At 34.1% G+C, this 131,201-nt stretch overlaps 6 protein-coding genes, 2 long non-coding RNA genes and 2 pseudogenes across 8 annotated transcripts; 9 read left to right on the top strand and 1 right to left on the bottom strand.

The window, feature by feature from the left end:
* The first annotated feature begins 23,568 nt into the window (after positions 1–23,568).
* On the top strand, positions 23,569–30,171 carry LOC142644598 (lysine histidine transporter-like 8). Its single transcript, XM_075819178.1, has 5 exons — positions 23,569–23,909; positions 26,219–26,352; positions 26,948–27,384; positions 28,406–28,537; positions 29,494–30,171. Exons 1-5 carry the CDS (start codon positions 23,614–23,616, stop codon positions 29,983–29,985), a joined length of 1,491 nt encoding a protein of 496 aa, XP_075675293.1. The 5' UTR covers positions 23,569–23,613; the 3' UTR covers positions 29,986–30,171.
* A 1,908-nt stretch (positions 30,172–32,079) lies between these two features.
* Positions 32,080–39,520, top strand: LOC142644651 (lysine histidine transporter-like 8). Its single transcript, XM_075819229.1, has 5 exons — positions 32,080–32,420; positions 34,234–34,367; positions 35,803–36,239; positions 37,392–37,523; positions 38,848–39,520. The coding sequence occupies exons 1-5, from the start codon at positions 32,125–32,127 to the stop codon at positions 39,337–39,339; spliced, it is 1,491 nt and encodes a 496-aa protein (XP_075675344.1). The 5' UTR covers positions 32,080–32,124; the 3' UTR covers positions 39,340–39,520.
* Positions 39,521–44,425: 4,905 nt separating this feature from the next.
* On the top strand, positions 44,426–68,905 carry LOC142644555 (lysine histidine transporter-like 8; annotated as a pseudogene).
* Positions 68,906–72,369: 3,464 nt separating this feature from the next.
* On the top strand, positions 72,370–79,209 carry LOC142605365 (lysine histidine transporter-like 8). The gene is made up of 5 exons (XM_075776830.1): positions 72,370–72,698; positions 75,031–75,164; positions 76,148–76,584; positions 77,447–77,578; positions 78,564–79,209. Exons 1-5 carry the CDS (start codon positions 72,403–72,405, stop codon positions 79,053–79,055), a joined length of 1,491 nt encoding a protein of 496 aa, XP_075632945.1. The 5' UTR covers positions 72,370–72,402; the 3' UTR covers positions 79,056–79,209.
* A 4,275-nt stretch (positions 79,210–83,484) lies between these two features.
* On the top strand, positions 83,485–84,681 carry LOC142644554 (uncharacterized). The gene has a single exon (XM_075819140.1). The coding sequence runs from the start codon at positions 83,485–83,487 to the stop codon at positions 84,679–84,681; it is 1,197 nt and encodes a 398-aa protein (XP_075675255.1).
* A 954-nt stretch (positions 84,682–85,635) lies between these two features.
* LOC142644553 (uncharacterized) lies at positions 85,636–86,670 on the bottom strand. The gene is made up of 2 exons (XM_075819139.1): positions 86,600–86,670; positions 85,636–86,551 (listed from the first exon to the last, which is right to left on the bottom strand). The coding sequence occupies exons 1-2, from the start codon at positions 86,668–86,670 to the stop codon at positions 85,636–85,638; spliced, it is 987 nt and encodes a 328-aa protein (XP_075675254.1).
* LOC142642735 (lysine histidine transporter-like 8) lies at positions 85,750–109,960 on the top strand (annotated as a pseudogene).
* LOC142642736 (uncharacterized) lies at positions 103,524–104,549 on the top strand. Its single transcript, XR_012845727.1, has 3 exons — positions 103,524–103,651; positions 103,774–104,268; positions 104,359–104,549. It is a non-coding gene; the product is annotated as an uncharacterized LOC142642736 (long non-coding RNA).
* Positions 105,033–105,779, top strand: LOC142642737 (uncharacterized). The gene is made up of 3 exons (XR_012845728.1): positions 105,033–105,112; positions 105,254–105,322; positions 105,427–105,779. It is a non-coding gene; the product is annotated as an uncharacterized LOC142642737 (long non-coding RNA).
* Positions 109,961–112,017: 2,057 nt separating the features above from the next.
* LOC142644551 (uncharacterized) lies at positions 112,018–112,692 on the top strand. The gene has a single exon (XM_075819138.1). It carries the CDS (start codon positions 112,018–112,020, stop codon positions 112,690–112,692), a length of 675 nt encoding a protein of 224 aa, XP_075675253.1.
* The last annotated feature ends 18,509 nt before the right edge of the window (positions 112,693–131,201 follow it).

The raw sequence follows: 131,201 nt of genomic DNA, 5'->3' as shown, positions 1-131,201 counted from the left end.
ATTTAATATAACTATTCAAACCATTGAGTTACTAAGAAAACTTCTTAGAGTAAATATATATATCATCAAACAATATGTACATCAAATGAAGATATAAAATTACTTGCTTTCAATATCAATAAAGAAGAAGAAGAAAATCACTTATTTTCTTCTCTCTTTTATTTTATGCTCTAAAATTAATTATTTTCAACGAAACCTAAAGTCATATATTTAGAAATTCATAAACATTATTTTTGTTACAACATTGAAAAAATTTAAAAAAAAAAAATTTAAGAGCAATCTCATCTACTCATTAAAGCAGTATCCATTTTAATATTTTTTGCAATATGTGTACAACTTAAAAACAAATCTTTGTGGATAACACAATTTTTAAATATATAGAATTGCATCATTGCATAAAATAACAATTAATATATTTCTAATCTAAAAAAATAACAATTAATTCAATTTAGATTGTTTTTACTATCACCGCGCACTCTTGGTGCGGTGGTCACTCCACAAGTATAAAAACTTGTGGAGTGTGGGGTGTGGGGTGCAAGGGCCGGGGTTCAAGTTTCTAGGAGAAAGTTTCACACACATTTACACTTAAATTAGGCTATAGTAGAATTCTATCTTGTATAAAAAAGAAAAAGAAGAAGATTGTTTTTACCATATTTACTCAACATATTGTTGACATAATTTTTGGTACATATTAGTTACTATGAAGAGAATGTATAATTCAATAGGAGAAGATATATATATATATATATATATATATATATATATATATATATATATATATATATATATATATATATATAGAAGTAGGGTAATGTGTTCCTGAAGACTATTCCTTCAAAGAAGTGCGTTTGTCCGTGTGTTTAAGTCTAGAGTAAATGTTTCACAAATGAATGCAAAGGACAAAAAAAAAAAAACCCTAGACATTATCTAAATAGCAAAATCTCATCTTCCGTGAAGCATGCTCCTTGCCAGGTTTATATATGGTAGCCAAAAGCCTTGTAGCTGAATTGACACCTTCAAATGTACAAAGTGTTTGAGGATTCAAGGGGAAAAGGGTTCAAGCTGCGGGGTTAGTAGCATGTTGTAACTATCTTTAAAAAAAAAGTTTATATATGGTAATGAATTATGGGATAAACAAAGCATTTTTAATTAAGGGCAAAATTTAGGTACAATACCTTATATACTTAATTAAACAACTCACATAACATTGTTAAAACTCCCATCTCTCTCAATTTTTTTCTATTATGTTTTTTTTTTCTTCTTTTTTCCCTATTCTCTTCTCTTTGGCTTTGTCTCTAATCTTACCAATTTAGCCTATCTCTTTCTTCTATTCTGATTCTCCTTCTCGTGCTCTTTCCTTTGTCAAATACTTACAATCTACAGCTGGAGTCAGACCCTCGAATAAAGGAAATTGGAATCCAAGGTGTTAGGTTCTAAAACTTTAGGAACTAATGTATAGAATTTCAATTTGTATATGTTGACAAACTATGATCAAAATATTTAGTCTAGGTTTAGACTTGCTCAAAGTTTGGTTTAAATTAAGTTTGGAATCAAGTAATTGCAGGAAATTACTATTCAATTTTTGCAAGGCTTAATCGATCAAAAATTAGACTCGATCGATTGAAAGTCTCATATCAGCAAAAATTAGCAAACGTAAAAAGATCATAACTTATCCGTTTGAAGCTCAAATCGTGATCCGTTTTTTCCAGTATTTAAAGGACATCATAAGCTAACCCTAGATAGGGTTTTAAAAGTTTTTTTTTTTGGAGAGATTAGAGTGCATCTTGTGCCTCTTTTATAGATCTAGGGTTTTGTACCCAAAAGCTTTCTAAAGTCTTCTACCGATGTTATTCTTTGAAGAATCTCAAGATCCAGTGTTGTAGAAATTGTTGCATATAAGATCAATGTCTAAGGAGATCCAAAACCTTTGAGTAGAGTCTCAAAGTCACAAGTGTGGGTGCTTGTGTTGCAAAGGCCTAATAGAGAAGGAGTTCGTGGATTCGGAGCTTGCATGTGGTCGTGTCAGTAAGTTCTACATGTGGTAGCAATAGGATGTTAGTGGTCTAAGTTTTATTGTAAACTTCTATTCTCTATAGTGGATTTGCTTTTTACCTTGATGATAGCTAGGTTAAATCCTCACCAGTTTTTCCATTGGTTTGGTTTTCCTGGGTGATCATATCATTGTGTTCTTTATTTTCCGCTGCTTTACATGATATGACTTTATTGTTTTAACCTAGATTTGAATAATAAACCTAAGTATTCACTTGGTTAATTAATTAGGTTAAATAATCTAGTTTACAGGGGTCTAAAAACATTACACAAGGTAAGAATTTCAATTGGGTCTTCAATTAACATCCAAATTCTATTTCTCCTTAACAGCCTAACCAAATTCTAACAAAAAATACATTCTTTTAATCTTTCTTTTTCTTTTCAATTTTCCGAATTCATTTTTTTGTTTAATTATTATTAATTTTTTTTATTGTGTTTTAATTTTGGAATTATATTGAAATCTAGTTAGGGATGGCAGTAAGGAGGGGTAGGGCCGAAGGATGTGGTCTTCACCCCTGTCTTGTATGGTTTTATCTTACCCCATCCCCACCCTACCCCGCCCTACATTGCATGGTGGGGCAAACTGCCTTGCCTTGCAAAACTTTACTTCATGTTTAGGGGTGGCAAAATTTGATCCAACCCACGAACTTAACACGACTAACCCACTTACAAACAGGTCATGGATTGAGGCTAAACAGGTTCGGGTCATATTCAGGTTGATACGGTTAATTCGTTTAATAAATAGGTACTGTTCATGTTCAACATGCGAACCCGTCTTACCGGTTTTACCCATTTAGCTTATAAAGTTATTAGTTATTTTGATATTATTGCTTAATTAATAGTTGTTTTTACCCATTTTATATGTGTATTTTAATTTTAGATATATGAGAATTGATAAAAATTATATAGGTTATGTATGATCTATTAATCAAATAGATTATTAAATGGGTCATTTATATTGACCTTTACATGACTTGTTAATTAAGTAAGTTAAACACTCACTGCGCACCCTTGGTGCAGTGGTCACTCCATAAGTATAAATGCTTGTAAGGTGTGGGAGGCAAGGGCCGGGGTTCAAGTCTCTAGGAGGGAGCTTCATACACATATACACTTAGATTAGGCTAGAGTAAAAATTTTATCTTGTTTAAATTTTTTTTAACAAGTTAAATGTGTAGGGCCAGGTCAACTTGTTTAATAAACAGGTCGTGTTCGGGTTGAGGATTTATGATATGTTTACTAAACAGTTTAGGTTTGGGTCAACCCATATAGCCAAATACTCATGGCTCAACACAACAGGAATCTGACCCGTGGACATGAATCGCCACCCCTATTCGTGGTAATCTGTCACACCCCACCCTAAACCAATTACAATTTTTTTAAAAAAAAAACTTGTTTCATTACCTATGATTTCAGCGAAGACATTCCCACTAGGGTTTAACAACTTTGTCCATGTCTTCTTTCTAAACACTTCCGGAATGAAGGTGTCTTCAAGGGTCTACATATTGACAACCCTTTCCATGACGATCAGGGCCCTTTTGTAGAAATCGTTGTAGGCCAAGTCTGCCTCAATACTTTAGAAATTTTCTGAGTCCGAGCGTGGATGCTTAGATGACTTCTTTGAGGCTGAATGCTTAGTAGGAGACATCTGCAAAAACAGTCACAAGACACAAAAATACAAGCGCAAAACACAAAACAAGAACACAAATTTGATTAGTACCAAGTTAGTCCATAAACCAAACTACAAAGTCCTAAAAAGAATAGAAACTATGTCACAAGATCATGTTATGAGTGCTAAACATGTAACAACATTTATCTAGCATGAGTAATATGCAAAACATGACAAGTGAACAAGTGTATGCAAAACATGACAAGTGAACAAGTGTGTGCATCAAGTGTGCATGTGGTGTGCATATGTGATGTATGATCAAGGCATGACTAAGCACATTTGGGTCAAAGTATGTAAAACACACAACCAACGATCAAAACATGATAAACATGTATAATCATGGTAATTCCCAAAGTTTGGTACTCATCGGAGTCCAAAACAGCACCAAAATGCCATTTAGGCATTTTATCAAACACTTGGTAAGCACCAACACAAATAATATGTAAGCAATGCATGAACATGTGTAAGTCTTGTCTAAATACATGTTGAAATGCCACAAGGGGCCAATACAAACACAATCAAAGCAAATGGGACAGAGCCCAATCAAGAAATTGAAAATTTTTTGCACAAACATGAAGTTTCCCAACCCTTTTTCAAAAATATACCCAACTCATGCAAGACCTAAAATCTAAGGCTTAATCTAAGGAAATAATGAGAAAAGAGTGATCAAGTAGACCTTAGAGAAGACTTTGAGATGATTTCACTTGAGTTTTTGAGAGAAAATAGGTTTAGGGTTGAGAGAGGCTTAGGGGAGGCAAATGTTATGATTTTGAAAAACTATCATGATTAGCCCTTAAAAACTAAAAACAAGCATTTTTCGTGGGTTAGCTTCTTGCGAAGTTACTTGCGAAAAATACCATTGAAGCACAAAACTTTTCGTGAGTAAACTTTTCTCGTGAGACAGTTGCGAAAGTTTCTATCTAAAAATTTTGTGTTTTCAAGTTTGGCCTTTCTCATTTTCGTGGGAAGAGCTTACTCACGAAGCTTCTCGCCAAAATGCCTCTGAAAGAGTTTTTTGAAGAAAAACATGAAATATGCAATATGAACAAAAACTCAAAACACGAAAGTATAAAAACACATTAAAAAACATATAAAATACTCAAAAATCTTTTTAGGTTTGATCGACAAGCGATTAAGTATACACATCACATTTGAACATGTACAATCACACAAATGAAATAAGCATTCATTGAACAATAGACTTGTGTGTTGTGTGTGTGTATCAAATGTGGAAAAGTCCTTAGTCTAAAGTGAAGCTTCAATGATCAATTCAATCAAGTCATACACAACTAGTACTAAGTCAAGTTGTATATCTCAATTATAGAAATGAACATATATGACCTCCCACAAGAAAATGATTACATATCTTTGAAGCTTTTCTTTTTGGCTTCTTTCAACTCATAACTTTTGATCATTTACGAATAATATATCTTATTTTGAGATCGATGCTTGATATTTTTGATATTTTAATTTTGAGAGTAAGCCTTTGGCTTTTTGGGCACCATACATTTCAATACAAGTCGTTTTCCTTTTTTTCTAGTCAAATACTAGTATGTGAGACAACTTTTGCAACTCATTATCTCTTTACGAGATTTGACATTAGTTGAGTTATGAAGCAAAAACATAAAAAGTCTATGCATGTATCAAAACCATCAAGACTATTTACTAATTATTCATGACAAGCTTGAAGATCGATTTACAACAATCACACATAGATGTCAAGATTTTTCCCACAAAGATAGATGTGCATACATGACAAGTTAAGCTTATAAATGCGCTATGCCATTAGTACAAAGGTACTAGGTCAAACTCAAATGTGATAAACACAACACAAGCGTTCAAAATTTTTGGAGATTTTTCAATTTTTATGGGTTTTTGAATTTTTCAACACACTAAAAAACATAACATGTAAAGTAAGATCAACAAAAAAAATAAGTACAAGACACTTGAAAAGAAACATGCTAAAACAAAAACATAAGCAAACAACCAAACATAGTCACAACATATGGAAAGAATTGATGTATGGATACGTTTTAAGGCTTATGCATGTGTACCCTTCTTCACCCATACGGCATGTGCATTTGGGGTGATATCCCTAGAGGATTGGGTACTTGAATTTTGACTCTCAAACCTTTGGGTGAAGTTTGCCAAGTACGAAGTGATGGTATCTATTATTTTCATCACATCCCTCAAACCGGGATCAACTTCTTGTTCTTTTGATTGCTTGGCGTTCCAATTTCCCTTTCCTTGTCCTTTTAGCATTTGAGAATCTGCCTTCTTCAATGTGTGAAGTTTATAGCAATTAGGTCTTGTGTGTCCTCGGACTCCACAATAGTGGCAAAAGTGTTGAACTTGAGGATCTCTTTGAGCCTTCGGAAGAGACTTCCCTTTAGCCTTGGGTTTGGCCACAAATGGAGTTTGAGGTTTTGTCAAAACCTTTTGAGCATTTTCATTTGGCTTCTTCTCAACCTTCACATCCTCAATACTTGGAATTGTTACCATCGGTTCCTTGGCTTTAATAAACTTCATCTCCTTTGACCCATTGGCGCTTGATCTACTCTCTCTGGTGTATCCCAAGCCATTTTTATCAGAAAAAGGCTTTTGATGTGCAAGCACTTCATCAAGCTTCTTGGAGGCAACCCAATCCACTTTGGCATTAGCTTGGATCACTTCAAGCTCAAGGAACTTGATCTTAGAATAGGCTTCGGTGAGTTCTTCATTTAGCACCTCAACTTCACACTTCGCTTCTTTGTACCTCGTGAGTATGCTTTTGTTGTCTTGTTCAACTTTCTTCATTTTCTTAATGGTTACTTTAGCCACTCTTGCATACTCTCCAGTCTTCTTAAGAAGAGACTTATAAGATTCTTGCAATCCCTTTGCTCTTTCCTCTTCATCATCAGAATCTTCCCCAATTCCCATAGATTCTACTTCGGTGTGCTCCCTGAGTTCTTCCACTAAAAGGCTTAAATCTTCCGAAGAGTCCACGGGTGCTATGACCATAAATGCAGAGTAGTTTCCTTCTCCATCACAACTCTCCTCCGAATCTGAATTGGAGCCATCCAAGTCACTAAGGGTAGTGGAAAAAACTTTACCCTTTGCTTTCAAGTATGTGAGGCATTCTTTCTTTACATGCCCTATGCCCTTTGCACTCAAAGCATGTGACCACTTGAGATGGAGAAGAATATTTGGAATCCTTCTTCTTGAAGTCTTTCTTGTCCTTCTTGAAACTTGAGAATTTGCCCTCCTCAAAAGACTTCCCATCTCTCTTGAACTTTAAGAACTTACGAAGGTTCTTGGCAAGGTATGCCACTTCCTTTTCAACCTCGTCTGAGGAGTTTGAGCTTCAAATCTCTCATTGATTATCTTGAGAGCAAGAGATTTGCTCTTCCTTTGTGATGGTAGAGATGCTCATAAGTTTGAAGAGAATTGATGAGTTCTTGAATTTTAATCTCATCAAGGTCCTTGCTCTCTTTGATGGCAGTAACCTTTGCATAAAAGCTCTCCGAAAACGATTGGAGAATTTTCCTCACAATCTTGGAGTCCTTCATCTTTTCACCCAAGTTGAATTTACCAATCACCACTTCATTTAGCTTGCCATAATATGAGTCGAATGACTTGTCTTCACTCATCTTCAACTCCTTGAAGCGTGTGGTAAGCATTTGCAACTTGATGTTCTTCACCTTTTTGGTTCCTTCATAGGTCGTCTCCAAAATTTGCCATGCCTCCTTGGCAATTGTAACTTCCTGCGAAAATGAGAAAGGCAAAACTTGAAAACACAAAATTTTTAGACAGAAACTTTCGCGACTATCTCACGAGAAAAGCTTACCCGCGAAAAGTTTTGTGCTTCAGTGGCATTTTTTGCGAGTAACTTCGCGAGAAGCTAATCAGCAAAAAACACATGTTTTCAGTTTTTAAGGGTTGATCATGATAGTTTTTCAAAATCATAACATTTGCCTCCCTCGAGCCTCTCTCAACCCTAAACCTATTATCTCTAAAAAACTCAACCAAAACTCAAGTGAAATCTTCTCAAAGTCTTCCCTAAGGTATGTTTGATCACTCTTTTCTCATTATTTTCTTAGATTTAGCCTTAGATTCTAGGTTTTTCAAGAGTTGGGTATATTTTTGAAAAAGGGTTGGGAAACTTTAAGTTTTGGGAAATGTTTTTCAATTTCTTGTTTCGCCTCTGTTTCATTTGCTTTGTTTGTGTTTGTGTTGACCCCTTGTGGCATTTAAACATGTATTTAGGCAAGATTTTCACATGTTCATGCATTGCTTACATGTTTGTGTTGGTGCATATCAAGTGTTTGATAAAATTCCCAAATGACATTTTGGTTCTGTTTTGGGCTCCGATGAGTACCAAACTTTGGGGATTACCATGATTATACATGTTTATCGTGTTTTGATCATTGGTTGTGTGTTTTACATACTTTGACCCAAATGTGCTTAGTCATGCATTGATCATGCATCACATATGCACACCACATGCACATTTGATGCACACACTTGTTCACTTGTCATGTTTTGCATATTACTCATGCTAGATAAATGTTGTTACATGTTTAGCACTCATAACATGATCTTGTGACATTGTTTATGTTATTTTTAGACTTTGTAGTTTGGTTTATGGACTAATTTGGTACTAATCAAGTTTGTGTTCTTGTTTTGTGTTTTGCACTTGTATTTTTGTGTCTTATGACTGTTTCTGCAGATGTCTCCTACTAAGCATTTGGCCTCAAAGAAGTCATCTAAGCGTCCATGCTCGAACTTGGAAAATTTCCAAAGTACTGAGGCAAACTTGGCCTACAACGACTTCTACAAGAGGGCCTCGATCATCATGGAAAGGGTTGTCAATATGCAGACCTTTGAAGACACCTTCATTCAGGAAGTGTTCAGAGAGAGGACATGGACAAAGTTGTTGAACCCTAGTGGGAATGTTTTTGCCGAAATCATAAGGGAATTCTTTGTAAATCCCCTTGTGGAAAGGGAGCACATAAGTTGTTGGGTAAGGCAAATGGAGTTTTCTATCACGAGGGAATCTATCGAAGAGGTATTGGAAGTTTGTCCACCCTCTCAACAAATTTCTACCCAATATGATGATATATTGGATTCTCTTGAGCCAATTACGGAACTCCTTGGTGGCGATCTCAAAAGGAAGTCGTTGAACACAATTTATTTCACCCTAGAGATGAGGAAATTGGCCTATATAATGCTCTCCAACCTCTACTCGGTGATGAACTTAACCACATTGTTCAGACCAAGAGCTATTTTTTTGAATGATTTCTTCACACATAAGGAGATCGACATATGCAGTCACATCTACTACCTCTTAACCAAATGCATCACCAAGAAGAATTCGAGAACAGTCTTGCCATTTCCAAGTCTAATCATGGCTCTTATAGCAAGAATAAGGCTAAAGTTTCCGAGTGGTCTTACCATGGTGCAAAGGGACCATCCGATTGGTGCTCAAACAATGACCCGAAGCAAAGCCCATATCACTGAACCAAAAATCGGGATTTCTCCAATCCCAAGGGACAATGTTGAGGAAGAAGGTGGGGACACGAAGGAAGAGATTGACAGGTTCACATCAACCCCGGAGGGCTCTACACAACCTTCTTCCCAAGCACAAGCACGGGGACCCGATCGCCTTGATCGTCTTATTGCGAGGGTTGAGTAGGTGTATGCTATGCTAGAATCGCATGTGCAGCACACCTCAAATCAGTTTATCTATGTCGAAGGCCAGATTACTGCACTATCATCTCAGATTAATGACATGATGATGGAGCAGCGGTAGCAACGAGAGGGCTCCAAATAAGAATCTGAAGAGTTCTAGCCTCTTTGGCCATTCTGGTAAAAAAGGGAGAATAGTTTGAGGGGAGCATAGCATAGTATTTCAAAGACATTGGTTTATTTTGGTGGTGGTTTAGTAGTTTACTTTTGGTTTTAGTAGTCTACTTTCATTTACCCTTATAGTTTTTATAACTCTTGGATATTTACATTGCTTTCTTTTAAAGCTTTAAAGTACTCTAGTTTAACATTTCAATTTATTTCTAGTACTTTGTCTTTGTATCCTTGCTTTGTAGCTTTTTAAGTACTTTTTAGATTATCTATGTATTATCTTTAGTACTACACACTTGTGCCCTTGTTGGATCTTGTATCCTTGATGCAAATACCTTTTGTGTTTTGCATTGGTTGTGTGTTGGATATGCAATTGATTTTTGCATTGCTCTTAATTGCATTGTGTGTCTGGATGATCATTTACTAGTTAAATGTTCATTGTAGTCTTTCTTTAATAACTGTTCATGTTTGATCAAGTTATGCTTCTTGTTTAATTCCTTGATCGCATTTTACTTATTCCTATACGTACCTTGTATTCAACTTGTCATAAGCTTAATGAAAGTTTTGTTTGTGTGCGAGTGTTTCAGGATATAGGTGTATATGTGCAAGTGTTTCACAGCTTCTAGGTTAGGTGTGAGTGAGTTTAACCATTGTTCCCAAACCCACGTTTAAGTCTAGAGTTTGTTTTAGGGGTATTGTCATGGAATAGCCCAATGGGGAAATTTGATTCGTTTAAGTTGTTACAACTATTTTGTGTTGGCTTTAATTCCGTGCGAAATTTGATTGTAATTATGTTCAATCATGTTTACCCTATATTCTATGTGGGATTTTCATTGTATGGGTTGTGTGCGAGAGAGTGTGTGAAGACTCAAGTGCCTATTGAAGACAAAGTGGATTTCACAAGAAGTTTCGCTAGAAGCCTTCCTATGAAGTGAGTCACGTGCAGAGCACATGACTGGAATGCAAAGAGTTATGACAACTGGTTTTCGAGGGTAAAGCCTTCTCGCGAAATACCCGCGAAACATTCTGTTTTGCTATTTTGGCATATCTGCTACTCCATATCTTCACCCACACTATATATACCCATATTGCCCACATATTGTAAGTAGTGCTTTTCAAAGAGAAAACCCTAAATACAACCCTTGAAAGTTAGAGATTGTTATACCCACAATCCTTTGTGGTTTTATTAAAACTCCTCCCTCTCCATATCCATATTCTTGAGAGGTTAATAGTCCAAACACTTACCATACCTATTCTGAGTGTAAAGTGAGGTTTTGGTGCTGCTGGCAAGTATTGGAAGAAGCCATTTGTTTGGTGGCTGTAATCGGTCTGAATTGCGTGATCTAAAGAGCTAGAGACAACAAAGCTTCGTCAAGTCAATTGGTAGCAGGAACTTGGAGGGCTCAAGTACATAGGGTAGACTACGCTTGGAGGGTCTTTTGTTATTCGTGTACTCCAACTTATTCTCTAGTGGATCGATTTACCGCTTGGTGGGGGGTGGAGAGGTTTTTCGCCGAGTTCTTCGGTTTCCTCTTCGATAACATGTCTTAGTGTTATCTTGTGTTTGCATATTTCTTCCTTACTCTTTTAGCTTTCATTTTATTGTTGATATATGATGAATACGGCTTAGAGTAGTTTTATTGTTTGTTCGCTCGCATTTACTCTATTTAGTACTTAGTTAAGTTAAAGTAAAATCAACCGAGCCGTAATTTTTTAATTTGGAGGTCTAAACAGCTCTTATGTTTTCACACATATTCAAGCTTTCATACTTGAATTTACAATTAAATTTATTACATCAAACAGTTGTGGCTCCACATGCAAGCTAGGGTGGTCTTATGACCACCCTGACTTGCAAAAAAATGTATACTTATACTTGCCAAAAAAAAAAAAAAATTATATATTAAACTAACCTATTGTGACCTCTTGTACTAAAAATGTTGAACACCTGGACTTGAGAATTACGAAAATTTGGGTTAAAAAAAAAGATAGTAATACTACATTTACAAGAATTTTATAACAAATCTAATGCGGTAAGCTGTTACTTATTCTTATTTAAGTCCAATACTGATATTAGTTTTTTACCCACCAATAATAACATTTTGCATAAGATTAATTGTAAAAATGTTGTGAATATAGTATTACTCCAAAATTAATTCTACCCCTCAAACATATTCCTTAATTCCTTTTTTTTTTTAAAAGCTTAAATAATAACAATAAATATTAGCCCAAATAACAACAAACATAAACCAAATAATAACAAGACAAAACAAAACAACAAGTGAACAAAAGGATAAAATTTGTAGCTCGTTCAACCTATTCAATAAAAATAACCTCTAATTTCATTTTTTCTTAAAAAATGGTACCAAGAAAAATATTGTGGTTGTGAGTTCTCCTTGATGGTGACTACAGTTATACTTTTTTTGGCTTTTGTAGTTGTAACAATTTTGCTCTTCTTTGTGACTCGACTCGTAGTTGTAGCAAATATTCAAGTTATCGCTTTATTAGATTTTGTATAATTTAAATTTCTTAGTGACCATCCTAAAAAAAATTCCTAGAGCTACCATTGATATCAAATCAAACTAATTTTTAGCTAGAATTGAATTATACTTTTTACAAGACAATATCACAATAGAACAAATTTTTTTTTAATATTCATGCATTTAAATACTTAGTAATACAACTTAGGTGTTTAACAGTAATAAAGTGGGACTGGGCAGAGATGGGGGAGGGGGAGGGGGATTGGGGCTAAAAAGCCTAAACTCATCCCAGTCCTGCCCCCAGGTGTGGGAAAAAAATCTTGACCCACCCCCGCCCCAGGACCTTTTTGGGGCAGGGAAAGCCTGCATGAGGTAAAGCGGGAAAAAATTGTCACCTCTAATTATCTAGTGTGATTGTGAGCTGAGCAATCAACTTGAAGGTTTCAATTCTGAAAATTCTTTATTGCCTAACGAATAGGGTAGGGTTCTTATGTAGAATTGTAGATATGTATCGTGTACATGAGCTTAGAATTGAAGACATTTGACTACTCTTGGTTGATCTTGGTATATTTTATCATATAAGCTTTTGAGGCCATATAATTTATACTACATTATTCTATTATAATTTTTAGTTGATATTATATATTTAAATCCTTCATTAAAATCTCACCAAATAATTACCATAATTATTAAAATATATAGTTCTATATAGGAAAACAATCATAATAAATGCCTGTTAATAATAATTACCATAATTATTAAATTTTATGCTAATTCAAAAAATAAAATATAGAAAAAATATAAAATTTCTAGTACATTGCACTGGTTACGACTAGTTATCTATATAACAAAAATCTCTAGGCAACTGGAAATAGAGTTAGATGCTAAGGTGATTGTGGGGCTGCTAAACTCAAAAAAGAATTCTAACTCTGCGTATGGCCCTCTGCCTGCTGATTGCAGGTTTCTCATGGCCAAATTTCCTCAGGCAAAGGTCTCCCACGTGTTTAGAAAAGCCAACAAATGCGTGGATTGGCTAGCTAAATGGGGTAGTGCAATGAAGGAAGAATTCGTTGTTTTTGAATTTCCTTTTGCTGTTGAACTTGAAACCTTAGTTGCTAAGGATATTAATGGCTTGTCTTATGCTAGGCTGGTTACTGTCAGTATGGCATATGTATCTGTTTAGCCCTTTTGTTGAATGAATGAAGGCCTTTTAACCACAAAAAAAAAAAAAAAAAAAAAAAATCTCAGTTCGGATGAAGCATGTCTCTCCCTTGAGTTGTTTGATTATCATCGTAATCAAGGGTCATATATCATCAATTAAGTCTAAAAAACAATGTATGAACTCCAAGTTTATAGCGGTGTATTCATGTGATGCACATGTTCTTTTTAAGTTACGTGGTCAAAGCATATTATGTAAGACCATATTTTATCAAAATTAAAAATTATGATAAAAGATTACAATAATAATAAAATTTCTTACAACTTAAACTTTTAATTCCAAGTTTTTTATTTTTATTTTTTATTTTTTATAAATTTTTATTCCATCACAATTTCAACAGCTTTCTAAACCTTTAGAACTTTGGTAGCAGAGTTTCTCTTCCTTCTAAAACAAAATATTTCTGTGATTTAATATTTTTTTTAGAGTAATGATTTTAAGGCACTTAAGTATGCCGCATGATGCATATATCTCATATATTGCTAAAATTAAGCCATAAAGTGACTAAATTACGGCATCTAAAATCAAACTTTTAGTATATTATTACATATTGAAAACTCAACTAGTGTAAAATACTATAGCTTATTTAGACCTCTAATTTTAAAAACACAGCTTGATTGCTTTTACTCTAACTTACTTAAATGCAGAACAAAAGTAAATGATACGCAATAACCAAAACTACTCTCTAAGACATAACTACAAGCAAGCAACAACAAATATAAAATTGAGACGTGTTATCAAAAAGGAAAATGAAGTACACAACGAAAACTTCTCTGCAGCCCTTTAAACCGAAATTGATCCACTAGTGAATAAATTTGGAGTACATGAATATCAAAAAGGTGCTTCAAGCTTAATCTACCCAATGTACTTGAATCCTCCAAGTTTTAGCTACCAACGGGCTTCACGGAGTCATATCTTCACAAGTTATTTGAATCCAGCAATTAGCTCCATATTGCATCCACCAATCAATGGCTTCTTCCAATGCTTCCTATATGCACCAAAACTTCTCTCAACACTTAGATTCAGTGAGGTAAGTGTTTGAGCTAAGAACCTCTCAATGAACTCTCAAGTGTGTAGTTAGGGTTTTTTCTCTCAAAAGTTCATTGGAAGAACTCCTTACAATTTTGTAGATAATGAGGGCTTATATAGGGTTGGTAAATGTATGAGATAAACACACTTTAAAAAGCTCCAAGCAGTTAGTTTCGCAGGCCACTCACGACTTGGCCTGAGTCACCAGGTGATTCGCAAGATCGAGCTTGGTGTGAGATTCTTTAGATTCTAGCATGTGCTTCTCACGTGGACTTTCACAGATTGGCACTTGCGAGCCAGTTGCGAGCTAGTTGGGAGATCTCATTCTTCATAAATTTTCACCAAACTCTCACATACAACCCTTACATTAAATCCCACAAAAAAAAAAAAAACCGGGAAATGATTGAATAAAAATACAACCAAAATCCCCTCGCCTTGTACGCAAACATGCAGATACAATCTTGCACACTTAATTAATACTGGCCACGTACTTAAAAAAAAAAAAAATTATACCACATCACGCTAACGCAAGGACAAAGACATAACCGTCATAAAAATAATTGAATGTCCACTAATAACACTCATAACATCATAGTAACTTTTAAAATAATGCATCACATAAAACAAAAAAAGAACAGCAAAAAATAGATACATTACCTTAAAATTTGATATGAGTAAAACTTACAACTAAGTGTCTGTTTGGATATTATTTATTTTGTTGAAAATTAAAAATTTATTACTGAAAATATTGTAACAAAATATTTTTTATTGCTACAAATTACTGTTCATCCGTTTTTAGTACTGGGCTGATCCATGAACAGTGCCATGACCAGCCAAAAAAACATAAGGGAAACAAACGCAAACGCAAATGCAGCTGCCGGAAACAAATGCACCCTAAGTGAAATAAGAATTTCTAAATTAAAAACATAATGGAAATAATTAGTTTCTAGTTTCCACTCCAAATGGATTAAGCTAAAACTTTCTTACTTTGTATGAATAAACGGAGAGTCAAAGGTTTTTATCAAATCATCTAAGGAAGCGTTCAAATTAAGGATCCTCTATCAACCTATGTATCATTATTATTATTATTTTGTACAAGACTCTTGTTTCAATAAAATAAAATAAATAAATTTGTACGATTCTGAACTCCGTTACGAGAAACCCAAAAATAAACAAAGTATAAATGGACTAGGACAGGTTGTAAGGGCAGCCTCACAGCTAACACATGTTCATCATGGAACCATGTGTCTTCATTTAAATATATAAATATATATTTTTTCTTTTCACTTTTCAAAGTACCACTTTGTTTTATTACCGTTACTAAAAGGGTGTTTGATAGATTAGTTTTAACAAATTTTTATATATTTTAAACAATATTATACACTTTTTTACCTACATATATATATTAAAAACACCCAAACAATATAATTTAAACTACTCTCCTAAATACCCATAAGACACAAGAATAATAAACAAAAGTTTAATAAATGAAAAATTCTCCCTAAAAATAGAAAGCAACTGTGGCTAAAACCCATCTTCGGAGGGAAATAGTAAGCTAATGCAGTAGGGCTTATTGGTATTCTTTTGTTTTGGTTACGTACTCTTATTCATATTCATCCCTTACCTTATTTTAGGTAATCTGTTACTAATGCTTTTATGCAGAAAATGTAAAAGGCTCAAAAATCTTGGTAGAAGTCCCAATTTTTTCATATTAAAAATTGAATTCATGATTGTATGATGTACCTTCTATTCTTCTTTACTTTCTTTCAATTTTATTATTATTTTTTATTTTTTATAAAGATAATACGGTAGTTACAATAGGTTAATGAAAATTTGAACCTGGACGTATTTGACCGAAAGATCAGAAAGTAAAGGGGCTCTTAGCTATGGTGATACACCTTGATTTAATTAAATTTGAATGTATGATTTTTTTCAAGAAAGAAAGCAATAATATAAACTAACGTCTGAAGTCAATTTTAATCATACCCGGCATGAATCTTGTATGGGCTTTGTCACCGTTAAAAGTGGGGAAAAGATTATAATGGTCAAGTAACGTGTCACAATACAACGCCATAACGATCTTCATGCATGCGATGCGAGGGCTTTCTAGATTGCACTAAACTTTATTATAGAAAAAACAAAATGGGGCAATGTTTATATAGGATCTAGATCCCTTGCAAATCTACTTAAAAGAGAAAATCTACAAAACTAAGAGATGTCAAAAAGATAGAATATTAGAAGATTAAAAAAAAAACTTTGAGAAATATTATATCTATAATATTTTTACAACAAAATAAGTTGTTATTTACTATTATGTTATGTGGGAAAAAAATATATTAATAGTAACAGATAATAACTTACTATTTAAAATTTGTTGTGAAAATGTTGTGTGCTCAACACCTTTTAAATTCTAATTTAAGTGTTTAAAGTTTGAAGGTAAACTCTTTTTAACTTTCAATCTAAGTTATTGAAGAACAATTATATGGGTTATAGATCCTTAATATATTAATGTTTATCTCTCTTAAAACTAAGCAACAGATTTATTTGAGACAGGCAGAATGTACGAGTGTACAACTGTACAAGTTCTCCACGAAAACCAGTAGCCATTAATGATTATATATATACCAGCAATCGCTAGCTTAATATTTGCTACAGTGCTATCATTCTCCTACTATTTTCAATATAGCTTTGACCTTAGAGCAGAGGAAGGTAGCCATGGGAGAAATGGTAGAATTAAATAGTAGACAAGTCATGCCACTCGCAACTTCACCTTCAGATACCTATACTGGAGCAGAAGTAATGCAAATGATAACCATTATAGATGGTGATTCCTCAAAAGTTTACGAGCAAAATCCACAGGAAGCTTGGCTTCCAATTACCGAGTCCAGGAATGGCAACACCTATTTTGCAACGTTTCATTTAATTTGCTCAGAACTTGGATGGCAAGCCCTTTCGCTTCCTATTGCATTTGCCTCACTTGGATGGTAAGCTATATCTTTTTCCAACGATTTATAACCAATTTTGCTCAACTAATAAAGTCATATTGTTCATAAATCGAAGAGAAGAGGATGAGTTGTGAAATGAGTGACTTGCAGTGTGAATTTGACTGATTCAAGCTCTAAGGTCATGCATGTGCATGTGTGTGGTTTGTCAATCCATGCTTGAAAAAGAATCACACTTCAGGAATATATGATGTTTAATTGTATCTACTTTTAATAAATTGTCATTTTGTCTAATAATTCTAATAATTATGTATATTTTCATGATAAAATTGTGTTTATTTCTAAATACATTCACGCATATTGATGGGTTATAAGGTAGTATGTTAATAATAATATGTATGGTTTTAAAAATTGATACGGTCAGAGAATCGTTTTTGCTCTTGGATTATGATTTTTACCGGTCTTAGGAGTTTTATCAAATTGGATTGGTGCTTGGTACTCGATTAGACCTGCCAATTCGGTTTAGTTTTAAAAAAATATGATAATATGTTCGGAAAGAAGCTTAAAAAATTTAATCTTCACTTATGTGTGTATTATAATATAAAGTGAACTTCATTAATCTCAAACTTAATGATACGATAGATAAAGTTTTTGGATTTTAGCTAATAAATTTGGTCATATATATAAATTATCTAGTTCATAGTAAAAAATTATGCATATAGTGCGTTTTAACTATCAAATTATCGCGCACACACACATATGATGTAATTACTATTTAAAAATTTTACCTATAAAAAAAAATTATGCATATCATCACAAATATAAAGTTTTTGAAATTATTATTATTATTTTTCTTTTGGATAATTTGATAATTACATACAACGAGAGAACCAGGAGGGGTTTGAACCCTGAATATCACAAGCATATCATGAGGTGCCAATCACTTGAGCTACATTTATAAAATTATAAATGGAAGAAAAAAAAAAACACTATCAAGTAACTTGACCAACATTATCTTAATTATGACATATGATTGATTTTATGGCTGTCCACCACTTGGTCTGTAAGGCTGCCCCTCAAAGTAATCATTTTACTAGCACTTTGGAACCTCATAATCATCTTAGAAAAGTAAATACATGTAAACATGAATTATGAAAAAACTATGAATTTTTTTTTTTTTTTTTTATATATTAAGAAATGTTAATAACAATTTTATTGTCGTGCGAGGAGGAAATAAGTTAATTAAACAACTTGCTAAATTTATTTAAATAATAAATGAACCAAGCTGAAAAGGATTAATAATATTGTTATAGGGGGTACTGTATTATATATATATATATATATATATATATATATATATATATATATATATAATATTTTAAAAAAAAATTGGGAGGGCATTACCCCAAGTCCGTAAATAGCTACATCTTTGTCTATGCATGCTTTCCGAAAAGTCTAAAGAAAAGGGGTCTTTAATTTTAACTAGTTAATGGTGTTTTGGATTTGTGGGATCTTTGTGTTCCATGAGATTTCATAGTTGGGCATGAAATACATATATTACTTACTTACTTATCAACAACATATATTGTTTTCCTCAAAAAAAAAAAAAAAAAAAATACACACACACACACACACACATATATATATATATATATTGCTCTCATTTATAAACATTTATCAGAATAATAATAAGTTTTGGATCATGTTAACGGGTGTCCTTAGAAAAGTTATTAATAAAACATTTTAAGAAAGTTTTGATATAACTTTTATATAAAAAAAATTGTTTAATATTTTCTCATAAAATGATTCTAAAAATAGTTATAAACCAATGCTCTTAGAACCCCTGTTAACTTTTCCTTAAATAGTATTCACGTGAATTTAATTAATAGAGTGTAATATTATCTAAAGTTCTCCTAGAATTGATCTCTCCAACATATTTGGGTTAAGAAAGCCTACCATAACATTTTTCAAATTTCATAAAAGTAAGAGTTTTGAGTGCATGCTTAGTATTATTGTAACCAATAAAATTTAGAAGTTCGAATTAAATTTATTTATATGATTGTATTTGATCAATAAAACATAAATAATATTATATTTTTTATATATATAAATTATATATGTGATTGAATCTAACTTTTGTCCTTACATGGGAAGAAAGAACATCACTTTTGAACTATTGAATAATTATTTCAGTAACATGATATTTTGTCGCCTCTATGTCTCTATTCTCTCATTGAATTAAAAATAACACCTCACCCAAAAGATGTCAAATCATGGACACACAAGCTCACATCCAACATCGATTTAATTTAGTAAAGTCTTATGGAATTCATACCAAGTGACAGAAAACTTTAAAGTTTATTGTTCTTATTTGCATTTGTTGAACCAAATTCATTCTCTAATACTGTAACTTCCATTCAATTAGCTGTGTCTTCTAACTCTCCATTTGATATAATGAAATTTGACCTCTCCATAAAAGTAAAACAATATTGGGGAACTACATAAATTCTTGTATGTTTTCTATATTGTGCTTGTTATATACTTGCTCAATTCATATTTATGTGCAAGATATATCACTTCTAAAGAAACCTAAAAATGTAACAAATCATCCAAATTTGCCGTTGTTATGGACCATCACTCAAGAAGCTTTTCTCAACAAAGTTGTGGACAATCTCCTTATTTATTTTTTTATGAATGCCAGGTATCGTATAATAATGGAGGAGATGCATTGTTGGTTACATTTGCACAAATCCATGGACCCAACATCTCGCAGTCAATGATGGTCACAGTTTACCTTCTTGTATTGGTGAACTGTTTATGTGCATTCCAGGTTTATGTCATGGCAGTTTTTGACAACTTTGAAGTTAGGTACACAAGCAAGAAGAATCGGCCATGCCCATTGTGGGTTCGAACATGCATTCGAATTGGCTATGGAGGGTTAGCTTTCTTTCCTTCTGTGACTTTCCCATTTTTGCGAAGCCTAGCACCTCTAGTTGGAGGTGCTACATTGCCTTTAACTTTTGCTTATCCATGTTTCGTGTGGATTGCGATGAAGAAACCTCGACCAAATGGTTTGGTATGGTTTATAAACATGGGGTTAGGTTGCTTTGCCGTTGTCTTGACTGTTCTAATAGTTATTGCAGCGGCTTGGACCTTAGCTGACAAGGCTTAAAAGGAAACTTCTACAGGCCTCGATGCCAGATTTAGTAAGGAATAAAACCAATACCCATTTCGAATGTATGTATGGACCTCATGGACTACTTATTCAATTGGCCATCTTGTGTTAACATCAACAAAGGTTTGAGGATACAATCTTGCATTAGGAGCCTTACACAAAGTTGTCAATAATACCCTAAAAGGATGTGGTTTCGGTTTGGATAAGAGAATAAAATATTTTAGTACGAATTATTATTAGTGCACACATTTTCAATGTTGCCAAAATTTATATATATTGTTTACAAAATAGAAGTTAAAAAATATATATTTTGTTAAATGCCTTGTAAGTCAACTAACGTTTCTATAGTTCCTAATAAAGACATTAATGATTTAAATTCTTCCTACCCAGTCTCATTGTAATTATTGAATTATTGAATTATTCAATAATCACAGTAGTCATGTGATACATATGTTCTTGTAAAACAAATTATTTTTGCGATTTTAAGGTACTTAGTATATTTGCTAAAATTAAGTCATGTGACTAAAATAAATAAGACATCTAAAATCCAGCTTTTAGTATATTAACATATGATACTATACTTAATACAAATATTTTGATAGAAATGAATGTGTTTAATTAATCCTAGGATATCTTAGCCTAGTGATGACCCATATATTGTATAAATTGTAATCGTTATAGAGCAAGATACCATGTGCTAAAACCATATTGTAGGCAAAGGTATCACGGATGCAATCTTTCACACACTTATTTAATACTGGCCACATACTTCAAAAAATAAATTATACCTTATCACACTAACCCAAATACAAAAACCTTACAAAAAGTAATTGAATATCTACTAATAAAGATTCATAGGATCCTGTTAGCTTTTAAAATAATGCATCACATGAATCAAAAAAGAAAAGCAAAAAAAGGATACATGACTTTGAAACTTGAGCAAAGACTTAACGAGTTACGATTGAGTGGGAATGGCTATATTTGTTGGAAACATAATGAAAAGAATTGGTTTCCACACCAAACGGATTAAGCTTATAAATGGAAGGTCTCACCAAAGTTTCTTACTCTGTATCAAGAAACAGAGAGCCAAATTTTCTTACTCTGTATTAAAAAACAGAGAGCCAAAGGGTTTTATCAAATCATCTTGGGGACCAGTAAAAGGATCCTCTATCACAATTTTTTATGTATTTTTAATTGGATATATAAGACTGTGAACAAAGTATAGCCCCAGAACTAATACACATGTTCTTCAAGGTACTGTTAATATGCCCCCGAAGTTCTTGGCAGAGGACCTCAATTTTTTGATGTCAAAAGTTGAAATTATTGTACGATGTAACCAGTTTTTCATAATAACTTGATAGTTAGAGATGAAAGATTTGAACTCCGGACATATTTATTGAAATATCAGAAATTGCAGGGCTGTTTTACTCAAAGAAAGAAAGAAAGAAATTGCAGGGCTGTTAGTTATTGTACGACATACCTTGACTTCACTAAATGTGTGAATGAAAGATTTCCTTTTCATATTAAATGTGAATTAATGATTTTCCTTTTTTTTTTTTCAAAAAAAGTAGCAACAATATAAATCACCTTAAGATGTTAGTCAATTTTAATTATACTTGGTATGAATCTTGTATGTTGTTTGTCAAAAGTGAGGAACAATCTTCCTTTATACGCGGGAAAATATTACAAAGGTGCAGTGACGTCGCTAGTTGCATCACTAGTATCGTGTCATAATTGCGGTGTAATCCTAGTCACAGACCCTTCATGCAATACTCGGTTGTGAGTGCCTTCTAGATGGCACTAAGCATTATTATATATATAAAACAACGCTTTATTACACACAAATTTACATACGCGTAATAAAATAATTAGAATTAATTAGAATTGTGGCTTGAAGTCAACATTTTTAATTTGAGTTTCAATTGCTTTCTCGCATGTATGTGTAAGTGCGTGTGTAACAACTCTTTCACATAAAACAAAAGTAATGTTTTTTGGATTTAGACCCCTTGAAAATCTACTTAAAAAAGAAAAGTTATGATAAGTAAAAGATTTTAAAAAATAAAATAATGTTAAAAGATTAAATAACAATCTTGTGGGTTGAAAATTTGAGAGTAAACTTTTTTAACTTTGGTTGAGTTGATTTTAGGGAGAACGGAAAAAAAATGTAAAATATGAGAGAAAAGAGGTGGAAAGGGTGTTTGGTTAGGAGAGGGATGGGAAGAGAAAAGTGGAGGGGTCCAGCTGTTTTCTTTTCGGGTCCACCAAAATTCAATTTCCACAAAATTTGGAAAAAATGGGAGAGAAAATTAAAAAATTATAAGGTCGTTATGGTAGACAATTGTGGACAAGTAATGTGGTCCATCATTCTACTAAAAGATTTCTACCTATTTAAAATTGCTTAGTCAGAAAATGTTTTTAAACAAAAACTGATTACTAACTTAGTAATTTTACATAAGTGGAAGTCTTTTAGTAGAATGGTAGACAACTAATATGGTCCACCATGAGAATCGTATAATTTCTCGAGAAAAATAGGAAGATGTGTGTTAGACAAAATTACCATTCTCCACCCATTAACCAACTTTTGACTTTTTCTTCTTTTTGTCTTTATTTTTTATTTTTTGGTGTGGATAAAATTTCTTCTTGTCTGCACTTTGCACAATACGTTCACGTTGGTTCATTTTGTTTGTTTTTATCTTTAATTTTTTTTATTTATCCTTTTAGCATTTGCTTATTTTATAAATTAAAATATAAATTTGAAGTGCCCATACAAATTTTTTTTAATAATAAATATGATACTTTTTGTTTTTATATTAAGTAAGGACATAATGGTAAATTTATACCAATTTTATTTTTCATTCTCTCATTTTTCATTTCAACCAAACAAAAAAGTTTTTCATCTCTTCACTTTTTCACCCGAACCAAAAAGTTTTATCCTCCACTTTTATCCCCTCACAATTTTCTATCCTTCTACTTTTCTATTTTCCCAACCAAATCTCAGTTATTAGATAAGAATTACATGGGCTTCTACTATCGGTCCATGATTATCTCCTAAAAATAAAGAAAATATTTAATTATGAAAGGCAGAATGTACCACTTTACTCTGTACAGGAACTCCACCAAGACCCGTATTCATTATATATATACCAACTATCAGCTGAATATTTGCAAAACCTACACCTAATATTTTCAACATAGCTTTTGAACTAGAGCAGAGGAGGGTAGCCATGGCAGAAATGGTAGAACCAAATTATAGAAAAGTTATGCCCCTCCCAACTTCACCTTCCAATACCAAAACCCTGGGAGAGCTAATGCAAGTGATAACCATTATAGATAGTGACCCCTCAAAAGATGTTACTACATCTGCAAGTTTGCAAGGTTATCAGCACAATCCACAGGAAGCTTGGCTTCCCATCACTGAGTCCAGGAATGGCAACACCTTTTTTGCAGCGTTTCATTTGCTCTGTTCAGGAATTGGATTGCAAGCTCTTTTGCTTCCTGTTGCATTTGCCACACTTGGATGGTAAGCTATCTTTTGCAATGATTTAAGTTGTCATGATAAAGTTCACTTTTGCTTAACTAAAAAAGTCATTAATTGTTCATAAATCCAAAGAGAAAATGTTGGGTTATGAAATGAGAATTTGATGACTGACTAAAATCAAGCTCCTACAGACGTGTAGACTTGGAAAGTTTAAGGTCATTTTCTTTCCATGTGTATGATAGAGAATTATTAATTGCATTTTACCCTTATATGGTTTGGCCAATTTGTCAATTCAAACTTGGAAAACAATTACATTTCATTGATATATGATGTTTATTTGTATCTACTTTTAGTTACTGAATTTATTCTATTCAAGTTATAATATAATTGCCATTTGTTTTTCAATTTAAAATCCAAATGATCCCCTTTAGGAGACAATTTATAGTCTCAGTACAGAAAGAAATGGAATGTTTGAGTACCCGAAGGCTGAAACTTGATCTGTTATGCACCAAAAAAAAAAAAGCTGATCTGATAAATAGCTAGGTTGGCTCAACTATTTTAGGAAAAAAAAAAACCTCTTTATTATTTATTTTATTAAACAATCAGTCAAGCTTAAACTTTTATGCACAAAAAAAAAGAAAAAGAACTGATCTGATAAATAGCTAGGTTGGTCCAACTACTTTAGGAAAAAAAAAAAAAAAACTTCTTTATTATTTATTTTATTAAACAATCAGTCAAGCTTAACCTTTTAGACTTGATGTGAAGGCAAGCTTATGCTCAAAATATGACCATATAACTTGGGGGAAAAAAAAAAAACTTCTTTATTATTTATTTATTAAACAATCAATCAACCTCAACCTTTTAATATGACATTATATTTGGGAAGAAGCTTCTATGTGTAAACTAATCGGTAACCATGCAATACATAAAAAAGTTTATCAAAGTATGATTTTTTTCCCTTTATTTTACTATTTACTTTTCTTTTTCCTTAGAATTCTTTTACTATTTGTCCAACTATGAAATTTGATAATTATTTAATTATTAATAAAAATTAATTTAATGATGCCAATATATAAAACCGTCTATTTTATCATTTAAAGAAAATATAGCGAATTATTTAGAGAAAGTATATCGTTGCGTGTCACGTAACATGTTTTACTAGTTATTAAGCTAAAATTATCATAAAATATTACAACCATGAACCATACATCCATAGTACAAGATTTTATAGTTTTTTTCCTCCCATTTATGACCAAAAAAATATTATACATTGCTCTTTGCTCACTTTTCTTAAGATCTGAGACACTTTCACGTGATACTCATTTTTCTTCCTCTGTGCATGCATAGTGTAAATTAAAGAAAGAATCAAAAAGGTCTCTCTTTAATTAAAGAACAAGGAACTGCGTGTTCCATGTTATTTCCCTGTTGACTCCGAGTCCGAATCTGTGGACCTTATTAATTAACGTCGGCGCGTTTATATAATTTTTATGTTCATTTATAGTACTATTAGGGCAAGAAATATATATATATATATATATATATATATATATATATATATTGTTCACATTTTTCAACAGTGACTTCGTTTTTTTTTTTTTTTTTGGTAAATTTTATCAACAATGACTTGGAAATTATATATGAGAACAGAATCTTGGAAACTTGTTCAATATAGTAATGTCACTACCTTCCACGTGAATATATATAATAAGTCTTTCCCATTTCCCATGTGAGTTTAATTGATATTAATGAAATCTAATATTTTTCGAAGAGTTTGAAAATTAAGGGGTTGTTTAGTATAGGAGTTTAAACATATATTTTCACTTTTTAAACATTACATGCATCTTTACACACTTATTATTTCAGCTTCATGATATATTCTCTCCTCTGTTTTTCTATTCTCTCATTGAATTATCAGTAACACTTTGTCCAAAAATGTTAAATCCTATTCCCGGATACCAGGTTGACATCCATCAGCCATTTAACTTTTGAACATTAGAAATTCATACAGAGAAACATATAACTTTAAAGTTTATTGATCTTATTTGCATTGTTTTGAACCAAATTCATTCATTGAAAATGTAACTTCTATTTGATTATCTGTGATCCATGCTATTGCATAAACAGCTTGAAGAAAACTAGAAAAGTCCTTGTCATCATATGATTTAACTTCATAAGTTAGAGGAAATTTTAAAACTTTTTTCACAATAATTGTGTTGGCAAGACTTACTCATTGTTAATTGGGTATATCACTAACATTACTATTTTACCTAACTACCAATAACAATTTGTTACTTCAAAATTGTGGAAAAAAAAAAGTGTTCTTAATCTTATAGTGATTTCATTGGTTGCAGGGCATGGGGTATAATATGTTTGTCACTAGCATTTGCGTGGCAGCTCTATACCATATTTATTCTCATTCGACTCCATGAATCAGTCCCTGGAATCCGCTACAGCAGATACATGCACCTTGCAATAGTTTCTTTTGGTTAGTGCAAAACCCCAGTTGTTGTTGTTGTTATTATTATTATTAGTTTACTTTTTGTTAATAAATTCTAAAGCACAAGATAAAATATATTTAATATTTTATTATATTTTCTTTTCTTTTCTTTTTTAAAAGTCGAATTGTAATCGTTTTTTTATTTTATTTTATATATATATATATATATATATATATATATATATATATATATATATATATATATATATATATATATATATAAGTTACACATGCACACGATAAATCCTAATCTAATAACTTCATGTTTTCACCCTCCACTGAATACTTATAAGGGGAATAGAAGCAAATCATGAAAATATCCAGAAAAATAGAACCAAACAATATATTTTGTGTAAAAGCCAATAAATTGTTGAAAAGCATATTTTTCCATTTAAATTACACTGAAAACCATTGTTGAAATACCATTACAAAGGAGGTGATAATGTGTTATTACATACAACACCAACACCTTAGTCCCAAATTTTTGGATTATGGATACTCAATAAATTAGTTAAGATCAATAACATGTTTTCTCTTCCTCAATTCTATACTATCTTAAGTCATAATTGATTACTATATGCAGGTCCAAAACTAGGGAAGTTGCTTGCCCTATTCCCTGTATTATACAGTTCAGGGGGTACGTGTATCATTCTAATTATTACTGGAGGTAGGACGCTGGACCTCATATTCAAAACCCTATGTGATCGTGATGCCATGTGTCATGCTAAATCATTGACAAATACAGAGTGGTTCTTGGTGTTCACATGCTTAGCAATACTTATAGCCCAACTACCAAACCTGAACTCTGTAGCTTGGGTGTCTTTAATTGGGGCCATCACAGTCGTTCTATATTCTACTTTGATTTGGTCTCTCTCAATTACCAAAGATAGGCCCATAGGCATATCCTACAGTCAATCTGACAAATTGAAATCTAACATGGAAAACTTCAGTGATGTATTGAATGCGCTTGGGATCATTGCCCTTGCATTCAAAGGACATAATGTTATCCTCGAGATACAGGTTAGAATCTCTAACACCATCCTACTTTCTTCTTTTCAGGTTCCAATGATAGTTTAATGTTATTCATGTTAGTGATTTGAACTCCACCTCTTCCTCTCTCAATATTTATCTAAAAAAAAAAAAAATCCTTTTCAAAAAGTTTAGAATTACACTTTTTTTTTTGGTTTTAGGGTAAGCAATGGTTTACAAGAACATTATTCACTTAGTATTTCATAACTTGTCAAACTGGTAATTTGTAATTAGTGTGTGAAAATAATTTTTTATGCACGAGTCCATGTGAAAATGATGTTAGACAAATTATCATTTTTAGTGAAAAGTGTGTTATACCATAGCTCTTTGCTTTTGGGGTAAGAAACGCTTCAACAGTTGCAAGCTAATTAAGTCAAGATTTGTGCCTTCGCCCAACTTTAGGATCCAACAAGAGAGTATCCAACTATATAAGAAAGCTCAGCCCAGCCTAAGCTTGTGACCCTTTTAGATTAAATAGAACTTGGACATGTCAAAATCCTAAAATATGAAACTCTATATAAGGATATGTACTCACGCAACATTTTTATTTATTGAGTACTAACACAACATTTCAATCTTAAAGGTTGGAAAAAATGTCTAAGAGATTTTCCATCTCATAGAGAAACTAATAGAAGATCACCGGCCCTTCCCCAATGGTGGTACCTCACTACCACTCCCTTGCAAGAGGAGGATTCATTGGTTAGGGAAGATAAATTTTAAATGATGTGACAGTCTATATATCTTCGCTACTAGGTTCATTGGAATTAGTCCTCTACAATTTCCCTTTTCACATGAGATTGGCCCTAAGCATCAACAATTATCTCATACATTCAATACATACATACTCCCTTTTACAACATGGGGATTCCGTAGTCCTTTGAAAGGAGGGAAGAGTCTGTCCTATATAATAGTGGGGATTACAAAAACAAACCAACTTATGCTTTAAAAGAATAGATACATTGTCTTCTCGATTTGAATGTAATTTTAAGTTAAAAAGTCTTTAATTTTGCAGGGAACATTGCCTTCAAGTCCAAAACAAACATCCTATAAGCCAATGTGCACAGGGGTGACAATATCATACATAGTAATCGCTATGTGCCAATATCCCCTTGCAATAGGTGGATTTTGGGCTTATGGAAACAAGGTAAGCAAATCCACTTTTTTTTTTTTGAACTTATTGAGATTTGTTATATACTTTCCTAAGAAAGAGATTTATTTAAATCATCATGATTTTTTCAGCAGTCAAACAAGTTCATGTTTGAGACGGTGTCTAAAAATGCACTTTTAGAATATAAATTTTTTTAAAAAATTTTAAATCCCACTTCTTTTTAGTTATAGACATATTTTTTATTGGAAAATCCATTAAAAAAAAAAAGTCAAAATGCAAAAATACCACTGAGATTTGGGTCAATTGTAAATGTTTGTGTACATTTAATTTGAATTTCAAACCCTTGAGGTATTGCATTTATATCCAAATTGACCCCTAGGTTAAACTTCTATCAGTTTCAACAATTCATTTCTTAACCCTCTCTCTCTCTCTCTCTCTTTGCCTACCTCTCCAAGGCTGATTCCTTGATCTCTCTCCCATTTGCACTATTTCCCTCCCCCCGTTCCCTGGGGTGGCACTGGACGTTGGGCTTGGGCCCAACTAGACCCAAGGAACGCTCCTTCCACTATGGTCTACTTTGATGTCAAATTGAGGTTAAGGGTTTTGAAATTTTTTATTTGTTTTGGGGTTTTGTGAACTTACAAATTGATAGTTTGGAAATTAGAGACAGATGATTTTGTTCCGACTAAAAGGCATGAATTTAGTGAAATTGGAGATGAATAATTTTGTATCACTTTTATTTTAAAATATTTTTTTAATAATAAATGTGATCACATATAAGGTACGTGATTACAATTCGTCCCTCAAAGATATGAAATCTTAGCATAGGAGTTAATTTGGATACTTGTAAGATCTTAAAGGACTAAAAATTTAAGTTGATAGTGCAAAAAATGTGTTAATTTGGATACTTGTAAGACTTTTATTTTTTTTTCATTATTATTTTTATTATTAATATTTTTTCTCTTATTTATTTATTTATTTATGAATAACAGGTACCGTATAGTGGAGGACAAGGATTGTTGACTGCATTTTCACAAATCCACGGACCAAACACCTCGAAGTTAATTATGACCTCAATTTACCTACTAGTTTTGGTGAACTGTTTATGTACATTCCAAGTTTACGCCATGGTTGTTTTTGACAACTTGGAAGTTAGATACACAAGCAAGAAAAATCGGCCATGCCCAAGATGGGTTCGCACATGCCTTCGCATTTTCTATGGAGGGTTGTCTTTCTTTCTTTCGGTGACTTTTCCATTTTTGGGAAGCCTAGCACCTTTAGTTGGAGGTGCTACATTGCCTTTAACTTTTGCTTATCCATGTTTCATGTGGATTGCAATGAGGAAACCTCGACCAAATGGTTTGGTTTGGTTTATAAACATGGGTTTAGGTTGCTTTGGCATTGTCTTGACTGTTCTAATAGTTATTGCAGCGGCTTGGACTTTAGCTGACAAAGGCCTAAAAGCCAACTTTTACAAGCCTTAATGACAGATAACATTAGTAAGAAATTAAACCAATAACCATTTTGAATGTATATATGGGCCTCAGGGGAATTACTTAGTCGATTGGCCGTCTTGTGTTTTTTTTTATAGATAACTTCAACCTATAGCGTTATCTCCTGATGATGATAGTTTTTTATTATCGGATCAAAATACTAATCAGTTATGTTAATTGTTCTTTAGATATGTATATACAAGGTATTTCTTTAGATATGTATATATCGGATCAAAATACTAATCAGTTATAGCCTCTAAACTCTTTTTTATCCAACTATTTAATGTTATTTCTTTATTGTATTATATACATATTCCCAACATTAACATCAAGAAAGGTTGGAAATACAATCTTGCATTAAATAGTCTTGTACAAAGTTGTAAATACCTTATCAAAGGCAATTTTAGTTTGGATAAGAAAACGAAATATATATTTCAATACGAATTAGTATTGGTGTACGGTTTTTATATTACCATAATTTATATAAATAGAATTTAAAATACACATATTTCAATTCATAACAATCAAACTAATATATATATATATATACACACACACGATTCTCTGTTACTGCCATAATTTATTTTATTTTTTGTTAGAATAAATGTGTTTTAATCCTAGGATATCTTAACCTAGTGATGACTTAAATATTGTATATATTATAATCATTAAAAAGCAAGATACCATGAGCTATAGAAGCAAGGAACAACAGAACACAATCGAATACCCCAACCTTGTACGCAAAGGTATGCGTCACAGATGCAAATGCAATCTTGAACACACTTTTCTGTGACTCATACCTTTGCTGGCCCCATACTTTAAAAAATAAATGATACCACATCATGCTAACCCAAAGACAAAACCCTCGTAAAAAAAAAAATTGAATATCGACCAATAAGACTCATTACATCTGGGTAGTTTTAAAAATAATTCATCACATAAAACAAAAAAAGAAAAAAAAAAAAAACAGATACATTGCATTGAAACTTGATATGAGCAAGATTTATAACCCAGTGAAGTAGTAATTTGTAAATTAAAAACATAATGGAAATAATTGGTTTCTAATTTACACACCAAAATACATTAAGCTGAATCTTTCTTACTCTATATTAATAAGAAGAGAATCAAAGAGTTTTATCAAATCATCTAGGGGACCGTTCAAAGGATCCTCTCTCTCTCTCTCTCTCTCTCTCTCTCTCTCTCTCTCTCTCTCCCTTTTTTTGCTATTTTGTTCTGTTAATTCTTTTTTATTGCAAGTTATGTTTTGGTGGAAGATGGTAAATCTACTGTGTGACTAAAAAGGAAGTTACTTTTTAAGTGTTGTACGACACTTGAAAAATGTGGTCGAAGGATTTTTTTTTCTTTTATTATTATTATTTTTTTTTGAGAAGAATGTGGCGGAGGGTGAATGAATGTTTATGTATTTGTTTAATAGTATATGACATGTTCTAATAATAGTATGATTCAGTTTATAACTTAAATTATATAATATGTAATATAGCGTTTTATATATATTTAGTGATGATTTAGCAAAAAAATATATTAAGTGATGTATTTTTATTGATGCAGTGGTTTTTGTTGTAGTATTATTTTTTGCTATAAACTTTGTTTGGGTTTGTTTGGTTGGCATCTTTTGATGTGTAGATGACATCCTAAATTCAAATCTTTCGTCTCCCATTCTAACTAACAAAATTATAAATAAATAAAAATAATTTTTTTTTAATTTATGAATGACTCAAAAAGTTTTTAATTTATGACATAAAGTACTTTTTTGGGTTTTTTTTATTTTATTTTTATTTTTATGTTTTTACTTTAAGAATTTTGTTATATTTAGCTAGTCCACCGTACAAAAATTTCCTAGCTCCGTCACTAATTATGTACGTGAAACTTATTAAAAAAAATTCTGATTTAAGGGTTGAAAAGTTGAAAGCAAACTCTTTTTTCAACCGTCAATCTCAATAGATTTATTTAGCACAAGCAGAGTGTAAGAGTGTACAAGTTCTCCACGAGAACCAGTAGCCATTAATCATTATATATATACTAGCAATCGCTAGCTTAATATTTGCAACAGTGCTCATTCTCCTAATATTTTCAATATAGCTTTTGAACTCAGAGCAGAGGAAGGTAGCCATGGGAGAAGTGTTAGAATTAACAAGTAGTCAAGTCATGCCACTCGCAACTTCACCTTCAGATACCAATACTGAAGCAGAGGCAATGCAAACGATAACCATTATAGATGGTGATCCCTCAAAAGATATTACTTCATCTACAAGCTTGCAAGGTTACCAGCACAATCCACAGGAAGCTTGGCTTCCCATCACTGAGTCCAGGAATGGCAACACCTATTTCGCGACGTTTCATTTAATTTGCTCAGGACTTGGATGGCAAGCTCTTTCGCTTCCTATTGCATTTGCCTCACTTGGATGGTAAGCTATCTTTTTCCAGTGATTTATTGATTTGTAGTCAATGTTGCTCAACTATTGTGAAGAGGATGAGTTGTGAAATGAGTGACATACAGTGTGAGTTTGATGACTGAGTCAAGGTCTAACAGACTCAGTCATGAATGTGCGTGTTTGAGTTGTCAATCCATGCTTGAAAAAGAATCACACTTCATGAATATATGATGTTTGATATATTGTATGTACTTTTAGTTACTGAATTTCATCTAACCAAGCCATAAAATAAAATTGTCATTTTGTCTAATAATTTTATTAATTATGTATATTTTTATGATAAAAAAATGTGTTTATTTTTAAATGTATCTAGGCTTATTCATGGGTTACAAGTTAGTATGATAATAATAATATGCATAATTTTAAAAATTGACATAGTAAAAAACCAATTTTGCTCCCGGTTTTTAGTTTTTACTAGTTTGGGGAGTTTTATCAAACCAGATTGTTGCCCAATTCCCAGTTGGACCTGTTGATTCGCTTTAGTTTTTAAAAATATGATAATATGTTTGGGAAGAAGCTTAAAAAATTAAAGCTTCACTTGTATGTGTAATATAATATAAAGTGAAGTTCATTAACAGCATATATTGCTCACATTTATAAACAATTTATCAACAAGATCTTGCAAACTTATTGTAGAGTAATGTCACTTCCTTCAATCGAGAATAATAATAAGTTTTTGGGTTATGTTAAAGGATGCCCTTAGTACAATTGTTAATAAACTATTTTAAAAAAGTTTTGACACTACTTTCATGGAAAATATGAAAAACCATATAAAAATTACTTACTTTATCATTTTCTTATAAAATATTTTAAAAATAATTCCTAAACCAATACCTTTAGGGCATTCATTAACTTTTCCCAAATGATTTCCTTGTGAATTTAATTAATAGAATATAATATTATTTGAACCATTTGGGAATTTATCTCTCCCAAATATTTGGTAAAAATGGCCTACCATAACATTTTCCAAATTTCATAAAAATAAGAGTTTTGTGCACTTGTTATTATTGTTTACAATAAAATTTAAAATTTTGAATTAAAATCAATTATGTGATTGTATTTGATCAATTTTTTTTTGGCTAATAATTGTATTTGATCAAATATGTGATTGTATTTGATCAATTGAACATAAATAATACTATCTTTTTAATAATGATTATGTGATGGAATCTAATGTTTGTCCTTATATGAGAAGAAAGAACATCAATTCCGAACTATCTAATAATTATTTCAGGAACATGATATTTTGTCCCCTTTCTTTGTCTCTTTTCTCTCGTTGAATTAACAGTAACACCTATTCCAAAGATGTTAAATCATGGACACACAAGTTCACATCCAACAATGGTTTTACTTTCGGAAAATCTTATGGAATCCATACCAAGTAACAGAAAACTTTAAAGTTTGTTGTTCTTATTTGCATTTGTTGAACCAAATGCATTCTTTAAAACCGTCACTTCTATTCAAGTAGCTGTGGTCCATGCTATTGCTAAATAGGGTTGCTCTCTTTCTTTGGCTACAAAGAAACCATCCTATTGCTGCTTGCAATAAGTTCCAAATGTAGCAGCCTGAGGAAAAGTCCTATCATCAGATTTAACTTCATGAGTTTGAGTAATAACTAATGATATAAACACAATAATTAAGTAGAGAAACTTTTACTCTTTCCCAGTTATTGGGCATATCACATATATCGTTATTTTTACCCACTAGTAACTATTTGTCACTTCAACCGTTGTGAAATATTTTATGTCCAATTAATATCTTATTGTAATTATTTCATTGGTTGTAGGACATGGGGTATCATATGTTTGTCACTAGCATTTGTGTGGCAACTCTATACCATATTTATTCTTGTTCGACTACATGAAGCAAACCCTGGAATTCGCTACAGCAGATACATGCAACTTGCAATAGCTTCTTTTGGTTAGTGTAAAACCCCCTATTATTATTCTGGACAAGGTTTTCCTCCAAATTAGTTTGGGGGAATTTTTCATCAACTCACAATTTGGTGATTTATAAGTCTATATGTGTGTATTATTTAAGCAAGTCACACGACTCATTAAAAATGTTATGTGACTATTAGTACACATAGATAGTTTGTTTAACAGCCACGAAGTGGGTTGGAGGAAATTTCATGTAAACCAGTTTGTGTATAAACTTTTTATTATTATTATCTTTATATATTAAAAGGATTCAGAAAGTTAGCTATGACTTTAAAAATGTCAAAAATATCCCTAATCTAATTAGATAATTCTTATTCTTATAAAATAAAAAATAGAATTAAAATTTTAATTCAACGAAATTAAAAAAAACTACCTGATGAACTTTTTTTTCCTAATAATTAACACGCATTCTATTTAAATATATCTCACGTATGTTTAATACATTTTTCCCCTAAAAACTAGCACACACTAAACCTAGCTGTTTACTTATTTTTAAATCCTAAATTTTAGTTTTTTAAAAATTCATTCTTGTGTAACCTTACTAATAAAAGATAAATTCAACTTAAAAAATTACATTAAACTCAAAATAATAAAAAAAGAGCTTCATCAAACATGCATAGTGCGTGTGATGTGGCTAGTTGTATATTGATATATATGTTACACTTCAACTTGAGAAGTCATGAACCCATAACTTTATGTCTCCACCCTTCACTCAGCACTTATAAGGAAAGTGGGTGTCAATTAAGTTAAAGTCCATTAGCATGCAAATATGAAGAAAAACACACGCAACCGCAATAAGTTTTGTGTTAAACCTAATAAATTGTTGAAAAGTTATCTTTCTGTTTAAAAAGAAATGTATACATTTAACGTACAAGCCCCATTTTTCTCATTTCTTTAACTTGTGGGCTGTTAATTTTTTTATATCAATAAGTAATACAACATTTTTAACAAGTATCTTGATTATACACACACACACATATATATATATATATATATATAGAGAGAGAGAGAGAGAGAGAGAGAGAGAGAGAGAGTAAAACCCATAGAAAAAGATATTTCACAGTTTACTACTTTAACAAGTGAGACAAATTTAAATTGTATTCCCAAGTTAACATTCAATTGCATTTGTTCTAATAATGCATTACAAAGGTCTCACAACTTACTAAATAAAAAGACGTGTGGCAAATACAAATTTTATTCCTCATTTAACGTCCAATAAAATTTGTTCAAATGACAAAGATCTTACCCATGATGCATAGGAGGGTGATAATGTGTTATTATATACAATACCAAAGCCTTAGTCCCAAACTTTTGGGGTTACCTATGAATCCTCAACAAATTAGTTAAGATCAATTATATGTATTTTATTTCCCAATTCTATTATATCTAAAGTCATAACATGTTACCATATGCAGGTCCAAAACTAGGGAACTGGTTTGCTCTATTCCCTGTAATATACAATTCTGGAGGTGCTTGTATCCTTTTAATTATCACTAGAGGTGGCACCCTAGATATCTCATTCAAAACCATATGTGATGGTGATGCCACGTGTCATGCCAAATCATTGACAGGTATAGAGTGGTACTTGGTGTTCGCATGCGTAGCATTACTTATAGCCCAACTACCCAACCTCAACTCTGTAGCATGGGTGTCTCTAATTGGGGCTACCACAGCTATTCTATATTCTACTTTGATTTGGGTTCTCTCAATTACCAAAGATAGGCCCATAGGCATATCCTACGGTCAATCTGATGAAGTGAAATCTAACATGGAAAAATTCAGTGATGTGTTGAATGCGCTTGGGATCATTGCCCTTGCATTCAAAGGACATAATGTTATCCTCGAGATACAGGTTTGAATCCCCAACACACTTTTTGCATTTTCCTTTTCAAGTTCCAATGATAGTTCGGTGGTTATTATCTTAGTGATTCAAACTCCACCTCTTCCTCTCTCAATATTCAATAATAAAAAATATCCTTTTCCTTTTCGAAAGGTTTAGAATTACACTTTTTCTTTTGGTTTTTGGGTAAACATAGGTTTATGAATACATTATTTGCATAGAATTTCTTAACGTGTCAAATTGGTAATTTGCAATTAGTGTGTGAAATAATTTGTTACACGTGAGTCTATTTGAAAATGTTGTCAGACAAATTGAAATTTTCCGTAAAAAAATGTGTGTTATACCATAGCTCTTTGCTTTTGGGGTAAGATATGCTTCAACAGTTGCTTGCTAGTTAAGTCAAGGTTTGTGCCTTCGCCCAATTTTAGCATACAACATGAGAATATCCAACTATGTAAGAAAGCTCAACCTAGCCCAGCCTAAACTAGTGACCCTTCTAGATCTAATAGATGTTAAAAATCTAAAATATGAAACTCTATTTAAGGATATGTACTCATGCAACAATTTTTAAAAGTTGAATACTCACGCAACACTTCAATCTTAAAGGTTGGCAAAAATGTCTCAAATATTTTGCATTTACATACAAACTAATAAAATATCACCAGCCCTTCCCCAGCGGTGGTACCTCACTACCACTCCCTTGCAAGAGAAGAATTCTTTAGTTGGGGAAGATAAATTTTAAATGAAGTGGTAGTCTGTATATCTTCATTATTAAGTTCATTGGGTTAACTCCTCTACAATCTTCCCACTCACATAAGATTGACCCTCTAAGTATCAACAATTATCTCATACATTCAATACATACATACTTCCTTTTACAATGTGGGGGTTCCATTGTGTGTGTGTGTGTGTATACACCATTTCACTAGAAATCTACCATTCAAGTGAAAAGAGAAAAGAGTCCACCCTATGGACAAAATAATTTCTCCTAAAATAAGAGAGCTTACCTTCTAAGTAACTTAAGGTTATGCTATCATTTTGATTAGAAAAATAAAAAGTAATGCACTATTATAAAAACAAACCAAGTAATGCTTTAAAAGAATAGATACATTTGTCATCTCGATTTGAATGTAATTTTAAGTTAAAATGTCTTTAATTTTGCAGGGAACATTGCCTTCAAGTCCAAAACAAACATCCTATAAGTCAATGTGCAGAGGGGTGACAATATCATACATAGTAATCGCTATATGCCAATATCCCCTTGCAATAGCTGGATTTTGGGCTTATGGAAACAAGGTAAGCATATCTTCTTTTGTTGAACTTATAGAGATTTGTTATATACTTACTTAAGAAGAGATTTATTTTATATCATCATGATTTTTTCATCAATCAAATAAGTTCCTGTTTGAGATGGTGGTTTAAAAATGCACTTTTATAATATAGTTTTTTAAAATCTCACTTTTTATTAGGTATAGATATTTGGTTTCTCGAACAATCTATTAAGGAAAAGAAAAAAAAATCAAGATACAAAAATCCCACTTGGATTTGGGTCAGTTGTAATAAACATGTTTCGTGTACTATCAATTCAAAATTTTAAAGGCTGATTCCCTGATCTTATTGCCCTTTCTTATCTTATCGCTCCTTCCACGATGGTCTTTTCTTTGATGTCAAGTTGAGGTTAAGGGTTTAAAAATTTTTAATATTGTTTTGCAACTTGCAAGCAGAGGTATTGTTGAGAATTTATGGAGGAAATTTCAAATTTGAATGATTTTGTGAATTTACGAATTGATAGTTTGGTTTGTTTTGGATAGAGGGCATGAATTTGAAAATTGATGATTTTGTTCCTTGTAAAAAGCATGAATTTAGGGGATTGTTTCTGTACTAATTTTGATTCTTCGTCTACTGTGTCGCATGAAATTGGGCATTGATCTTATAATAATAGGTATGAAGTTTGCATCTTATTGACAATTCAATTTTTTATAGCAAAAAATAGTTTTATATAATTTCTAATAATTGTTTTTTTTAAAGATGTCATTGTTTTAAATGATTTTTTATTATTATAATAAATGCGGTCACATACAAGGCACATGATTACAATTCGTCAATTTGGATACTTGTAAGATCTCAAAGGACTAAGAATTTAAATTGATAGTACAAAAAAATGAAAAATATGTTTGTAAGCAAACAAAACTTTTAGAGATATTTTTTGCATTTTGCCTAAAAATAAATTGTATCAAACAAACGCATCTACAATATATAAAATCTTATTATCATAAGATATTTCTATTTGTGAAATGGATCTTATTAGATATTACAAATAGGTTTGAACACGATTAGACTAAAAAAAAATATTTGAACCTTGAAATGGACTCTTTCAATTTCTGATGAAACAGAGAATTATGTTTTTTCATAAATAGGGAAGGGGAAAATGAAAGACTTTCTAGGCACTTGTATGTACTTAAAAAAGTTTATATCAATGTTCTCTATATCAAAAAATGTTAGAGAAAAGCACGATTTTGACTCTTCTAATTTTCCCTGATATGAAATTTGGCTTCATAAATTCTTTTTTCTTTTTCTTTTTAAATTATTTTTTATTTTTCTATGTATTTATGAATGACAGGTACCGTATAGTGGAGGACAAGGATTGTTGACTTTATTTTCACAAATCCACAGACCAAACAGTTCGAAGTTAATGATGCCCTCAATTTACCTACTAGTATTGGTGAACTGTTTATGTACATTCCAAGTTTATGCCATGGTTGTTTTTGACAACTTGGAAGTTAGATACACAAGCAAGAAAAATCAGCCATGCCCAAGGTGGGTTCGCACATTCCTTCGCATTTTCTATGGAGGATTGGCTTTCTTTCTTTCTGTGACTTTTCCATTTTTGCGAAGACTAGCACCTTTAGTTGGAGGTGCTACACTACCTTTAACTTTTGCTTATCCATGTTTCATGTGGATTGCAATGAAGAAACCTCGACGAAATGGTTTGGTTTGGTTTATAAACATGGGGTTAGGTTGCTTTGGCGTTGTCTTGACTATTCTAATAGTTATTGCAGCGACTTGGACCTTAGCCGACAATAGACTAGAAGTCAACTTCTACAAGCCTTAATGATAGATACATTAGTAAGAAATTAAACCAATAACCATTTTGAATGTATATATGGCCTCAGGGAATTACTTATTTGATTGGCTGTCTTGTGTTAATTATTCTTTATAAAGGTATATGCAAGATAAGTTGTAATATATTATGTTGAAAATGGAGAGAGTACCATTTGTATAAGATGATAAGCAAAAGGTCAATAAGTTTGTTTAAGGGGTTTAACTCCTTTTTATTCAAGTCTGACAAACTGTTATAATACTTTTTGAATGTTAAAATTAATTATAGTAACTCTCCAAATCTGTCTTTTGAAGGGCTATGACCCACTTGACCCATGTTCATTTTGTAACTACTTTCCACCATTTTCATTGAAATTCATAAGGATTCTCTCAAGATTACTACTTAAAGAATTCTTAGCTTAATTGTATCCTGGGAACAATTTGTAGTAAGCTTTTAGCATATTTTGTGTGTGGACAAATATTGTTTAAGGATAGCAAAGTGTTCGTACCTCTAAGCTATTTTTTATCCAACTATTATTGTTATTCCTTCATTGAATTACATACATATTCCCAACATTAACATGAAGAAAGGTTAAAAATACAATCTTGCATTAAGGAGTCTTTCACAAAGTTGTCAATACTATATTAGAGGCCATTTCAGCTGGGATAAGAGAAGGAAATATTTTGGTATGGAAATATTTTAATTCCCTCTACTAATCTTTTTTTTCTTCTTCTACTTGTTTTTTATTCGCTCAATTTGGATATTGGATAAACTTGCTTTTTACTAGTGCATGCTCACACATACTCAAAACTTGGACATATATATATATATATATATATATATATATATATATTTCTTTCTTTTTAAGAGAGTGAGAGTTTCAACCTATGGTGTCCGCTCTTGATAATAGCTCTTTATCATCAGACTAAGACACCAATCAGTTTTTGGTGTAGGCAGGAATTGAACCCTAAATCTCTTATTCAACCATCAGAGACTTTACTAGTTGAGTTGGCTGGAACCCACACACACACACACACACACACATATATATATATATTAGTGGATTGAAGTATACTCACACACTCATGGTTGTCAAAATCTCAATATGGATCCTACGATCCTACGATTTCACGATCTCACATACTCTAAACGATTCGGATCTTTCAATGATTTTTGTGATCGTTTAGAATCTGTAGTATCGTATGATTCTGACAATCCCAAATGACTTTGGTTTTTTGTAATCTTCTTTAACTTGACAGAAGGCTCAGTTGGACCTAAATGAAAAATAAAATCTCAATAGATCAAGTTTTTATACTCTAATGTAGAGAGAGTGTCAGTTAGATCCAAATAAAAAAAAAATCCCAATAATGTCACATTTTGAGGTTTTTAGTCTCTTTAAATGATGCTTACAAATAGATGTAGTGATATATGATAATTATATCAATGAATGTATAATTTATGTGATTCTTTAACATACTAATGTGTATTTTTTTTTTCAAATAATGTAAGATTTTACGATCTACAATCTAATCCTACAATCTACGATCCCACCTACCTCCCATGATTTTACGTAGGATTCCAACGCGGAAAAGAATGAAAACAACTAAAAATACAGTAACGTCCCACATTTATATCACTATGATGATATCACTCTTGATGTGTAAACTAAGTCATATACCCTTCATGCAGTCTTATTCATGTGGCCTATTGGGGACCTTTTATAGATGGCAACTACTAACTAAGATTTTTTTTTTTTGGGGTAGGAGGCAACTAAGGGTCTATTTAGATACCGCTTATTACTAAAAATTGAAAATACTGTAGCAAAATAATTTTTAAATATGTAAATAATGTCGTAGGACCTAGTTTAGAAGTCATATTTGCTGAAAGAGGCACTTATGGGTCCCGTGAATAGTGCATGGAACCCATCCAAGGAAACGCAGACGCGGATAGTAACGCAAACGCGTTGCTATCCAAACCCAGCCTAACCATTACTGTATATGAAAAAGAAAAGTCATGTGGTGGAGACCAAAAAAAAAAAAAAAAAGCTACTTATAAGGTCTGTTTGGATACCACTTATTGCTGAAAACTGAAAATAATGTAGTAAGATAATTTTTAAATGTATAAATAGTGCAGTAAGACCCATTTTTAATGAAGTTTTGCTGAAAAAAGAGGTTTGTGAGGCTCGTGAACAATGCACTGGACCCACGCGCAAAACGTTGGACGCTTGCCATTATCCAAACGTTCACATAAAGGTGATAGTGTCGGTACATGAATAGTTGAGGAGTTTTATCAAATTGGATTGGCACTCGGTTCTCGATTCGACCTATCAATTCAGTTTAGTTTTTAAAAATATGATAATATGTTTGGGAAGAAGCTTAAAAAATTAAATCTTCACTTATGTGTGTAATATAATATAAAGTGAACTTCTTTAATCTCAAACTTAATGATAAGATAGATAAAGTTTTTGAATTTTAACTAATAAATTTGGTCGTATATATAAATTATCTAGTTCATAGTAAAAATTTATGCATATGGTGTGTTTTAACTATCAAATTATCACACACACACACATGATTTAATTACCATATAAAAATTTTACCTATAAATTTTTTTTACCATATATATTAAGAAATGTTAATAACAATTTTATTGTCGTGCGAGGAGGAAATAAGTTAATTAACTACTTGCTGAATTGATTTAAATAATATATGAACTAGGCTGAAAAGGATTAACAATATTATTAGAGGGGGTACTGTATTATATATATAAAATATTTTTTTTAAAAAAAATTGGGAGGGTATTACCCCAAGTCCGTAAATATCTACATTCATGTCTATGCATGCTTTCTGTAGAGTCTAAAGAATCAAAGGGGTCCTTAATTTTAACTAGTTAATGGTGTTTTGGATTTGTGGGAACTTCGTGTTCCATGAGATTTCATAGTTGGGCATGAAATACATATATTGCTTACTTATCAACTACATATATTGCTTTCCTCAAAAAAAAAAAATCATATATTGCTTTCATTTATAAACATTTATTAGAATACTAATAAGTTTTGGGTCATGTTAATGGGTGTCCTTAGAAAAGTTATTAATAAACCATTTTAAGAAAGTTTTGACATAACTTTTATGGAAAATATAAAAAACTATAAAAAAATAATTGTTTAATATTTTCTCATAAAATTTAAAAAAAAAAATTTTTAAACCAATGCTCTTAGAGCTTCCATTAACTTTTCCTTAAATAGTATTTATGTGAATTTAATTAATAGAACATAATATTATTTGAAGCGTTCCCGGAATTTGATCTCTCCAAAAGGGGTTAAGAAGGCCTACCATAACATTTTTCAAATTTCATAATAGTAAGAGTTTTGAGTGCATGCTTAGTATTATTGTATACAATAAAGTTTAAAAGTTTGAATTAAATTTATTTATATGATTGTATTTGATCAGTAGAACATAAATAATATTATCTTTTTTTTATAATAATTATATACGTGATTGAATCTAACTCTTGTCCTTATATGGGAAGAAAGAACATCACTTTTGAACTATTGAATAATTATTTCAGTAACATGATATTTTGTCACCTCTCTTTGTCTCTATTCTCTTGTTGAATTAAAAATAACACCCCGCCCAAAAGATGTCAAATCATGGACACACAAGTTCACATCCAACATCGATTTAATTTAGGAAAATCTTATGGAATTCATATCAAGTGACAGAAAACTTTAAAGTTTAGGGGCTGTTTGGATTTCTATGTTCCCATCACTCATTACTTAATTTCTTTCACTCATCACTCAAAAATAGTGGATCCCACGAAGCATTAGCTTGTTTGGATGTGTTTTCAGATTTTGTTTTCATCACTCAATTTTCACCAAAGTGAGTAATACGTTATAGAAATTAGAAACAAGTTTTAAATATTTTTGAGTTATAGAGACTGAGTAACGGTGGCATTTTTGTAAATTTACTCACAACACAAACCCAAGGTTCAGAGTCTTTATTAAGCAAACCAACGGCTCTATGTTATCTCTTTTCAAACCAAACCCATTTCCTACATCTACTATTTTATTTACTTTCTTTTTCGTGAGCACCCAAGCACACCGATCTCCTCTCTCCCACACCATACCACTAATCTGCTCTCTCTTTACGCAAAAGATGTTTTCGCTATTCTGGTTTTGCAATCTTTGAAATCTATCAAAAATAACATTTTTTGTTTTTGTTTCAAAGAAAAGAAAGAAATAAAGACGACCAAAATCTAAAAACATGGATGCTGGAAAACTTACCTTGAACCTACGTCGGAGATTCCACATGTCTCTACGATCTAAGAAGCGGTGACTAATGGGAATAGCATGGCCACCAATCTGGCCGAGAAGGGGTTGCCCAGTGTCGGCAGTGCGCCCATCGATCTGAGTGAGAAGCATAGCACTAAAGACTAAGGTGGAGGAAGGAGGCGATGAGAGCAATCTAAGTTGGGCGAGTGGATGAGGATGGTGACGACGAACAGTGCTTCTGGGTTTGGTGAGTTTGGGTATTGGGGGTTGAAGGAAAAAAAAAAGGAAATAAGAAGGATGTAAGGGGGTGTTTGGTAGAGGAATTTGAGATGAGATTTTTGTAGTTTTTGAAATTTGTGTGGGTGAAAAAGTGTGTGAAAATGCATGTAAAGTTGTTTAAAATGTAAAATTGTGAGTTTAAAATGTAAAGTTGGTCAAGCGGGTAGATGTTTGGTAAAAGTTGCACCAAGTCTGTTCATAGGTTCGACAAAAAGTTGAGAGTTTTGAGTTTTTAGAAAGAAAATGCAACTGGGATTAAGGTCCAAATAGCCATGGGGTATAAGTTGGGGATTTCAAGTGATAAAAACTGAGATATAGGGTGATGAGTTTGAGTGATGATATTGGATGATGAGTGATGGCATACCACTCACTCACTATCCAAACAAGGCCTTATTGTTCTTATTTGCATTTGTTGAACCAAATTCATTCTTTAAAATTGTAACTTCTATTTAATTAGTTGTGGTCCATGCTATTGTGCTTGTTTGTTTAGACCCCTTAAAACAGGTTGTTTAACTTAATATATTAGCAAAGTAATTACTTAGGCTAATTATGAGATCTAGGTTAGAATGTGAAAGATCATATGATGCAAACGGTGGAAAAGTAAATAACATACATATATGAGCACCCAAGAAAACTAATGAAACAAACCGTTTCAAGGTAAAAATCTGGGGATGAGTTGACCTAGCTATTCTCAAGGTAAACAAATCCACTAATAGAGAATTGAAATTTTTACAATAAGATTTAACCCTAAATCTATTGTTACCTCTAGTATTAACTTACTAACACGACCACGTACAAGCTCTGAATCCACAGATTCTTTCTCTCTTGGATTTACAGCAAACAAGCTCCCATGCTTATGACTCTGAAATCCCACTCAAAGGTTTCAGATCACTACTTGTTGATCTTGTAGTAACAAGATTCCACCAGCACTTGATTGTAGATCTTGTTCCGGTAGACAACAGAACTTCTTAGATCTCACAAGAGTAACTTACAAGTCTTCAAAGAGTCTTCAAAACATAGTTAGAGTTTTCCTTTTATACTTAGGAGTGTTGGACTAAAACTCTAAACGTTTTTGCGAGCTTGGGCTTGATTTAAGTTTTGCATAAATTATTTTTCTGTGATTCTTGATCAGTCGAGCCTGATCTTCGATCGATCGAACTTCACTGAAAATTACTTCTTTTTTCTTGCAGCTTGAATATTTTTGAGACTTGACTTGAAACACTTTGAGCAATGTCTAAAACCTATTCTAGACATGCATTCTCAGTTTACCAACATATACAAATTAGGACTCAAAACATTGAATCCTAAATCTTTAAAACCTAAAATATTGCTAATAGGGTTGCTCTCAATTTTGGCTATAAAGAAACCATCCTATTGTTGCTTGCAATAAGCTACAAATGTAGTAGCTTGAAGGAAAGTCTTGTCATTTGACTTAACTTCATGAGTTTGAGTAATGGTATAAATACAATAATTTTTATAACTTTTTTCACAATAATTAAGTTGATAAATTTGTACTCATTCTTGGTTATTGGGCCCATTATTGACATCAATTTTTTTTTTACCTACTAGTAATAACCATTTGTCACTTCAACTATGGTAAAAAAAAAAAAAATGTGTCCAATATCTCTATTGTAATTAATTATTTCATTGGTTGCAGGGCATGGGGTATCCTATGTTTGTCACTAGCATTTGTGTGGCAGCTCTATTCCATATTCATTCTCATTCAACTACATGAATTGGTCCATGGAATTCACTATAGCAGATACATACAACTTGCAAAAGCTTCTTTTGGTAAGTAGGAAACCCCATGTTGTTGTTATGGAGAAAATTTTCCTCTAAATTAATTTGGGGGAATTTTTCTTCAATTCACTACGTGATGATTTATAAGTTTATACATTTGTATTATTTAAGCAAGTTACATGACTCTTTAAAAGTCATGTGATATTTGTACATGTAGATACTAGATAGTTTGTTTAACAGCCACAAAGTGGATTGGAGGAAATTTTTATATAAACCAGTTTGCATATAAACTTGTTCCTATTATTCTTATTATTATTATTATTATTATTATTATTATTATTATTATTTTACTTTTGTTAATGAATATATATTCTAAAACCACAAGATAAAATTTATTCAGTATTTAATAGATTATAATTTTATTATACATATATATATATATATATATATATATATATAAAAGTCAAACCGTGCTTGCTTTTTTTATTCATAAAGTTACACTCACACGTGATAAGTCATGAACTCATAACTTTTTGTCTCCACCCTTCACTCATGACTTATAAGGAAAGTAGGTGTCAATTAAGTTAAAGTTCATTAATTAGCATGCAAATATTAAGAAAAACACACGCAACTGCAATTAGTTTTGTGTGAAATCTAATAAATTGTTGAAAAGTATATTTTCTTATTAAAAAGAACTATATATTAAAAGTTATAAGTGAATATTTGTTATTCTTTTAACTTACAAGACCCCATTTTTCTCAATTCTTTAACTTGTGGATTGTTAATTTTTTGATATCAATAAGTAATGCAATTTTTTTAACAAGTCTCTAGAGAGAGTAAAATTCATAGAAAAATGATATTTCACAACTTACTACTTTAACAAGAGAGGCAAATTTAAATTGTATTCCCAAGTTAACATTCAATTGCATTTGTTCTAATAATGCATTACTATGGTCTCACAACTTATAAATAACAAGACGTGGGACAAATGTGAACTGTGGTCCCCAGTTAAAATTCAATAAAATTTGATCAAATGACAAAGATCTTACGCATGATGCATAGAAGGGTGATAGTGTGTTATTATATACAATACCAAAGCCTTAGTCCCAATCTTTTAAGGTCACCTATGAATCTCCAATAATTAGTTAATATCAATCACTTGTATTTTCTTTCTCAATGTTATTATATCTAAAGTTATAATACGTTACTATTTGTAGGTCCAAAATTCGGGAAGGGGTTAGCCCTATTCCCTGTGATATACAATGTAGGGGTGCATGTGTCCTAATTATCACTGGAGGTGGGACCCAAGGTATCTTATTCAAAACCATATGTGGTGGTGATGCCAAGTGTCTTGCCAAATCATTGACATGTACAGAGTGGTACTTGGTGTTCACATGAATAGTTTTACTTATAACCCAACTACCCAACCTTAACTCTATAGCTTGGGCGTCTCTAATTGGGGCCACCATAGTTGTTGTATACAATAATTTGATTTGGATTCTCTCAATAATCAAGGATAGTCCCACATACATATCCTACAGTCAATTTGATGGAGTGAAATCTAATATGGAAAGATTTATTGATGTATTAGATGCACTTGGATTCATTGTCATTGCATTGAGAGGACATAATGTTATCCTCGAGATACAGGTTAGTGTTTATACCATCCTTTATGCATTTTTCCTTGTCAAATTCCGATGATAGTTCAATGGTTATCATGTTAGTGATTTGAACTTTGACATGCACGAAACCGAAAATATGAAACTTTATAAGGATATGTACTCACACAACACTTCAATATTAGGAAAAATGTTTATCTCTAAACTAGTTTGGAGAAAAATCCTCCAAATTCATTGGACGCGAATTTTGAAAATTTAACTGCTGGATTGTATGTTCTTATTATGTCCTCCATACCTGCAAATTTCAAGAAGATCAAAGATCAATAGCTATGTCATCAATCAAATATTTAAATTTCAAGTTATTGTGATCTAAAATTATGCATAAAAAATAAGTTTAATAATCAAATGGTAAATAACATCCAATTTGAAAAAAAATTTGACATGTGAGTGAAGAACATAAAAATCATGCAATCCAACAGTCAAATTTTCAAAATTTACATTCAATAAAAAGATATAGAAGTTTGAAAGGTTTTTCTCCAAACCAGTTTTGAGAGAAAACTTGTCCTTCATTGCGTGAATCCCTCTACAATCTCCCCTCTCACATGAGATGGGTCTTAAGTATCAACAATTATCTCATGCATTTAATACATTCATCGTACTCCTAACAATGTAGGCCTTCCATAGTCTTATGGAACTTACATATTATATATATAAAAAAAAGTAGATGCATATAACTAATCTTTGATATACCATCTCCCTAGAAATCTACCTTTAAGAGGGAAGAGTCCGCCAATGGACATAATAATTTATCTTGAAATTAATGAGAAAGCTTACCTCCTAAGTACCCTAAGCTTATGCTATCATTTTGACAAGGAAAAAAAAGTGATATGCTATTATAAAAACAAATACAATGATGATTGGAAAGAAAGGATATATTTGTCATCTTGATTTAAATGTTGTAGCAAACATTGCCTTCAAGTCCAAAAAAAACATCCTATAAGTCTATGTGCACAGGAATGACAATATCGTACATAGTAATGGCCATGTGCTTTTATCCCCCTTGCAATAGGAGGATTTTGGGCTTATGGAAACAAGGCAAGTGGATGTTTCCTTTTTTGAACCTAATGAGATTTGTTATATAGATATCTAAGATCATGCTTATTAGGTGTTCTATAAATATGTCATTTTGTTACATTAAAAAACTTACTTTATTATTTTAATATGCCATTTTACAATTCACCATACATCACATCTTCTATTTTTCAATTTTTTACTTTAAAATAATATATAAAAATATTAAAAAACATTAAAAACCCATCAATATAAAAAAAAAAAATCAAAATAAAAACCCGCCACCACCACCCAATACTACTTTTAAAAAAAATCCACAAAATCAACACAAAACTCTCAACAAAAAATGAAGAGATGAATTAACTCCATTTATACAACCCAAATCACATGGAATCAACCCAACTCCACCACCACCCACAATCACATGGAATCCACAACCGAAAAAAAAATGCCTAAACTCACATGTGATCTTAACCAGTTGACCTCATTGGTGAGGCCAAACTCCACAGTGAAAGCCAATCTTAATGGCAATGGCCTAGGCAAAGAAAAAAGAAGAGAGAGAGAGAGAGAGAGAGAGAGAGAGAGAGAGAGAGAGAGAGGCACAGAGAAAGTGACAAAAAAGAAAAGAAAAAGAGAGAGAGGTGAAGATTCTGGAGAAGAAAGAAGAATGAAAAAAGAAAGAGAGAGTGACAAAAGATGGAGGGAGAGGCGGAGAAAGACAGAAGAAAAAAAGAAAGAGAGAGAAGAAAGAAACTCATAAAAGAAGAAAGAGAGAATAAATAATTTTTTTTTTAGCATTTTCGTTTGTACCGTTCCAAAGATGGAACAGTACTATTCACGTGTGCTAAATATTATAGCATTTAGAACATTTCATGTAAGGGGTTTTTTGGTGTTTAGTGTGCCAAATGCCAAATATTCGGCACACCTAATGGGAATGCTCTAATAATAGATTTTAAAAAAAAAAATTTATCAATCAAATAAGTTCCTCTTGGGGGTGGTGGTTTAAAAATGCAATTTTAGAATATATTTTTTTAAAAAAACCCATTAGGTATAGTTTCTCAAATGATTTATAAAAAAAATAGTCAAAATGCAAACTCCCCTCCCCCCCCCCCCCCCCAAGTTTGGGTCAAGTGTAGCCTTTTTTTTTTAGGGTCAAGTGTAGCTTATAAACGTGAATAATCGGTAAATGGTCGCCAAGGCCTCATTCCATGTTCCCACCAACGCGGAGCCCAAAGGTCATCATTGTTGGTACCTCAAAACACACTTTCTGGAATTACTCCAACTTAAGATCAGCTTGAAGAATTTTAGAAAATATACTTCTGAAATTACTTCAACTTAATGTCCGTCAGCACGGTCTAGTTACACAGGCGCATTCAACGACTTGCTATCGGACCTCATTCAGCATGTAGCCAGTCCCACATCCCAAGGTGTACTTCCCAGAGACATCTACGCCAGAGAGTCCCCAACATGCAGGGTCAGTACCATGGTAACATATGTTTCACTCATTCACTTCATTTTCATTTTCATCTTTTTCACCACTACCACCAGCAAACCCAGAATCCCTTCTGAAATTACCTCAACTTAACCTGAGTGATGCGATAACACAAGCACATTCAACCACACTCCCACATGTTCTCTCTGTGATCCGAAGTATACCCTTCAGATATAACTTCACCAAAAGTTCTTTAAAATAAGAGGCTAGCTCCAGAGCTCTGCATGTTGTACCCAACCAACATTCTCACCTCTTCTCCATCTTCAACACCCTGTGATTGCCACCAATAATCCAAAATACTCTTCTAAAATTACCTCAGCTTAACGTGGCGCTTTGTAATTGGTTGTATTTTGTGGACTTGGTAGTATGATGTGTCAGCTTATGATAGGTCGGGAATTTTCCCTCTCTACAAATGCCCCTTCGAGACTCGGTCATGCACACAGTTTTGGAGGGTGGTGAGTGAATGAGTCTTGAAAAAAAATGAATTTTTATACTGGACTCTTCTAGTGAAATAGCTGAAGGTGGTGGAGCTTTTAACAGGATGAAGTAATTGCAGAAGAGTAGACCCACCCATATGAAAGACTTTGATGAGACCGAGAAGGGGTCTACGAGTATTTGAATGTACTTGCGTGATTGAGTTTTCTCAGTAGAGGTTAAGTCGAAATAATTTCAAAAGAGTGTTCAATGGTACTTGGAGTGGGTTGGTGGGGCTAAAAGTTATTTGTAAGAAGTTGGATGTATTTGCAAGATTGAAACATTTCGGTAAAGGTTAAGCTGAGGTAATTTCAGAAGAGTATTTTGGATTGTTGGTGGCGATCACAGGGTGTTGAAGATGGAGAAAAGGTGAGAATGTTGACTGGGTATAGCATGCAGAGCTCTGGAGCTAGCCTCTTATTTTTAAGAACTTTTGGTGAAGTTATATCTGAAGGGTATACTTCGGATCACAAAGAGAACATGTGGGAGTGTGGTTGAATGTGCTTGTGTTATCGCATCACTTAGGTTAAGTTGAGGTAATTTCAGAAGGGATTCTGGGTTTGCTGGTGGTGGTGGTGAAAAAGATGGAAATGAAAATGAAGTGAATGAGTGAAACATATGACACCATGGTACTGACCCTGCATGTTGGGGACTCTCTGGCGTAGATGTCTCTGGGAAGTATACCTTGGGATGTGGGACTGGCTGCATGCTGAATGAGGTCCGACAGCAAGTCGTTGAATGCGCCTGTGTAACTGGACCATGCTGACGGATGTTAAGTTGAAGTAATTTTAGAAGTATATTTTTTGAAATTCTTCAAGCTAATCTTAAGTTGGAGTAATTCTAAAAAAGTGTGTTTTGAGGTACTACCAACGATGACCTTTGGGCTCCACGCTGGTGGGAACATGGAATGAGGCCTTGGCGACCATTTACCGACACCAAAGGCTGATTTCTGATAAGCTGGTACTTTGAAAGTCATCGTAAGTGTTAGATCGGAGACAATTTGTAGGATACCCCAACACGTATTACAACCTTCACCTAATGCCACTTGTTGGAAAAGCACAAAAGATGAAAGATGGAGCTAACTTGTGATCCTAGTTTTAGAAACCAACCAGGTTGTTGTTTATTCCGAACCGCTACTTCTAATGGGAGACCAAGCAGTTGGAGAGAGACTACGGAAGCCTTGATCTTGGGAACAGGTGTCTCTGCTGGACTTGGATTTCCTGGTCAATCAAATCCAAGAAAGCATGGAACAACGATGCAAACCGTGTTAAGAGTAACTTTATGGACAAATGAGGTCGTTAAGTAGGGAAACAAAATTTGTTTGAATCCTAAAACAGCAATAATGTTGTGAGAAGTGTTTCTACTGAACCATGAGAGGGTTGATTTCAAGCTGATTATGAAGCGATTTTGGTTGCTAGGTGTTGAGAATGATGAGGCCACAGTGAGAAATAGCCGTGAGAAGGAGGATTTGAAAATTTGAAAGAAGTAAATCTTCATTCAGTGTGTGTGTGTGTTTTTTTTTTCTTTTTTTTTTCTTGATGGGCTTTAGTGAATCCGATCATTCTATTTATAGCGGAGAGATGAAGAATGGTAGTTGGGTAGTTAAGAATGGCGGACGAGACTTTTTGGTGAGAATGGTGGATAAGAACAGTAGGCACCGAATGGGAATGTTAGGTTGGAGATTGGTAGGCACCAACGAAAATAGTAGGCTGAAGTAGTGACCCAATGTAATTTCAATTTTGAGACATACTTGTGAGAGTTCGTCTGTTCTTTGAAATGGGAGCCTTGATCAAGTCTGGAGAATAATCTTAAGGGAATCTAGACCAAATGGATGGATCTCAAATTATGATCTTGAGAGTTTAAATTTTGGATACCGCTAGTACTTCAGAAAAGTGGGTCGGATTGGTGGTTTCTAAGTCCAAAACAAATATGCAGATTTCAAAATCAAAATCTTTGTAAAAACCTGATAGGACAAGCTTTGCTCAAGCTTCTTGATTTTCATGCAAAGTTTACATCAAAACCAACAATTGTAGAATCACTCTTTTTTTTTTTTTGGAGAAATTTTGGATTCTCAAATGAATAAATAGACCCAAAAAGTGGGACGTATGCGAAAAATCGAGCAAGACAGGTCCATCTCAAAAATTTTGACTTTTGGTCAAGATTTGTGCAAAAGTCAACTTCTTTAGAAATTGGAATGTTGTGCAATTTTCAAGTCTCGGTTGAAGAAATAGATCCCAAAATTGGAAAGTACGCAAAAAATCGAGTGGGACTGGTCCATCTCAAAAATTTTGACTTTTGGTCAAAATTTGTGCAAAAGTCAACTTTTTTTAAAAATTGAACTGTTGTACAATTTTCAAGTCTCATTTGAAGAAACAGATCCCAAAATTGGAAAGTATACGAAAAAATGAGTAGGATAGCCTCGTTTTGAAAATTTTGTTTTTGATTTTGATTTTGATTTTTTTTTTTTTTTTATCAAAGTCAAAATTCCAACTAGTCAGAGTTTTTTTTTTTTAGGCGGTCCGGATCCGGGTCGGTTTTTCGGGTTGAAACGGTTTGTAGAGGATGATGTCATCATGATGTCATGGCACTGGAGTGCGTGTCAGCGCGTGGCGCGTGCACGCGCGTGAGAGTTTGCCGGCGCGTGTGAGCGCGTGGAAGGAGACGGAGCGTGTAGGCGCGTGTAAGCGTGAGGATGGCGCGTGGGAGTGCGTGTTCGTTTGTCAGAGCTTCTGGCGGCGCGTGGCTCATGTTTTGGACTTGAGAATTTTGAGTTTTGTCGATCTGGGGCCGCTGGATCGAATGGTAATATTATTTTTGTGAAATAAAGTCTGGATTTGTACAGTTTTGAAGTAGTAGGCCGGGATCCTCTGAAGGTTTTGGCGGTGCGTGGAGGCGCGTGGCAGAGTGTTTGCTCTTGAAATTTTTGGGTTTTGTCGATTTTTGTTGGTTTGAGATCTTGGTGGATTCAGCTTTTTGAAATGAGGTCTGGATTATCACGAGTTTGAAAAAGAAGTCCGCTGGCATTGTTGGACCTATAGTCCTCTTGGTCTATTTTGGCGGTGGTCGTTCTGACAGCATGTAGAAACTCAGGCAGAACGTAGGTTCAGGGTAACCACTGAGTGCCTCTACTGTTCTCAAGTGTCGATTTTTGGGTCATCTTGTCAGAGGATTTTAAAATTTAGAAAAGGAGACGGTGCACATTGTTGGACTGGTTGCCATCTTAGTCTTCTCTGTGGTTCTGACATAGTTGAAATCTCAGACTTTCAAGTCGGTAGCACAGTCAGTTTGAACCATGAATAATACTAGAGATACAAATAATTTTACAAACTGCTAATGTGGTGAGTAGTTTGTTGGTATGAAAATGTGATATTAATGATAGGCTTATACAAACCAACAAGAAATTGATCACATAAAAAAAAAATGTTTTAAAATAATTTGTGGCGGTAGCATTACTCTTGAACAATATGCGGACTAGAACTTTATCCCAAGTCTTAATGCAATAAATTCTTTCTAACAACATGATCTTCTTTTGGGTACTAAGTGCAGTATTTTTTTGACTTTGAATACTTTTGAGTTGCAAAATCTGACTTCAAATAATATCTGTTGGTGGCAGCATTTTCATGGCTTGCCTAATCTTTTTTTTTGTCTGTTATCTCAGAAGTTTTCTATATAAAGCCACCCGAGGCATGCATGAAGTTATCAAAGCATAATCTCCTGGGTAACACAATACAAGTGTAGAGATTTATTTTTTAAATTTATTTAATTGTTGTTATTTTTTTTTTCACTTTTTGATTGATTGATTGATTGATTTATTTATTTTTTTGACAGGCTAGAGATTGGAACTGAAGCTCTCTCTCTTTGTTGATTTTTTTTTAGACGTGCCGTGAGATTTTCTTCTGACAAGTTCTTTGTGGTTGCTTGTTTTTGTTATGCAGCAATATCAATAATCTTTGCAAAGTAGCCACATCACGAGTCTTGGCCATTGAAGTTGCACCAGCATTTGTCCTTGTACTGAAGCTACACTGATGCTCTTCTTTTGCCATAAAGCTGCCTCGACACTTTATTTGCATGGTCATGCTGATATTTATTGTTGCCATGAAGCCATATCAACACTTTACTCACAGCAAAGCCGTGCCAACATTCATCTTTACCATGAAGCCACGTTAACAGTTCATCTGCACCGAAGTCATGCCGACATCCATCTTTACCATGAAGCAACGTCAACACTTCCTTTGCATCAAAGCCATGCCGATATTTATCGTTGCCATGAAGCCATATCAACACTTTATTCATAGAAAAGCCGTGCCAACATTCATCTTTACCATGAAGCCACGTCAACAGTTCATCTGCACCGAAGCCGTGCCAACATCCATCTTTGCCATGAAGCCATATCAACACTTCATTCACAGCAAAGCCATGCCAACATTCATCTTTACCATGAAAGCCACGTCAACAATTCATCTGCACCAAAGCCATGCGGACATCTGTCTATACTATGAAGCAACGTCAACATTCCACATTGGCACTTGCATTCGCATTGAAGTTGCACTAATATTGGCCTTTATAATAAAGCTTAAAGTTTCAAGAAGCTCCCATCAAGACTTTGAGGATGCAAAGAGATTCCAACAAGATGTTGAAGTTTCAAGAAGCTCCTATCAAGACCTTGAGGATGCAAAGAGACGCCAACAAAACCTTGAAGTTGTGAGAAGAATGCCGCCATGATTTTGACATTGCACAAACATGCCCTTAGAGGAGAGATGATGCAGCACCAACTTTAGATGTTTGGAGGAAGGTGACGTTGTCTAGATTTCAAAGACATGATGTGAAACAACACCACTCAGAAGGGAGATGATGTGGTTCAAATTTTAGAGCTATGAAGTAGCACAACCTAGAAGAGAGATGATGTAGCTTAGACTTGCAAGGTACAAGAAGATGCCCCCAGGAGATAAGTGATGCAAAGCATACTTCATAAACGCGGGAGAATGTCTATGGAAGATGGGGAATGCCATGCAGACTTCATTTCTTGCAAAAGAAGTTGAAAACTTTATTTTACTCCACAACCAAGAAGCAACTTATATTTATCATCATTTCAAGGAAAGCTAAGCAACGTTAGCTCCTTACAGTCTTCATTTTCTACTACAACGACCTTTGAAAAATTCCTCAAGCTAGACTGGCAATCCTTCTTCTTTTCGTGTGACTGAACTTAGTGAAAAGTACTTAGCTGCCTACGTACCCTGGAGAGGGATCAAGTCATTACGTAGTTCAACAATTTTTTTTTTGATGATTTTTTTTTTTTTGTTTTTTCTTTTTGATTTTGATGATTTTTTTTTTTTTTTTTGTTCTTATAGTTTTGATGAATTTCTTTTCTTTTTTTTGATGATTTTTTTTGGGTTGTTTCTTTTTACAAAAAGGGAGGGCTTACGTGTGTAATCCTCGTCCTACACCCCACGGCATTTCATGGGTACCAATTGTGCAATAGTGGGTATCACTTCTAATCAAACCCGAGACCTTGGCCTCAAGGGTGACATGGGCATCCAGCCACTACGCCACACTCACAAATGGTGACATAGAGTGGGATTAATTTCTCTTTATTTGTACACTTTCAAAGGTAATGGGAAGACATCATGTACCTTTGTAATGCTACAGTAGGTAGTTTAAGCTCTTACTGAGGAGCAATTCTCAATTTTCAAGCATAGAAGCGTTTGAGGAACTTCCCATTGATGGGGCCGATCCGTACGCCATCATCGTCAATCAATTTGTAAGCCTTATTGGTGTTTGCCCCCTGCCTGAGAGTTGGAAGCACATCACAAGCAACGGTCACATGGTTTGACCTAACAACTTCATCAAGGTCTAGATCAATCTTGTTTTCTTTAGCAAGTTTCATGATTTGTTCTTTGAAGACGAAGCATTTTTATATTGGGTGGCCAATGATGCGATGATATTTGCAGTAGTTAGGGTTATCAATTTTCCCTATGTCTTCTGGTCGCTTGCATTCTGGCAATTCAATCAGCTTCGATTGCAGTAGTTGTTCGAAGATGTTTGGCACATCTTCATCGGGGAACGGATACGCTTTGTGCTCACGTTCCTTAAAGGTCAGATGACGCACTTCGTTCTTTTGCCATCCTTCAAGTTGTTTTTCATTTGCCTTTGCTTCTCTCCTTGGAACCTTAACTATGGCAGTGGTAACAGTTATTGGGTCTTTGAGATTGCCTTTTGCTTTCCTCAGGTATGGGAAGTTTTGTATTTCTGTGGCTAGAGATACTCAATTCCATGTCGTGCGCACCAGTTGCCAATTCTTTGAATGTTCGAGGCTTTATCCCTTGCAGGATGTACAGAAGTCCCCAGTGCATGCCTTGGATGCACATTTCTACAGCAGATATTTCAGAAAGTCTACCCTTACAGTCTAGACTCAAAGAACGCCATCGATTGATATAGTCAACAACGGGCTTGTCTTTCCACTGCTTTGTATTGGTAAGCTCTATCATGCTTACCATACGGCGTGTGCTGTAGAATCGGTTGAGGAACTCCCTTTCAAGTTGTTCCCAACTATCGATTGACTTGGGTTCTAAGTCTGTATACCAATCAAAGGCATTCCCTTTTAGTGAACGAACGAACTGCTTTACAAAGAGGCCTCCTTGAGTCCCTGCGTTCTCACAAGTTTCTACAAAGTGAGCAACATGTTGCTTAGGGTTTCCCTTTCCATCAAATTACAAAAACTTAGGGGGTTGATACCCATTTGGCATTCTCATATTGTCAATGCGTTTCGTATAGGGTTTTGAATATATGAGAGAATTTGTAGAAGAACCTCCATATTGTGCTCGTATGGTATTCATTATCATGTCCTGCAATTGTTGGACAGATATTGAGGCCATTGAGGTGGATTGTTCTTGTCGGGGAGTGTTTTCAATTTCTTTCCCTTCATCATCCTTTGCAGATGTGAATTTATGACCATGGCTTGATTCACCAAGATCTTGTACTTCGAGTTTGTTCATTAAAGTTACAATTTGGAAGTCCTTATCTTCAAGTGCTTTTGTGAGAAGGACGACCCTTTGTTCCATTTCAGCCATCTTTTCTTCCATGGTAGAGGTGTTAATTATCATGACTGACACAACTTCCATAGATGATGGAGAAGGAAGTGAATTGAAGTGAGCACGTGAAATCTCATCTTTTGGGTTCCCTTTGATGAGAGAGAAATCATGCGACCAACTTCTTGTGAAGGAAGAAGGGGATTTGCCCCCATACTTGAGGTGTTCCAAGGTGGAGATGTCCTTGTTGATGACCTTGTTTCTTTTAAGAGGGACTAAGGAGATGATTGTCTGGACCTTGGCTTCCTTAGTTGATTGAGATTGAAGTTGATTGTGAGCTTTAGGTTGGCTACAATTGATTGCCCCAATGCAACTGTTGGTGGTAGTCGTACCAAGTTTAATTGAAGCAGCTATTGTTGAAGCTTGAATGTTCTTGCTAGAGGCCATTGAAGTTGATAGCAAGATGATGAAAATTTCTTTCTTTGAAGGAGAATGAGATGAGAGGCAGAGAGGTCCCATTGGGCGTGCCAAAATTTGTAGACGACTAAATTCTTAGTTCGAAATAAATCAAACAAGTAAAATAGTTTCACAAATGCGAATTTGTATTGATGAATATGTGGTACAATTCTCTGTAATTACAAAAAAATGATCCTCTGATTCGATTTCCTCAAAAGATTTGTTGATTGGAATTGTGGTAATGTGATTTTGATTTGAACACCGAATGTACTTCAATTTAGCTGAAGAATGGATCGAAGATCTTTAAAATGGAATTACAATGAATCTTTGGCTATGAGCTTGTTAGAAATTCTTTGTTCTTTGTGTTCTTCGCATTCTTCATGTTCTTGGCGTTCTTCGTCTTTGAAGGTTTGTGGTGGAAGTTCTTCAGTGCTTTGGAGGCTTGAATCCGTAGAGCTTCACCAATTTGTGGTTTGTTGAGATTTCTGGAGGCTTTTGAGCTTGATTCTAGTGACCTTTGAGATCTAGACAAGTTGTTTGGATGACTTTGCTTCAAATGTTGTCTGTATTCGAGGTTGAAGTTCTTGAAATTCCTGGAGGCTTCAGGGTTTGATTCCGGTAGAGCTTCTGGATTTCTGAACTCAAGATATCTTCTTCTCTGTCCTGTGTGTCCTCCTAAATGTCTTAGGAAGGCTTCTATTTATAGGAATTTAGGGGTGGGTGAGTGACACGTGGCGGAGTCTGATTGGTGACACATGTCACAGCCTGATTGGTCCGCTTATGTCATCGCTTACACATGCTGGATTGCCTGTGTCATCGCTTACACGTGCAGGGCTGCTTGTGTCATCGCTCACACGTGCAGGGCCGCTTGCGTCATCGCTTACACATGCTGATGCAGTTTCGTGCCTTTATTTCAATGACACTTGGCAAATTTCTATTGGTTTTTGAATAATGATGGCAAAACCTAGCAGCAGTACGTGGCACTTTGTAATTGATTGTATTTTGTGGACTTGGTAGTATGATGTATCAACTTGTGATAGGTCGGGAATTTTTCCTATCTACAAACGCTTTTAGTGTAATTATTAATTTGAATTTTTAACAACTTGAGGTTTTTGAAATTGTTCAAGCTGGCCCTATGTTAAAGTTCTATTAGCCATCTGAGTAATTCTTTGAAAAATTCTTAGGTTCTCCCAGAGTATGAAGAAATGATGTTTTCTCCTTTCACATTCATGGTGGACCTCACCGTGAATTTAATTAATAGACCCCACTATGAATGTGAGAGGAGAGAGTATCATTCTCTGTGCTCTAAGAGTACATAAGAATTACTTATTTTCTTAACTCTCTCTCTCTCTCTCTCTCCATGGCTAATTCCCTTGATCTCTTTATGGGTATTGCAAGTAGAGTTATTGAATTTATGGTGGAAATTTGAGTGATTCGTGAACTTTCGAATTGATATTTTGGTTTGTTGTGGATTGAGGGCATGAAATTGGAGATTAATTTTTTTTTTTGATAACATGGAGATTAATCATTTTGTTCCATGTAAAGGGCATCAATGTATGGAAATTTTTGTACTAATTTTAGTTCTTGGTCAATTGTGTCGCAAGAATTTGGGCATTGATTTTATAATGATAGATATGAAGTTTTCATCTTATTGACAATTCAATATTTTTTTATATAAAATATATATATATATATATATATATATATATATATATATATATAATTTCCATTAATTTTTTAAAGAAATTATTGTTTAAAAATTGTAGGGTCAATGGGCCCAGGAATATGTTTGGGGTTGACCCAAGAGTACTTGTTGGGCTAAAGGCCCAATTTGAGGATACTGAATGGTCCGAGGATGTAAAAATGTCAACTCATAAAGCAATACTAATAGATAAAGAGGTGATACCTGAGCAAGTATATCCAAGAAGATAGTCCGAGGAAAAATATGTCATCGGCTATGTAAATTCAAGGAATGAGAATGGCTGGTTAATGTCCACAGACAATATTCTAGAAGATCCTACAGGTAAGGGTAAGCATGGTAAATGTGGAAGATAAGAAGAAGGGCGGTGAAATATCTACGATAAAGTTGTTACCACTGCCCCCACATTGAATGCTTTGTAACTGCTTCTCTGGTCGCATTAATGCGGAAATGATACTTGAGCATCAGAGTTTAGCCTTACACTTGCCTTCAAAGACTTGAGAGGTGGTGGGTGGGACAAGTATCTAAACTAGCAATTTAACCCTGACGTGGAGGATGATGAGTAGGAGGATGGTATAAAAAGAAGAAGGGACATTCAGGAGAGGGGGAAATCAAAAATCCATAATTGTAACCTATCTTTGGAAGAGATTAGAAGAGATGATATAAATTATCCTCGGCTTATGTCCGAGGACTAATTCTGTCATATAAACTTTTCCTTGTGTATAACATTGGGATTAGGCCCATCATTTTTGTTATCCAACATCCTTAGAACCTAGATTTTAAACCTACTCTCTACAAATTTCATTGTATTGGGTTTTTTTGGGCCTATTAATTCCCTTCTCACTATTGGGTTTGGGTACAAATTGTGACCTTGCAATTGGCGTCGTTTATGGGAATCTTGTGTTGTAGGAGGTTTAGCATTATGGTAGGCCCATACCCACACCGTGTGGAGTCTGTGGGGTCCCAGCATGAGGGTCGCTCCTTGCATCTTGAGCAGGAAAGGGACCGAGAGGGTAGTGTGCATACAACGCACACTAGCATGAGTCATTCACGAGAAGGAAGTAGAATTCTTCACGGGGAAAATACTAAGGTCATGCAGAAGGAGATCGACCACCTGAAGAGAAAGTTACGTCGGGAGAGGCGAAGGCGAACTCCTTCCTTTTCTGTTCCATCTTTTGAGGGCTCTAGAATGTGCAATGGGCAGTTCGAAGTCATCATCCCTATCAGTAAAGATGTGTGGCGTACACAAGTTAACGATGACAGATGTCAAAATCCTCTTTTCCTCCCGAAGTAGCAGAAATGAGAATCTTGAGGGGCTATTGTAGGGTCAATGGGCCCAAGAATATGTTTGGGGTTGACCCAAGGGTACTTGTTGGGCTAAAGGCCCAATCCGAGGACACTGAAGGGTCCGAGGATATAAGAATGTCAACTCACAAAGCAATACTAATAGATAAAGAGGTGATACCTGAACAAGTATATCCAAGAAGATAGTCTAAGGAAGAATATGTCTGAGGCTATGTAAAGCCGAGGAATGAGAAGGGTTGGTTAACATCCACAAGCAATATTCTAGAAGATTCTACAGATAAGGGTAAGCATGGTAAATGTGGAAGATAAGAAGAAAGACGGTGAAATACCTACGATAAAGTTGTTACCACCGCCCCCACATTGAATACTCTGCAACTGCTTCTCTGGTCGCATTAATGGGGAAATGATACCTGAGCATCAGAGTTTAGCCTTACACTTGCCTTCAAAGACTTGAGAGGTGGTGGGTGGGACAAGTATCTAAACTAGCAATTTAACCCTGACGTGGAGGATGATGAGAAAAAGGAGAATGGTATAAAAAGAAGAAGGGACATTCAGGAGAGGGGGACATCAAAAATCCATAATTGTAACCTATCTTTGGAAGAGATTAGAAGCGATAATATAAATTATCCTCGGCTTATGTCCGAGGACTAATTCTGTCATATAAACTTTTCCTTGTGTATAACATTAGGATTGGGCCCATCATTTTTGTTATCCAACATCTTTAGAACCTAAATTTCAAACCCACTCTCTACAAATTTCATTGTATTGGGCTTTTTGGGCCTATTCCCTTCTCACTATTGGGTTTGGGTACAAATTGTGACCTTACAAAAATAATTTTGTATTAATGTTATTAAGTTTTATTTTTTTAAAAATGTTTTTTAATAATAAACACATACAAGGTGCATGATCTCAATTAAAACTGGCCACATACTTCAAAAAATAAATTTTACCTTATCACACTTGTCAAGTTCTAAGACTTTAGAAACTAATATATTAGAACTTTAATGTGTATTGTGTTGGCAAACCATGATCAAAACATAGAGTCTAGGTTAGGCTTGCTCAAAGAGTGATTTAATGTAAAATTGATATCAAGTGATTGCAGGATTTATTGGACAAAATTTGCAAGGCTCAATCGATCAAAAATTAGACTCGATCGATCGAAACTCGTGCATATTTAATTTTCTACAAAAATTCTAATTCAGCCCAAGCCCATATAACGTGTAGAGTTTTGCATTTCACTCCATGTATAAAAGGAAAAACCCTAGCTACGTTTTAAAAGTCTTTTGGAGAGTTGTGTGTTGAATCTTCTATGAGATTTAGAGGCGTTTATCTTCATACACACACATAGAGTTGTCAAGATCAAGATATGCATCAAGAACTTGATGATCTCTTCAGTTACTACATAAAGAACATTAAAGAAGATCTGAAATCTTTGAGTGGAGTCTCAAAGTCACAAGTATGAGAACTTGTGGTTGCAGTAGATCAAAGAAAGAAATAGTCCGTGAACTCGGAGCTGTCACATGGTCGTGATAGCAAGTTTTCTACTCGAGGTAACAGTAGGATGTTAGTAGTCTAAGTTCTATTGTAAAAACTTCAATTCTTGCATAGTAGATCTGTTTTTACCTTGAGGATAGTTAAGTTAAAACCTCCCCAGGTTTTTTACCGGTTAGATTTTCCTGGGTCATCAAATCATGGTGTTCTTTATATTTCCACTTTATTTGTATGATAAGATATTATTGTGTTAACCTAGAACTGAATAATTTATCTAAGTAATCACTTGGCTAAATAACTAGGTTAAACAACTCGTGTTAAGAGATCTAAAAATGTACAACACTAACCCAAATACAAAACCCTTATAAAAAGTAATTGAATATCCACTAATAAAGACTCATAGGATCCTATTAGCTTTTAAAATAAGGCATCACATGAAACAAAAAAGAAAAGCCAAAAAAGGATACATTACTTTGAAACTTGAGCAAAGACTTATGATTGAGTGGGAATGGCTATTTGTAGGAAACATAATGAAAGAATTGGATTCCACACCAAATGGATTAAGCTTATATAAGGAAGGTCTCACTAAACTTTCTTACTTTGTATTAAAAAACAGAGAGTCAAAGGGTTTTATCAAATCATCTAGGGGCCAGTAATGGGATCCTCTATCGCCATTTTTTTGTATTTCTAATTGGATGTATAGGACTGTGAACAAAGTATAGCCCCAGAGCTAATACACATGTTCTTCAAGGTCAAGGAATCATGTGGCACTGTTAATATGCCCAATGATCTTGGCAGAGGACCCCAATTTTTGGATGTCAAAAGTTGAAATTATTGTACGATGTAACCATTTTTTCTTAATAACTTGATAGTTAGAAACGAAAGATTGGAATGATGTAAACTTTTCTTAATAACTTGATAGTTAGAGACGAACCCTGGACATATTTATTGAAATATCAGAAATTGCGCAGGGCTGTTAGCTATTGCATGACATACCTTTACCTTACTAAATGTGCGAAGGAAAGATTTCCTTTTCATACTAAATGTGAATGAATGATTTTCCTTTTTTATTTTTCAAAAAAAGTAGCAACAATATAAATCACCTTATGATATTTGTCAATTTTAATTATACTTGGTATGAATCTTGTATGTTGTTTGTCAAAAGTGAGGAATAATCTTCCTTTATACGCAGAAAAGATTATATGGGTGCAGTGACGCCGCTAGTTACATCACTAGCATCATGTCATAATTGCGGTGTAATCCTAGTCACATTCCTTTCATGCAATACTCTTCCTCGTATGGTTGTGACTTGTTCCTTCTCAAAAAAAAAAAAAAAAAAAAGTTGACTTGTGAGGGCTTTCTAGATGACACTAAGCATTATTATATATAAAACAATGCTACGTTAGACACAAATTTACACGCGTAAAAAAGCAACTAAACTGTGACTTTAAAAAGTCACGATTTTCAATTTAGATTTCAGTTGCTTTTTAGTGCGCATGTGCAAATGAGTGTGTAACAACTTTTTCTCATAAAACAAGGGCAATATTTTCTGGATTTAGATCCCTTGCAAATCTACTAAGTGCACTAGCATTGGCAATGCCAAATTACCAAATTTTGTTTAAGGGTTGAAAATTTGAAAGTAAATTTTTTTAATTTTCAATCTCAGTCATTAAATAAGAATTATATAGGCTTCTAATATCAGTCCATGATTATTTTCTAAGAATTTTATTAATTCTTTGTTCAAGCTGACCCTAAGATGTATAAATTATATTAAGTTTTATTTATAAAAAATGTTTTTTTAATAATAAACACATACAAGGCGCATGATCTCAATTCATCCTAAAATTGACTGAAGTTTAACATATAGGTGAATTTGGACACTGTTATATCTCAAGGGACTTAAAGTTTAAATCGATAGTCCAAAGAATGTGTTTGAAATGGACTCTTATCAATTTTTGATAAAATGGAGAGAATCATGTTCCTTTCCAAATATGGAAGGGGAAAGCAGAAGGCATATATTTATAGGCCTTTGTATATACTTTTTGAAGTTTATATCGCTATTCTATATATCAAAAAAATATGAGTGTCTTCTTATTCTCCATTTGATATAATGAAATTTGACCTCTCCATAAAAGTAAAGCAATGTTGTGGAACTACATAAATTCTTGTATGTTTCTTCTATATTGTGCTTGTTATATACTTGCTCAATTCATATTTATGTGCAAGATATATCACTTCTAAAGAAACCTAAAAAATGTAACAAATCATCCAAATTTGCCCTTGTTATGGACCATCATTCAAGAAGCTTTTCTCAACAAAGTTGTGGACAATCTCTTCATTTATTTTTATTTTTTAATGAAAGCCAGGTATCGTATAATGGAGGAGATGCATTGTTGGTTACATTTACACAAATCCATGGACCCAACATCTCGAAGTCAAAGATGGTCACAGTTTACCTTCTAGTATTGGTGAACTGTTTATGTGCATTCCAAGTTTATGTCTTGGTAGTTTTTGTCAACTTTGAAGCTAGGTACACAAGCAAGAAGAATCGGCCATGCCCATTGTGGGTTCGCACATGCATTAGAGTTGGCAATGGAGGGTTGGCTTTCTTTCTTTCTATGACTTTTCCATTTTTGCGAAGCCTAGCACCTCTAGTTGGAGGTGCTACATTGCCTTTAAATTTTGCTTATCCATTGTTGGGTTCTAGAACTTTAGGTTTAAATGTATTAGAATTTCAATTTGTAATGTTAGCAAACTATGATCAAAACGTTTAGTCTTTGTATTAGACTTGTTCAAAGTATGTTTAAGTTGTAAAGTTGGAATCGAGTGTTCTGCAGGATTTACTGTGTAAATCTTCCTGGCTCAATCGATCGAAAATTAGACTCGATCGATCGAAACTTGTGCAAATTGTTTTTCTGCAGAATTTTCCAACTCAGTCCAAGCCTGTTTTACGTGTAGGGTTTTAGGTTTTGCCTTAGGTATAAAAGGGAAAACCCTAGCCACATTTTTAAAGATGCTCTTTTATGCTGTGTGTGTGAATCTCTTGTGAGATCTAGAGGTATTTGTCTTCACAAATTTGTTTTCCAGAAAATTGGTTTTTCCAAAATTTCGATCAATCGAACTTGTTTCTCGACTGATCGAAATTGTAATTAAAATTTTGGTTTGGTTCTGTGTGTTTCGATCCATGCTCAATTGATGTTCGATCAATCGAAGGCATTTTCGATCAATCAAATCTAATTTTCGATCAATTGAAAGTCGTATAGAGAGTTTTTTAAAATCTGAGTTTTCTCATGTGTTCATTCACTAATTCAAAATTTCAAAACTCTTTCTTTCTCTATTCGATCGGTCTAAGGGTCCAAGCAAGATTTTTGTCATTTTCCCTCAAATTTCTTTAAGGTTTTTGTCATCTAAGGCCGGTAAGACCTTTTTGCCCCTTCTTTTTCATTTATTTTTATCTTTCATGCATTTTTTCATGCATTTTGGGGAGAATTTCGAACCTAAGGGAATTTGGGCTTTGTGTTAATTCAAACTTTTTCTTGCGAAATTGATCAATGGTTTTTTGTTATGTGATGATATACAACTGTTCTTGGTGCATTAATTTGATCAATTTGATGTATTTTGAGAAATTGAAATTTCTAGGGCTTGAAATTACCCGATTTGGGGAATTTGTTCAATTGGATTTAAAATGATGAAATTGGCTTGTTGGATTGATTAATTTGATCATTATAATGTGTTATCTATCTTGTTTAATGATCTAATTGGTAAATTTCTTGAAAATTGTACAAGTGATTTTTCAAAATTTTGGGGTTTTTGATATAAACTCTATGCTCAAGCCAATTTTGTGTTTTTAAAGTTAAATTGAACTTATTCTCACTGCATTAGATCATGCATCACTCAATTGTACTACTCATGCATCATATAGATTGTTATTTTTCTATATTGTTTTGTGCTAACTTACAATCTGCTCTTGGTTTTTTTTCTTTCTTTTCTTTTGGTTCTGTCTGTGTGTCTTGTCCTATCCTTAGCACCATGCCTAGGAATACTAAAGCCAATAGGAAAGCCTCCTCTTCTTCTACACCTTCCTTTGAGAGTGATAGTTTTCTTAGTGAAAAGAACCAGGAAACGTATGAGACTTTGAACCTTTTGAGAACCGTTTGGGCTGAGAGAAAGGTTATTTTAGATGAGCTTGATCTTGATATTAGGAGAAACTTTGAGCGTAGGGGTTGGTTATTTTTGCTGGATATTTCACATCCCCCTTCGCCTACCTTGATCAAAGAGTTCTACTCGAACCTCTTGGTCCACTCCTATGATTTCAACACTCTTGAGAGAAGTTGGAAACAGGGTGACCAGTACACCATTACTCCTTTAGTAGTGGTTGTTGCTCTTGGGATGCCACTGGTCCAACATCCTATTTATCCTTATGATGAGTCTCCACCCCTTGATGACATCATGTCATATCTTAATGGGTCTTCTATCTAGTGGGGTTCTGATCCTCAGATCACTACTCATGAGTTGACTGAGATTCATAATCTCTTTTTCAGGATTTCGTGTCATTCCATCTGCACACCATTCCTATCGAAAGATGTGCATTTTTGTATGCCTTTGTTACCGATGCTCCTATGAGTTTTCCTTATCTTTTAATTCGTTCTTTGATTGAGGTTCATCGGAGTAGTTCTATTTTTCATACTCTTTTCTTCCCTATTTTTATACATCGGATTCTTTTGCATTTGGGTTTAGAAAAATTTCTCGCGTTTGAACCTGTCAATATAGTTGCTCCTATAGGTGCCATCTTTCTTAGGCAGAGGGCTGCTCAGATGAGAGCTAGTTTAAACGTCCTAGGGTTGAGTCTTCTGGTGTCACTCTTCCTCCTCCCTCCTCAACGAGTGATACTTCTGCTGAGGCGTCTGTCGATCCTGCTGCTGCTGTTCCTCCACCTTCTACTTCGGATGATTCAGACATTTGTTGTATGTTGGAGACTGTCATGACCGTTCAGGCAGCTTATGGTCAGCTTTTGGTGGACATGTTTGATGAGCTTCATGCTTTGCGAGCAGATTTGGAGAGTCTAAGACCGCCACCTCCTTTTGATGATGAATGAGTGCCCTTTGGCGATTCATCACAAAAATGGGGAGTACATATGTTATAGAGAGGAGTTTTTGATGTTTGGGGGAGATTTGGAGATTTTGATGTTCTGGAGCTATGGAGTTTTTAGATTGTATCTAGGTGCTTCATTCTGTATTTTTTTTTTTTTGGGCTTATGATGTATTGTCCATGACAGAGGGAGATACTGTGTTTATATATGTTTCTTGTTTCACATTGTTTATTGATTTATATTTATGAGGTTATTCATGATATATGTCTTTATTTTGTGTTATGTGAAATCAAGAAGTTATATTTGGTTACTTGTATTTTCCACACATGCGTTTATGCGTTTGTTAAGAGTTACAGGAATATATAGGTTGATTCAATCATACTGCTGTCTACACTTACAACTGATGGATAATAGTTAGGTTGAATTTGTTGTGTTGGGCAATGATTTTGTTGTGTTGGGCAATGATTTTGTAACAGGCTGTTTTTGTAACTTTGAGTATTTTGTTTAAGTTTGTGTTTTGTCACAGATTGCCAAAGGGAGAGTTTGTTGGGTTCTAAGACTTTAGGTTTAAATGTATTAGAATTTCAATTTGTAATGTTGGAAAATCATGATCAAAACGTTTAGTGTTGTATTAGACTTGCTCAAAGTATGTTTAAGTTGTAAAGTTGGAATCGAGTGTTTTGCAGGATTTACTTTGTAAATCTGTCTGGCTCATTCAATCGAAAATTCGACTCGACTCGATCGATCGAAACTCGTGCAGATTGTTTTTCTGCAGAATTTTTCAACTCAACCCAAACCCATTTTATGTGTAGGGTTTTATGTTTTGCCCTAGGTACAAAAGGGAAAACCCTAGCCACGTTTTTAATGATACTCTTTATGTTATGTGTGTGAATCTCTTGTAAGATCTAGAGGTGTTTGCCTTCACATACACTTAGGGTTATCAAGATCTAGATTGATGTTAAGAGCTTGATGATCAATTTAGTTGTAGATTCAAGAGTTTAAAGATATACAAGTGGGAGTGCTTACGCTTGCTGGGAATTGAAGAAACAAGTAATCCGTGGACTCAAAGCTGTCATGTGGTCGTGGTAGTAAGTTTCCTACTCGAGCTAGCGATAGGATTTTAGTAGTCTAAGTCGCTATTGTGTAAACTTCAATTCTTTCATAGTGGATTTAGTTTTACCTTGAGGATAACTAGGTTAAATCCTCCCCAGGTTTTTTATCGGTTTGGTTTTCCTGGGTTATCATATTGTTGTATTCTTTATTTTCTGCACTTTACAATGATATGATTTATATGTGTTAACCTAGATCTGCATAATTTACCTAAGTTAATCACTTGGCTAAATAACTAAGTTAAACTAGTTATGTTTAAGGGGTCTAAAAACGTACATCCATGTTTCATGTGAATTGTAATGAAGAAACCTCGACCAAATGGTTTGGTTTGGTTTATAAACATGGGGTTAGGTTGCTTTGCCGTTGTGTTGACTGTTCTAATAGTTATTGCAGCAGCTTGGACCTTGGCTGACAAAGGCTTAAAAGGAAAGTTCTACAAGCCTCTATGCCAGATTTAGTAAGAAATAAAACCAATACCCATTTCGAATGTATGTATGGACGTCATGGATTACTTATTCAATTGGCCATCTTGTGTTAACATCAACAAAGGTTTGAGGATACAATCTTACATAAGGAACCTTACATAAAGTTGTCAATATAGTAGAGGAAGTTGTTTGGGTTTGGGTAAGAGAATAAAATATTTTAGTACGAATTAATATTAGTGCACATTTTCAATGTTACCAAAATTTATATATATTGTTTACAAAATAAAAGTTAAAAAATATATATTTTGTTAAGAGCTTTGTAGCTCAACTAACGTTTATTGATGATTCTAATAAAGACATTTATGATTCAAATTCTTCCTACCCGGGCCCATTATTATTATTAAATTATAAAAAATATATATAATACGTGCTTAGTCCAAATTGCATGCCTGTCCCTCCAGTGTGTTTATCCTCGTATTCAAGAGTCATATATCATCAATTATGTCAAAAAACAACATGCGTGAACTCCAAGTTTATAGCACAGTATTCATGTGATACATATGTTCTTTTTTAGTTACATGGTCAAAGCATACTATGTAAGACCAGATTTTTATAAAAATTAAAATTATAATAGATGGTTAAAATAATGATAAATTTCTCACAACTTAAAGTTTTAGATCCAACATTTTTTTTCTATCCTAATTCCAACAGTTTTCTAAACCATTAGAGCTTTGGTAACAGAGATTCTCTTTCTTGTAAAACAAATTATTTTTGTAATTTTAAGGTATTTAATATATCATACATTGTTAAAATTAAGTCACGTGACTAAAATACAACATTTAAAATCCAACTTTTAGTATATTAACATATGATACTATACTTAATACAAATATTTTGATGGAAATGAATGTGTTTAATCCTAGGATATCTTAACCTAGTGATGACCTATATATTGTATAAATTGTAATCATTATAGAGCAAGATACCATGACCTAAAACCACATTGTAGGCAAAGGTATCACAGGTGCAATCTTTCACACACGTAATTAATACTGGCCACATACTTCAAAAAATAAATTATACCTTATCACACTAACCCAAATGCAAAACCCTTTTAAAAAGTAATTGAATATCCACTAATAAAGACTCATAGGATCCTGTTAGCTTTTAAAATAATGCGTCACATGAAACAAAAAAGAAAAGCACAAAAAGGATACATGACTTTGAAACTTGAGCAAAGACTTATGATTGAGTGGGAATGGCTATTTGTAGGAAACATAATGAAAAGAATTGATTTCCACACCAAATGGATTAAGCTTATAAATGGAAGGTCTCACCAAAGTTTCTTACTCTGTATTAAAAAACAGAGAGCCAAAGTGTCTTACTCTGTATTAAAAAACAGAGAGCCAAAGGGTTTTATCAAACCGTCTTGGGGACCAGTAAAAGGACCCTCTATCACCATTTTTTTTGTATTTTTAATTAGATGTTGGACTCTGAACAAAGTATAGCCCCAGAGCTAATACACATGTGCTTCAAGGTCAAGGAACCATGTGGCACTGTTAGTATGCCCGAAGATCTTGGCAGAGGACCCCAATTTTTTGATGTCAAAAGTTGAAATTATTGTAGGATGTAATCATTTCTTCTTAATAACTTAATAGTTAGAGACGAAAGATTTGAATGTCGTAACCATTTTTTCTTAATAACTTGATAGTTAGAGGCGAAAGATTTGAACCTGGACATATTTATTGAAATATCAGAAATTGCAGGGTTGTTTTACTCCCAAAAAAAAAAAAATTGCAGGGCTGTTAGCTATTGTACGACATACCTTGACTTTGCTAAATGTGTGAATGAAAGATTTCCTTTTCATATTAAGTGTGAGTTTCGATAGCGCGTTTGCTTGTTTTCACTGGTGGTTGTGTTTTTTGTGTGGATCCTGTGTATTATTCACAAGACTCACAAGTACAGATTTTAACAAATTTTTCTTTAAAATTGAGTCCTACGGTACTATTTACATATTTAAAAATTATTTTGTTACAGCATTTTCAGTTTTTAATAATAGGCGATATTCAAACAGACCATAAATATGAATGAATAATTTTCCTTTTTTATTTTTCAAAAAAAGTAGCCACAATATAAATCACCTTTATACGCGGAAAAAGATTACAAAGGTGCAGTGACGCCGCTAGTTACATCACTAGCATCACGTCATAATGGAGGTGTAATCCTGGTCACAGACCCTTCATGAAATACTCGGTTGTGAGGGCTTCCTAGATGGCACTATTATATAATAAAACAACGCTTTATTACACAAATTTACACAAAATTTTCAATTTGGATTTCAATTGTCTGTTCGCATGTATGTGTAAATGCGTATGTAACCACCTTTATTCATAAAACAAGAGCAATATTTTCTAGATTTAGACCCCTTGCAAATTTACTTAAAAAAAAAAAGTTATGAAAAGTAAAAGATTTAAAAAAAATAAAATAATGTGAAAAGATTAAAAAACAATCTCGTGGGTTGAAAATTTGAGAGTAAATTTTTTTAACTATGGTTGGGTGGATTTTAGGGAGGATGGAAAAAAAGAAAAAAGTGGAAAATAGGAGAGAAAGTGGGTGGTAATTGTGTTTGGTTGGAAGGGAGATGGGGAGAGAAAAGTAGTGAGACTCAACTGTTTTCTCTTCGAACCCATCAAAATTCAATTTTCACAAAATTGTGAGAAAATGGGAGTAAAAAGGGGAAGATGTGTGTTGGACAAAATTGTTTTGGTGGATAAAATTTCTTCTTGTTTGCACTTTGCACAATATGTTCACATTGGTTCATTTTGTTTGTTTTTATCTTTTTTTCTTTTTAAATTATCCTTTTGGCATTTGCTTATTTTATAAATTAAAAATAAATAAATTTGAAGTGTCCATACAATTTTTTATAATAATAAATATGTTACTTTTTGTTTATATATTTAGTAAAGACATAATGGTAAATTTATACTAACTTTATTTTCTATCTTCTCATTTTTCATCTCAACCACACAAAAAAGTTTTTCATTCCTCCATTTTTCTACTTCTCCAACCAAACACAAATGAAGGAAAACTAAGGGTCTATTTGGTAATGTTGTTCTAATAACGTTATTTGTGTTTTTTGAAAATACGTGTGGGTGAAAAAGTATGTGAAAATGCGTATAATGTTATTTAAACAATAAAAATTATTGTTTAAACAACGGTAACGAGTCTTAAATCTTTTCTATTCTCTCACTTTTCCATCCCTTCCAATTTTATATCTTTCTATTTTTCCATCTTCCTAACCAAATCATAGTTATTAGATAAGAATTATATACTATCGATCCATAATTATTTCCTAAAAATAAAGAAAGATTTATTTAAGAAAGGCAGAATGTACCACTGTACTCCGTACAAGAGCTCCACCAAGACCCGTAGTCATTATATATATACCACCAACCATCAGCTTTATATTTGTAAAACCCACACCTAATATTTTCAACATAACTTTTGAACTAGAGCAGAGGAGGGTAGCCATGACAGAAATGGTAGAACCATATTATAGAAAAGTTATGCCTCTCCCAGCTTCACCTTCCAATACCAAAACCCTGGGAGAGCTAATGCAAATGATAATCATTATAGATAGTGATCCCTCAAAAGATGTTACTACATCTGCAAGTTTGCAAGGTTATCAGCACAATCCACAGGAAGCTTGGCTTCCCATCACTGAGTCCAGGAATGGCAACACCTTTTTTGCAGCGTTTCATTTACTCTGTTCAGGAATTGGATTGCAAGCTCTCTTGCTTCCTGTTGCATTTGCCATACTTGGATGGTAAGCTATCTTTTGCAATGATTTAAGTTGTCATGATTAAGTTCAATTTTGCTTAACTAATAAAGTCATTAATTGTTCATAAATCCAAAGAGAAAAGGATGGGTTATGAAATGAGAATTTCATGACTAACTAAAATCAAGCTCCTACAGACGTGTAGACTTGGAAAGTTTAAGGTCATTTTCTTTCCATGTGTATGATAGAGAATTGTTAATTGCATTTTACCCTTATATGGTTTGGTCAATTTGTCAATTCAAACTTTGGAAAACAATTACATTTCATTAATATATGATGTTTATTTGTATCTACTTTTAGACTTTAGTTACTGAATTTAATCGGATTCTCAAAAAAAAGTTACTGAATTTAATCTATTCAAGTTATAATATAAAATTGCCATTTGTTTTTCAATTTAAAATCCAAATGATCCCTTTTAGGAGACAATTTATGGTCTCAGTACAGAAAGAAATGGAATGTTTGAGTACCCGAAGGCTAAAAATTGATCTGTTATGCACACAAAAAATAAAATAAAATAAAAATTAACTGATCTGATAAATAGCTAGGTTGGCTTAACTACTTGGGAAAAAAAAAAAACTTCTTTCTTATTTATTTTATTAAATAATCAGTCAGGCTTAACCTTTTAGACTTGATGTAAAGGCAAGCTTATTCTCAAAATATGACCATATAACTTGGGAAAAATAAAAAAACTTCTTTATTATTTATTTATTAAACAATCAATCAACCTCAACCTTTTAGACTTGATGTAAAGGCAAGCTTATGCTCAAAATATGACATTATATTTGGGAGGAAGCTTAGATGTGCAACTAATAGATAACCATGCAATACACAAAAAAGTTTATCAAATTATGATTTTTTTCCCTTTATTTTACTATTTACTTTTCTTTTTTCTTAGGATTCTTTTACTATTTGTCCAACTATGAAATTTGATAATTATATTAGTTACTAATAAAAATTTATTATAATTGTGTTAATAAATAAAACTATCTATTTTATCATATAAAGAAAGTATAGCGTAAGTTGTTAAGCTAAAATTATCATAAAATATTAAAACCATTCATCCATGGTACAAGATTTTATAGTTTTTCCCCCCATTTATGACCAAAAAAAAAAATATACATTGCTCTTTGCTTACTTTTCTAAAGATCTGAGACACTTTCACAGTTTCACGTGATACTCATTTTCCTTCCTTTAAAGAAAGAATCAAAAAGGCCTCCCTTTAATTAAAGAACAAGGAACTGCGTGTTCCATGTTATTTCCCTGTTGACTCCGTGTCGGAATCTGTGGACCTTATTAATTAACGTCGGCGCGTTTATATAATTTTTATGTTCATTTATAGTACTATTAGGGCAAGAAATATATATATATTGTTCACATTTTTCAACAATGACTTCAAAATTATATATGAGAACAGAATCTTGGAAACTTTTTCAATATAGTAACGTCACAATCTTCCACGTGAATATATATATAATAAGTCTTTCCCATTTCCCATGTGAGTTTAATTAATATTAATAAAATCTAATATTTTTCGAAGAGTTTGAAAATTAACTTTTCCAAAAGATTGGGAGTAACATAGTATATAATAATTTCCTCAACAAAAAAAAAAAAAAAAGTATATAATAATCTTTTCCAAATTCTTTTGTAAAAATAAGAGTTTTATGCCTCAATAATATTATCTAAAAAGTAAATTTTATTTTTCTTAATTAGATTCATATTTAATAACAATTATATATTTAAATTTAATTAAAGTATTTAAAGTACAACGTCTAAGAATCTGGTTTGTCCTTATATGAGAATAATAAAGAACTTTGTTTTTAGATACTAATAATTATTTCAGTATCATGATATATTCTCTCCTCTGTTTTTCTCTTCTCTCATTGAATTATCAGTAACACATTGTCCAAAATTGTCAAATCATGGATACACAAGTTGACATCCAACAACCATTTGACTTTTCAACATTAGAAATTCATATAGAGAAACATATAACTTTAAAGTTTGTTGATCTTATTTGCATTTTTTTGAACCAAATTCATTCATTGAACATGTAACTTCTATTTGATTATCTCTGATCCATGCTATTGCATAAACAGCTTGAAGAAAACTAGAAAAGTCCTATCATATGATTTATGTTCATAAGATTGAGGAAATTTTAAAACTTATTTCACAATAATTGTGTTGGCAAGATTTACTCATTCTCAATTGGGTCTATCACTAACATTAATGTTTTACCTACCTACCAATAACAATTTGTCACTTCAACAATTGTGAAAAAAAATTTGTGCTCTTAATCTTATTGTAATTTCATTGGTTGCAGGGCATGGGGTATAATATGTTTGTCACTAGCATTTGCGTGGCAGCTCCATACCATATGTATTCTTGTTCGACTCCATGAATCAGTTCCTGGAATCCGCTACAGTAGATACATGCACCTTGCAATAGTTTCTTTTGGTTAGTACAAAACCCCTATTGTTGTTGTTGTTGTTGTTGTTGTTTTACCTTTTGTTTATAAATATTCTAAAAGCACAAGATAAAATATATTTAATATTTTATTAGATTATATTTTATTTTCTAAACTTTTATTTTTTAAAAGTCAAATTGTAATTGTTTTTTATTTTATTTATTTTATAAGTTACACATGCACTCAATAAGTCTTGATCTAATAACTTCATGTTTTCACCATCGAATACTTATAAGGGGAGTAGGTGCCAATTGATCAATTATAGCTCATTAGCATGAAAATATCAAGAAAAATAGAACCCAACCACAATATATTTTGTGTAAAAGCCAATAAATTGTTGAAAAGTATATTTCTCCTTTTGAAAAGTATTATACATTATAATTCATAATTGAATATTTATTATTATTATTATTATATCGTACAAGGCTCATTTTTTCATGATCCTTTAACTTGTGGGTTGTTATTATTTTTATCTCAATAAAAAATACATTTTTTTAATAATTATCTTGATTATATATAATGATTAGTACATAATAAAAATAGTTTCTTTTTAAATAATATTATATATATATATATATATAAAGTAAAATCTATATTTGATATTTCACAATTTACTACTTTAACAACATGGGAGACAAGTTTAAATTGTATTCTCATTTCCCTAGTTAACATTCAATTGCATTTGTTCTAATTATGTGTTGCAAAGTTCTCACAACTTACTAAATTTAACAAGAAGCGGGACTAATACAAAATGTGTTCCCCAATTAACATTCAATAAAATTAGGCCAAATGACAAAGGTCTTACCCATAATGCATAGGAGGGTGATAATATGTTAATATATACAACACCAACGTCTTAGTCCTAAATTTTTGGATCGGTTATGGATACTCAATAAATTAGTTAAGATCAATGACATGTTTTCTCTTCCTCAATTCCATACTATCTTAAGTCATAATTTATTACTATATGCAGGTCCAAAACTAGGGAAGTTGCTTGCCCTATTCCCTGTATTATACAATTCAGGGGGTACATGTATCATTCTAATTATTACTGGAGGTAGGACGCTAGACCTCATATTCAAAACCCTATGTGATCGTGATGCCATGTGTCATGCTAAATCATTGACAAACACAGAGTGGTTCTTGGTGTTCACATGCTTAGCAATACTTATAGCCCAACTACCAAACCTGAACTCTGTAGCTTGGGTGTCTTTAATTGGGGCCATCACAGTTGTTCTATATTCTACTTTGATTTGGGCTCTCTCAATTACCAAAGATAGGCCAATAGACATATCCTACGGTCAATCTAACAGATTGAAATCTAACATGGAAAAATTTAGCGATGTGGTGAATGCGCTTGGGATCATTGCCCTTGCATTCAAAGGACATAATGTTATTCTCGAGATACAGGTTAGAATCTCTAACATCCTTTCTACTTTTTCTTTTCAGCTCCCAATGATAGTTTAATGTTGTTCATGTTAGTGATTTGAACTCCACCTCTTCATCTCTCAATATTTATCTAACAAAAAAAATCCTTTTCCTTTTCAAAAAGTTTAGAATTACACCTTTTTTTTTGGTTTTAGGGTAAACAATGGTTTATGAATACATTATTTGCATAACATTTCTTAACCTGTCAAATTGGTAATTTGTAATTAGTGCGTGAAAATAATTTTTTTTATGCACGAGTCCATGTGAAAATGATGTTAGACAAATTATAATTTTAGTGAAAAGTGTGTTATACCATATATAGCTCTTTGCTTTGGGGTAAGATACGCTTCAATAGTTGTGAGCTAATAAAGTCAAGGTTTGTGCCTTCACCCAACTTTAGGATCCAACATGAGAGTATCCAACTATGTAAGAAAGCTGAGCCCAGCCCAAACTCGCGACCCTTTTAGATTCAATAGAACTTGGACATGTGAAAATCCTAAAATATGAAATTCTATATAAGGATTTGTACTCATGCAACAATTTTTTTATTTGAGTACTCACACAACACTTCAATCTTAAAGCTTGGAAAAGATGTCTAAGAGATTTTGCATTTCACAAAGAAACTAATAAGAGATTTTGAACTTATACCTTATGAGAAATATATACACATACACACACCCTCTCACTAGAAATCTACCATTCAAGTGAAAGCAGGGAGGAGTCTGCCCTATATAATAGTGATGCACTACTATAAAAACAAACCAAACTATGCTTTAAAAGAATAGATATATTTGTCATCTCGATTTGAATGTAATTTTAAGTTAAAATGTCATTAATTTTGCAGGGAACATTGCCTTCAAGTCCAAAACAAACATCCTATAAGTCAATGTGCACAGGGGTGACAATATCATACATAGTAATCGCTATGTGCCAATATCCCCTTGCAATAGGTGGATTTTGGGCTTACGGAAACAAGGTAAGCAAATCTTTTTTTTTTTTTTTTTGAACTTATTGAAATTTGTTATATACTTTCCTAAGAAAGAGATTTATTTAAATCATCATGATTTTTTCATCAGTCAAACAAGTTCGTGTTTGAGACTGGTTTAAAAATGCACTTTTAGAATATAAATATTTTAAAAAGGGAAATTTAAAAAATCCCACTTCTTTTTAGGTATAGACGTATTTTTTTCTCAAACAATCCATTTATAAAAAATGTCAAAATGAAAAAACACCACTGAGGTTTAGGTCAATTGAAAATGTTAGTGTACATTTAATTTGAATTTCAAACCCTTGGGGTATTACATTTATATCCAAATTGACCCCTATGTTAAACTTTTATCTGTTTCAGCAATTCATTTCTTTTTCTTTTTTCTTTTTTTCTTCTTTTGAGATAAGAGATAGAAGCAATTTATTTCTTAACCCTCTCTCTCTTTGCCTACCTCTCCCATTTGCGCTATTTCCCTCCCCTTGTTCCCTGGGGTGGCACTGGACGTTGGGCTTGGGCCCAACTAGACCCAAGGAACGGTCCTTCCACTATGGTCTACTTTGTTGTCAAATTGAGGTTAAAGGGTATTGAAATTTTTAATTGCTTTGGGGTGTCCTGAACTTACGAATTGATAGTTTGGAAATTGGAGATAGATGATTTTGTTCCGACTAAAATGCTTGAATTTGGTGAAATTGGAGATAAATAATTTTGTATCACTTTTATTTTAAAATGATTTTTTTTAATAATAAATGTGATCACATACAAGACACGTGATTACAATTCATTCCTCAGATATATGAAAGTTTGACATAAAGTTTAGTTTGGATACTTCTAAGATCTTAAGGGACTAAAAATTGAAATTGATAGTGCAAAGAATGTGTTAATTTGGATACTTGTAAGACTTTTATTTTTTTTTCATTATTATTTTTATTATTAATATTTTTTTCTTATTTATTTATTTATTTATGAATGACAGGTACCGTATAGTGGAGGACAAGGATTGTTGACTGCATTTTCACAAATCCACGGGCCAAACACCTCGAAGTTAATTATGACCTCAATTTACCTACTAGTATTGGTGAACTGTTTATGTACATTCCAAGTTTACGCCATGGTTGTTTTTGACAACTTGGAAGTTAGATACACAAGCAAGAAAAATCAGCAATGCCCAAGATGGGTTCGCACATGCCTTCGCATTTTCTATGGAGGGTTGGCTTTCTTTCTTTCTGTGACTTTCCCATTTTTGGGAAGCCTAGCACCTTTAGTTGGAGGTGCTACATTGCCTTTAACTTTTGCTTATCCATGTTTCATGTGGATTGCAATGAAGAAACCTCGACCAAATGGTTTGGTTTGGTTTATAAACATGGGTTTAGGTTGCTTTGGCATTGTCTTGACTGTTTTAATAGTTATTGCAGCGGCTTGGACCTTAGCTTTCAAAGGCCTAAAAGCCAACTTCTACAAGCCTTAATGACAGATAACATAAGCAAGAAATTAAACCAATAACCATTTTGAATGAATATATGGTCCTCAGGGAATTACTTATTCGATTGGCCGTCATGTGTTAACTGTTGTTTTATATACAAGTATATACAAGATACGTTGTAATATATTATGTTGAAAATGGAGAGAGTACCGTTTGCATAAGATGATGAGCAAGAGGTCAATTTGTTTTTTTAAGGGGTTTAACTCCTTATTAATTCAAGTTCGAGAAATTGTTATAATGCTTTCTGAAAGTTAAAATCAATTAAATACTGATTCGTGTTCATTTTGTAACTACATTTCACAATTTTTATTGAAATTCACAAGAATTCTCTCAAGATCACTACTTGTAGAATACTTGACTTAGATGTATATTGGGAACATATTCACAATAAGCTTGTAGTATATTTTGTGTGGGGTAAAATTTGTCTATGGATAGTGAAGTGTTAGCATCTCTAAGCCTTGTTTTTGTCCAACTATTTAATCTTATTCCTTAATTGTATTTTATACATATTCCCAACATTAATATCAAGAAAGGTTGAAACTACAATCTTGCATTAAAGAGTCTTGTACAAAGTTGTCAATACCATATTTCAGTACGAATTAATATTAGTGTACAATTTCAATATTACCATAATTTATATAAATAGAATACATATTTTAATTCATAACAATCGAATTATATATATATATATATATATATATATATATATATATATATATATATATATATATATATATATATATATATACTCACGATTCTCTGTTACTCCCATAATTGATTTTCTTTTTTTATTCCTCCTACTAATGTAATTTTTGATAGAATGAATGTGTTTTAATTAATCCTACGATATGTTAACCTAGTGATGACTTATATATTGTATAAATTATAATCATTAAAATGTAAGATACCATGAGCTATTGAAGCAAGCAAAAAAAAGAAGAACACAATCAAATCCCCCGACCTTATACGCAAAGGTCTGCGTCACAGATGCAAGTGCAATCTTGCACGCACTTAACTAATACTGGCCCCATAAAGGATCTAGTATTAGGGTATGAAATGAGTGGGAGTTAACTTCTCTCCCACCTCTGTGTGGGTTTTTCCTCCACCTCAGTGTGGCCTTCTCCACCACCCAGTGTGGCTATTCTCCACCCCTGTGTGGCGCGCCTCCACCACCAGCGTGTGGGACTTCTCTACCCACTCTTATTGTGGGTCCTTTCCTTAACTATCTGCATTTCCCTAAATCTAAACCCAAATTTCAATATTCACCAACCATCTACCTATCCCATAATTTACACAAATAGCTTTATACTTTGGACTAGCTGGATTCGGTGTGGGTATATGGTGAATGATTCTTCAGTCCTCAAAAATTTCACGGAAGTGGGTAACTTTTTGAATTGGACCAATTTCTGTTCTGTAACTGGTAAAAGCCCTGTTTCTCTAACTCTCAGTGTATTAATCTTTGAATATTTTGTGGTTGTTGGGGTTTTTATTTCTTGCTCTTCACTATGTGGCTTTAATTGTATATGGGTCGTTGTCATGAGGATCCTAGGATGGAATTGTCGAGGCATCTGCAATGCCTCAATAGTTCGAGCCCTAAAGGCTCAAATAAAAGGGTCCAAACCAGATTTTGTGTTCCTTAGTGAGACGAAAGCTAATGAGACACGTATGGAAGAGGTTAAAGATTCTATCGGATTTTCAAGTAAACTAGTTGTTGATGCAAAAGGTAAAGCGGGTGGGCTTTGTTTGATGTGGAAGTGGGGTGTAAACATAGAAGTTGAGGAATTCAATAAAAATCTTTTGGCTGTTAAAATAAAAGAAGCTTTGTACGGACTGCCATATCCCGCAAAGAAGAGGAAAGCTTGGGAAAATCTTTGTGCTATCCTTGAATCCTTCCAAGGCCCATGGGTTTGCTTGGGAGAATTTAATTACATAGTAAATGCTGAAGAGAAGTATGGGGGAGTTAAAGGTGGAACTTCAGCACCTAATTACTTAAAGGAGATGATGTTTGATCTTGGAGCAATTGATCTGGGGTACTCAGGAAATAAGTTTACTTGGGCTAAAGGAAGATGGGGAAGTGCTGCAATTAAGGAAAGACTAGATAGGGGATTAGCTAGCATATCTTGGAGGCTAGTCTTCCCGAAAGCATCTGTTCAACACTTAAAGGCATTAAACTCAGATCATCTGCCTATCTTTTTAGACACAAACCCAGATGATTGCTTCAGCCCTCGTCCTTTTCACTTTGAAGCTGCTTGGATTCGGGATGAGAGGTGCCAAGAAGTGATTGAATAGGCTTGGAATATAGAAGTGTGGTGTTCTCAGCTATGTAGACTTTGCAATAAACAAGATCCTACCAGAGAAGCACTTTGTAAGTGGAATAAGGAAATTTTTGGCAACATACAAACTCGGATAAGCTCATTGATGCAAAAATTAAAGGAAATTCAAGGAAATCCAAGCTCTGAAGAGAATAATAGATTGGAGACAAGTCTGCAAAATGAGCTAAATGAATGGCTTTATAGAAGTGAGGTTCTATAGAGGTAAAAATCTAGAGAATTGTGGTTGAAAGAAGGGGATAAGAACTCCAGGTTCTTCCACTTATCAACAATTGTTCGTAGAAGAAGAAATATTATAGAGGCAGTCAAGAATAATGCTAGGAATTGGGTCACATATACTAAGGAAATAATGAATGTTTTTCTGGAAAATTTTAAGATATTATTCAGTGAAGAAGAGGTTGAAAATCCTCAGCAACTGGATGATCTTGTCAGCCTTGCATCTCAGTTGTGGAGAACCAATTGTTATGTAGTATACCCTCTCCAAAAGACATCAAGAATACGTTGTTTCAGATGAGTGACCTCAAGGCTCCTGGACCCGATGGTTTTCCTGTTTTGTTTTACAAAGAATTTTGGTCAATAGTGGGGGAAACAGTGATAAACGCAGTGACCTCATTTTTTGAAGTTGGTAGGCTACCAAGTGAGGTAAATAAATCGTTAATAGTCCTTATACCCAAAACTGATAACCCTTGTTCTTTCAATAATTATAGACCTATCGGTTTATGTAATGTTGTTTACAAAATTATCTCTAAGTTGTTAGTGTCTAAGTTGAGGACTGTTTTACATAAGCTTATATCCCCTTGTCAGTCAGCTTTTATTCATAATAGATGGATTGCTGAGAACCAGGTTATTGTCCAAGAGATGTTACATAGTTTTAAAGCAAGGAAAATGAAGGAGGGTTTAATGACAATAAAGCTAGATCTTTAGAAAGCCTATGACAGAGTTAATTGGAGTTTCATTAAAGTGGTGTTGATCAAGTTTGGTTTTAATGAGGTCTTTATCAATTGGATCATGGAATGCATCACATTAGTTTCTTTTGAGGTGTTGATAAATGGTGGCAAGTCTTAAGCCGAAAAGAGGGTTGAGACAAGGAGATCCGTTATCCCCATATATCTTTATATTGGGGCAAGAGATTCTCTCAAGGCTATTGGAGAAAGAGTTTAGATGCCATAACATTAGTGGTGTAAAAGCTAGCGTCGGAGGGCCTGCCATTACTCATGTGATGTATGCTGATGACATAGTTTTGTTTTCAAAGGCTTGTAGGAGAGTAGCCGCTATCATCAATCATTGCCTTGAAACATACTGTAGTTGGTCTGGCCAAAGCTTAAATAGAAGTAAATCTGGTGTGTTTTTCTCCAAACAGTGTCAGAAACAAAAGTGCAAAGAAATTAAACAAATACTTAAGATGAAAGGGCTCAAGAAAGACTCTATATATTTAGGTGCACCATTGTTTCTATCTAAAGCACCTTCAAAGGACTTTAAATTTCTGCAAGACAGACTTGAAGCAAGGCTGATGGGATGGCGTAGTAAATGTTTATCTTGGGCAGGAAGAAGTACTCTCATAAAGTCTATGGCTCAGGCCATTCCCACTTACTCCATGTCTACTTTCAATGTACCTGATTAGATTTGTGATAAACTGGATGCAGCAACTAGAAGATTTTTGTGGAGGCCAAAAAAGGTTGAAGGGAGATTCGTAGCTTGGAGGGCTTGGGATAAGTTGTGCCAACCAAAGTGCCAAGGAGGGTTGGGTTTCAAAAAAGCCAAAGATGTGAATCAAGCCCTATTGGCCAAACTTGCTTGGATGATAGCCACGAAGAGAGATAGCTTATGTATGAGAATACTTAGGGCAAAGTACAAAGTTAGAAATGATTGGCTTCGGAAAAATCCTCTCAAGAGAGCTTCACCGGTGTGGAAAGCAATAGAATGGGCTAAGAAGCTTATTGCAAAAGGGGCTTGTTATTTGATAGGTGATGGTACATCTGTAAATGCTTGGTTAGATCCATGGATCCCTTGGGGTCAAGGGTTCAAACCTAAACCAAAAGATGATAGCATCATCCAGAACCCTTTGATGGTATCACAATTAATTGATGCAAGTTGTCGTAGTTGGAAAATCAACCTTTGACCCAACTTCTGTCCAAGCAATTATCCAGATCCAAATCCCTTTGAGCCCAAGACCAGACAAGCTTATTTGGGTTCTAGACCAAAAGGGCAACTTCTCTGTTAAGTCAGCCCATAGAGCATCCCATGATCAATCTCCAAACAATGCTCCATATGATGTGCCTTGGCAGAAATTGTGGAGGCTGAGAGCTCTAGAAAGAACAAAAATGCTATTGTGGAGGATAGGACAAAATGCTATCCCAACGAAAGAAAACATTGTGCTGAGGATTGGTGAAGGTGATCCTAACTGCGTGTTATGTGGTGACAGTGTAGAAAGTTGCTACCATCTATTTTTTAAGTGCAATGTTGCCAGGGCATTGTGGTTTGCTAGCTGTGATGGACTGAGATCGGATTCCATACCGATATCCACTAATGTGGATATTGTCAAATTCATAGTTAGTCCTAACAACTTTTTGGGGGTGGTAGCAGCAAGGAATAATGAGGATAATGAGCTAGACTCATTAAGAATGTTGATCACTCTAGAAGCAATTTGGTTCATGAGGAATCAGTTATTGCACAATGCTGGCCACATTGACATTATGGAGGCCTCCCAACTTATAAAGAAGAGAACTTTGGAATATGCTAAGACCTTTTCTAAGGAAGAGGCCGTAGCCAAGGACAAGAGCGCAAATGGTTGGGAAGCTCTAGAGGATGGATGGATTAAAATCAATGTGGATGCTGCTGTGACTGAAAATGCTACTGCTTTGGCGGTGGTGGCTAGAAATAAAAATGGAGAGGTGCTTAAAGTTTGGTCTAGAAAGCATGAAGGGTGCTCGCCATTGCTAGCTGAAGCAGCAGCTGTATATTGGGTAATCCAGCTAGCACAAAAGGAAAATTGGCAGCATATCATCATCGAAGGAGATGCGAAGTCTTGTTTTGATCCCCTTACCATACCTAATCTGCAACCTCATTGGTCCATTGCTACTACTATTAGTAATATTCTTGATCTTAGTAACTTCTTTTTGAACTGTAAATTTAGTTGGGTTAGAAGATGTTGCAATAATGCTGCCCATGTGGCTGCAAAGTATGCAATTAGATTTTGTAGAGCTTGGTGTTTTAATATGTATAGTCTTCCTATAGTAATTGCAAATGCTTGTAAGGCTAACAGCCATTGTTTTGCTTGTTGAATGATAATGTTGTTGTTTAGCAACAAAAAAAAAACTAATACTGGCCCCATACTGGCCCTATCAAAAAAAAAAAAAAATTTAATACTGGCCCCATACTTAAAAAATAAAAAATAAAAAAAAAATAAAAAAATAAAAAAAATTTATACCACATCAAGCTAACCCAAAGACAAATCCCTCAAAAAAAAAAATTGAATATTGACCAATAAGACTCATTACATCTTGGTAGTTTTTAAAATAATGCATCACGTAAAACAAAAAAGAAAATATAAAACAGATACACTGCATTAAAACTTGATATGAGTAAGACTTGTGATTGAGTGGAATAGTAATTTGTAAATTAAAAACATGATGGAAATAATTGGTTTCTAGTTTACACACCAAACGGATTAAGCTAAAATTTTCTTACTCTATATTAATAAACAGAGAGTTAAAGAGTTTTATCAAATCATCTAGGGGACCATTCAAATTATCCTCTATCACCCTATTATTATTATTATTATTATTATTATTATTATTATTATGTATTATCCTTGTCTCAAAAAAATAAAATAAATAAATTTGTACAACTCTCAACTCGATTACGGAAAGTCCAAAAACAAACAAAGCATAAAGAGTAATGCTAGAGACACATAAAATAGCACAATTTTTAGAGAGTTATGAATGGTAGAGCTGCAATAGTAAGTCTATGTGGAGACACCTCTCTCTCTCTCTCTCTCTCTCTCTCTGTTAATTCGTTTTTATTGCAAGTTATGTTTTGGTGAAAGATAGTAAATCTACTGAATGTGTGACTAAAAAGAAAGTTACTTTTTTAGTGTTGTACAACACTTGAAAATTTGTGGCGGACAGTTTTTTTTTCCTTTTTTTTTTTTTTTTTTGAGAAGAATGTGGTGGAAGGTGAATGGATGTTTATATGTTTGTTTTTTTTTTTTTGAAAGGGGTCATTCATTCATAAACTCATAAACGCAAAACATCGTAAGCCAAGGCCTCCACAGCCGGAGGAGGAGAATCCTCCATCCAATATACATCATTATCTATAGAATTCCTAGCATGCTGAGCAAGAACATGTGCAACCTTATTCCCATCCCTCCTAGTAGTACTAATGCTAGCCCACTCCAAACAATAAACCAAATGGCGAATATCATCCACCACATAGCCTAGCAAAGAACAATCTATCTTTGTCGATGAAATGGCTTGCATAACATTTACGTTGTCTCCCTCTATAATCAGCTTGTTGAATCCAACATCTACAGCAAATTCCAATGATCTTCGACATGCCAATAATTCTGCTTCCATACTAGAGCGCACCTGTGGCCCACTTGCTGTCATTGCCGCCATAACCTGACCATGCTCGTCTCGAATAATTGCTCCTACTCCAGTTCTGTCCAGATCAGAAAAAATAGCTGCATCAAAGTTTAATTTATATACAGAAGATGGTGGGGGCTGCCAGATCACACTGTAATTATGTTCTGGCTGCATCACAGTCAGCTGCATTTGTGCTGATTTATACTCTGTCAGGTACTCCTCTGCTCTCTTATTCAATTGCCTCGGGTCCATCAGATTTCCACCAAACACCACTCGGTTTCTCTGGTTCCATATAAGCCAAGCTTGAATCCAGAACAGCTCCACTTCCTCAGTCATTAACTTGTCAACTAAATATTCCATAAGTTGCAGCAAATCAGTGGAAGCTACACACCTCTTCTGCAATTTTCGACAACTCCCTGCCCAAATATCTTGCACCGCAGCACACCCCCAAATTGCATGGATTGTACTCTCCACCTCCCTTAAGCATAATGGACATTTGGCTTCCGATATTACTCTCCTCCGGACCAGATTAGCTCTTGTGGGTAAAATATCAGTACAAACCCTCCAACTGAATACTTTAATTTTATTGGGAATTTTCAGATTCCATAACACTTACCAGACCTTCTTTCTTGCACTATTATTTGATGATTCTGCCTTATCCACCCCTTGTATCCTCCTTGCCACCATATAAGCTGACTTCACAGAAAAATACCCATTCCTATTATAGCTCCATATAATTGAATCAGCAACACGTCATCTGCTTAGCTTAATTCTATTTATTGCTTCAGCGTCATCCGGATGGAAACTTGAATGAATCATGTCGCTCCTCCATGCATTTATCTCTGGATTAATCAAATCTGATACAACCATCTCAGCCATTAATTCATGATTAGGATGTAGCACCTTATTTGTAGGATGATTTGGTATCCACCTATCAGCAACCACCCTAATTGAGCTCCCATTGCCGACCCTCCAACAATATCCAGCTTTAAGAATAGGTAAGGCTGCCACCAAACTCCTCCAAACATAAGAGCAACCCGGAGATTCTTTAGCATCAAGAAAAGATGATCGGGGAAAATACCGCACTTTGAAACACTTAGATAATAAAGAATCAGTATCTTGAATCATCCTCCACCCTTGTTTAGCCAACATCGCTAAATTAAAAGCTCTTAGATCCCGAAATCCCATACCACCCTCCAGTTTAGAAGTTGCTAATTTATCCCAACTCTTCCAATGAATTTTTCTTTCGTTGCCTACTTGTCCCCACCAAAACTTAGCACACATATTATTCAATTCATCACACAATTTCAAAGGAAGTTGAAACACACTCATCGTGTATGTAGGTATAGATTGGGCTACAGCTTTTATAAGAATTTCTTTCCCTGCTCTGGATAACAACATGCCTTTCCAACCTTGCAATTTTTTCCATACTCTATCTTTTAAATAAGCAAAAGTATTGTATTTATCCCTTCCAAGCAAAGTTGGCAGCCCTAAATAAGAGTCAAACTTCACCACCTCCTTGACCCCCAAGATCTGCAACATCTGTTGTTTTTGAACATCTGTGGTATTACTGCTGAAGAAAGCTGAAGATTTCTCCAGATTTATACTTTGACCTGAAGCTCTTTCATAGGTTTGAAGAATTTCTGCTATCACTTCTCCTTCCTTCGGCGTTGCTTGACAAAACAACAAAGAATCATCTGCAAATAATAAATTTGTAACTCTAGGAGCTCCTCTGCAGATTGACACACCTCGAATCCTCCCTTCCAGTTCAGATTTAGCCAGCAAAGCAGTGAATCCTTCAGCACATAAAAGAAACAGGTACGGTGACAATGGATCTCCTTGACGTATTCCTCTGGATGGATGTATCATACCATATGGTCTTCCATTTACCAGAATAGAAAAAGATGGAGTAGTGATACAGCTCATCACTCTTTCGATCCACCTTGTAGGGAAACCCATCTTTTCCATAATTTTTTGCAAGAATAGCCATTCAACCCGATCATACGCCTTGCTGATATCTAATTTCAATGCCATAGTCCCGTTCTTGCCCTTTTTCCTCACATGCATAGTATGTATGGTCTCATAAGCTACCATAACATTATCTGTGATCAATCTACCCGGAACAAAAGCACTCTGGGTAGGAGAAATAATATCTGGAAGCACCTGTTTCAATCTGTTTGCCAACACCTTGGAAATAATTTTATAAATCACGTTACATAGACTAATAGGCCTAAAATCAGCCATTTTCTGTGGATTTTTCACTTTGGGAATAAGAACTATGTGTGTGTGATTTACCTCCGGTGACATATTTCCATTATTTAAAAAATCCAATACAGCAGAAATTACATCATCTCCCACTATATGCCAAAATTTTTGATAGAATAAGGCATTCATACCATCAGGTCCTGGAGCTTTTGTAGGTCCCATTTGGAATAGAGCCACCTTCACCTCCTCAGCGGTAAAATCTCCCGACAAGACTTCCAGCATGTTATTTGTCACTTTATGAGGAACTACATTGAAACATTCCTCCATTTGATCAGCTGTACCTGCACTAAAAATATTGTCAAAATAATCTGAAGCTACCTCAGCCACCTCCTCTACCTCTTCCACCCACTGCCCTTGTGCATTTTGTATACCACTTATGTGATTTTTCTTCCTCCTTTGTGATGCTTTAGAATGGAAAAATTTCGTATTCCTATCTCCATGCTTCATCCATGAAATTCTAGACCGTTGCGCCCAGTAAATTTCTTGCTTTTGTAAAAGATCATCCATTTGTTTGCTCACATCCAAAAACTCAACTCTATTTTCTTCACTAGCTTCGGCTTCATTCAACATGTCCAACTTTTTTTGTAGCTCCTTCATGGCTACCTCATCAGGTTTGGCCGAACCCCAAGCTGTCAATTCTAGCCCACATGCATGAATTTTATTTTTGATAGAAAGCAGCCCATGCGCACCATCTCCAGACCTGCCCCACGCCTCCTTAACAGCTTCTTCACACTCATTAGAAAGTAGCCAGACTTCCTCAAATTTAAATGACTTCCCATGTGGCTGCCTTTGACGTTTAAAGGATTGAACTTGCAATATAATTGGTAGATGATCTGACGCATGTGTTGATAGATGAGTAATTGTGCTCATTTGAAATCTCACTCTCCACTCTTCATTTGCAACCCTTATATGTTTGTTTAATTGTATATAACACGTTATATATAATGATAGTATGGTTCAGTTTATATATATTAAGTGATGTATATTTTTTAACGTAATGGTTTTTGTTGTATTATTATATTTTGCTATAGACTTTGTTTGGGTTTGTTTGGTTGGCATCTTTTGTCGTGTAGATGACATCCTAAATTCAAATTTCTCATCTCTCATTCTAACTATCAAAATTATAAATAAATAAAAAATAAAAACTTTAATAAATTTTTAATTTGTGAATGACTCAAAAAGTTTTTAATTTATGACATAAAGTGCTTGTTTGGTCTTTTTTTATTTTTATCTTTTTACTATAAGAATTTTGTTATATTTAGCCTGGCCACCCTTAAAAAAAAAAATTCAGGCTCTACCACTAGTTGTGTACGTGACACTACTTAAAAAATTCTGATTTCAGGGTTGAAAATTTGAAAGCAAACTCTCTTTCGACAGTCAATCTCAATTATTAAAGAACAATTATATGGGTTTCAGATATTAATTAATATTTATATCCTAAAACTAAACAATAGATTTATTTAACACAAGCAGAGTGTAAGAGTGTACAAGTTCTCCACGAGAACCAGTAGTCATTAATCATTATATCTATACTAGCAATAGCTAGCTTAATATTTGCAACAGTGCTCATTCTCCTAATATTTTCAATGTAGCTTTTGAACTCAGAGCAGAGGAAGGTAGCCATGGGAGAAGTGGTAGAATTAAAAAGTAGTCTAGTTATGCCACTCGCAACTTCACCTTCAGATACCGATACTGAAGCAGAGGCAATGCAAACGATAACCATTATAGATGGTCGTCCCTCAAAAGATATTACTTCATCTACAAGCTTGCAAGGTTACCAGCAATCCACAGGAAGCTTGGCTTCCCATCACTGAGTCCAGGAATGGCAACACCTATTTCGCAACGTTTCATTTAATTTGCTCAGGACTTGGATGGCAAGCTCTTTCGCTTCCTATTGCATTTGCCTCACTTGGATGGTAAGCTATCTTTTTCCAATGATTTATTGATTTGTAGTCAATGTTGCTCAACTATTGTGAAGAGGATGAGTTGTGAAATGAGTGACATACAGTGTGAGTTTGATGACTGAATCAAGCTCTAACAGACTCAGTCATGAATGTGCGTGTTCGAGTTGTCAATCCATGCCTGAAAAAGAATAACACTTCATGAATATATGATGTTTGATATATTGTATGTAGTTTTAGTCACTGAATTTCATCTATTCAAGTCATAAAATAAAATTGTCATTTTGTCTAATAATTTGATTAATTAATTGTATATATATATTTATGATAAAAAATGTGTTTATTTTTAAATGCATCTATGCGTATTCCTGAGTAACAAGCTAGTATGATAATAATAATAATACGCATAATTTTAAAAATTGACATGGTCAAAAAACCAATTTTGCTCCCGGTTTTTAGTTTTTACTAGTTTGGGGAGTTTTATCAAACCAAATTGTTGCTCAGTTCCCAGTAGGACTTGTTGATTTAGTTCAGTTTTTAAAAATATGATAATATGTTATGGAAAAAACTTAAAAAATTAAAGCTTCACTTGTATGTGTAATATAATATAAAGTGAAGTTCATTAACAACATATATTGCTCACATTTATAAATAATTTATCAACAAGATCTTGCAAACTTATTGTAGAGTAATGTCACTTCCTTCAATCGAGAATAATAATAAGTTTTTGTGTTATGTTAACGGATGCCCTTAGTGCAATTGTTAATAAATTATTTTAAAAAAGTTTTGACAGCATTTAATGGAAAATATGAAAAACCATAAAAAAATTAATCACTTTATCATTTTCTCATAAAATATTTCAAAAATAATTTTTAAATTAATGCTTTGAGGGCATCCGTTAACTTTTCCCTAAATGGTTTCCTTGTGAATTTAATTAATAGAATATAATATTATCTGAATTGTTTGGGAATTTATCTCTCCCAAATATTTGGGTAAAAATGGCCTACCATAACATTTTCCAGATTTCATAAAAGTAAGAGTTTTGTGCACTTATTATTATTGTATACAATAAAATTTAAAATTTTGAATTAAAATCAATAATTGATTGTATTTGATCAATTAAACATAAATAATACTATCTTTTTAATAATAATTATGTGATTGAATCTAACGTTTGTCCTTATATGAGAAGAAAGAACATCAATTCCGAACTATTTGATAATTATTTAACGAACATGATATTTTGTCCCCTCTCTTTGTCTCTTTTCTCTCGTTGAATTAACAGTAACACCTATTCCAAAGATGTTAAATCATGGACACACAAGTTCACATCCAACAGTGGTTTTACTTTCGGAAAATCTTATGGAATCCATACCAAGTAACAGAAAACTTTAAAGTTTGTTGTTCTTATTTGCATTTGTTGAACCAAATGCATTCTTTAAAACTGTCACTTCTATTTAAGTAGCTGTGGTCCATGCTATTGCTAATAGGGTTGCTCTCTTTCTTCGGCTACAAAGAAACGATCCTATTGTTGCTTGCAATAAGTTCCAAATGCAGCAGCCTGAAGAAAAGTCCTATCATTTGATTTAACTTCATGAGTTTGAGTAATGATATAAACACAATAATTAAGTAGAGAAACTTTTACTCATTCCTAGTTTTTGGGCATATCACAGATATCATTATTTTTACCCACAAGTAATAACTATTTATCACTTCAACGGTTGTGAAATTTTTTATGTTCAATTAATATCTTATTGTAATTATTTCATTGGTTGTAGGACATGGGGTATCATATGTTTGTCACTAGCATTTGCGTGGCAACTCTATACCATATTTATTCTTGTTCGACTACATGAATTAATCCCTGGAATTCACTACAACAGATACATGCAACTTGCTATAGCTTTTTTTGGTTAGTGCAAAACCCCCTCTTATTATTATGGACAAGGTTTTCCTCGAAATTAGTTTGGGGGAATTTGTCATCAACTCACAACCTGGTGATTTATAAGTCTATACGCGTGTAATATTTAAGCAATTCACATGACTCATTAATAATGTTATGTGACTATTAGTACACGTAGATAGTTTTTTAACAGCCACGAAGTGGGTTGGGGGAAATTTATGTAAACTAGTTTGTGTATAAACTTTTTATTATTATTATCTTTATATGTTAAGAGGATATTAGAGTTATAACTTTAAAAAATTTCAAAAATACCCCTAATCTAATTAAATAATCCTTATTCTTATAAAATAAAAAATATGGTTAAAATTGTAATTCAACAAAATTCAAAATAAAAAAAACTACCCGATAAGCTTTTTTTCCTAAAAATTAGCACACTTTCTATTTAAATATATCTCATGCATGTTTAATACATTTTTTTCCCTAAAATCTAGCACACACTAAACCTAACCGTTTACCTATTTTCAAATCTTAAATTTTAGTTTCTTAAAAATTCATTCTTGTGTAACCTCACTGATAAAAGATAAATTCAAATTAATAATAATAATAATAATAACAGCAACAACAACTAGCCTCATCACACGCTATGCATGTGTGATGAGGCTAGTTGTTGTTGTTGTTATCATTATTATTATTATTATTATTTTGTTAATGAATATTCTTAAAGCACAAGATAAAATGTATTCAGTATTTGATTAGATAATAATTTTATTTTTTAAACATATATCTATACTACTATTTAAGGGGCTGTCCCTGTTTGGACCAGATTTATTTATTATTTTTTTTAAATACCCCTATGTCCCTAAGTTTAAGTAAAGACAGAACTAAAGGACAACAAAGTAAAAATATATCTTTAACTCCCACTAAAATATTGCCTACAAAATAGGATTACTCTCCCACTAACCCACTTATTCAAAAACAAATTTCACGTTTAATTGATGCGAATTATTAAATTTTTCCCAAAAAATACCCCTGCAACCTAAATTTATATATATTCTACTATTTAAGGGGTTTCTCCTGTTTGGACTGGATTTTTTTTTGTTCCAAAATACCCTTACACCCCTAGGTTCAAGTAGAGACAAAATTAAATGATAGTCCGGTAAAATACGTGTCTAACTTCCACTAAAACATTGCCTATAAAATAAGAACACTCTCCTACTAACCCACTTTTTTTTTAATGCTCACTAACTCACTTCTTCAACGCAACTATACGTTTATTTTTTTTTAAAACAAAAAATAGAAAAATAGAAAATGAATTATCACATCAATTAAATAGGTTTAACAATAAAAATATTTAAAAAAATTCCCCATACGTCCACTTCTTCTTCTTCTTTTTTTTTTTTTAATTCTTAAAAAAAAAAAAACACTACCAAGTAAAATTCGAATCCCACTTCAAAATTCAAATACATGCCTAAGCAGTTACCTAAACTAAAATCTTATCCACTAACCAACTGTTTCACTCCATATTCCAAACTTAAAACCACGATGATTTTGCCTTTTACAACTCTTAAATATGTTTCTGTGGTTCTACGAAATTTCACTACTAGGTAAGAGGGATACTCTACTTATTTCTCCAATTTCATGTTTTTTATTTATTTATTTTTTCTTTTGGGTATTTATGTTTCTAACGACAATTGTTTTTTTTGGATAAATAATCCTGGTTAATTACTGATGTATTGCATCTTGATCAATGTGATTCTCAATCATTTTTTTATTTAATTATTTTACTTAGTCTCGACTAATTGGGTTAGATGAATTTTTCTGCCTATCAACTAATACATTTGTTTTCAGGTCTTAGTACTTGGGGTGTGAGGCAATGGTTGCACTTGAAGATGTTATGGTTCTTGGAGAGCCTGTGGCTAGACCGGTTAAAATTTGGTGAAAATTATGGAAGAGTCAAACACGAAACAGCTACAGATCTCAAGGAAAAATGAGGAAAACCACGTAAAGGAATTGGATAACTATTTATTGGAGAGTGATGAGTGAGAGTGAGTTTGATTTCGTTACCCATTATCGTGCACTTCGGATAAACATCATCAAAAATAACTTTAATGTTTTTGTTTTATTATTTATTTTTTTATTTATTTTGGTATGTGTATGATTGTATCTCAAGTTGAGGAACACGAAAAGATGGCTATCTTAGCCCTTTATTAGTTGGATAACATGTTGTAATTTAAATTTTCATCCAACCAATCGAAAAAAAAAAAAAGAATAGAGAGAGGATTATTATTATTTTTCTTTCTTTCTTATATCTATAATTCTGATGATTGGATGGTAATAAAGTAAAATACACTAGCCTCTAAGCACGCGCTCACGCTCGTGCTCAGAGGCTCTTCTATTTTTTGGGTAAAGGTTAATTTAGAACATTTATTATAATTTAGGATTACTACATTTTTCAATCACAAAAAAACTTAAGGATGTGATAAGTATTATGTGTGGTGAAATAATTTTTCATCACACCTCTAGGTTTTTTTGGGGATTGGAAAATATAGTGATTCCAAATTATAATAAATGTTCTAAATTAACCCTTACCCAAAAATAGAAGAGTCTCAAAGGCTAGTATACATATATATATATATATATATATATATATATATATATATATATATATATATATATATATATATATATTATTGATATATAAGTAACACTTGCACTTGAGAAGTCATGAACCCGTAACTTTATGTCCCCACCCTTCACTCAGCACTTATAAGGAAAGTGGGTGTCAATTCAGTTAAAGTTCATTAGCGTGCAAATATGAAGAAAAACACACGCAACCGCAATAAGTTTTGTGTTAAAGCTAATAAATTGTTGAAAAGTTATCTTTCTGTTTAAAAAGAAATGTATACTTTTAACGTCCAAGCCCCATTTTTCACATTTCTTTAACTTGTGGGTTGTTAATTTTTTTATATCAATAAGTAATACAACATTTTAACAAGTATCTTGATTATATATATATATATATATATATATATATAGAGAGAGAGAGAGAGAGAGAGAGAGAGAGAGAGAGAGTAAAACCCATAGAAAAATGATATTTCACAGTTTACTACTTTAACAAGTGAGACAAATTTAAATTGTATTCCCTAGTTAACATTCAATTGCATTTGTTCTAATAATGCATTACAAAGGTCTCACAACTTACTAAATAAAAAGATGTGTGGCAAATACAAATTGTTTTCCTAATTTAACATCCAATAAAATTTGGTCAAATGACAAAGATCTTACCCATGATGCATAGGAAGGTGATAATGTGTTATTATATACAATACCAGAGCCTTAGTCCCAAACTTTTGGGGTCACCTATGAATCCACAACAAATTAGCTAAGATCAATTACATGTATTCTGTTTCCTAATTCTATTATATCTAAAGTCATAATATGTTACCATATGCAAGTCCAAAACTAGGGAACTGGTTTGCCCTATTCCCTGTAATGTACAATTCAGGGGGTGCTTGCATCCTTTTAATTATCACTGGAGGTGGCACCCTAGATATCTTATTCAAAACCATATGTGATGGTGATGCCATGTGTCATGCCAAATCCTTGACAGGTATAGAGTGGTACTTGGTGTTCACAAGTGTAGCATTACTTATAGCCCAACTACCCAACCTTAACTCTATAGCATGGGTGTCTCTAATTGGGGCTACCACAGCTGTTCTATATTCTACTTTGATTTGGGTTCTCTCAATTACCATAGATAGGTCCATAGGCATATCCTACGGTCAATTTGATGAAATGAAATCTAACATGGAAAAATTCAATGATGTGTTGTATGCGCTTAGGATCATTGCCCTTGCATTCAAAGGACATAATGTTATCCTTGAGATACAAGTTAGAATCCTAACATACTTTCTACATTTTCATTTTCGAGTCCCAATGATAGTTCGGTGGTTATCATGTTAGTGATTTGAAGTCCACCTCTTCCTCTCTCAATATTTAATAATAATAAAAAAATCCTTTTCCTTTTCGAAAGGTTTAGAATTGCACTTTTTCTTTTGGTTTTTGGGTAAACAAAGTATTATGAATACATTATTCGCATAGAATTTCTTAACTTGTCAAATTGGTAATTTGTAATTAGTGTGTGAAAAAAATTTGTTACGCATGAGTCTATGTGAAAATGTTGTTAGACAAATTGTAATATTCAATAAAAAAAAAGGTGTTATACCATAGCTCTTTGCTTTTGGGGTAAGATATGCTTCAACAATTGCGCGCTAATTAAGTCAAGGTTTGTGCCTTCACCCAACTTTAGGATACAACATGAGAGTATCCAACTATGTAAGAAAGCTCAACCTAGCCCAGCCTAAACTCATGACCCTTTTAGATTCAATGGATGTTAAAAGACCTAAAATATGAAACTCTATATAAGGATATGTACACACACAACAATTTTTAAAGTTGAATACTCACGCAACACATCAATCTTAAAGGTTGGCAAAAATGTCTCAAATATTTTGCATTTACATACAAACTAATAAAAGATCACTAGCCCTTCCCCAGTGGTGAAACCTCACTACCACTCCCTTGCAAGAGAAGGATTCTTTGGTTGGGGAAGATAAATTTTAAATGATGTGATAATCTGTATATCTTCATTATTAAGTTCATTGGGTTAACTCGTCTACAATCTCCCCACTCACATAAGGTTGACCCTAAGTATCAACAATTATCCAATACATTCAATACATACAAACTCCCTCTTACAATGTGGGGGTTCCATGGTGTGTGTGTGTATATATATACACACACACCATTTCACTAGAAATCTACCATTCAAGTGAAAAGAGAGAAGAGTCCACCCTATGGACATAATAATTTCTCCTAAAATAAGAGAGCTTACCTTCTAAGTAACTTAAGGTTATGCTATCATTTTGATTAGAACAATAAAAAGTGATGCACTATTATAAAAACAAACCAAGTAATGCTTTAAAAGAATAGATACATTTGTCATCTCGATTTGAATGCAATTTTAAGTTAAAATGTCTTTAATTTTTCAGGGAACATTGCCTTCAAGTCCAAAACAAACATCCTATAAGTCAATGTGCACAGGGGTGACAATATCATACATAGTAATCGCTATGTGCCAATATCCCCTTGCAATAGGTGGATTTTGGGCTTATGGAAACAAGGTAAGCAAATCTTCTTTTGTTGAACTTATTGAGATTTGTTATATACTTAAGAGATTTATTTATACCATCATGATTTTTTCATCAATCAAATAAGTTCCTGTTTGAGATGGTGGTTTAAAAATGCACTTTTAGAATATAGTTTTTTAAAATCTCACTTTTTGTTAGGTATAGATATATGGTTTCTCGAACAATCTATTAAGGAAACGAAAAAAAAAAATCAAAATGTAAAAATCCCACTTGGGTTTGGGTCAGTTGTAAACATGTTTCGTGTACTATTAATTCAAATTTTTAAAGGCTGATTGATGCGGGAGATGTAAGAAAATTATTATTTAATATTATTTATGTTTGCAAATCAATTGTATTTTTATGTTTTAGGTCCTAGTAGTTTATTGGGCTATTAATATTTTAATTTGAAAGCAAGATTATTTTTGTAATAAGGCAATTAGGGTTTCCTAGCCAATTAGAACTAGGGTTTAGCAATCCTTTATAAGCAACCTATTGTACTCCTCGAGGAGATAGTTGATATTTTGATGAATGAAAAAAAATGACCGTTTGATCTTTCTTTGGTCTGGTGCTGATTCCAAGTCTACCCTAGGTGCTGACTCCAAGCAAGGCCTAGGTTCTGACTCCTAGGTCATATCCTTTATTTTATTGTTGTTTCAATTTTGTTCTGGTTGTCTTGTGTCAATTTTGGTATTGGAGCAAACACCGATCTGTTTGAAGCATCTTCGCAGTCCATCCAGAACCAGAAAAATATCACAAAAGAAAAGAAAAAAAAAATCCATTCCTGGTCAGGTTCTTTCAAGAAGTTTCTTCGCACGCCACCACCTATTGGAAAGCCAACGCTGCCATCCCTTGCCTGTTAGATCGCACCACAGTGAGCCCCACCACCATCCTCTTCTTGATATTGCGCCACGATGACCCTCAATTGCCCAACACCATGCCTCCGCAATCCCTCCATAAACTAGCGATTCCATCTCAAAGGTAACAAAAACTAGCCTTTTATTTAATTTAAAAAACCCAGCACCCTATTTTTTGTTCAAACTCTTCAGTCTTCACGATCATTTTTAATTTGCAACCCCACTGTTTTCTCACCAAGAAAAACTTGACCCAGCCCATCTGAAATAAAGAAATCAAATTGAAACCCATTAAACTACCTGACTCAGCCGAAACAACAAACTCATTGTACACAGTCACACAAGCCAAAGACCGGACCCATTTCATTAACAAGACCCCAAGCCTAGCTTTATACCCAAACCCTTAGCACCAGTTTAAAATAAAAAATTGAAAGCCCGAGCTTCACCAGCCCAATTGCCACCCAAAAAAAAAAAAAAAGTATCAGAGTATCAGATTGCTTGGTGCTGACTCCAAGCAAGGCCCAGGTGCTGACTCCTAGGTCATATCCTTTATTTTATTGTTGTTTTAGTTTTCTTCTGGTTGTTCTGCGTCAATTTTGGTATTAGAGCAAACTACGATCTGTTTGAACCATCATCGCAGTCAATTCAGAACAAAAAAAAAAAAGCTTTCACCGTATATTTTCCACCACCAGAAATCCAGCCACCACACCACCTTCAAAATCCCTTCACGACATCTCTAACAAACCAACATCAGAAAACCATATCTCAATACCCGTCAACCAAAGCCCTTTGACCCAAAAACTAACAAACCCCATATGTTAATCTTGGCCATCATTGAAGCGCCACACCAGCTGCCAGAAAAGCCAACCACCACACAAAAAAAAAACAAAGTGAGGAAGACGAGACCCACGCCGAGACCCATCGGCAAACTCGACTTGCCGCCGCTGAGATTGCCCAACCATCGCCAAAGCTGAGATCCACGCCGAGGCCCATCGTCCACCTCAACCCACTGCCGTCGAGATCGATGAGCTACAGCCTCTGGGATTGCTGAGCCACCGCCGCCGCCAAACCCGAGACAAACCACCACTAGTCCTCTACGACTCGAGCCGCCGCTATCCTCCCCACCTTCGCCCAGCCAGCAGCCGTCGATCCTTAGCGCCAGTCAAAGTCCATCGCAACAACTTCCTTTTTCCTTTCTTTTCTTTTGAGCTTTGTTAGTTGAGTTTAGTTCTGAGTTCATTTTGTCTCTTTCGTGTATCGTGTTTGACACTTTGACTTAGTAAAAAAAAATCAAAAGGAAAAGAAAGAAAGTAGTGCTTGCTGTGGCAGCCCATTACATTTGGCCTTGAGTTGTTCTCCACAGGTCTAATATGTCCAAGTCAGAAGCCTATTCCAACTATTTGTCCAGAGAACATCACAGCAACCCAGGTTCTTGTTCCAACTTCCAACTATTTTAGAGAATCATGGTAATATCAGAAGCACTTTATTTTGATGGTTGTAAAACTATTCCATGGGATTTTGTCAACTGGATGAATGGGATGGAGCAATTCTTTGAGCAAGCAAATTGGGCAGATAACAAAAAGGTTACGTATGCAAAGTTGAAGTTAAAAGGTGGAGCACAAAGGTTTTGGGAAAAGCTTGAATATTTTCTCTATCTAAACTATGAACCTGCCATTAGTGTGTGGGAAGATATGAAAGAAAAGCTTTGTGATGAGTATTTGTCACCATACTTTCGAGCTAAGTATTTACCCCAATCTTAGTGTGGTACTTTTCAAGTTGAAACAAATTCGATGAATTCTCATTCCATTTCATGTCCTCAGTGCACTTTTGAACAATCTATCAAGAAATTAAAAGAGTTATCTGAAAAGATCAGGAAAAATGTTCAAGACATGATTGCTTAGATGGAGCAAATGAAGACTCAAACTGATTCAATAGGGAAACCAAGGATAATTGATCAAAATGAAATTATTGCTGCCCCTATAGAAGACAACATTAATGATGATATCTTGATCGTGGAGAATCCTCAAGCAACACTAAAGCCTAATGTTGACACAAATGTACATGTCTCGACAAGTGTTGTTTTAACATGCGTGCAAAGAAATGAATCTATTGAAGAGCAGCAAGGTGAAGAGATGGTTTCTATAGAGAGTATTATGTTAGAGGGTACACATGATGCGATATTGGAAGCTAATGAATCTGCTTTTGATCAGTCTTTCATTGTGCATGAAGACAAACAGTTCGCTAAAGTGGAGAAAGTGGATAACATAGTGCTTCCAATGGTTCAAGATAAGATTATGTTGATTCCACACATTGATTTTGTTATTCCAGAAGAGTTTGACACGGTGGAATTCAAATTTTTTCTTTTCTCTATGCTCCCTAAGGTGATTCCAGACTGGAAGCAAGTGTTATTTGTCAGCATCCTAATCCTTCAATGCTTTAGAACTCGACGTCGAGTTTTCTCCAACCAGAGGAGAATGATGCGGGAGATGCAAGAAAATTATTATTTAATATTATTTATGTTTGCAAGTCAATTGTATTTTTATGTTTTAGGTCCTAGTAGTTTATTAGGCTATTAGTATTTTAATTTGGAAGCAAGGTTATTTTTGTAATAAGGCAATTAAGGTTTCCTAACCAATTAGAACTAGGGTTTAGCAATCCTTTATAAGCAACTTATTGTACTCCCTGAGGAGTTAGTTGATATTTTGATGAATGAAAAAAATGACCGTTTGGTCTTTCTTTGGTATGGTGCTGACTCCTAGTGGTTTTCTCACTTGGAGCTGACTCCAAGCAAGGCCTAGGTGCTGACTCCTAGCAAGGCCTAAGTGCTGACTCCTAGGTCATATCATTTATTTTATTGTTGTTTCAATTTTGTTCTGGCTGTCCTGCGTCACTGATTCCTTGATCTTATTGCCCTTTCTTATCTTAATGCTCCTTCCACGATGGTCTTTTCTTTGATGTCAAGTTGAGGTTAAGGGTTTTTAAATTTTTAATATTGTTTTGCAACTTGCAAGCAGAGGTATTGTTGAGAATTTATGGTGGAAATTTGAGTGATTTTGTGAATTTACGAATTGATAGTTTGGTTTGTTTTGGAAAGAGGGCATGAAATTTGAAAATTGATGATTTTGTTCCGTGTAAAAAGCATGAATTTAGGGGATTTTTCCTGTACTAATTTTGATTCTTCGTCTACTGTGTCGCATTAAATTGGGCATTGATCTTATAATATTAGATATGAAGTTTTCATCTTATTGACAATTCAATTTTTTATAACAAAAAATAGTTTTATATAATTTCTAATAATTTTTTTTAGGGTAAACTACATATTTAGTCCCTAACCTTTACACCATATTTTAATTTGGTCCTTAACTTTTCAATTGTGTCAATTTAGTCCTTAACCTTTTAATGTCGTGTCAATTTAGTCTTTGCCATTATATATTAGATGAAAATTGTTTACATAGCAAATAGCCAAAATAAAATTTTAGTTTATTATCACATCAACAGAAGCTAATTTTTTATTTTGACCATTAGACATGTCATTAATTTTCATCTAAAAGATAATTGTAAGGATTAAATTGACACGGTAAAGAAAGGTTAGAGACCAAATTGACACAATTAAAAGGTTAGGGATCAAATTGAAATATGGTGTATAGGATAGGGATCAAATACGTAGTTTAACCTTTTTTTTAAGATGTCATTGTTTTAAATGATTTTTTTTTATAATAAATGCAGTCACATACAAGGCACATGATTACAAATCGTCCTTCAAACTGACGGAAGTTTAACATAGAGATCAATTTGGATACTTGTAAGATCTCAAGGGACTAAAAATTTAAATTGATAGTACAAAAAATGTGTTTGTAAGCAAACTGAACTTTTAGAGATATTTTTTGCATTTAGCCCAAAAATAAATTGTATCAAACAAACGCATCTACAATATATAAAATCTTATTATCATAAGATATCTTCTATTTTGTGAAATGGATCTTATTAGATATTACAAATAGGTTTGAACACTATTAGACTAAAAAAAATATTTAAACCTTGAAATGGACTCTTTCAATTTCTAATGAAACAGAGAATTATGTTTTTTCATAAATAGGGAAGGGGAAAATGCAAGACTTTTTAGGCACTTGTATATACTTAAAAAAGTTTATATCAATGTTTTGGGTCATTCTACCAAACCCCCCCCCCCCCCCCCCCCCCAAAAAAAGGGGGTACGGTACCTCCTAAATTTGAACCCTTCGCTTAGAATTGTTTTAATCTTGACTGTTGATGTAATTTTAATGGGTTTTGGTTACCGGCTAAACAGGTTTTATATATAATCCAAAAATTAAAACATTCATCAAACTTTTCTCCTCTCATGTTTGCTTCTCTACCTCTGCTTGCTCTGTCTCAGTTTGCCTCTCTAAACAAAACCCTTAAATCACAGCTAAAAACCATACAAGAACCAGACAGCCGCACACCCACAACCTCAAATCGGCGGCGCTTCTTCTCATCCGATCCAACTTGTCGACGCCGCTCTGTAATTTCGTCCCTTCCAATCCATCCTCAAATTCATGGTGCACTTATATCCAATCCAAAGGTGAACTGTCAAAAGATGATTATCCATGTCTGGATGACCCGAGTCAAACTTTTCAAGGGATGTCTCAGATTGCTGCAGTAAATCATGTTTCAGTTACTAATCCAGCTCAATCAAAGCAGACACGGGCTTGGCCTCGGAACTTTGATGATGGGTATTCAAGGTGTGATTTTCATGCTTCCCTCACATGAGTCTGTATGCATTGTATGCTCTTTCTGGTTCTTATCTTTTTTGCTTGCGGGAGAGATTTTGTATGGTGCAAAACTAACTTAAAGCACAATTAAATTTAAGGAATTGACTTATTAGCTAATGCTACACATGGCTGAATTTAATTTGAGAATCTAAGGTACAACAATGAAGGAATTGTAACTAAGTTTTGCCCTTTTGTATCTTTCAATTTCTATGAAGGAAAAACCAAGTTCAAGCAAATTGTTTGTGTTAGGTGCAGTTAGTATTTGAAAATTTCAGCATTTGACTTAGCAACCAAGCTGACAGTTGTTTCATAGACTAAGTTGCAAATATGAGCAAATGAACTAATTGAATCTCTGAGAGAGAGAGAGAGAGAGAGAGAGAGAGCAAACCTTGAATAAATTATAAAGAGAATAATGTAGTGATAGATATAGGAATAAAATATGTGGTTGATCATTAAAGTTTAATTGTGGCAAGTTCTAGATGCTCCATCACTTCAAGATGACTTTTACTTCAACCTAGTGGATTGGTCCTTGCAAAATGTCCTTGCAGTTGGATTGGGAACCTGTGTTTATCTATGGAGTGCATCAAACAGCAAAGCAAGTTCGGTATTACTTTGTTAGGAACAAATTGAAGTAGAGTTTGGTATGGGTTGTGTGTAATATTCTATTATGCAATTTTGTTCTCAGGTAACAAACTTGTGTGATTTGGGACCTAATGATGGTGTGTGTTCTGTCCAATGGACCTGAGAGGGTTCATACATTTCCATTGGTACAAATCTTGGTCAAGTTCAGGTAGCTAGTCCTCTAAACTTGCATATGATCCTTTAATTATCACATCTTCTTTGTAGGCTAGTATGTTCAATTAGTCTCTTATAGAATTGAAATTAAGCTAGCATTTTGGTATACTGTTGTAGGCCTGGGATGGGACACAGTGCAAGAAAGTCCGAACCATAGGTGGGCCTCAAACAAGAACAAGGGTTTTGGCATGGAATTCGCGCACATTGGCCTTCGGAAGCAGGGATCGCAACATACTTCAACATGATCTTCGGGTTCAAGATGGCTTCGTTAGCAAGCTAATTGGCCACAAGTCTGAGGTGAAGCCATTGAAAATTTCCTAACTCCTCTTTTTATCAACTGAAGCCCTTAGTCCCACCTACTTGGAGCTTTCTATGCATATCTTTTATTGTCATTTAGCTTTATAAAGGATCATATCCTCTGTTAAGTGTTATAATCCAATGTTATTGATATGCTATCCTTAACATGGACCACAACTTAATGGGAAGAAACAAAGAAGTTATAGGGAAAATGGCAGTAATCTTAACCTTTCCTTAACTTCAATGCAACAAGTATGTGGGCTAAAATGGTCCCGTAGTGACAGGGAACTTGCATCTGGTGGCAATGATAATCAGGTATTCATCACTAGATTTTAGTTATTTCTTATTCTTTGGAAGCTTTATGTCTAGTCAATAACTAATTTGACTTCTTGCTGGTGAGCCTAGTTATTGGTCTGGAAGTAGCATTCTCAGCAACCAGCTTTGAGACTAACAGAGCACACAGCTGCTATTAAGGCCATTGCTTGGTCACCCCACCAAAGTGACCATCTTGCATTTGGAGGTGGAATAGTTGATAGATGTATTCGCTTCTGGAACACCACAAACGGCCACCAACTGAACAGCGTTGACACGGGGAGCTAGGTAGTTCTTTTCATTTCTTTATGCATCAGAATACCAGTTGATTTTCGTAAGGGAAAAAAAAATCTACTAGCCTTTGTAAATGCCCATAGGCAACTTATGATTCTAATAAGGGTCGGGAGGGGAAGTGGGTGCTATTGCCAATTCAAACAACATATGATCCTGTCATGTGGAAATTTGTTCTTGAATAAATGCATGTGCTGAAGGAATACTTATATAGAGTTTGCTACTTAACATGCAAGTTTGCGATCTTGCATGGAGTAAAAATGTGAATGAAATAGTAAGCACTCATGGGTATTCCCAGAATCAAATTATGGTGTGGAAGTATCCATCAATGACAAAGGTATTAGCTTTTTAGTCATAACATTTTCATTTTCATCATAATCTGTCAGCAAACCTTGGTCTAAAGTAAATAACCTTTGAAATTATAGACAACTAGACTTGTCTGGTTTTTTTTTTTTTAATTTTTTTTTATTGAAACTGCTGGATTGATTGATTGGTTGCAACTCTAACGGGACATAGTGTGCGAGTGCTTGACCTTGCAATGTCACTCGATGGTCAGGTACTTCATCATTTCCTTTAAAGCATTTTTCATAGCATGTGAACCTGATTAGCAGCACAAGAGTAACACCAAACTTAGATGCAAATAAATATTATAATGCATATAGAAATGTTTTAATTTGAACTCAATTGCCTCTTGCAGACTATAGTTACTGGTGCTGGTGATGAAACCCTCGGGTTTTGGAATGTCTTCCCATCCATGAAAACACCAGTAAGCATGACCATTGCAAACCATATTTGATATTTGATAATAATCAAACTGCACTTTGCTATATCTTTCTAATTCACTTCTCTTGTTTCCTATTGTGTTTTCAGACACCAGTGAGAGACACAGGTCTTTGGTCTCTTGGGTGAACCCAAATTCGATGATATTCTTTGCACACGTGAACATGTTTTGGTCTTTGGTCTCTTTGGCGAACCCAAATTTGATGATATTCTTTGCACACGTGAATATGTTTTGGTTATGAAGATGGAAAGGAAAGGGTTAGTTTATACTGTATATGAAACTGTAATTTATTTGTAAGTAGCTAAGATGTGCTGAGAGATTGGCAATGATATATTCTATTTTTTATTTATTTTCCCCTTCTGCTATAAAGTTTTGAATCTGTAATGTATTTCCTCATGTATAAAATACTTGGACATCAATAACACTAGATAATTTGTACTCTCTCTCTCTCTCTCTCTCTCTCTCTCTCTCTCTCTCTCTCTCTCTCTCTCTCTCTCTCTCTCTCTAGCCTAATGTTATTGTATATGTGATACTCATAGAAGCGCTAACAAAGGTTTGAACGACTGCACATAACAACAAGAAACGATTCTTGAACATGTCACAATGACTTGTGTGGGTACTCAAGATTTTCACCTCGGACCAAGGGCTGGCCTTGTAATCTCGTAGGCTTGACACCTTTGTATCCCACATCGAAGAGAACTTCCCCCACATTCTGCCTTATGAGCTTTGAAGCGAAGGAGTAGTGTACCATCAGTGTCCGAGGTGAAAATCCTAAGCACCCACAACTTGTTTATCATTTAATGAAATTTTAGTTTCCAACTTTAAAATACAAACCCCAGGCTTACTACATCCTAGAGTACACAGCAAGTAAAAATAAAATTACAATGATCTTCATCCTGATTTCTGGTGGCCTGAGTCTGGCACAAGAAGCCAATTATATGGAACAAATTATCTTTGTCCTTGCTACGACCCTTGACATATCAGATAAATCTCTCTGGATGAGATCTTGTGGCTGTTGGCCTCAACCATGATGCTTTTCTAAACAGTGGTTTGCATATCTGGCTGATTTATGTGAAGGCAAAAGCCAGAAAGAAAGCAAGAATTATATCCAAACCCGTCAGTTGGGGCCAAGCTTTTTGTAAGGGGGGCCCAAGTCCTTTTTTTTTTGTGGAAAATTAACCTGCATAGACACTTTAGTTGGGGTGGCTATACTCAGGTCGGACACAGTCATTTGACATTTCCGCACACGTGGATCTAATGTAAATGCTAAAAAATATAAAACCTAGTGTAGTAGCCTTAAATGATGACTATTTCATACTGGATCTATAGTTTCAATTCAAGTGTTTATTGAAAATTTTAAAATTGTCAACAATTTTTGTATTGGAATTTTTGCATAACTTGCTAATTGTATAGTCACCCTATTTCCAACCTTAGACACCATAATAAACACACAACTGTGATTAAGTTGTAGATGTTGCATAAGAACAATTAGAGAGCACATAAGGTTATACATCTTCGCTTTTATAGTATATATTGATGATGCATAGAAAATCAGTAGGCTGAATGCTTCAGGCTTCAATGAGCTTGAGATTGCTTGGAAGGCCTGAAAAGAAAGAAGCACAAGATCAAAGGTGACTAGGGTGAACTGGCCAAGAACCCTTCGATACTTAAGTTAGTTTTCTCTCATGAACTCAAGAATTCCAACTCTATAAGTGGTGAAAAACTTATTTTGATTTCATATGACTGAGTCCTTTTATAGTGAACTTTGGAGTGGTTACTTGTTTAGTAACTTCCTCAACGGGGATGGAAGTTAGAAGGTTCAGACTTAACTTCTACAACTGTCATCAAAAGTTAAGAACTTAGTGGGAAGTTAGAGTGATGAATAAGAATTTTGCTCCTACTTCAGAATAGTAGAACATGGTCTGAATTATAAGCTTTTGGATATAAATTTACTCTGAAAATTTCTAAGTGTTTAGCGGTCGTCCTAGTGACTCCATGATGGACGACCTTCTTGCAGGATGACCTTTTTGGTCTTGAACGACACTATGGATGAATTGGAAATAGTCTAATTTTTGGTTCACCATCATATATAAATAATAGAAATATAAACATTAAGAAAATGATCTCAACTATGTTATTTTTTAGGGAGGTATGCCCTTGAATGTGATGGAAGCAACCAAGGGAGATACGTAGGAAGTTAATTGGTATATTCAAATATTTGTGGAAGAAACCAAGATAATTACAGCAGATTTTTTTTGTGAACAAGAGTAATTATTGTGGTTGGGCTAATTTCATTGGATGTTTTTTTTTTCTTTTTTTTTTTCTTTTTTTGGTTTTCGACTTTAGATCTAAATTTTTTAATATCTTTTTTAAAAAATTACTATTGTGATGAGCGGTTATTAGTAAGTAAAAAAGTGACCACAATGATAAGCCTAAATGTAAAATTATGGTCAGATGTGATATTGGTAGTACTTACTGTGACGATTGAACTGACAATTGTAAGGAAAGAAATAGGGTACCACTGAATGTGATAAAAGTACGGCTAGAAATAATGTTGGTATTGCCCAATGTAATAATGAAACGGTCAAATTTGAGAATAAAAAAAATAGGGTACACTAAATGTGACAAAAATAGAGCCAGATGTGATGTTGGTACGACTTAATGTGACAATGAAACCATCAAATGTGAGAAAAAAAAAGAGTAAGAGAACCACCAAATGTGGGAAAAGAACTGTCACATGTGACGTTAGAATTGCACAATGTGAGGATGGAATCGTCAAATATAAGAGAAAAAAGTAAGGGAACTACCAAATGTGAGAAAAGAACTGTCATATGTGATATTGGAACTGCACAATGTAAGGATGAAACTGTCAAATGTGAGAAAAAAATAAAGGAACCACCAAATGTGGCAAAATAATTAACATATGTCATGTTGGAACTGCACAATGTGAGGATAGAATCATCAAATGTGAGAAAAAAGTAAGGGAACCACCAAATGTGAGAAAAGAACTGTCACATGTGATGTTGGAACTGCACAATGTGAGGATGAAACCATCAAGTGCAAGAAAAAAGTAAGGGAACCACTCAATGTGACAAAAGAATTGTCATATGTGATGTTAGAACCGCACAATGTGAGGATGAAACTATCAAATCCGAGAAAAAAAAAGTAACGAAACACCAAATGTGAGAAAAAAAACTGTCATATGTGATGTTGGAACTGCACAATATGAGAATGGAATCGTCAAATGTGAGAAAAAAGTAAGGGAACCACCAAATGTGAGAAAAGAACTGTCACATGTGATGTTGAACTGCAAAATGTGCGGATGAAATTGTCACGTGTGAAAAAAAAGTAAGGGAACTACCCAATGTGACAAAAGAACTGTTATATGTGATGTTGGAACCACACAATATAAGGATGAAGCCATCAAATGTGAGAGAAAAAAAAAGTAAGAGAACCACCAAATGCGAGAAAAAATTGTCACATATGATGTTGGAACTGCATAATGTGAGGAATGAATCGTCAAATGTGAAAAAAAGTAAGGGAACTACCAAATGTGAGAAAAGAACTGTTACATGTGATGTTAGAACCACACAATGTGAGGATAGAACCATTAAGTGTGAGAAAAAAGTAAGGAAACCACTCAATGTGATAAAAGAACTGTCATATGTGATGTTGGAACCGCACAATGTGAGGATGAAACCGTCAAATGTGAGAAAAAAATAAGTAAGGGAACCACCAAATGTTAGAAAAAAACTGTCGCATGTGATGTTGGAACTGCACAATGTGAGGATGGAACCGTCAAATGTGAGAAAAAAGTAAGGGAACCACAGAATGTGGGAAAAGAACTGTCACATGTGATGTTGGAACTGCACAATGTGAGAATGGAACTGCACAATGTGAGAAAAAAGTAACCTGGTATAACAGGTTACCTACTAGTGGGTACCGTACCCTCCATTTTTTGGGGGGAGTACCGTAGAATTACTTCAATGATCTCTATATAAAAAAATGTGAGAGAAAAGCATGATTTTGACTCTTCTAATTTTACATGATATAATGAAATTTGGCTTCATAAATTCTTTTTTCTTTTTATTTTTTCATTATTTTTCATTTTTCTATGTATTTATGAATGACAGGCCGGATAGTGGAGGACAAGGATTGTTGACGTTATTTTCACAAATCCACGGACCAAACAGCTCGAAGTTGATGATGACCTCAATTTACCTACTAGTATTGGTGAACTGTTTATGTACATTCCAAGTTTACACCTTGGTTGTTTTTGACAACTTGGAAGTTAGATACACAAGCAAGAAAAATCAGCCATGCCCAAGGTGGGTTCACACATTTCTTCTCATTTTCTATGGAGGGTTGGCTTTCTTTCTTTCTGTGACTTTTCCATTTTTGGGAAGACTAGCACCTTTAGTTGGAGGTGCTACATTACCTTTAACTTTTGCTTATCCATATTTCATGTGGATTGCAATGAAGAAACCTCGACCAAATGGTTTGGTTTGGTTTATAAACATGGGGTTAGGTTGCTTTGGCATTGTCTTGACTATACTAATAGTTATTGCAGCGGCTTGGACCTTAGCTGACAATGGACTAAAAGCCAACTTCTACAAGCCTTAATGACAGATGCAGTAGTAAGAAACTAAACCAATAACCATTTTGAATGTATATATGGGCCTCAAGGAATTACTTATTTGATCGGCCGTCTTGTGTTAATTGTTCTTTATAAAGGTATATACAAGATAAGTTGTAATATATTATATTGAAAATGTAGAGAGTACCGTTTGTACAAGATGATGAGCAAAATGTCAATAAGTTTGTTTAAGGGGTTTAACTCCTGTTTTATTCAAGTTCGACAAGCTGTTATAATGCTTTGTGAACATTAAAATCAATTAAAGTAACTCTCCAAATCTATCTTTTGAAGGGCTATGACTCACTTGACTCATTCATTTTGTAACTACTTTCCACCATTTTCATTGAAATTCTCAAGAATTCTCTCAAGATTACTACTTGAAGAATTCTTAGCTTAGTTGTATCCTGGGAACAAATTTACAATAAGCTTTTAGCATATTTTATGTGTGGACAAATTTTGTTTAAGGATAGCGAAGTAATCGTGCCTCTAAGCCATTTTTTATTCAACTATTATTGTTATTCCATCATTGAATTACATACATATTCCCAACATTAACATGAAGAAAGGTTAAAAATACAATCTTGCATTAAGGATTCTTGCACAAAGTTGTCAATACTATACTAGAGGCCATTTCAGCTTGGATAAGAGAATGAAATATTTTGGTACCAAAATATTTTAATTCCCTCTACTAATCTTTTTTTTCTTCTTCTACTTTTTTTTTTTTATTATTTTAATTCGCTCAATTTGGATATTGGATAAACTTGCTTTTTACTAGTGCATGCTCACACACACACACACACTCACAACTTGGATATATATATATCGTAAGGTCAGTTGGGTTTGATTCAAGTATGAACGATTACCTAATCTGTGTTATTAGTGTGGGCTTCTGACGCATAGCGATAAGGATTGTGATTCATGGGCACAGAGTCGTGGTAGTTTGACAGGAACAGGATCAGCAATTTGGTGGTTGGCTGCGAGCTCCTACTACACTACCTAAGAAGTGTTCCATGGTGAGAGTTGAGGGGCTTGACAGGGAGGAAGTGAGGGATGTGCCTCGGACTTCTATGGTTCCAGCTAATGAGGAGAAGGATAGTAACGTGAACAATGCTTATGGTGTGCCTCGGTCAGATGTAGTTTCTACAGGTTTGGGTAAAAATAATGGTGTAATTGAGGACAGAATGGACACTTCTGCGAATCTCAGTGCCGAGGGTGGTCGGACCAATAAAGACTTTCAGGTGATTCTTGATGAGATTGACGTGGGCTTAGCTAATTGATGATCACTTTGAATATTTCTCCGCCAACAACAGAGACTGGTATGGCTCTTCCTTCAGGCACAGGTACCAGTTCAGAGGCTCGGTTGCTGTCACCTACAGAGGGAAGTTTTCCTTTAGGAGGGCAGATTCGTCGTTGGAAGCTGGCAAGGGAATTAGCTGCAACTATGAAAGAGGGGGGGGGGGGGGGGGGGTCCTATCTCTGCTAAACGTGGATTCCAAGAAGTTATGGAGGTGGAGGAGGAGTTAGTATGTTCTAAGAGACATTGTGTGGGTACAAAATATCTTGAAATGGCCCCGCCGAGAGCAATGAGTTGCTTAGCCTGGAATTGCCACGGGCTTGGGAACCCGCGTGCAAGAAGAGAGCTTGAAGATTTAATTCAGGCTCAAGCTCCCATAATTGTTTTTTTTAATTAGAAACTTGGGTTCATAAGGAGCAGTTAGTTAGGTTGAAGTGTAAGGTTAAGTATTTAGTGTTTTTTGTGTTCAAAGTCAGGATAGAGGGGGCGTTTGGCACTCCTATGGAAACAAGGGGTCTCAGTTTGGGTTGATAGTTTTTCTAAATTTCATATTGATGCTTTGGTTAATGGTGGTACTAATGATATTTGGAGATTTATAGGTTTTTATGGTGAGCCGGACACAAATGCAAGGGATGAGGCTTGGAATATGCTTCGCATGCTGAATTCAAAGCCACATCTACCCTGGTTATGCATCGGAGATTTTAATGAGATACTCTATATTGAGGAAAAGTGAGGGGATAGGGTGGACAGATGCAGGCTTTTAGGGATGTCTTGGATACTTGTGGGTTTGTTGATCTAGGATTTACTAGTCTCAAATTTACATGGCAAGGTAATAGACATGGGCATGTAGTTTGGGAGAGATGGGATAGGGGTGTTACTAATTATGATTGGATGACTAAATTTCCTGTAGCAACTATTAGGCATCTTCACTACATTGCTTTTGATCATCGGCCTATCCTACTTTTATTTGATCTAAATGGTGAGTTTGTTCGATGGAAACGTAGCTTTGAGGAGAGATGGTTGGTTGATCGAGGTTGTGGTGATATTGTTAAAAAGGCATGGGATGTTCGGCCAAGGGGGCAACCTATGTATAGGGTGGTGCATAAGATTAAAACATGTAAGCGAATGTTACACTCATGGAGTAAGAACCATTTTGGAAGTGTGAAGGGTCAAATCAAGAAGAAAAAAGAACTCCTATGGAAGGCTGAGGAGGTTTCGGCCAAGGGTGGATCTCATGAGATGGTGGTTCAATTGAAACAAAAGCATAATGTTTTGCTTGATAAGGAGAATCATATGTGGGTTCAAAGGTCGAGAGCCTTACAGTTGGCGGAAGGGAATAGAAATACAAAGTTCTTTCATGGGGTGGCAACACAACGTAAGAGGAGTAATTTTATTAAGGGGATTCGAGATAGGGATGGGGCTTAGGTTATGGATGAGATGGTAGTGGCCAACCTCTTTGTTGATTTTTATGCTTGGCTTTTTACTTCATCCAACCCAACAGACTTGGAGAGAGTTCTAGCAGGGGTTCGATCCATTGTTGATGATTCTATGAATGCAGCCCTAACTAAGCCCTATGTGCGTAAGGAAGTGGATGTTGCTATTAAACAGATGGCACCCCTAAAGGCCCCAAGTCCGGATGGGATGCTTCCCATTTTTTATCAGAAATTTTGGCCAGATATTGGAATGTAGATCTCTGAAGCAGTACTCTCTTGTCTTAACTCTAGTACTTTTCTTAAGTCCATTAATCACACTTTCATTACTTTGATCCCTAAGGTTACTAATCCTGAAACTATTGCTCAATTTAGGCCTATAAGTCTTTGTAATGTTATTTATAAAATATTGAGTAAAGTTATTGCTAATAGACTAAAATCTATCTTGAATTCTATTATTTTTGAAGCCCAGAGTGCTTTTTATCGCTGACATAGTTATTACTGATAATATTTTGATTGCCTTTGAGATTTTGCATCATATGAAAACTCAATGTTCAGGCAAGACAAGTTTCATGGCTTTAAAACTTGATATGAGTAAGGCTTATAATAGAGTTGAATGAATTTTTCTGGAGAAGATCCTTTTGAAGATAGGTTTTCAAGAATCGTGGATAGCCATAATTATGCAATGTGTGACTATAGTCTCATACTCAATTTTGGTGAATGGTGAGCCTCAGGGTCTGATTTATCCTTCAAGGGCTTTAAGGCAAGGGGATCCTCTTTCTCCTTTTTTATTCTTATTTTGTGCGGAGGGTTTGAGCGCTCTTATTTCTAAAGCTGTGTGTGACGGTGATATTCGAGGGTATTCTATTTGTAGAGCTGGGCCAAGAATTTCTCATCTTTTCTTTGCAGATGATTATTTGCTATTTTATAGAGCTAATTCCTCCGATTGTGCCGAAATTCTGAGCATTCTGGCTTGGTATGAAGCTGCCTCGGGTTAACAAGTTAACTCTGATAAGACCACGGCTTTCTTCAGTAGGAATACTTCTGAGGAGGTTCAGGACGAGTTAAAAGTTTTGCTTGGGGTGCTTGTAATCAAGAGTTATGAGAAATATCTGAGGCTTCCATCGTTTGTTGAGTGTCAGAAAAAAGCTTGCTTTAATCACATTAAGGAGCTGATTTGGACTCGTATGCAAGGTTGGAAGGAGAAATTACTTTCTCAGGCCGGTGAGGAAATAATGATTAAAGCGGTGGTTCAATCTATCCATACTTACTCTATGAGTGTCTTTTGTCTCCCCATTGGTTTGCTCAAGGATATTGAAGCTATGATTAGGAAGTTTTGGTGGGGTTGTTCTGAAAATTCTAGGAAAATTCATTGGGTTCGATGGGAGACTCTTTGTTCCTCTAAATCAGTTGGAGGTATGGGGTTTAGGGATCTTCGGATGTTTAATGACCCCATGTTGGGGAAGCAACTTTGGCGTTTGTTTCATGAAAAAAATTCCTTGGTACATAAGGTTTCCCGGGCTAAATATTTTCAGTCCGATAATATTTATGATGCTAAGTTATCCCCGCGGTGTTCCTTTGCTTGGCGTAGTATTTTGCAAGCTCAAGAGGGGTTTTTGAAGGGAGCTAGGTGGAGGGTGGGTGATGGGAAAGACATTTCAATTTGGCAGCATTGTTGGCTACCTTTAGCAGGGGGTGGGCGTGTCCTATCTCCTCAGCAAGATCAATCTCTTCAGGTGGTCAGTGACTTTTTTTTGCCCGGGTCTAAGAGATGGAACGAGGAGTTAATTGACTTGAGTTTTTATCATTGGGAAGCCGAGGTTATCAAAGGCATACCGGTCAGTCAATTTGTGGATTTGGATACGCTAGTTTGGCCTTTATCATCTAATGGCGTTTACTCGGTTCGAAGTGCAAACAGATTGTTCGTTGAGCTCAGTAGACAGCACCTTCCTAGTCCTTCTTCTATGGATTTGGGTAAAGGCCTGTGGCATGGCATTTGGAAGCTCCGGGTGCCTCAGAAAGTTAGACATTTTTTATGGAGAGCAATCTGAGAGGCGCTGCCTACTAAGGTGAATTTGTTCAAGCGTCAAGTGGTGGCTGATGGCCTTTGCGAGCAATGTCGTGATTCAACTGAAGATAGTATCCATGTGTTGTGGTATTTCAATTCAGTTAAGCCCATTTGGATTTCTGATCATCGCTTCTCCTTTCTACGTTCGAAGAAGTTTTCCACGTTTGAAGACTTGTTTCACTTTCTGTGTGGGGAAGTTTCATCCAAGCTGGTGGAGTTTTTTGCCATGGTTGCGTGGAGTATTTGGGATCGTTGAAACAAGATTCGAGAGAGACAAAAGGTGTGGAGTATTGAGGAGGTGTGCACTCGGGCCTCTGAGTTGCTGAAGGAGTTCCACGATGTGCATAAAAAGATTCCTCGGTTGGCTATTCATAGTAGGGATACTCAGTGGAAACCGCCTGCCTCTGGTTTGTTCCAAGTAAATTTTGATGGAGCTTTGTTTGAAGAGCAGGCGTGTGCAGGTCTTGGGGTGGTCATCAGGGACTCGGCAGGATTGATCATTGGTGCATTGAGCCAGAAAATAAGGTATTCGGGTTCTGTGGACATGGTGGAAGCTCTAGCTGCCCGAAGAGCTGTTGTCTTTGCTCAGGAGCTGTGTCTTCAAGCAGTGGAGGTGGAGGGTGATTCTTTGAGGGTTATCCAAGCTCTTGTTGCTGCCAAGCCTTCAAGGACTTTGCTTGGAAATGTAATTGCTGATATTCATTGTTTAGTACTCCCTCCGTCTCAGTTTGTTTGTCCTCTATTCCATTTTGGGATGTCCCAAAATATTGTCTTGTTTCTAAAAATAAAATTAATTAATTTACTAATATTCCTATTATACCCCTACTTTATTTTCAAAACTATTTGAAAAGAAAACTAACAAATATTTAAAAATAAATTTATTTAAGGGCAGTTTTGTAAACTTACACATTTTTATAAAACAGACAACACAATAAATAATGTTCCCTTAAAAAGTTTGACTTTTCAAATAGGACAAACAAAGTGAGATAGAGGGAGTATCTAATTTTAATTGTAGATTTTACCATGTCAAGAGGAAGGGCAATAAGCTTGCTTATGCCCTTGCCCGTAGAGTAGTTGCATCTGCAAATTTTGATGTGTGGTTAGAAGATCTACCACGTGATTTGGAGGATGTTTTTCAGTTTGATTTGCCTTAAATAAAATTTCTTACCTGGTTTCTCAAAAAAAAAAAAAAAAAAAATATATATATATATATATATATATATATATATATATATATATATATATTAGTGGATTGAGGCATACTCATACGCCACTCATATAAATGGAAAGAGAAGGAAGAGACAAATTAGCATACGAAGTCAATTATGATAATTCGGCCACAAATTGTCTGCGGTCTCTCTCTCTCTCTCTTTGTAATCTATATATATATAACCAAAGCCTCTAAAGCTCTCACAATTTTCCACGTCAGCAGTATTTCCTTTTTCTTTTTATTTTAGGCTTTATATCTTTTATATTTATTATAAGATAAATCTACAAACCCTAAACGTAAAGGGACTCTGTAGCCGGATTCTCCCGTCTCCAAGGATGGACTTCTTTCTTTTTCCCCTATTCAACAAAATATGAATTATGCTTCAACCCTAAACCTAACGCACAATTTTCCACTCTCTCCTTCCGCCCATGCTTACTTCCTTTGGACACCTAATAAGGAAGCAAGAGAAGTAATTTTCAAGTTCTAAGATGTGGGGTGGCATGCTGTATTAGTTAACAGAAACAAAGGGGCAAAACAGATGGCAACATATACATACTCTATTCAAAACACATGTGGCAAAGGGAACTTCCTCCCATTCTTAGCAATACCCTGTAAGACACGTTTATTATCAATAAACTTTTTTCTACTGTTTATCAATAAACCTTTTTCTAAGATTTCCCTTGCATATTTCTATGTTGATATAGTGAGCTTTTTAAAAAAAAAAAAATATATATATATATATATATATATATGATTTATTGAATAGTGATTAGATATTTAGAGAAATATACTATATCAGTTACTATTGCATTATAATTCTTATTTTAGCTAACATTAAAAGAAAATACTTGTGATGTCTATACTTTGGAGCTCAAAATTGGTGAGAAACAAAAGAATATTATAATATTTGATTCAGGAACAATTTTGTTTCATTTAGTAGGTTGTGCATTTTTGGGTTTCTAAGGTTTTGCTTGAGTTTTATTGACAAAAAATAGTTTCAAAAATTCAGAGTTATAGTGTTATGATCTATGGAAAGTAGTATAAGTGCTGATTTTCATATAAACATTTTGTGGTCTTTGGTGAATATAAGTTTGAATTTGTAGAGAAGTGAAATCAAATTAATTAAGACTATTTGGTGTCAAAGCATATGTGATAGTGATTGTTGGTACATGAAGGCATTTATAGATTTGATACCCAAATTTTTTATTTGATAGACTTGCAATAGGATATCCAAATTTTTTATTTTGCTAGAATCATATCAGATTGGCATTTTTGGGACAATGCTTTGAGAATCTTTTATACAGTATTATAAAAGGTTGACTTTTTGATGAAGAAGTATAATGCTTTGGTCTGTGGTACATGAGTTTCCACAACTTAAAGGATAATTTTTGGTTTGCTTTTTATGTTAGAATATGCTCATAAACTTAGAATTTTTTGTGTGGTAAGTAATGGAACTTTATTGATGAAAATTTAAGGATAACAAAAAAAACCTTCTTAGTGCATAGGAATCAACAGAAAGTACAAAAATATGAATAATAGCTAAATTCCCAGAAAATCAAAAATCAATAACTATATCATCAATCAAATATTTAGATTTGAAGTTTTTTATAGTTTAAAATTACGCATAAAAAATAAGTTTATAGATTTAATAGTAAATAACATCTAATTAGTATGAAATTTGATATGTGTGTTAAAAATATAAAGAACTTGCAATCAACAATTATATTTTCAAAATATGTAGTCATGTTAAACTTTGTCCTATAATAAATTTTCAAACTATTACAATAGAAAGCATTGTCAATAGCAAAAACAAATTAATAAAAATATTTTTTTAAATCATATTTAATAGTTTTTCCGTGCATCGCACGGGTTAGCAACTAGTCACGGGTTAGCAACTAGTGAATTTGTATAGTCTTTCTTATAAGGGAGAATAGTCTTCCTTAATACGCGGAAGAGTGTGTAAACAACTAAAGACACAGCAACGTCACAAATTTATATCACTATGATGATGATATCACTCTTCATGTGTAAACTAAGTCATATACCCTTCATGCAGTCTTAATCATATCGCCTGCTGGGGACCTTTTATAGATGGCAACTGCCAACTAAGCATGGGTTTGGATTGCGTTGGGATGAAAAAATTTTGCATTTTGCTGAAAAAATGGTGGGTTCCATGGTACTATTTATGCATTTTTTGGTACTATTCATAGGCTTCACTATACTATTTCAACTAACTTTTACATTCATCTACAACACTTTCAGTAATAAGTTTTCAGTTTTAGCAAAATAAACGATATTCAAATACACTCTAAGATTTTTTTTTGGGTAGGAGGCAACTAACCATTACTGTATATGAAAAAGAAAAGTCATGTGGTGGAGAACCCAAAAAAAAAAAAAAAAAGCTACTTATAAAGGTAATAGTGTTGGTACAAGAATAACTTATTTAGCTTTTTTCTGAAAAATTTTGTTGAAAGAGTGCTAAAGTATACCTGTACATTGAAAAAATTTGAAAAAGTGAAAAAAGCGAGAAAATTTGAGGTTTTAAAAAGTTATATATGAAAACTAAAAAAACTAAAAGATAAGCTTATAAGCTGATGCCAAATACACACTTATCATAATTGGAATATTTCATTAAATTGTTGCAAAAGAATATCAAAAAAACAAAAAAATTCAATAAATTTTATTCCATAAAGATTATAAATTGAAGTGGTATTAAATGTGTAATTTCAATTTTTTTTTTTCGTTGCGTGTATATAAAAACTGTGTAAAAAAATGTGTACTTATTTGAGATATATGCAGCATTTACATCTATAGAGATCAGGACCAGTAGGCAGTTGTCATTATATACATCACCAACGATAGAATCCCTAACATACTTTCTGCATTTTCCTTTTCAAGTTCCAATGATAGTTCGGTGGTTATCATGTTAGTGATTCGAGCTCTACCTCTTCCTTTCTCAATATTTAATAATAAAAAAAATCCTTTTCCTTTTCGAAAGGTTTAAAGTTACACTTTTTCTTTTGGTTTTTGGGTAAACAAAGGTTTATGAATACATTATTTGTATAGAATTTCATAACTTGTCAAATTGGTAATTTGTAATTAGCGTGTGAAAATAATTTGTTATGCGTAAGTCTATGTGAAAATGTTGTTAGAAAAATTGTAATTTTCAGTAAAAAACAGGGTGTTATACCATAGCTCTTTGCTTTTGGGGTAAGATACGCTTCAACAGTTGTGCACTAATTAAGTCAAGGTTTGTGCCTTCGCCCAACTTTAGGATTCTACATGAGAGTATCCAACTATGTAAGGAAGCTTAGCCTAGCCTAAACTGGTGACCCTTTTAGATTCAATAGATGTTAAAAATCTAAAATATGAAACTCTATATAAGAATATATACTCACGCAACAATTTTTTAAAATTGAACACTCACACAACACTTCAATCTTAAAGGTTGGCAAAAATGTCTTAGATATTTTGCATTTAAGCTGCGTTTGTTTCGACGGTAAATAACTTTCGGAAAATGTTTTCAGCATTTGCGGGTGTTTGACAATACCTGAAATTTCGGTCAAACGGAAAATCAAAACCATTGACCGTAAAATAAACCCTCCCCACCCGTAAAATATTTTCCATGTTTATTTTACCTTCAAATAGAGTTTTTCGTTGGAAAACAGAGAAGGAGAGGGAGAGAGCAACGACCCACACCAGAAAAGAGAGAGAGAGAGCTGGAGGGAGATTGCCGAATCAGTCAGATCACGCCGGTGAAGCCAAGATCACACCGTCCTCAACCCAAAGGCCCGCTGTCGAGCTCGCGCCGAGCGAGATCGAGGCGCGATCTCGCGCCGTCGAGCTCGCGCAGGGCGAGATTGAGGCGCAATCTCGCGCCGTCGAGCTCGCGCCGGGCGAGATCGACGCGCATGATCGCGCCGGCGAGATCGGTGACCCACCGATCTCACTCTTCCTCCTCCCTGTCTCACCTCCCTCTCTCAGTTTGATTTGATTTGGCCATGGTGTTTTATTTGATTTTTGTTTGTTTAGAAGTTGATGGATTGTAATGTTCTATTATAAAATTTGTTTGGAATGTGAGAAAATGGTTGAGAAAATGTGAGAAATCAGTAAAAAATTTGCATTTTCAGAATGTTACCAAACACTTGAAAATATTTTCCAAAGTATTTTTTAAAATGCCACCAAACACCTAAAAATATTTTCCTTTCCCAAAAATATTTTCACCTGAAATTATTTTACACTCGGAAAATATTTTACACCCAACCAAATGCAGCCTTACATACAAACTAATAAAAGATCACCAGCCCTTCCCTAGTAGTGGTACCTCACTACCACTCCCTTGCAAGAGGAGGATTCTTTGGTTGGGGAGGAAAAATTTTAAATGATGTGATAGTCTATACATCTTCATTATTAGGTTCATTAGGTTAACTCCCCTACAATCTCCCCATTCACATGAGGTTGACCCTAAGTATCAACAATTTTATATATATATATATATATATATATATATATATATATATATATATATATATATATACCATTTCACTAGAAATCTATCATTCAAGTGAAACGAAGGAAGAGTCCACCCTATGGACATAATAATTTCTCCTAAAATAAGAGAGCTTACCCTTCTAAGTAACTTAAGGTTATGCTATCATTTTGATTAGAAAAATAAAAAGTGATGCACTATTATAAAAACAAACCAAGTAATGCTTTAAAAGAATAGATACATTTATCATCTCGATTTGAATGTAATGTTAAGTTAAAATGCCTTTAATTTTGCAGGGAACATTGCCTTCAAGTCCAAAACAAATATCCTATAAGTCAATGTGCACAGGGATGACAGTATCATAAATTGTAATCGCTATGTGCCAATATCCCCTTGCAATAGGTGGATTTTGGGCTTATGGAAACAAGGCAAGAGCAAATCTTCTTTTGTTGAACTTATTGAGATTTGTTATATACTTACTTAAGAAGAGATTTATTTTATATTATCATGATTTTTTCATCAACCAAATAAGTTTTTGAGATGGCGGTTTAAAAATGCACTTTTAGAATATAGTTTTTTAAAATCTCACTTTTTTTTAGGTATAAATGTATGGTTTCTCAAACAATCTATGAAGAGGAAGGAAAAAAAAAAGTCAAAATGCAAAAGTCCCACCCGGGTTTGGGTCAGTTACAAACATCTTTCGTGTACTATCAATTTAAATTTTTAAACCCAATGAGGTTTTGCAATTATCCAAATTGACCCCTATGTTAAACTTCTATTAGTTTCAGTAATTCTTATCTTAACTCTCTCTCTCTCTCTCTCTCTCTCCAAGGTTGATTCCCTGATCTTACTGCCCTTTTTTATCTTAACGCTCCTTCCACGATGGTCTCCTCTTAAATGTCAAGTTGAGGTTAAGGGCTCTTAAATTTTTAATATTGTATTGCAACTTGCAAGCAAAGGTATTGTTCAGAATTTATGGTTGAAATTTGAGTGATTTTTTGAATTTACGAATTGATAGTTTGGTTTGTTTTGGATATTCGGGCCTGAAATTGGAGATTGATGATTTTGTTCTGTGTAAAAAGCATGAATTAATGGGATTTTTCTGTACTAATTTTGATTCTTCGTCCACTGTGTCACATGAAATAATTGGGCATTGATCTTATAATATTAGATATGAAGTTTTCATCTTATTGACAATTCAATTTTTTTTAATAAAAAAAGTTTTATATAATTTCTAATAAATTTCTTTTTTTCTTTTTTTTATAAAAAAAAAGATGTCATTGTTTTAAAATAATTTTGTATCAATTTTTTTAAATGATGTTTTTAATGGTAAATGCAATCACATACAAGGCACGTGATCACAATTCATCCTTCAAACTGATGGAAGTTTAACATAGGAGTAAATTTGAATATTTGTAAAATCTCAAGGGACTAAAAATTTAAATCCATATTATAAAAAATGTGTTTGTAACCAAACTGAACTTTTGGGGATATTTTTTGCATTTTGCCCCAAAAATAAAATTGTATCAAACAAACGCATCTACAATATATAACACCTTCTAATCTTAAGATATCTTCTATTTGTGAAATAGATCTTATTAGATATTACAAATAGGTTTGAACACTATTAGACTAAAAATAAAATATTTGAACCTTGAAATGGACTCTTTCAATTTCTGATGAAACAAAGAATTATGTTTTTTCATAAATAGATAAGGGAAAATGTAAGACTCGTATTTATAGGCATTCGTTGTTAGGACATATGTGATTTGATATTAGGAACATATGTCAACATTTTATGTATTGGCTAATCCTTTAACAAAATGCACTTTAACTGTAATTGGGTAACTTTAAGATGTGTTTAATACTTCAAAAAATAAGGTTTCAAGTTCAAGTATTAAAGTCATGCAAGTCTGTCCAAGAATCAAGTAAGGAAGTGCTGGATTTTAAATCTCGACAACTAGTATCGATCAAGGTTTAAAAGCTGCTGAAGCCCGTGGCTCGATAGTTAGCTCGATAGATGGTTATTTATCGAGATTTATGAAACTCAGTTTTTCAGAGCTGTTTTTCATCCAATCCGTGAATGTATGTTTGGGCTTTCTTTTCTCACAATCCTAAACTTATATAATGATTGTTTTAAGGGCCGTCTAGGGTTGCGCAAGTATTGAGTAAAGTCTTGTTCATGCAAATTGTGTTTGTACACCATAGGGTTTTATGACCAAGCAACTTCATGATCTTTATCGTGTGATGAACAGAAGAACTTTGTAACCAACATTCTTCTCAAGTTGGTGATCAAGTTGCATACTGGGATCCGCGCATCTTTTGGTTAAACACGTACTAGGAGCCGTGCAATACAATGAGAGATTGTCACTACAGAATAAGTCCAATTGGGTATTAGGGTAAGGGTTCAACTATAGATTGGTATAAGGTACTGGAATTCCTTTATTTGTAACTACTTGTTTTGATAATAGTGGATTCTCGAGAGTGATGACCTTAAAATAACCTAGTGGGGTTTTTGCCTCGGAAGTTTTCCCCATTCGTAAACAAATCACTGTGTCATTTAATTTCCACTACATATTAATTATTTGGTGATTTGTTTATACTGCCATGTATATTGCATGTTAATTTGATTAATTAATTAAACTTGGATAATTAATCAATTAATCCATCACAAGGGGTCAATATATTTTTGGCCTAACAAGTGGTATCAGAGTAGGCACACTGTGATTAGGGTTTAATCTTTTCTGTGAGATTCATTGACCCTGTTTGTCATGGATAAAGGATAGTCACTTATTGTACTTCCTTTATTTAATGGTACTAACTATGCATACTGGAAAGTACGCATGAGAGTTTTCTTGCAATCATTAAATGAGAAAGTGTGGCAAGCTGTGGAGATAGGTTGGACAAAGCCGAAGGAAGCGCCGATTGACTGGGATGATGTAAAGATCAAGGCGGCAAACTTCAACAGTAGGGCATTGAATGCTTTATTCAGTGCAATCACAAATAAGGAGTTCAAGAAGATATCCTCCACTAAAACTGCAAAGGAGGCTTGAACCATTCTCTAAACAACCTATGAAGGAACCAAGGCTGTCAAGGATTCGAAGCTTTAGAGGCTCACTCCTAGCTTCGAAGAAATCAAGATGGAGGAGGATGAGTCATTTGATGAGTTCTATGCTAGGCTCAAGGACATTGTAAACTCAGCATTCAATCTTGGGGAAACCATTCTTGAACCTAAGATTGTGAGAAATGTGCTCAGATCACTGCTCGAGAGATTTCATGCCAAGATCACTACTATTGAGGAATCAAAGGATATTGACAGGATTCCTTTGACAAAGCTTGTTGGAAATCTACAAACCTATGAATTAGGTTTGACAAGGATTGGCAAGTCAGGTAAGGGCAAGAGCATGGCATTGAAGGCCAAGAACAGTGACACGGATGAGTCTTCTAATGATGAAGATTCTAAAATGAAGTCCTACATCACCTGGCAGTTCAAGAAGTTCATGAAGAATGCCAATGCAAAGAGCTTCGACAAGGACCGTAGGCAATCAAGTTCTTCATAATCTAAGAGCCAAGACAAAGGGAAAAAGGATGCTAGGGATGGCAGTAAATACACTATTCCCTCAGGGCCCAAGTGTTTCGGGTGTCAAGGATTTGAGTGACATCAAACCTGAGGATGATTTCGAAAATGAAGATGACGGAATTCTAAATGCCTGCATCGCCATTGTCAATCCTACTGAAGGGATTGTAGAAGATGTAGATGAAGAAGAATGCTTGGTGGAATCAAAATTTGAGAAGATGGATGAATAAGATGATATCCACATAGCCTATGCAAAGCTATACAAAGTCTCGAAAAAACACGAGAAGCTATATAGGTTGGCCACCAAGAAACTCAGTGATGTGGAGCTTGAATGAGAATAGCTCTCCACAAAGGTTGATGAAGCCAATCAGACCATTGGAGCACTAAAATTTAAGAAAAATTTCTTGGCTGAGAAGACCAAGAAGCTTGAGGCGGAATTGTTCCAAGTGAGAGCTCAGTTGGAGAGGACCTCAAGTGCAAAGCTTGATGAGATGCTCAGCATACAAAAATCTGCCTTCGATCAAACCGGTTTAGGGTATAATTTTTCTTCTTCCAATATTGCTTCTTTTAGTACTACTATTTTTGTTTCTCCTGCTAATAATATTGATTTTGAGAATAATGATGCTAAGACTGTGATAGCTAGTGAGAACATAGACAAAGGTAAATCTATTTTAGGAGCATCCCCTAAGCTTGCTAAGAAAGAAACCAAAAACCCTAGGGCTAAGAAGAGTAATGCTTAAAAGTCTAAAGAGAAGAAGCAGCATCTCTGTCATTACTGTGACGCAGTTGGACATACTCAACCTAATTGATACAAGTGGTTAGCCACTCAACAGAGCAATAGCATGATTTTGTCGGGAAACCAGAATCAGCTTCCATCCTCCCTTGCTCCTCTTGGAGATCTCCTTAAGGCTCTCATTTTCCTTTCGAACTTGAACGGTTTCAATTTTCCCCCTCACCGTCGGTTCAAGGTTTTTCTCAAAGGAAATGTTCCTCCAAAGTATGGAAGGAAAAAGGCTCCAAGTGATTTAATCACTCTCTCTCACTCTCTCTCTCTCTCTTTCTGTTATGTTTGCATTACTTGTGTGTTTTGCTTTCTTATTTTGAGACAGTGTATTTTTTATGCATTGCTTTATTTGACATGTTTTTGTTTGGTTGTTTTCCAATTTTTTTTTTCATTCATAAAAAAAATTAAAAAAAATATTGAAAAATCAAAAAAATACAAAAACAATGTGTGTATGTGTACATTGGTACTTGTGTACCTTGAATGGCCAATGAAACAAAGTTTTCTAAACTTTATATCTCTTGTAGCTTAGATGAGCATCTCTATGCACAACTAAGCAAGTGAGTTTTGTGGCTCGTGTTTGTGATGAGTAAGATTAAGTGATCTCTTGTAGTTAATACTAGTATCATTCTTTTTTATAGGAAGGACTAAAAAATCATAAGAGAAATGCATAAATAACCATCTCACCATTATTGCCTGCCAATCATGAAATGACATCTGTATGCTTCGGCATAGAAAAAGTGCAATGTCAAAAAGCTTAACATAATTGGGTATTTCTTTTCTCTCTCTTGTATGCTCATGCATGATATACTTAATAAAAGATGCAAAAAAAAAAAATTAAAGCAAAAGAAACAAAATGCTTTAAAATATGATTGCAAGCGTGTATTCAAGGAGATGTGAGAGTTATAGGACGTACCTCAAAGGTGATAGTCCCCATCAAGTAATTATGATCATGTGTGAGTTAAATTAATTTACTCATATCTCAAATCGTTATAACATAGAGACACTTATGCAATCTTGCGATGTTTTCACACACAACACGCAATATTCTTTGCTACTTTTGATATATGTGCAGGTACAATGTGATTTGGCCATCACAAAGTTTACATGCGCTAATATATACACACTAAACTGTTTTAACTTGTTTTTGAAATTTAAAATTTGTTAGACTTGTTTAGTGTGTGTGCGTGTGTGTGTGTTTTGGATCTAAATGCATGACATTTTTCTTGGTTGAGAGATGATTTTGAGAACTTAAAATGTTGGTTGAATATTTGGTTAAGTAACATGCTTGATTGCATTCATATCTATGTTTTTCTCTTCTTTGAAAAACTGTTTTTGTGCAATCTTGACAGCTAGGCTATCTATCGAGACCCTTCATCTTTTCTTTATCACATTCTCGATAGCTAGCTCGATTAATTGAGCAACTTTCTATCTCCTCGATAGCTTCTCAATAGCTATCTCGATCCATTGAGTTTCTTTGCCTTGAAAACATCTCGTTTAATCCTCGATAGCTGGTTTGATAGCTAAAGGCGTGTTTTAAACCTCGATAGCTTCTAGATAGCTTTCGATCGATCGAGGTTTATGAGCGTCTCTCTCGATTTCAGATCTATTCTCCTCTTTCTGTCTCAACTGCTCTGTGTCTTTTCACCTCCCAAACACCTCTCACTCCCTCCAAACTTCGTTCTCAAGCTTTCTTCGACCTTAATCTTGCTTTTCTTCACTGGTAAGGTCCTTAATCCCCCTCTTCATTATGCATTTCATATATTTGACCTAACTTTTGGGATTTTTGGAAAGTTTTGAGATTTTTCAAAATCAATGAAGTTTTTGCTCAATTTTTGGAATGGGTTTTGCCAAAATGATGTTTAAACTTCATACATTGCATCACATGTGCATTATAACAATGTTTCATACATTTTAGATGTGTGTTTACTTTGTTGCTATGTTTTGTGCTGGTAGGTTTGGATTGGGCGGAGCCTATGTTGTTTGGTACTTTTCTGATTATCTCCCCCTCTTTTTCTTTTTCTCTCCCTCTTACGTTAGTTGCATCATGTCATCTAAACGTAAATCCATTCCCTCTTGGAACCCTCTTCATTCTGGGGCTTCTACTTCTTCTTCTTCTTCTTCTTCTCTTGCTGACCCCACTCCTTTTCACATACAATTCCATGATGAGAAGGCCAAATCGAACTTCTTGGAGAACTTTTCACGACGAGGCATTCATTCGGAACGCCAAGTCATTCTGTCAGATATTTCTGACATTGACCTACCCACTATCATTCACAGTAAGGGTTGGGAGTCACTATGTGGCATCCCGGTTAAGTGCCTTTCCTTGATCATACAGGAGTTCTACTCTAATATGCACGGATTTGATTATTCTATACCGCAGTTTGTCACCCACGTTCGAGGTATAGACATGGTAGTTACTCCGGGTATTGTATCGGAGGTACTACATGTTCCTAGGGTAAAGCATCCTGATTACCTTGGTTGTGAGCGTCTGAGGACTGTGTTCAAAGACGAACTCTCATCTCTATTCTATGAAACACCTTCTTCTTAGGATTACCGTCAATACACCCGTTGCTTGGCCTTTGTTAAAGGTCCGAGTTCATTAAAATAGTGATGACCTTTGTTCTCCATCCTTTGCCTCACTATAACACTATCACAGAGCCTCATGCTCGCTTTCTACCTTCCCTTATTGAGGATCTTACCAAAGATTTCCCTTCTCACTTCATACCCTCCCTTATAGATGTATATCAGGATACAGCGACCCATGATAAGCTCATCTTCCCTTTAGCTATCATGCGGCTCCTTTGCCATTTTTCTGTCTCCTATCCTGAGTCTTCCCACTTCACTTACATATGTGTCATTGATGTCGCTACAGTTAAGCGGAGTTTTGCACAGCTATGCTCGAGGTGGACTCATTCCGAGATGGTTACTCCTCCAGCTTCTACCGCTCCACCTACCTCTACTCCTTTGTCTTTAGCGGGTGGTGTAACACTTAAGGCCATCATGGCACAGCTTGTGTGCATGGATGCTTGCCTTGACACACTCAGTGATGAGTTGTGTCAGCTGAACACCAGTATTGGTCGTATTACACGACGACGGGCTGTCATGGGTGGTTTCACGGTTGCTTCTTCTCCATCTCCACCAGCGTCCAAGGATAAGAGTGAAGATGGCTCCGGTAGTGATGATGTTAATAAGGATGATAATGCTGGTTCGCCTAGTGATGATGAGATGTCTATTTGATGTATCTACCCCTCTGTCACTCGTGACAAAAAGGGGAAATAGTTTCGATATGAGAGTAGTCATACTTATAGGGGGAGGGTTAGTTTAGGAGATAGGGGGAGTGTTCTTCTTTTTTTTTTTTCTTTTTTTTTTAAGGGATGTAATGAGGATTTTATGTATATTTTTCTTTTCTTTCTATTTTAGATACTTTATCTCTTGTACATGGGTTTTGTGACCATTTGACATACATTGTACTTATATTTGGTTTATATATATATATTGATGTATGTTATTTCACTTATCTCTTTATGTGTTGTTTCTTTTCTCTCTTTATTCACATGTTTCTTATATATTGTACGCAATCTTTTATTTTTGTCTCACACTAAGATGCCTAGATGAGTCTTGTTTAAGTGTTTCAGAAATACAGGTTGTCAAAGTCTTCCTTTCCATGAATTCTCTTCTTGCAAAATTTTTCAAGAGTTTGTGTTAGGATAGATTTTATTATATTTAACAATTGAGTATGAGTTGAGTGATTTATGACTTCTCTCATATGTTCATTTGTTTGTTGCGATTTTGTCTCGGATTGCCAAAGGGGGAGATTGTTAGGACATATGTAATTTGATGTTAGGAACAAATGTCAACATTTTATGCATTGGCTAATCCTTTGAAAAAATGCACTTTACTTGTAATTGGGTAGATTTAGGATGTGTTTAATACTTTAAGAAACAAGGTTTTAAGTTCAAGTGTTAAAGCCATGCAAGTTTGTCCAAGAATCAAGTAAGAAAGTACTGGATTTTAAATCTCGACAGCTAGTATCTATCAAGGTTTAGAAGCTGCTGAAGCCCGTGGCTCAACAGCTAGCTCGATAGATGGCTATCTATCGAGATTTATGAAACTCAGTTTTTCAGAGCTTTTTTTCATCCAGTCCATGAATGTATGTTTGGGTTTTCTTTTCTCACAATTCTAAACATATATAAAGATTATTTTAAGGGCCATCTAGGGTTGCGCAAGTATTGAACAAAGTCTTGTTCATGCAAATTGTGATCGGAGACAATATTGGCCCTAGTTCTTTTTTCTCTTGAGGAAGTTGCTGTGTTTGTATACCATACGGTTTTGTGACCAAGTAACTTCGTGATCTTCATCGTGTGATAAACAGAAAAACTTTGCAGCCAACATTCTTCTCAAGTTGATGATCAAGTCGCGTACTGGGATCCGCGCATCTTTTAGTTAGTCATGTACTGGAAGCCGTGCAATACAAGGAGAGATTGTCACTACCGGACAAGTCCAATTGGATATTGGGGTAAGGGTTCAACTGTAGGTTGGTATAAGGTACTGGGATTCCTTTACTTGTAACCGCTTGTTTTGATAATAGTGAATTCTTGAGAGTGGTGACCTTAAATCGCCCGGTGGGGTTTTTGCCTCAAAGGTTTTTTCCATTCGTAAACAAATCACCGTGTCATTTAATTTCTGTTGCATATTTAGTTATCTGGTGATTTGTTTGTGCTGCCACGTACATTGCATGTTAATTTGATTAATTAATTAAACTTGGCTAATTTAATCAATTAATCCATTACAAAGGGTCAATACATTTTTGGTCTATCACTAATATAGACTAAAAAAAGTTTATATCAATGTTCTTTATATCAAAAAATGTGAGAGAAAAGCATGATTTTGACTCTTCTAATTTTCCATGATATAATGAAATTTGGCTTAATAAATTCTTTTTTTCTTTTTCTTTTTTAATTATTTTTCATTTTTCTATGTATTTATGAATGACAAGTACCGTATAGTGGAGGCCCTCCGCTGGAGGACAAGGATTGTTGACTGCATTTTCACAAATCCACGGAGGCCCTCCAGTGGAGGCCCTTCACTTTATTTATGAAGTTAATTATGACTTCAATTTACCTACTAGTATTGGTGAACTGTTTATGTACTTTCCAAGCTTACGCCATTGTTGTTTTGGACAACTTGGAAGTTAGATAAACAAGCAAGAAAAATCGGCCATGCCAAGGTGGGTTCGCACATTCCTTCGCATTTTCTATGGAGGGTTGGCTTTCTTTCTTTCTTTCTATGACTTTCCCATTTTTGGGAAGCCTAGCACCTTTAGTTGGAGGTGCTACATTAACTTTAACTTTTGCTTATCCATGTTTCATGTGGATTGCAATGAAGAAACCTCGACCAAATGGTTTGGTTTGGTTTTTAAATACGGGTTTAGGTTGCTTTGGCATTGTCTTGACTGTTCTAATAGTTATTGCAGCGGCTTGGACCTTAGCTAACAATGGACTAAAAGCCAACTTCTACAAGCCTTAATGAAAGATACGTTAGTAAGAAATTCAAATTAAACCAATAACCATTTTGAATATATATATATATATATATATATATATATATGGGCCTTAGGGAATTACTTATTTGATTGGCGTTCCTGTGTTAATTGTTCTTTATAAAGGTATATACAAGATAAGTTGTAATATATTATATTAAACATGGAGAGAGTACCGTTTATATAAGATGATAAGCAAAACGTCAATAAGTTTGTTTAAGGGGGTTTAACTCCTTTTTTATTCAAGTTTGACAAACTGTTGTAATACTTTGTGAACGTTAAAATCAATTATAGTAACTCTCCAAATCTGTCTTTTGAAGGGCTATGACCCACTTGACTCATGTTCATTTTGTTAACTACTTTTCACCATTTTCATTGAAATTCACAAGAATTCTCTCAAGATTACTACTTAAAGAATTCTTAGCTTAATTGTATTCTAGGAACAAATTTGTAGTAAGCTTTTAGCATATTTTGTGTGTGGGCAAGTATTGTTTAAGGATAGCAAAGCGTTCATGCCTCTAAGCCATTTTTTTATCCAACTATTATTGTTGTTCCTTCATTGAATTACATACATATTCCCAACATTAACATGAAGAAAAGTTAAAAATAAAATCTTGCAATAAGGAGTCTTCCACAAAGTTGTCAATACTATACTAGAGGCCATTTCAGCTTGGATAAGAGAAGGAAATATTTTGGTACAGAAATATTTTAATTCCCTCTACTAAGCTTTTCTTTTCTTCTTCTACTTTTTTTTTTATTCGCTCAATTTGGATATTGGATAAACTTGCTTTTTACTAGTGCATGCTCACGCATACTCACAACTTGGATATATATATT

This window comes from Castanea sativa, chromosome 7, assembly GCF_040712315.1.
Source record: "Castanea sativa cultivar Marrone di Chiusa Pesio chromosome 7, ASM4071231v1".
NCBI lineage: Eukaryota > Viridiplantae > Streptophyta > Magnoliopsida > Fagales > Fagaceae > Castanea > Castanea sativa.
This window is presented reverse-complemented; position numbering and strand designations above follow the sequence as displayed.

Excerpts from the sequence above, each read along its gene's own strand:
- LOC142644598 (XM_075819178.1), top strand. The coding sequence starts at position 23,614 with ATGGCAGAAATGGTAGAACCAAATTATAGAAAAGTTATGCCCCTCCCA. Across the intron at positions 23,910-26,218 it reads GCATTTGCCACACTTGGATG|GGCATGGGGTATAATATGTT; the intron begins GTAAGCTATCTT and ends CATTGGTTGCAG. Across the intron at positions 28,538-29,493 it reads TTTGGGCTTATGGAAACAAG|GTACCGTATAGTGGAGGACA; the intron begins GTAAGCAAATCC and ends TATGAATAACAG.
- LOC142644651 (XM_075819229.1), top strand. The coding sequence starts at position 32,125 with ATGGGAGAAGTGTTAGAATTAACAAGTAGTCAAGTCATGCCACTCGCA. Across the intron at positions 34,368-35,802 it reads ACTTGCAATAGCTTCTTTTG|GTCCAAAACTAGGGAACTGG; the intron begins GTTAGTGTAAAA and ends TACCATATGCAG. Across the intron at positions 37,524-38,847 it reads TTTGGGCTTATGGAAACAAG|GTACCGTATAGTGGAGGACA; the intron begins GTAAGCATATCT and ends TATGAATGACAG.
- LOC142605365 (XM_075776830.1), top strand. The coding sequence starts at position 72,403 with ATGACAGAAATGGTAGAACCATATTATAGAAAAGTTATGCCTCTCCCA. Across the intron at positions 72,699-75,030 it reads GCATTTGCCATACTTGGATG|GGCATGGGGTATAATATGTT; the intron begins GTAAGCTATCTT and ends CATTGGTTGCAG. Across the intron at positions 75,165-76,147 it reads CCTTGCAATAGTTTCTTTTG|GTCCAAAACTAGGGAAGTTG; the intron begins GTTAGTACAAAA and ends TACTATATGCAG.
- LOC142644554 (XM_075819140.1), top strand. The coding sequence starts at position 83,485 with ATGCAAGTTGTCGTAGTTGGAAAATCAACCTTTGACCCAACTTCTGTC.
- LOC142644553 (XM_075819139.1), bottom strand. The coding sequence starts at position 86,670 with ATGGTGGCAAGGAGGATACAAGGGGTGGATAAGGCAGAATCATCAAAT. Across the intron at positions 86,552-86,599 it reads AGTGCAAGAAAGAAGGTCTG|TTGGAGGGTTTGTACTGATA; the intron begins GTAAGTGTTATG and ends TAAAGTATTCAG.
- LOC142644551 (XM_075819138.1), top strand. The coding sequence starts at position 112,018 with ATGCAGGCTTTTAGGGATGTCTTGGATACTTGTGGGTTTGTTGATCTA.